Source organism: Scomber scombrus, chromosome 4, assembly GCF_963691925.1.
Source record: "Scomber scombrus chromosome 4, fScoSco1.1, whole genome shotgun sequence".
NCBI lineage: Eukaryota > Metazoa > Chordata > Actinopteri > Scombriformes > Scombridae > Scomber > Scomber scombrus.
The window spans coordinates 16,504,886-16,642,775 of record NC_084973.1 but is presented as its reverse complement, the minus strand read 5'-3'; the positions used below and the strand labels follow the sequence as shown (position 1 = coordinate 16,642,775).

Here is a 137,890-nt window from a genome sequence, read left to right as displayed (position 1 = left end):
CTTTGCCATTTTGTGCTAAATTGTGGTAAAGGTCAAAGATTACAAGCTGGTTGGAAAAACTTGATTCTTAAAGTCCCTGTAAAGTAAGAATAAATGTGTTCTGAGTTTGACATACCACAGAAAAGTGTGTTGTTAACCACCCTGCCAAATTTGAATGATTAAAAAGATTGCTAAATATATGAAATTAAGCTTCAAAGTTGTGTAAAAGTCAGCCTTTTTTCTCTGCTCCCAAACGCTGTGGGCGTGCCCACCGAGTTCGCTGAAACCCCGCCCCCTACCAAGTGTCACCTGTCAATCAAAGTCACCACCTCTACCAGAAACATGGAAGCTACGTCTGAGAGCTTTCTGCCGCTAGCTCAGCTGCTAGCTCGGCGGCTAACTCAGCTAACTGGCTAACTGTAGACTGTAGTAGTAGTAGTTTTAGATATTAACAATAACTGTCCACTAGGCAGGTTAACCACTGAGGAGAGCCGACTCTCGGTCTTATATAGTAGGGGAGGGACCAAGGTCACGCGGGTACGCCACTACTTCACAGAGTAGCCCTTTTTTGCAGGATCAGAAAATCAGGAAAAATGAGAGGGTGAGAAACAGTTTAAGGCTCTATCTCCACAATTTAGTACTGCATAGTTATCAGCCTTTTCACAGGTTTTCTGTAACCATTTTTCAACATGTATAATATGTTTAGAAGTAAATCAATGAATTGACTTTACACGGACTTTAAAAATCTCACTGCTAAGGAAACATAAAAATCTGTGACAAGAAAAATTATTGTCATTGTAGAAACCCTTTGTAGTTCGCTTCCAAAACTGCCTACATTGACATGAAACCATAGTGTGTGAAAATTAATCACAACTGTTTATATTATGAGTAAATAAGCAATATAAAAAGTGTAAGACTGAAAGAAAAGTTAAATAATTTTTCTTATTTCTATCTTAAAACAATATAGAACCAATAACAATGTTTTTTAAATGTTTTAAATATGTCTTTTTAAGCAAGTAAACAAAAAACTTTATGTAAATAAGTATAAGTAAGCATAAGCAGTAAGTAGCAAAAGTAGTAAGCATAAGTAAGTATAAATAAGTAAAGCAGTGTAAGGCAGCTTCCCACTATGACAAAGGCAGCCACCAGTTAGTCCAAGCGGTGGTGAGATATCAGTACATAAAATAAGCAAAGCAGAAACGTCAGATAGGTAGATTAATTATTTATCTTTAAACATTACAGTTACAGCTGAAAATGACAGCAGAAATAAACAAGTTTGCCGATTTTACATACTGTATCTCCGCAATTCAAATCAACTGACAGTTGTCTACCCAGAAGTGACTGTTGTCGTTAGCGTGTCACAGAAATCAATCTATTGACAAGGCCGTATACATATTGAAATGTTTTTTGTTTGCTGTAACTGCACTTCCTACTGTCAAGACTGATATTTATTTTTTAAAAATAATAAGAAAAAACCCAATGATGAAATAAAAGGGCAAAAAGAGGATTTTGTTTTCGAGATTTAAAAACCTAAGCAGGTTTAGAAAGACATCTGACCAAAAAAGGAAAAAACAACAACAACAATCAATAATGGCACAGAAAAAAAGAGGGGAAAAAAGAAAGAAATCGAAGTAAGAATTTAAAAAAAATATTAGATTTTTTGAATTACAATTAAAACAAACACATATACAAATAGCTCATAACAAGCATACAAACATACAATTATATGGAATTAAATGTAGGGGACAAAATCCTGATGTGAGGCCGCAGCAGTCTGCCCAGTGAAGGTAGTAGACTACAGAAGTCAACAGGTTTATTAGTGCCCACACTCAGGACTCTGTGGCATTAATCACCCCTCATACCCGGACGCTGTTTTGCGTCTTCCCACCGAGCGGCGCGCTTTGAATGATCTCCGGGAGAAGCCGGTTGCGGAGAGGGGCGGGCAGTGGGAGTCCTCTGTTCAAAAAGCATACAACGTCCGCCTGTACAGAGTGTGGCGACCTGTTTCTGCTTGCACTGCGACTAAAGACACGACTGAAGAGGACCGAAATATGCTCTCCTAAAGCTGTACACGAGTTTCTGATTACAAAGCGTGTTGAAGACCGCACTGAACAAAAAAAAAAAAGAAAGGGGAGAAGAAAAAAAGACACAACTGCAACAGCTACAATCCGCGCAGGTGGTACACGCTGTTGGCCAGTGAACAACCAGATCACATCAACACTCACCACCCAGACCTTTTCTCCTCACCTGAGTCTGACCAGGACGATTAAGATGTCTCTGGAGAGCTATTCAGCGCTGGATGAGTCCTCTCTGCGAGCCCTGGTGAGTAGATGAATGATGATGATGATGATGATGATGATGCTCTTACTCTAAGCTGAAGTTACAGTGGACCACTGAGGTGTTACAGGGACCTGCCAGTTAAAATTACTTTTTCATACTGCTGTGCTGTCACTCAATTTGGCACCCTTATCTTTAATTTGCATAGATTTTCAGTGGCCTATACACCATAAGAAGCTGGATCAGACTTTAAAACATTTTACAGGTGGACAAGTGTTGAAAGTGAACGTTTTTCCCCTGAAAGAATAATTAAACACTAATGACCCAGTGTTCATTATTATAGTCTGGTTCAACATGTTATCTTGATTGAAGAGCAGCCAACCATTTTAACCCCATCATATTGTAGCAAAGTATAACATCCTTTTTCAGCTGACCTTACAGGCATGACTGTCATTTTCACGGCATGGTTTATGCCTCCTGGTAAGCTCTTTCCTTTCAGTAATTCATGCATGCAAACAGTTGAGATAATCCTGACAGATGATCTGCACACAGACATTTTTACAGACAACTATAAATCCTCACAGTGTGTGTCATGAAGTGTGATGTGAAGTGAATTTGCACTCTGTATAACTGCAGGTGTTTACCACTAAAGTCAAGCATTGAATTTGTGAGGTAGATCTTGTGCTGAAATGATAATTAATTCATTAGTTTAACATCCTTTATGAAGCAAAAATACTATAATACTGCCTTTTTTTTGTTTTATATAATTGTAAATTTAATACATTTGTTTTGGAGAGTTCATTAAACAAAATGAGCAATTTGAGAACATCCCATGGCCATTTTTCACTCTTTCTATTTTATATATGAAATGATGATTTGATTAAAATGGATCATTCAATGAAGATAATTGTTAACGGTAGTTACAGCAGTTATCAGTAGAAGACTGAGAGTGATATCAGTAGTTTTTAATCAAGTGAAAGGAGAGCTGATGTCTGAACACTAACATCACATTCCTGATTAATGTGATCCCTCATGATAACACACAATATCTCTATTAAAACCCTTTGGAAGGAGGATGATTCATATTATGATAGTATATTTAGGACGAGACATTAAGTATGCGCAGAAAATCAGTATCAATATGAGGGTAGAAACACTTCCTTATTCTCAGTCGTGTTAGTCATTACTTAATTATTTCCTGAGGCAGAAGAAGGTCATTTGTCTGACACATTGTATATCCTGATACCTGTAACGCAGACACATTCATGAGGAGGCATGACTCACCGGGTCCTTGTTGAGACAACACTACCGTGGGTTTGTCTGAATCACAGTTACACACACTCAACGCTTGTACAAGAAACATCTGGGAATCAGTGACCTTACTGTAGTTTTTCCATTATGTAATACCTAATACTATTAAAACATGATCAAGAGTTTGCGTCATTAAGGGTTTAACTTTAAATATATTTGACCTGTCAGTTTTGCGAGATGTATTGTTGACCTTCTGTCAGATTAGACCACACGTCTCTGCATGTAGCTGGACTTCTACAAGTCATTATTTTCTTGAGCCGTTTTTCCAAGAATGTGCACTTTAAGGAGAGGCCATCTCAGAAAAACATTTTGATTTCTCCTTCTCCAGATCAGTAAACCTGACAAGAAATGTGTGTTTACTTTGGAGCGAGGCTGGGTATAAATCTGATGTTTGTTGACTTGTCTGAGGCTATTTAAACTGTATCAGTTATTTCCCCAAACTCTGTCAGCGTCTGGCCAAGAGCTGCAGTTGCTTTTCTTTTCATAAATCACTAAAAGGGCAATCTTCTACCGCGCGTGACACCATAATAGCGAGAACGGAAGTGCATAAAGGAAATAATATCTTTCCTTCTGCGCAATTTCAACGGAGTACTTTCTGCCTTGATCAGTCAGTTAATGAGTTTATTTATTGAGGAAAAACACAGGAAAGAGGGAGTTTAGCTGAGTGCAGAGGAGGAGCGGTCACTACAACATTTAGTGATCTTGAAGAGAAGAGTGAAGATATTTGACTTTGTGCTGAACCTCTCTTGTTTTATAATAATGTGTTTGTATTAGTTTATAAAGGGGTGGTTGATATGGACAAAATCTGATATTTTTGACTAAATACCTTAATATCGATATTTGGACAGTATTATAGGAATGACTACAAATGCTGACACTATGAGATTTTTGATAGATAATCATCAGTAAGTGGGTAAAAGCAAATAATAGAACAGCTAGAACGTCTCGTAAGTTCAGAAAATTACATCATTTTACTGTAATGCAGCCTTTAAAACCAGGAAATGACGACACTTGTGCCATATCACGATATCCAAAATGTATGACGATATCTAGTCTCATATCACCATATCGATATAATATCAATATATTGCCCTGCTCTAGTTTTCTATTTCATTGACTCTATTTTATGTCAAAGATGTTGCAATAATGACATGACAACAGAACTCAGGTCATGGTTGCTGGAGAAATAAAGCTTTGTCTGACTCTGTGTCCTGTGAGAGCTCGCTGTTAAAACAATTGCATTGTCTACGGAGAGCTGCAGCAGCAGAATCTACCAAGAATTACACATGACGCCTTCGCAATTTGTGGGGTTTATCTTCATGTGACACCGACTGCAGACTCCTGCCTCGTCTCTTTTGTGCCTGATTGATTTGCGGAGCCGAGCGTCTCTTCCCCCTACAGCTTCCCTCCCTCAGACGTGACCACCAGCTAAGGTCACAGAGATCCCACATTTTCACTGATGATATTTGTGGTGACTCGAGTGTCAGGGTTTTCCACAGTGAACTCAGCTTTTCATTTAAGGCAACAAACTCTAATTAAACTCATCATTGCTCAGAGAAATTCTCGGGTTTGGGGGTTGGGATGAAATTTAAATTCAGCTCCACAGGCATAAGTACAGCAGGTCAGAGCATGAACGTTGAGTTTTGTATCACATCTAATCTTAAATACTTAAATCTTATATTTATATTAAGTATTTGTTGAGTTTAAAGAAAAGTTTTTCAGGACACCAGTAAGAGATGATGGGCATTTGTAGATGCCCTTGTTCTTAAAGGCAAGTGGAGAGCTGCTGTTAAATGACAGTTGGATAACGAACTCCCTCCCCAGGTTTTTGTTGTACTTAATGAACGAAACAGTCAGAAGGTCATATGGCGGCCTCTCTAACGCCACTAATCCCATCTCTACACTTCTATTCAAAGCGCTGGCTGCCTCTTTATATCGCCCATTTAATCCCCTCCATGGCAACCAGAAAAAGCATTTTTCTTTTCTTGTGGCCGCCACAATCATTTGAATATCCATGACAATAATCAGTCGGTGTCCCGGTTTCTTTAGGAGAGGATGTTTGCTGCGGGTCATCTGTCTGAATGTTGCCTTAAGAAACTAAGACAAAAGCTGCTTACGGCCGGTTCCAAGAAAATCTCCTTCCAAACAAACCACACCTACCACTGTCGCTTATAAATAGACTTTATCAGCTGATTGCCGGCTTCGAGGGTGATAATTATCAGTTGTTCTGCCTCTGAATCTCTTGTTAGGTAGTAGGTTCCTGTTTGTGTGTGTGTGTGTGTGTGTGTGTGTATTCGTGTCAAACCTGCAGGACGAGCCAGGTCTACAGGTGACTCTTGCTCAGCTGCTGTCTGGTTCACTGTGAATTAAAGGTCACATTCACACATTTTCAAGTCTGTCTTAAAACAAGTCAGGTGCCCATTTGAACACCGAAAGAGGTTTTCCTTGCTCTAGTCACTCTTCCTGTTCATACTGGCTGTTAAAAGAGCCCCTTCAAATTTGCTTTCAATGTAAGTGATGGGAACCAAATTCCACAGTGTGTCCACACAGTCATTTTGTGCAAAACTTATGAGGCTTCAACAATCTGAGTTAGTCATATCAAGTGTATATCTGCCACATTTACAGTACTTTTAGCATCAAATTCCCTCTTTGTGTTTCCCTGTTGGGCTGTGGTGGAAGTAGAGTAACAAAAAGAGGGACATCAGCGCTAAAAAGACTGTAACATTGAAAGATATCTACTGGATTTGACTCATTTGGACAGCTGAAGCTTCATATCAGCTTTTAGATTTTAAATTAACTTTAGATTTTGGCCCCCATCACTTACATACCAAGTGCGTTATGAAAGGATCTTCTAATGGTCAGTGTGAATGAACAGGAGGAACGATTACCAAACCATGTATCAGTGTTCATTTGGGCACCTGACTGTTGTTTTAAGGTTCAGGTTTGACCTCTGCACCTGTCGACAACGCTATCCTCTGTATTTTCATTACCTCTGAGACCCTCCAGCCTTATTCCCAACCTTCTGCAACACAGGAAATCAAAATGTGACACCTCACAAGTTCACAAATCAGCAAGTGGCCTGAAATTTCAATACTTACTGTCTTTTCCAGTTTGTAGTCTGTCTTTTCATTTCTGAGTTGTTTTGACTGTTGGGTGACTTCTCTGTCTGTGGCGCCTGCTGGGCCGATTTCACATGCTGGATTGTCTCACATAGTGATTTGTAACGAGTCCTGCCAGCCCTGTGACCGTCCTCTCTCCCTGGTGAGCAAGAAGCATTCACACATGTTTAAAATAGAGCAATTTCACTCTGTGGTCCGGCCTCAGTGATCTATAGAACCCCTGGGACTTTGTTTTATGGCTGTCTGGACCCTTTGTGCGCTGACAAGGGCTCAGCGGTTTACAGTCAGAGTGAAAGAATGGGTTTGTTTTGTAGGCTCTTGGTACAGTCCCCAGGTTCTCCTCACCCCCCTCCCCCCCTCCCCTGAGACACAGCCCAAAATGTCAACCTCATCATCAGCAACGAAATAAATTGGAAAAATTATGCTGCATTATGTAACTGTCATCTGGAATGATTTCAGTATATCTGCCATGTGTTTTTTTTAAATGATGTCCTATACTTGAAGCTAAAATTATTATTAGGGGCTTTTTGTTTAAAAATGTCTTCCCTCTTTGTTTTCTTCAAAGAAAAAAAGATCAAACTTCAATCAGAGCAAGATGATGAATGCAAGACTTGACCTGAACCTTGTCAGCAGTCATGCAAAACCATTTTTCTTCATAGACGTTGCAGTTGCGTTGGAGTGTTTCTTAATAAGCTTCAGATACAAGCTGTTGCATGCAGCAGATCTTCCTCTGAATACAGCTCCCCCCACTTCTTTCTATGTGCAAAGAAAAGAAAAGAGTCTGAAGGGTTTTATGCTTCTGTGCATTTATAACACCTGCTGCTGCAGGGTTTATGCTGGCAGTGAACGTTACTGCCTTTGACCTTTCTGGATGTTTACAGGCTTTCTTTCTTTTTCTCCCACCCGGAGTGCAAAAAAAAAGCAGTTCAGAGTCTAAACTACAGGCGCGGTGCACACCTGAATTTTTCTCTTGCTGGGCCTGTCATCATTCTCACAGGTATTTACCCGCTTCACATTTCCACAAAGCATTTCCCGTATGATTAGGTTTCAAAGGTGTCAGATGGAGAAATGTCAACAATCAGGGCAGTTTCAACTTTTTAAAATGACACAGTTCAAGTTATTTGCACTGTTGCCGTGCAGCACAGAAGAAAAGTTAAAAGCTATAGCCTGGCAGCTGATATCCAAACACACAGCCAGGGAGCAGAGAGATAAGAAGTCGTTTGTTTGTTTGATAAAACAGGAAACTTCTGTTACTGAATACTTCTATAAATAGCCCCTCATTTGTTGGCTCTGAAAGGATGAGAAAAGAAAAAGAGTGAACTTTGAGATGATGTTCCTATAAACTCCACCACAAGCCTATTTTTGGTCTGTGGCCTTTTAGTTGTTCGTTGCTGTGGAGATATAATTATGAGCAAATGTAACACTAGATCCAATTAGTTATAGCTAACATTTACTCAACGTACCAAGCTGAAAGTTGAAATTAAGTTCAGCTTGTCGTATTTCATTATTAAAGAGGACACTTAATATTTTTTAATATCATTTTGAAATGTCAGATACTTTGGAAGCATCCACTGGCATTTCAGTATGAGGAGCAGTATTTTATTATTACACAGAGGATACCAGCGGTTGTTTTGTTATTTTAAAATGCCAGTTTAACAATCAGTAGAACTAACTACTGCTTGTGCCAGTTTGCTAATGTGATTACTTTCTTAACGTAAGGGAATTAACAGTTGATAATGGAAAGCAGATATATTACTGCTCATGCTTGTTGTCTTTGAATTGTGCAGTTCTACAGTGATGTGAAGTACAGACAATCAAACAAACCCTCCAACTTTTCAAGCATTTTGAAAATGCCTAAAACTACACAATGAGATGTTTAATTATAGTATGAAAAGTATCAAGAGACCACTGACAAATGTAGCGCCCCCTATAGGCCTTTTTTTAAAGCATCATTTTAAAAATGCAAAAGGAGCAACTTTCCCCAAAGTTTAGTCAAAATCAGTAGATATTGATGATGAAAGAGGGATGAACCAGCTGATCAATAGCTGGTCCCTGATTAAATTTTAGGGATTAAAAACAGGATCATTCAAGAATTGCATCCTGATAAATAGAGACAAGACTACAGATGCTCCCTGCAGCAGAGAACTGCTTAAAGATGTAATCTTTACTGTATAGGCTCAGTGAATAAATACAATATATTTTGTCTTGGAAAATGGGGCTGTCACTATCGGGGTGTGAGCATATGAGACAGACTCTGCTGTCAGAGCTGTTCTGTTCTTTTAGTCTTTGTGGTAAGTGATCTGACAGATCTCCATCTGTCTGGATCATCATTCTGCCAACTGGAAAAAGTCTGGTTAAGGGATTTTTAAGGTGTGCATTTATTCTTCGTCTCCTTCACCACCGCCACCAGCCGTCTCAGAGATTTAGTGCTTTAGACGTTCTGAGCTGTTTTTGTGACAATCCAGACTTCTCTTTAGACAGTTTTCCAGGTGTTTTAGACTCAGAACAAATTCTTCACAGATGATTCAGGGCTGATATAATAATAATGCCCCAATACCCAATACAACATTTAAGGCATAATCAAATTGTCTCTGTGTCTTTTAATTTGTGCAAAATCACAACACTTCAACATAAACTTGGTTAATGTGCACTTTAGATAAACTGAGGAAGCTGTGTTTGATGTCTTTGGTGTTCAGCGGCCCTTTGCTTTGCACAAACACAGATCCTCTGTTCCAGTGTACCATAGTCAGGCCTCTGCACAGTGTCTGCAGTATTTGGCTTTATATTGGAATACCTAGGTGTGGCCCTGTTCATAGAGAAAAATAGCATACAGGAAACAGCATGCAACAACTTTGCCAGATCAGCAATGTTTTAGGTCACATACAGAAGCAGACCAATAGAGAAAAAAAAATCATGCATCTCATTTTCTCAGCTTAAGAAAGGGTGGTGCATTTAAAAAAAGAGGAAATTAGACAGATGAAGGAGATATAAAATGTAGTCAGTGCAGAAGAAAATGTTTAAAGCACTGTGCTTTTAGCCTACCCCATACTGAATCCCTCAGGAAAGAGACATTTCCTGAGATCCACCAGGAATTGTCCAGCGGATGTTGATGTTTTGCTTTCCTGCTCACTGTTGTAAATGCAGAGGCATTCTTGAGATATACACAGCTGATATGTTAAACTTTGTTTGGCTTTGTGTGTCCATCGGTGTCCAAGTCTCGCCGCTGTTGTTATAGTTAACTGGATTTTGGTAGTCAGAATGGCTGGCTCTTATATATTTATTAGAATGGACTGTTTGTGCTCTGCAGCATCCCACATCTGTCTCACCTCCTGCCTCATTCACTCACTAAACCAAAAGACTTTTACCAGCGATGTCCCATATTTGGAGAAGCTCCATCCTCCCCTGGTTCCTGTGGTGACCTGGGTCTGAAGTGCAGGATTCAATGAAGTCTTTCTTATCTCTTTATTTATGAAGGCTCCTTCCTGCTCTTACTATCGCACTGTATCAGACCTTCTGCTTTTGAACACCTCATATGGAAACCAAAATGCTTATAAGCTGCAGGCAGCTCCCATCCTGTTGGTTTCCCATGATTAGGCGTGAGGATGTCAAAACTTTGAATTTAGTGGTGCTATGACATGGAGAGTCAAGATAATGGCACAGAAAGTGGAGATCTAGGCATCGAAACACATGTATAGTTTGATGTGTAAAATACTTCCTGCACTTTATGTTTTGTGCTTGTTTTAATGGTTGGAATTGGACTGTTTTGAGAGGTTTTCGGGGGGGGGGGAAACCCTTTGTAAAGAGCAACCTAGGTATCAAGGTATGAAGGTTGAGATCCTCCTCTAAAATAAATAGTAATTAAATATTTTAGTGTAATACAAAGTGTAAACTAGTGTTTACAAAAATCTTAACATTGTTAAACAAACACTACACTTGTCTCACATGCGAAGACAGAGTGGGTGTACAGTCAAACTAACGTTCACACTGTTTAGGTTTGATAATATATATCGTGCAGCTCTGGAGAATTTGAAGCCAAATAACAATACCTCTATGAAACTTTGATGAGACCAGCTCTCAAATGTGGGGCACTGTTGAACCGAGCAGGATGTGACTGACCTGTATCTTTCTCTGTGACCTGATCTGCAGATCTGAAGAGAAAGTGTCCGGAACCAGACAGCTGAAATGGGCCATTGCGTCTCAGAGATGCAGTCGATCCAGCCCAAAATAATTACTCCACTGTGGTCAGTCTGGAGCTGTCTTTGCTGGACTGTAAAGCAGTCAGATGTGCAACAATGCCAGAGATTGAAAAACATCTTTGAGGTTCTGCAAAGAGCTGGAAGGTCAATATTTTACACTTCAAATCAGAGCATCGACCACGTGTACGCAATCAAGTGTGTGCTCGTTAATCCTTCAGGATGTGGTTCGCCCTAATGTAGGGCTGGATTGTAAGCCTGACGTGTCAGCAACATGCGCAACACATGTGAGTTCAGATCTCTCTTCAGTGCAACATTACATTCCTATAGGATGTTGTTGATGCCATGTACCCCCCTCTGACCCACATGCATTCTTCCATGTGTCCTTTCTTTATGCGTGCTCCCTCAAGTGTAAAGGGGGACAGTGTTTTCCCAGGTCTGCTCTGGGCCTCTGTGCTACCATCCAGCTATGAGTAAAAGTAAAGCTTCCCCACACGTGTAATCACACTCACAGAGAGCACGTTGCCACATGTACAGTAGTCTTTCATTCTCCATTGGTTGTATTTTTCACAGGTACTCCCTTTTTTTTTTTTTGTTGTCTTCTACCCAGACAATGGAAACTCAGTGTGTGCTGCGCTGTAGTGCAATGAGTTTTAACCTCGAATCTGGTTCACTTCTTTGTTAATTCTTCAGCCAAGAGGTGACTGAAACTCCCTCGTCTTGCACGGCAACAAGAGGGAGTTTCATGTATCCTGATTAAATTCCCATTTTTCAGTGTGTGTGTGTGTGTGTGTGTGTGTGTGTGTGTGTGTGTGTGTGTGTGTGTGTGTGTGTGTGTGTGTGTGTGTGTGTGTGTGTGTGTGTGTGTGTGTGTGTGTGTGTGTGTGTGTGTGTGTGTGTGTGTGTGTGTGTGCGCTGATCCTGGTTTATGCATGCATTGTTTTTCTTGAGGCATTGAGAAATGATTTATAGTCTCTTTCCACCTCATCCAGGTTGCAGCTTTGCCTCAAAGCGTGAGGTAATGAGGAGATTTAAGGGTGATTAAAAAATATTTCTGAACTTTCCCACCCTTTCCAGATTGTTTATTTGTGTCTGTCTCAGTGTCTGTACCAGCCTGGCTTCCTCAGTGGCAGCTGGTAATCCACTTCAGCTCCGCTACAAGGAGTGTCCCGTGTCCTTATATGGGCAAACTCACTTGTGGGCTCGACACAAGTGAGTTTAAAGCACTGATCCGATCTGCTGCCTGGCTGCACTCTAACCCCAGCATGCTCTGGAAATTATTACTGTAGCCCTCACTTTATGCACACACCCCCCCCCCCCCCCCCCCCCATACACACACACACACACTTATACCGGTGCACGTGGACACACACAGTCCTTGTAGAAAGTATACATACTTCTTTGTATCTGAGAATCTGCCTCTCACGTCATGGTTTGCAAAAAGTAGCGAGTGTAAAAACAACAATGAGACCAGCACAGGCACATGCACTGAGAGTCAAAAGGTCGGGACTCAGCCTGAAGGGTCGTTGTGCTCCCAGTTTGGGTGTGTATATGCGTGGGAGGGTGGTAGATTTTTCTCACACCACAGGCTGTGATGTTTGAACCGACCTGCGTAAACCACAGAATGCGACAAACATGCAGAGACAAATATATATATTTATATATATTATTTATATTTGAAATCCAGGAATGCCGTGGGTATTTCAGCATTGACACCAAACGTATGCCTTTTTCTTTGAGGGATATTAGCATGTTTTTTTAAACTACAAATGAAGTTGATACAGGCATTAGGGATTAGCCTTTAAACCAGTGCAACTGATTAAAGAATGAGTAAACAAAACTGCACATTTGAGCAAACATTCGATGGCAACTTGAGGTACTTGACAACTTTTTATACTCTGTGCTTCATACACATTTCAGTTGGTAGCGAAAAAGTATTCAGGTTTACTACCCAACATAATGACATGTGAACTAACATTTAACCCAGAGTACAGAGGCATATCTAAATGGAAAGACAGACTAAAATTATCAGAAAGAGTCTGAGACTATATAATTTCTATGTAATACTACATATTTATATGAATACATGTTCTAATGAAAGTTGAAGAGGGTAATTTAGACAAATCTGAACTTGTACATTCCTTTCCTTCTATTTGTACACTCATTGACCTGAGTGGTCTGTGTCTTTTCACTTCCATGGCTTTAACATAATCCTTTTTTTGGTGCTGCACCCACAGGTGGTTGTTACAGCTTGTGCATTTAGCTCAACCGTAAATGGCAGACTCACAAAATAGCCGCGTATATTTTGACTACCTGAGGAACCTTGAACGCCTGCCCTGTTTGACCAATTCTGAGGTCCTTTCCACTTCTTGTGCTATAAATTACATTTACCTCGCAAACAAACTTAAATCTGTTTCTCTTATGTGCAACAGATGAGTTCAGAGGGTGTTGCTGTCCCGTAGAGTATGTCACCAGCTGGTTGGGATTACTGTAAAACCATGAACACTCTCTAATTGAACATGATTGATTGAGCTGCTTCAGTCGGATGTCTTTGGATACGTTTGAGGGTTTTTGCTCCATAGAAGGCTGCTGTTCGACAGGAAGTGACTCAAACAGTAGAGTACAAGCCTGAGCAGCCCTCTTTGTGAAACATCAAACCTTTTTTTGGTATTTAGCTATTTACCACAGCTTGATTCCTGCCAAATAAGGCCATGGGTTTCTGGTTTATGTCAGGGAGTGACGGCAGCTGAATTAAATTCTGCAACTAGTGTTACTCATCTGTAACCATTTTTCTTTGGAGTTGTGGTGCTCCAGTTTTTACAGGATTGTCTTTTCTTTCTTCAACCTCTCAGTCACAACCACCTCCCCCGTCCTGTTTCCTAACATTGTACAGCTGAGTCAGGTGACTCCACCAAGGCCAGCAGGTGTGACAGCAGCTTCCTGATGAGCCTTCAGTCAGCAGCAGCAGACCCGACTGTAACATGACTAGACCCTGTCGTCATTAAAGGTGTTGACAGCTCACTGACGTCCTGATGACTACGTCTTTTTCACTAAACCATTATCTGTGTGGGTGACCTATATGTTATACATGTGTGACTTCTGACTCATACGTCTCTCAACAGTGTGCAAGAAAAACTGCATGAAAAGCTTTTCTGTCCGAGTGTAACGGCTGCTCTCCAGGTCACAGGTTTGTTGTTATTGTTTTGAGCCGCCCAGAAGTCTGTGGCTTGATTTTTAAAATTGCCAAATGTGGGACGGTCACTGCTGTAAGGTGCTGTCACTGTATAACTAGATTGATTTTTTTTTTTTTGCACTCCTCTGATACAGTTCACTCTCTGTGAAGGCTACTGTCATGTGGTGTTTTTTTTTTCAAATGGACTCTGTCTGCACGAGTGCGTGTTTCCGTCTCTGGTTGTTTAAGGGTTATTCTGTTTTTGTTGGCAGACACCCAAGTTTAAGGCAGGTTTTATATGCTTGGGTCACACCCACTCATTTACCTTCCTGTGCTGGGACATTATTGGTTGACCTTTTTCTTTTTTTTCTATTTTTCCTCTTTTCAAATACATGTAGGAAAAGTCAGTTATAGTTCCTGGACTTGTGCCAGCTCACCAGGTCAGTCCAAACAGACTCACCATGCAACTCTCTCTCTCTGCTGATTGGTTCATTTAAATCTTACTTGTAAACATCAGTTGCCTGCTTGCAGTTGCAGGTAAAAAAAAGTCAAAGTGCTGACGTGCACATAGGGATTGTTTTTCCTCTTCCACCATCACATCACTTTAATTCTCCTCGCTTTTGTTCTAATTTAGAAAGATTACTGTAATTGATGTGGACAGTTCTGCCGTCTATCACATGCTCTGAGAGTGAGAGAGCTGTCCTTGGCTTTTTTGTTAAAAAATGTGATTTTGTTTTATGTTTAATCTGATATTCATGATACACCGGCCAAAAATGTAGCCTATTGTGGAATGCTAAGTAGAAGCTTTTAAGGAGAGGCCCTGCCTTGAGCCAATTCTGTTATATCTCAAATTAATGAATAAATAAATCAGTCAGTCTTTAAACTTGGCAGTGCTCTGGCTGTGTCATCACATCATGACATTCATTTAGCAGTGAGCTTGACATTGTGGTAACAGACTGCTCCCTTGAGTGTTCGGTTAGTGTGTGTATGTGTGTGAAGGCATGTGAGAGACACACTGTCCAGTGATAGAAATGAGCAAGTGTGTTCTCATTTCCTCTCTCCTCGGATTATTTCCTTTCTGCACAATCAATAACTCATAGTATTATCTCACTGCTGGACCTGATCTGAACCCAGTTCCTGATCTGCGGATTTCACTGCCATCCCCTTCCTTGTGAGTCAGCAGGAATGTGAGGAATGACCTGTGTGAGGCCCTTTCCCACCCAGCTCTCATCTGCCCATTTTTAGTCATTCCCGAGTATAGCTTCTCTCTCATTTTTCTCTCTTTCACTTTGCCTCCCTGTCATCCTATCTCTTTGTTAACCGCTTTACTTTCCCCTTTTATTCTCCTCTCCTCCTCCCTCATATCCTTTCTTCCTGCCTTTTTTGAGCACTTTCTCAGTTTACACGTCCTTTTCAGTCGGCTCAGCACTTTAAATTTCCACAAATTACAGTATATAGAAGAGCCCCTCTGAGCTGCATATTTTTTCAAACCACAGCGAGACCTCAAAACCACTAGCCCTCTTCATCTTTTGAGAGACCCCCTCCCACCCCCGACCTACTCCTCCTCCTCCTCCTTCTCTGGCCCCAGCAGGGGGGGCACATCAACCCCCTTTTCAACCCATCAGGGTGTCTGGCTTAATTTAACAACCACATCCAGCTCCTTTTAGCATACAAAGGTTTGTGTCTCTACTCTGCAGGTTTTAACTGGTGCCACAGGAAACCTTCATGTGTGTGTTTGAGCGTGAGGTGTATCGGCCTGTCAGAGAAGCAGGAGCCGCTCATCTCCGCATGTGTTGACAGGTTCCCGCTGTCGACTAAAAGAGAGATTCGCCTCCCGTTTGACAGCAGACGGCTCCCTCGACCCTCCCATGCTTACGGCTGTCGCTAACATGAAAGCATTTGACTTTCTGAGGTGCCGTGTCTATCTGCAGGCGTGCTTTTATATAAACACACGTGTTTGCACCTTTTAATTACGCCTCTTTTGCTTGACTAAATAAACCCTTTTTACCTAATAGTCACTCAAAGCAATGAAATGGCTTAGTGAGTGTTTTAAGTAGGGCCACTTCAACATCTGTTGCCTCCTGCAGCCTGGCTCCTGCTCAACTACAGTGAAATACAGCCAGAGAAGAAGACACCTGGATAAAGGGGCGTCCTGGAGAGCTGAACGCACTTGTTTCTCAGAGCAGCTGTTGGCGTGCCTGTTTCTCATCCCATGCTCCTTGTTCAGGTGGTCCTGTCTTTTCACATTAGTGAAGTCAGATCACCTGTCATCACCAATCTATAAGCCATCCATTGGCCCGGCTGACCTTGTAACTCCCTACCACACATTTTAAAAGTAAGCCAAGGCTGTTGAGCATGGATATCCCACACCTTAGTGGTACTTTCTATCAGCCGTGACCCTTATTAGGCCGCCACAAGCCAAGAAACCAAGAAAAATCACAAATGTAGCTCCCTTGAAGGGGAATTCTCTACATTTTGGGATATTCGTTCTGTTTCTTCTGGCAGATTGGTGGAAAATCTGTCCGTTCTTGTAAGCGAGTGCCTTATTGTCCTTGTTTGGTAGGGTTAATTACAGAGGGCGACTGAAAGAAGTCAGCTCTAAGACGTTATGCTCCAAGCCCTGCACTTCAACTTATTCACCGCCCTGTACTTATACTGAGACCAGGCCTCTGACCCTTTAGCAATAGATTCTCATATAACTGTGTGGTCATGTCCTCTATTCCCACACAGATACAAATGGCTAGTTTTTCTATGAGGTTGTTTTTGCACCTGTAACACTTATATTCATCTTAATGACCTCCTTTGTGTTTGTCTTTTCATGGTGTGCTTGCAGCTGGATGGAACCGTGGATCTGGACGAGAGACGCCTCATCCGTTCAGCCATTCGGGAGTTAAGGAGGAGGGAGATTGAGGACATGGAGGCCGCTTTGGCCAGCAAGAGATTTCGACCTACACGACTCAAACAGCAGGAGGATAAGGAGAACCAGCACAGGTGAGACCGCACACGCACACGCACACGTACACGTACAGACGCACACAGTCCTGCCCAAATGGAAAAACTGCACCAGTCCAGGTGAAATAGAGATGCTGAGAAAACACTCACAAACCCAGATGCAGCATTCCTTAACTCTCCAATGACGAAAGAGAAAAGTCTGGAAAAGTCAAGTCAGGAAATCATCAGGGACAAAAAACAGAAACCGCAGTAAATTTTCCATTTTTCCATTATGTTTAACAATAAATACGTTTAACAATAAATACTTTCACTTTTAAAAGGTTGTCTTCGTGTCAGATTGCCAGCCAGCTTTTAAATCATGAGAGTCAGATAGAAGTAGCTTTTCTCAGATTGTTTGTTTGTCTTTATTGGCCCGTTCAGCAGCTTCTCAAGCGTAATACACGGGTCTCAGCACCTGTCATTCAACTGAGGTACGTGGAAAAACAGACTGTCTGCCATCTTGCCGATAAACAAAGCTTTGCTGGCAGATCTAATGAGAAACAGGAGTTACAGGTTTTAAGTTATCAAAAAAGATAATTGTTCTGTTCCTGTAAACATTGTGATCATTTCATATTTTAAAGAGGCTTAGAGGATAAATCCTCATCTAACCTTATTTGAGATATTAAAATTTTTTAACAATGATCAGTGCAGGCTTTTCATAAAAACTTCTCTTGGTTTTAAAATTGGCTCTGATCATTATTTGTTCAGTCATGCCTAATTGCAGCATTTAAACTGGAACATATAGCAGGTTTTAGATTATTAGATTATTGGATCAGAAAAACTGTAGCTGTCAGCCATTAAGCATTTTTCCAAAACTTATTCAAGAAATCACATCATGAAGAACCGTTTTCAGACCAAAGCTGTAGACTATTTGACGTCGGTCACAAAAACTGAATGAAATTGGAGAATTGTTTTCTTCTCTTGGATGAATTTTGACTACCAAGATGGCCTTATAAAGGTGTTAATCAATGAGTGGCACGACTTCATGGCTGCAGCACAATCCCAACGTCTGGTCTGGAGCACAATAAAGATTTAAGACTACTGGATGTGAAGAGGATACTCTCAACCTCTCCGTCTTTCTCTCTTTCTCTCTCTCTGTCTCTCTGTTGCTTAATCCTATTAAGACCAGTGGCCGGGCCCTAATCATTTCCATTCGCTGCTGCTCTTAGATGACTTGGGTTACAAAAACAAAGGAACTGCTTCACTGAAGTTGCTTGGGAGAAGCATACCTGCTGTTGCAGTGGCATGCACGTGTACACACGTTAGCCACACGAACAAAAACCCGTCTGAAAGTTGTATTATCCCGTGCCTCTCAGAGCAGGAATGTGAAATATTCCACTTCAACGTGCCACACATCCTTTAAGACCAATGACGGGAGGAAAGTGAGGATAATGATAGGAACTGGAGGAGCATATGAGTAACAGAAACCAAAGGCATTGAAATGGAGAAATGTGAGGCTGAAATGAGGGAGGATGAGTCTTTCAGGCGCTGTGTGTCACTGCTGTCAAATCCGTCATGCCACAGTATCACTTTTTCCATCCTTGATGCTCGTGTTTCCTCTGATGGCATTTCTTACAGCCAAGAAAACAGTACATGCAGAAAGAGGTGTCACATTAGAGTCAGTGAAGACAAACAGTTTTGAACTTGTCTGATGCTCAGACATAATGATGATGTTTATAACCACTTTGCTGTCTCTGTCTCTCTCTCAGGTCAGAATCCAGCGACACCTTGGATGTCTTATCAGGCAAACTGCAATCGATCCAAGACATTGATGAGCTCACAACAATGGTGAGTATAAAGGAATGAAAATCATTAAATGTAAGAGCATTGACATCTTAAATTGTGCTTGTTGGTGCTTGTGGTCTGAGCGTCTGTGTGTGTTTGCTTGTAGCTCCGTACTGCCAGCGAGTACGAGGAGAGGAAAATGATCCGAGCAGCCATCCGACAGATCAGGGATGAACAGCTGCAAGGTGAGTCCAGCTGTTTGATAAAATGTCTGTATGTCTTATGAGGGTACTATAAATGTTTTTCATTTGAAAAGACTATTATTTTTCGATTGACAGACAAAACATTTATCAATCAGTGCAAAGTAAAATAATTAATCATACAGGACAATAAAAGCAAATATCAAACATTTTACCTCAGTATTCTAGACATTATGTTATTTTCTAGAAAACACTGTTTGAGTCTTAATCAAACTAGGAAGATGAAATATTTAATTCCTGACAATGATTGGCCTGATGAGGGCGCTAAAATTAAAGGTAAAAACTTCAAACATATTGATGAACTACTGCACTTCTTTATGCGTATTGATTATAAGTTGGTCATACAGGACTTGTATTTGCTAGTGTTTGTCAGTCTGTGGTTGCCATAGTTTCTCAGGCAGATCTAACTACCTAGATCTATGATACTGGATCAGATAGTGGATTCTTGTCATTCCTTAGCGCTGTCTGGACTGTGTGAGGCCCCCGTCACTCTGCATCACTGTGATGCATGGACGGGGTGATACACACACACACACACACACACACACACACACACACACACATAGACACACATACACTACTGTCATCTCCTGCTGTACGGAACCACAAAAGGACATCTTAGATCAGTGGTTCTAAAAAATGTTCACATCAAGGACCCCTAAACTTAAACAACTTAGACCACAGACTCCATTTGATAAGGTTTTGTCCCAGTGTCCCCCATCTGACAAGATTTTTGCTTCTAGATGTTTTATTACAGAACGTGTATGAAGCACATGACTAAAATAGCCACACATTCTGTCATTGTGTTACTTATGGATAAAATTATAATGAAAATAAATTATTCCCCTTTTTCCTGGGGACCCCTTAGAACCCCTTCAAGGACCCCTGGGGGTTCCTGGACCCCACTTTGAGAATCACTGCTTGTCATCTGTCACCTCAACTCTTTGTTTGCTCACATCCTCATTTGATCAAATGATCTCGATTAATGATACAAAGTATTACTGTGTGTGTGTGTGTGTGTGTGTGTGTGTGTGTGTGTGTGTGTGTGTGTGTGTGTGTGTGTGTGTGTGTGTGTGTGTGTGTGTGTGTGTGTGTGTGTGTGTGTGTGTGTGTGTCTGTGTGTGTGTGTGTGTGTGTGTGTGTGTAGGGGCTGTGGAGAGAGGTAAAATTCCCGGACGCTGCATAGAGCCAGAGAACGTTGAGCTCCAGAGCAACATGGGAACTGGGGTGAGTACAGCAGAGTTAATGGAGAAATCAGCGTGATGAATGAATGCACAAATTACTTAATGTTCCAGAATTACGCTGATATAGTCCTCACGTCCCCGTTTCAACTGATGGCCAAACTGTTTCAAGTCAGCCTCCATTAGCAAAACTGAACCGAGCACACACCAATTTGCGGCTGCCGAGTTTGCCTGCATGGCAACAGTAACCGCTGAGGTTTCTCCGTCGCCACAATGAAGAATGCAGCAAACAACAACAAGCATTGTGACTTGAGTCACATACACTGTGTCATGAATGTGGCAACTCCACATACACACACACGCACACAAGCACACAAGCCTCGGCTGCCATGTAGCAAGAAATGTGTGTTTTTTGTTTCTCTTTTTTGTTTTTTACATCCTCATTCAGGTTTGACCATGTATGAGGACAAAAAAATGTACTCTGGGCCTGGTGTTTATTGATGACAGTAAATTGTTTTTGACAATTTCCCATTGTGCACACATATATCTGTGAAGCAGATATGCTGAAATGAAACAAAACAGAGTGAAGGTGTGTGAGAATAACCAGAGATTTAAAGATTTTAACTACCCTTAATTGCATTTAATTAGATTTTATAGGCATTTTAATGATGTTACTGCATTTTCACACCATCACACCTCTCTGAATGCCTCTGCAGTCACTTTTTAAAATTCTGATGTCTCTCTCGGTTGGCTGGCCCTCTAGTGGACAACAACAGCACTTTGTTTTCAGTGGAACTAAAGTTTTATCCTGACCAGATTGAGTTGTGTGGTCGTTGAAGTGAAAATGAAGACATAAGACTTTGCCAGGGGCCAGATGTTATCTTATCTTATGTGTTTAATCTTTTTTTTTTTTGGATTAATGCTCTGTTTCCAGTGAATGAGATTTCTATGGAGAGAAAAACAAAGTTAATTCTTACTGTATGCGGTCACTGTTTTTGTTACAAGCCTTTTGAGTGATGGAAGTGGAGGAGCACCTACTGTATTTACGCTTTAAAGGAAAATACAATCAGTCACATTATCAAAGTTCTGGTGGGTCTTGCGAAATTTATACAAGAGAGGAGAAACGAAAAGGCTGTTAGTATCGGCGCTATTGTCTGTTGCAGCCTGTGCTACGCTTGCATGCATTCCTTTGTGTGCGTGTCTGCGTGCGTTCTCCTTGGATAGGAAGTGATGATAGCATGTTGGCATCACAGGATGCGCTAACATTCAGGCCTTTTTTACCTCACTTCCGGTAAGACAGCTGAGCAGTACGGCAGCACTGTTGTGAGCCACAGGTGGTGTGATAGATGAGGGGTGATGGTGAAGAGGGAGAGGAGAGGCGAAGAGGGGGCGTTCGGACAGACAGACAGGCAGCCCACCAGCTGTGCCCAAGCAGTGTAGTCTGCGCTGGAATGGGGATGCGGCCAAAAAAAACATCAGCCAGCAGCAGCAGGGCTCCTTCCACTCACATCACAGCAGCGGATCTCTTTGAGCTGAGTGCAATTGTCCCTGTGGCAGATGGAGGTCCCAGATAGGCGTCCACAGCAGCCAAACACACACATACACAACATCCAATGTCTGTATGCTGCCAGCAGCTTGAAATAAACCCCAGTTCAAGTGACTGTGTGATACAATGTAAAAAAAACAAAAAAAATAACTTCAGAGTGAAAATAAGGGAATTATGTGTTTAATTAGTGGATTAATGGTAGCTGCTGATCTGTAATTTTACCAGCCCAACACCCATTAGAAGTTTATGACATGACATGCAGGGAAAGCTGAGGTACAGTAAAAGTTTCCTTTTGATCATTTGGTGAAACCGTACTGTAAATGCTTAAAATACCTTAAATTATATGTATGTGTCTATAAGAAAAAAAGGCTCTTTATTCGTGATTTCAAACCAAATATCAAAAAATTTAAATAAAATTCTTTACAGTACAATATCTCTTTTTCCTCTCTCAAGTAATACAGCAGTAAGAAATGAAAACAAGTGAACAAAATCAAGGTCACCACAAAGGCAGAGTGTGTCAGAAGTTAATGTGTCCACCAGGCAACCCTTTAACCTGTGTGTGTGTGTGTGTGTGTGTGTGTGTGTGTGTGGGGTGTGGGGGGGGGGGGGGGGGGGGGGGGGGGTCAGATCCCTGTGGAGACAGAATGGGAGGGAGGGGAAGTCAAGGGAGTGGCTTGTTGGTATTATGTGTGTGGGTGTGTGGTGGTTTGCATGTGTGTAAGTGTGTGTATGATGTGGCTAAGGGAGTAGAGCGGCAGAGTTACGGACGTCCTGACGTTATTGAGCGAGAGAGAGAGAGAGAGAGAGAGAGAGAGGCAGTCCAGCTAGTTAAGAGGTAAATGTCATTCTTTTTCTCCTTCTGTCCTGTGTCACACACCAAACGCTCCTCGTGGTTACTTTTTATCTGTGTGGCACTGAAAAGCCATTTAGACACCTTTTACTCATCAGTCTGTGCTTGTTTTTCTGGCAGTTTGAAGAATGGATCGTGTCTGCCTCTGGGTTTACCTGTCAGGTTTGTGTAAGTATTGGTTTATTGCTGAGTTAGATTGTTTTTTTCGTTCATTTTAGCTGACAGTTTTTTTTATCTTTAAATTGTAGATGACGCATTCATTACTTAATAAGGATGCCACATCAAATTAAAGAGGGATTTTGAACATTTAAAGCTTGTCATAAATGTATTTAATGATTTAACCCTATAAGCTGTAAACCTGTAGTCTCTATGGGGGTTTGGTGTAGGTGTGTTGGGAGAGCTCAGGTAGGCTGGGGGGGGGGGGGTATTGCAGTTCCAGACAGTCTTGTTTGTCTTCTGATTTCATCATAAATAAGTTGTGAGACAAGACCTGAGGAAAGAGCAGTTTAATTGTCAGAACCAGAGCCAGTATTTGCAATAGCAGCGAAGGTTTTGCGGATTGTGGAGGCGAGTGGATTGGGAAAGCGTGCTGAAGTGAAGACAAAAAAAAAAAAAGACCAGCAGCAGAAAGTAAACTTAGATTGGCATGTGGTGATGTGCAGTCAGTAAAAATGGGAATGAGGCTCAGGGCTTGAGCTTCTCTGCGGGTTCCCTCACTCTAGACTGTGTGTGTGATACAGAGATGATTGCTACTTCATTCCAGCTACTGTGTTTCAGCTATTGGAAGTGAGCCGAGCGTGTGGCTCCTCAGGCTGCAGTAATGGAAAAAGAGCCGCCAGGTCCCTTGTCTCTATTCCACGTGGAGGCATGGAAGACCCTCTCATTCTGACCTCACCAGTGCAGTGATGGATTTAACTTGCATGGAAAACTGGAGGTCTGAAACCCAGCGCGTTAAATTGTACTTGATCTCAGCTGTCTGAACCGGTTGGTGAGGGAGGTGTGAGCCTCAGCGCTGGCTCGGCCTGACCCTCTGTCTGAACCTCATCCTCATTGTTGTTGTTTTTTTGTGGGTTCAGAGGAGTCCAGATGGTCCACGCCTTGCTGCGGTCACAAGAGAGGACAATCGCTGTTTTTGTGTTTATGGGTGTGAGTCTTTCGCAGTTATAGTCTTGACACAAACAGGCTCCTGAGGCCAGATGGGATGAGTGGTTCGCAGGAGCGTTGGAGTGGGACGGTGTCAGTGTTGGTTCCACTCCGTCAGGTTTCGACTGTCAGTGCCAGAGGGAAGCCACTAATGACAGCATGGTGGTTGGCAGCGGGTCCCGAGCTCTGGTTTGAGTCTCCAGTTCCACTTTATCTTCCCCCTTTTTTTCCCCTTTGCCTCACTGTCTGTGAGAAATATGTTCCCTGTGGTTTGGTGGGAGCTGTGAAATGATGGCTGTCTGTCTCACTCCTGATAGAGGCAGGAGAGAGGAGGGCGGGTGAGGAAAGACTAGTTCTCTCTAATTGTGTTTATGGCTCAAACACAATTTTCTCCCCTTGTGACTCTTTGATTGAGTAACTCCACTTAGAAGGAGGTGCCCTTTGTGTGTGACCACTTGCATTATTACTCTGTAGTGCCTTCAGTCTTTTGTGTTGTTGCAAAAGCCTATTTGTGTCCTTCCAAACTCATCAGACTGTAATGAGTCATTAAAGGAGCATTCCAAAGATTTCTAGCGCTCCACTAAGGCACGTCTGTTGAACATTTACATTACCACTGTCTTGAAAAGCTGGAAATTAGGGTTTCGGCTAATGATTATTTAAATTGTCAATTAATCTGCCGACAATTCTCTCACTTAATGGTTTTGTCTATGAAATGTCAGAAAATAGTGAAAAATGTCCAATTTAATAATAATAATTAATTAATAATTTCTTAGAGCTTGTCTATATATATCTGTTCAAGAGTTCAAAATTGAAAGATGGTAAGTTTATTATCATGAATGACACACAACAGTATGTTCGAGAAGCTGCAACCAGCAAATTTTTCGGTTATCAAGATAGTTGCTGATGAATTTTCTGTCGATGGGCTAATTAATTAATCAACCAATCATTGCACTGCTGCAGACTGGAGACTTATTTTGCCCCAGAATCTGCACTGCCACACATGGTTGGCTCCATATCAAAAAAAGCGAAAGACGTGATAAAAATTACACCGGAGCACCTTCTGTGTAGATTTATATTGCTGTAATGTCATGTGAAGTATTTCAGTTTTCTAGCTTTTCTACCTTTTAGCCTTTTTGAAGAAACTGTTTGTCTTTCACCATCACAGATAGACCTCTCCTGAATGATTTTAACCACAAAATACATTATTTGACACATTTAACCATGTGTGTTTATAACCCGAACAGTGCCGTTGGAGATTCACCTTTCCTGTTTGTGTTGCCGCTTCATGTCTGATTACATTTTCTCTGAGTGTGATTGAACGGCTTTGCACTGTAATCTGCTCAAGGTGGATTAGGTCACAGTCAACAGAGCAGAAAGCCTTGAGTCCTTTTCTCACCTCCGCCTCTCATTCGTGTTTCAATTCAAGCTGACTTTGTGTTTAACTCTCTGCCAGCGCTGATCACACTGGATTGATTAAAAGCCTTTTAAAACACAAAGTTGTGATTTATAAGATTTTCACACTACTGCTGCTGCTGATAACTGCACCAGTCTCTTGTTCTTGGATAATGTTGTTTACACTCGGCAAACTGAACATGTGATTGTGTGGTTGGGTGTGCGTCTGTTTTCATTGCTTGCTTGAAAGCTTTTGAATGTGTTTTCAGAAGCTTTTTTGATGTAATTGTAGGTTGTAAATCTGGTGTAGGTATTACATTTTCTGTAAGATCATCTCTTGTATGTTTTTTTAAGTATACACCCAATCGTTTTGTCTATTCTTGACTATTCTTGTCCACCACCTTGAAGGAGATTACATGTGCTACAGTTCATGTAGAGAATGATGCATACCACCTGAAGCTCCACATGCAAGATTTTTGCTCTTTTAATAGAAAACGTTGGAAGCCTGCAGAGTATTATGGATTAAGAATATGTGGGGGAGTGATTTTGAAGAGTGTGCAGGGTTATGTGTATGTGCGCACATGCTCAGAGGCCTTATTTGTGCAGCTGATTCTCCTGTGGAGTAGCTCAAGGTCAAGCACAAGAGGCCCAACAGTAGTGCCGGCATCCACATCTTATCCCCCCTCCACACCTCTCCCGTTTCCTCTCCATGTGCCAAAAACACTGCTGCCTCTCCTTCAGGATCTGCTCCCTACTGTGACTTTCCTCTATCAGTGCAGATAAAAGACGAGAGTGCTGCAGAGAGTGCTGAATTTTGTAATATTGAAGGAGCAGCTATTAAATTGTGCTCTAAATGTATATATGTGTTGGCACTCAGGGTTTCTCTCTCTCTCTCTCAGGCCTGCACAAGAGAAAAGAAAACAGATCTTTACTTTTCCAGCTGGCCATGCTTGTTGCTCATCATGGTGAACTCTCTTTGAGGGATATTGAACTTGACCCTCCAACACAAGGCTATTGTGATCACTAGCTGACCTCAACCATATGATTGTAGAAGTGATGTTTTCATCAGCAGCTGTCTCTAAGAAATAACTGAAGACCCAATAAATTAAAGACCATGGTGGCTGTGAAGCTGATATATATATTTTTTTTTACAGGAGAAAGAGCGGGAGAGTCGCGGTGAGCAAGAGCATACCAGATCTCCGATCCGGGAGTTACGTGGCCAGCAGACACAACAAAGCAGAGAGCTGCAGAGTATAGGTGAGAAACACTCATTTAGCACCAAACTGCATGTGTCTGCTCTTTAAATTAAAGGACACCCTCACACTTGGGCCATGTTTACCACACTCTTGGGAATGCTGAAAATCTTGTATATGGGTCAATGACGTATAAGGATTTTCAACAACTCAATTTTAAATAATAAAAACAAGCATATCTAATACAGTCGTTCAAACATTCAGAATGTTGTGTACCTGAAAATTCATATTACAATTTGAAAGTGATTTTAGTGGGGGTTTTTCAAGATTAATTGGCACTGGCCTGAAAAAAAAGTCATGTGGTGCGACCATGATTCATCTTGAAATATCTTATATAAATAAAAGATCATCATTTACAAAAAATGTTTAAAAATGCAAATACTTTGTTTCCAAACACTTTATATTACTGAAAACTTGTAAAAAAAGATGTGAAGCATGTTAAGTATATTGATTTATTTCAAGATGAATCATGGTCGCACCACATGACTTTTTTAAAGGCCAGTGCCAATTATTCTTGAAAAAAAACACTAAAATTACTTAATTTCAAATGTATAATATGGATCTTCAGGTACACAACATTCTGAATGTTTGAACTACTGCATTAGATATGCTTGTTTTTTATTATTCTACAATTGAGTTGTTCCAAATCCTTATACGTCATTGACCCATATACTGTAAACGTTCACCTACAGGTCAAGTTTGGGAAGGCGGTAATAAATACAGCACTGATCACCTCTGTTGCGTGTACCTGTGGCTGCATACACCCCACTTAATGCAGTTTCCTCTCAACCACTTGTTAAAACAGTCAGCCAAAGGAGTCATTCTCCCGAGGTGGCAGTCAGGAGGTCATATTAGTTCAGGCTCTTTAAGCTCCTTCATCTAACTTTATTAACTGTTTGGAGTCACTCACAGGCTCTGACTCAATGACTTTGGCTTCTTAAGTGTGAAGTAATTTCATTAACCACTCTGTTACTTCAGCCATTAATAAAATGGCATGAATGCGAGCCTTCAGGAGGGAATGAATGCACTTCCTTTACTTGAATACTTGAAACTTTGCAGGCACGAAGCTGACATGAATAGCTTGTAAAGTGACAAAAATGCATTGTTGACAAGTCATAAAATGGTTTGTCCAATTTAAACACTTATGTACAAAGTATTATTTGGACAATCTTTTGCATGTAGAATACCAAATTTAACTTAGACCATTCATGGTTGAAGATGAAAGTGTTTCTCTTCTTTCATTTAAACCTGGTCCTCACTGACCTAAACTTGGTGTGAGTTTCATGGCCATAATAATGTCGTTCTGTGAGGCCTGGTCTGCTCTGGACTTGGCACTTAGTGTCCTTCTCATGGACCTGGAGTTGGTGGTGGGGTTATGGGAAGCAAAAGAGGGAAACCCAACGGCCACACCTCTGCTAAAAATATAGCTGATACCAGAACAGAACTAAGGCCCACTTGACGTGGCAGAGACACTCCCCACTGTTCCTGATTTATCCCGGCCTTACAATTTAAACCGGGGTGAAGCTAGGGTCAACAAAAAAGACCACCATCCAAAAGCAAAGGGAAAGGCGCCAATCAACAAAGAAACAGGACGTTTGTGGTTGGGACAGGAGAGTGTATGCAGGGTGCACTGGTGGTTCTTGAAGGTGTGATTGTCTTTTTAGTGAAGTGGCAGAAAATAAGAGATTAACTTGGAAGATTGGTTCTTTCTGGTCTTTGAACATTGCACAAACTCATACCTCCATCTCACATACCCAAAAAAAGAGTACATTTACAAGCTTTAACTCAATGACCATGTGTCTAGCCATACTGCATTCTAGTGCAAACTGTAACTGGTAAGGCTGTGATTTAGGAAATGAAATGTTTGCTGAGACTGTCAGTGGAATGTGCTTTATCCATCGACTTCCCAAAAGAGCGAAACAAGTTTGACACGGATGCCAGTTTCATACACAAAGTCATGTACAGCATGGACTACTGAGCACAGGGGTATCTTGTGTATTAACCTTTATACAAGGCCGTCGTGTTTTTGTCATGTTATTATTGTTGCATGTAGCCCAATTCTGCAACGATACTGCCACACAAGTCTCTGGTATACCAACTGTTTAACAGGATTTTCAGCTTTTGTGACTAAAAGTGGCCATGTTCGTAACATGTCCACCACTTTGGTCTAGACTGAAATATGTCAATAGCTATTGTATGGATTGTCATGAAATGTGGTACACATGTCCATAACACCCCAAGGACTTTGGTCATTGTGTCACTTTTTATCCAGTGCCACCAGCAGATCCAACTTTTCATTTTCCCATGAAATATCTCAACACCTATTAGACGGACTGGCTCAACATTTTGCCCAGACATTCATATTCCCCAGAGGATGAATCCTAATGATTGTGATTATCCACTGAATTTTTGTCTAGCGTCCAGATGTTACGATTTAGCTCAAAGCACCTCTGCATCTTTTTTTTTTTTTTTTTTACAACTTAGCATATGTTTGTCATAGTTATGAAAAGCAACAGCTTGTATGAGATGTTAAGCCCAGCTCATCAGCAGGCAAAGCTGAAAAACTTGTGTTGACCCCGTCGCATTCAGGACAAACGCAAGCGGTCCTTAGGTCACTGCTTCAGTATGAAAGAAGTATAAAGAAAACCCTTGGTTGGCCTTTGTTTGTGCTCTATATATTGAATTGCAGCAGAAGTGCTTTTGTAGCTATTTTCAAGCAAAAAGCAAGCCTCTCATTATCCAGTAGCAGTAGGGATTTTCCCAGAAATGGCTACACAATGGACATGACCATTTTCCCCAATGACAAAAACGTGAACAATAACGTGAGAGTTTATAACAGAAACCGTGTGTTTTGGCTCTCATTTTGGTTACAGTTGAGCAGTAATTGAGTTTGGGTTGAGTGAGTGCGTCATTACATGATACCCTCTGCTGCCTACTGGTCTATTCATAGTGTCACATGTGAGAATAACAGCCATTTATTGTCCTAATTGTGGATCTTAATCACCTTTTCTACTCAGTCCATATTACATAATCATCTGTTCTGTTAAATTAACAACATGCTGCAATACATAAATTGATTGTGAACAGTGTGTTGAACATCTTCTTTGGAGGCTGTGTTACACAATAACGAGTAAAGAACAATCAGCTGCTTTAAATGAAGCTGTGAATGTCCACCTTTGATCTTGGCTTGCTGAACGTTGGACGATATTGCTGCGGCTGTCTCCAGTCAGACTGCAATCCCTCTTTGATTTGGTTTGTAAATGACAGGCGCACATACTCGGTGAACCCTATTTGGTTGCAGAGTTGGTTTAAGCACAGGTCATACTGAAGTGATTTCATGCCTCTGTGCATACGTGTGATGTGGGAACCCGATACACTTTTGGTTTGCTCCATTTTCCTTATCTGCGGTACGTACACAACCTCAGATATTCCATCATGGAGAGCACCATGAGGGTGTTGGAGGTAGAGACTATCACAGGGGGAGGATGTGGGCGCCGCTGTGTTGTTTGGAGTGTGGTTTCCTGCGGAGAGAAGGAGCAGTGAGGGAACTTGAATGGAGGAGAGGGGAAGTACTTGTCCCGGTCTCTACTTCACCCCCACTTCCTCCTTGACTTCTTGTACTTGCTTACCACCTATGGCTGTGCCACATGCTCCGTCTCTCCACTTATGACCCCTCCTTCTCCTTTACGCACATCCACCAACACAATCTCACAAATCTTGCTCAGGAACTGAGGCCAGTCTGGAGGAAATTCCTTCATCCCCTCATGTCTCCACGTGCCTCCTCTGTGATCCCAAGTGAGATTTTCTAGCCAGGCCTCTCTTGGGGCTCCAGGACCCATGGAAGTATTTAATTTCCTTGTTTTCAATCTCTAACGTCACCTACTGCTACTTCCTTTACTCACATTTAGCAACACCTTGATTAATTTAGTTAACTGCTGATGGAAAACAACTAAAGGAATGACAACTGGAGGTCGTAGTTTAGTGTAATTTGCTCATCTTACAATAGTTTTTTTCTGTTTCAGGTTCCAACTCAGGCATGGTGTTGGTTCTGGACCACCTGGCGAAGGATGATGACTCTGGACCTCTGCTCATTCAGCCTCAGAGAGAAGCTGTGACAGCAGAGCCTGACCTGGTCTTGTCACACCGTCAAAGGTCAGACTCCACAGCGTCAGACCGCAGTGGGACCTCAGTGCATTCCAGGTACAATCTGGATTCTGTGGCCCCAGAGAAGAGTCTGGGCTCGGCCTACAGAGCCCGGCTGGACTCTGGAGCCTCAGACAGGAGCCAGGGTTCCTCCCATCGCGGCCGGCTAGACTCTGGGGCATCAGAGCGCAGCATCAGCTCCCAGTCCTACGTCAGGCAGAGACTGGGCTCAGATGTCTCAGATTCTGGTGTCAGACTCCGTTTGGGCTCTGGGGCTTCAGACAGTGTTGGGCTGTTGTCAAGAAAACGAACAGACTCGGGGACATCCGACCAAAGTGTGAGTATGTCCTCTGAAGAGAGGGGTCCAGCGGAGGAAGTGGAGGCAGTCACGAGTGGCTCAGCTTACAGCACAGATTCAGAAAGCGATAGCAGAAAACAGGGTCCAACCGACCTCAAGGCTCAGTCCAGCAAGGACTGCAGCACCAACCAGGATCAGCAGGATGGGACTGTCTTATCTCGCAAAGATCCTGAAAAGATCTTGCTCAATGGCACTGCCAAGGGGAAAACCGACTTTCTGAAACAAAAGGTAATGTATACAATCTTTGTATCAGATGAATACCTGTTGCCTTTGGGGCTGGATGTGATAAATTCATGAAAAACTTGAATAAATGAGCAGAAAAACACAACAAACTCAGTGTATGAGGGGATCACTGAGTCTAAGTATGAAAATGATCAAGGTTTGACCATATCTCAACTCGTCTCACGATACCAGACAATCAGAGATCTCCATCCACTGCAGTCTGGAGATTTCTAACTGCATGGTAGTTATTTGAACTGTATGTCACTGCCCAAATATGAAGGTCTGCACTAAAGACTTTGGATTAGTTTTAAAATGCAGTTTTAAAAAAACTCTTTAATTGTTTCCACCCAGTTTTAATCACGAAACCTGGGAGATTGTCCTCAGTTTCTATGAGCGAAGCATTTAGACCTTTGAGTCCATATCTCAACCGAGTGAAACACCTTTATTAAACATTGAAGCTCATTAATGAATTTTTCTTTTAATTTTCCACTCATCTGTATATTAAAAAAGTTTGGGCCAGCTGAATAGCAACATTACAATAGTGTTTATAAAAACTGCCCCACTAGAGTGGGGTGTTGAGCCACATAGCACCAGTCACATACACCTACAGTCCAATCTCTCCCTTTCTTTCCCAACACTCTGTTCCTCCAGGTCACATCGGCATCCATAAACACACAATGCCGAGCTTGTGTTAGGTGCTGTTTAACTCTTGTTACTTGGCGACACAAACAAACTATGCACCTGGGTGTCTCTGTTTCACCTCAGCGGTATGTCAGCCTCACCTGCTGTCAGAGAGGGATAGACAGTGTTATGGGCCAAAGACTCTGTTTCTTTTCATCCTCCAGCACAGAGCACAAAAACACACACAGAGCTGCTCTTACTGCACTCACTGTTAAGTAATAGCTCCCATTTTTTGGGCTCAGGTCACCATGACGCCATAGTGTCGTACCTCTAAATGTGTTTACCCAAGGCTGGCCCCGAGTTTCTTTTATTGTTCCCTGCTATATACGCCGATGCTCAGTCTTCTGAAAGTAATGTAAACATTCTGGGGCCCATCATGGCCCCTCTGCCAAAAAAAGAACAGAGGCCTACTGCTTTACTCCAAACACAAATGTTACATAATGAAAACACCAGCCGTCAATTCTGTATTTAGGGTTGTGTGTGTATGTGGTTGTCACCACAGCCATCCATGCAGACTCCTGCCCCTCATGAATGCACATTGCTGCCCTGTTAAATATGGAGCTCTGTGGTTGTCAATCCACGCACAGTGCATTTTAACCCCTTATCTCCTGTACTTCCTCTACTGATCATTCTGTCATGTTTAATTGTTATTTTTTCCTTTCTTAGATAACAGTTAACAGCGATCTGCCCGTCCCTCATGGCAAGGCAAAGGATTCTGGTAAGAATCTATTCCAGGTATATTAGAGCTGAATTTTTGATGTTATCATTCACAATTTTGATAGTTATTTTATCTATATTTATTAAGAAAAACATCACAAATTCCAGTCAAATGAGAGGGTTTCCTGCTTTTCTAATTTTTTAATCATTATTGACTGACGATTAGGTTTGGGACGGTTGATTTGACAAAAAAACAACATAATTAATGTTACCTTGGGCTCTGGAAAATTGAGATGGGCATTTGTTTTCACTATTTTCTGGTGTTTTATAGACTAGTTACATGTACAAAAATAAAAAAAAAAACATACAGGAATCATAAATGAAAATGGTCTCAATTTGTTCCCAAATTGAGAGTGTATGACTTGGTTGCAACCCTCAAACTCAATACTCAGAAGACAGATTTATTTGGTTTCGTTTATGGACTGTTCATTGCATTTGTCATCTTGATTAGGGGAACTTTAGAGTGTGTGATAATATCACACCAGATGGTTCATAGCATGGAAGACTTCATTGTCTGGAAACAAGACCGTATAGGGCCAATCACAGGAGAGACAGCTGTTATAGTATGCACTGTTTTCTTTCTTTCTACCAGACAGTTCCTTCTGCTGTGTCCACTGTACTATAAACTATGGTTTTCTCATAGAGCAGCACATCTTTTTTTCCATTGAGCATGACCTCATTGAAAATCTCTTCCAATCACTTGCGTTTTTTCCATTTTGAGTTTCTATGCCAAAGCATGAGCTTTGTACACATTATCTGGCAGTATTAAGGATTAGAGAATGTAAAAAAATTGACGAGTTGAAGAAACATGTCCTGAAAAGTCCAAAAAAATAGAAACTGAAAGATGGTGAAGTGGGGGAGGTTAAGTCAGGCAAAATAAAGGGAGTGGAAAAAAACCTAGAGAGAGGAGGAAAAGAGGAATGGGATTTGTGGAGGGCTTTCGCCAGGGAGGAGGGGAAGAGCAGGATGAGAGCAAGATATTAACCACTGAAGTGTGAGAAATTCAGCCTGAATAGTTGAAAGGATCTGGGCTTTTGAGTTATTTTGAGAGCTATTCTGTGATTTCACCTCCCCTTCTGAATTATGTCTTTACAGCACCTGAGAAGAAAGATGTTAAAGTGGAACAATTCAACCGTACCAACTCTGTACGGGATCGGATGCGCAAGTTCACAGAGCCCAGTCAGAGCCTAAATGTCCCAGCTTTGAAGAAAACTCCCCAGAGGAACGGGGCCGCCTCCAGCAGCGGCGGCCAGACGCGTCTCTCCAGAGCTACTGAGCTGTTTACACAAACAGCAGCATCACTCAGCACATCTGGAGACAGGCCAGCAAGGCCACGTGTGGACTTCACATCTCACACCTCTGGAAGTGCATCCCAGAGTCAGGCCACACCTCAGCCAAGGGGTGTGGCTAACAAACCTCTGTCTTCAGTTAGCCAATCCCAGAACTCCATGGGCGGTACAAGGCATCCAGCTGAAAAGGATGTGCACGCCTCCAGTAACTCAAAGGAAGACAGGACCCCAGGGAGAGCAGCTGGACAGCAGGTCACCCAGGGAGAGGAAGACCCTGACATGAAGACTTTCCTTACCATCGAGATAAAGGATGGGCGCACCACCACATCCTCCCCCAGGACCAACATTGTACCCATCACCACCATGACACCACGCATCACAACTAACACTCTGGGGCAGAGAGCAGGTAGGAGCATCAACAGCAACAGGAAGCGGTCATGCTGTAGCTCACTCAGTGCTCAATTAACCTGCTGAGCATGAGCAAAATGTTGTAATGTTTTAAATGAGAATTTTAATGTGAAAATGAACACTAATTTCTCGTGTTTATTTGATTTTAACCTCTCAATGCACCGTGTTTTTTCGGTGAAACTTCATTATATCGACCTTTTTGAAGCTCTGTATATCCACTGTGTTTTGGCGGTTATGAATCTTAGTTTAGCTACTTTATGTTTTTGCTATAATATCAGTATCAATCCTTAGATCACACTGGAATCCCAGTCATTGTGGGAGGTGACCGGCACCAAGGAATTGTTCACAAGTGGTGGGATGATGACAAAGGTTTTTGTCAGACTATGCACAAGCAAGAACAGCGTGGTGGGATAGATGTTAGGGTTGAATATGAAGCAGCATGGTTGTTCTAAAGGGTATTTGTTATGGAGTTGGCATGTAGCTGCAGTGTGGAGGTGGTGAGGTCATTAGTCAACAGTGGAGAGTATATTAGGACAAAAGAAACAACAGCTGGCTGTCTCAGGCCAGACTGAATAGTGTTACTGTATTATAGTGCAATTGAATAAGCCTGTTAACCAAGTGCTTTGTGTGAAACATGCTGTAAAAATTACAATTTATCCCAGACACTTTAGTAAGATCATAAATGAAGACATTTAGAGGGGGCGGGGTGGTGATCTGGTGGTTCAGTGATGTAGTACTGTAAGTACAGATGCATATATTATCTCATGTAAACTCTCCTTGTTTCTGTTTCTCTGTACCAACCTCTGTATAGTAAATCTACTCATATTTACCTGGTTAATTCCTTGCCATGCTGCTCCATGCTAACACTTTCGGATGCACTGTGTTGAATGTTAATACCTGATAAGTACTCAACTGGTAGAGCTAATAATTGTTAGACAGGGGATTAAATTGTCAAGCTCGTCTTGTTCATATCTTGAAGTTTCCTTGAGCGAGACACTGAAACCTAAAGTAATCCCAATATACTGTATGTGTTCGCGAAAAAACACGGTTCATTTGCAACTGCCAAATAAATATGTAATGTCTCAAAGCTGAGAGAATATATGGGATGCAGATTTAAGTGATGAGCAGTACATATATATAACTTTTGGAAATTATAATATAAAAACAAAATAACAAAAAAAAAGTTTGTTGTTTGCTAAGAAGTTCCAGTGGTGGACGACAAAAGGTAGAAAATGTTATCATAATGCAGGAGATGAAACATGATTACTCATTTGAAATACTTTAAAGGTACCAGTATTTAATTTAAATAATATTTAAATACGACTATATAGAATGTGCATAAGTTTTACAGAACCGCATCAAGTGTTGGACTGGGAATACATTGATGATCAGAGTTTCTGTATTCTCTCATAAACACGTTGAGCAGCAGGTGATTCCCCCAAAAACACAAATTTCCTGTAATATAATGTGCACACTGTACATACAGTACATACAATCTGTACAAGCAAGAGCTCAGTAATGCATAAAAAAAAACGTGAGTAACTTTGTCCGTTTCAGAAGCAAAGCTGCTTCAGCTGCTGTTACAGTCTGTCCAAACAAGATGTCTCAGGTTTTAGCTCTTCCCAGCAATCTGGACCTCCAACCCAAACAGTTTATTTAAGACTTGTGCTGGACCTGTGCGATTCTGTTACAGCCTCTTCACCCCTTAAATCCCCCCCCCAACCACCATTAGGACACATTCTGGCAGCCCCACTGTGCTCCTTCACAAGGGTCACACGGATTCTTTTCAGCTCAATTTGCTTTAATGGTCTTGGGCTCCTTTTTTGGGAACCTAACTGTCTCCGACTGACTGAGAGCAGGCTATGATTGTGTCTCCGGTTCCCCTCAAAAGCACCTATGGAGTCTTAAATGTACACTGTGCTGCACTGGTACGCATCAATCCTGTATTTTATGATATAGCTTTTGTGCATGTGTGTAAGTGGAGGGAAGAGGAGGCAGCAGGTCACACGGGAATGCATGTGTATACTCATGGCGATGAAGAAGGCTGTTTATGTTAAAGGTGGCGTCATCTACAATTTCTTGTCTCTCACATTAGACGTGTCCATATTGTTTATGACACTGTGGCAGCTTATGTAACTGACTAATTGCTACCACCAACACAGTGCAGGACCATGCACACATCTCAACAGTACAGATACATACAGTATGGATACCACAGCCTTCCTTGGGCCTCTGGAGTTTTATCCTCATCCAACCCAACCTAACTGTTGACTTAATCCACCTGAATTTAATGTTATATGAGAGTTTTACATCTGTGTAAATCTATCTTGTCTGTGTCTGTTTCAGAGCTGACCCTCGGCCTCAGAGCGACACCATTTAAGATCTCCACATCTAGCCTCTCCTCCGGATCCTCCATCAAGGTATGATCTGTCTCTGGAAAGTATTTTTTTTGCGGAAATGATCAAAACACTGAGTCTCTGCAGAACTTGTCAAACACACATTAAAACAAGCTTCCCGGGCCTTCGAGCAGAAGATTAACGCTTTGTTTTTGATTGAATTCCTCTGCGTTTCTGCTGTGTCCCCATCACAGCAATCACCTATAAAGGCCTGAAAAACATGCGAGCTGGGACAGTGAAAGACAGAGTGAGAGGAAAAGAGGGAGAGTAGGGAAGAACAGTGTTTAACAAACACAGAGTGGGTAGCCAGTCACATCTGTCCTTGTAGGGTATGTGAAGGAGAGAGAGGAGGAGAGGGGAGGTGCTCCGGGCATTCCTCCTTTCCTCTTGACAGGCAGTGCCCACTGAGATTCATCTGGTAAATGTTTCTTAAATCACACCTGTCTGTCTTCATCTGTCTGATTTCTGTCCAGCTGAATTAAAACATATGTTGACACAAGCTCTTCATCACGTCTCATCTTGGGGTGGGCTCAAACCTCAAGATGCAACACTCCTGCATACCCTGAATGGCTGAGAGAGATCAGAGTAAGTGATTGCTGTCAGAATGAGCAGGGAGTACAAACCAATCTCCTTCCAACTGTCACAGTGACCTCTTGGCTTTGGGAGACTGGCTAAACTTCCATTTGCCTCATTCCTCAACCTCCTCAGTCCTCCATGAATGGAAGTGCCCTCATGAATGGAGACTGGGGGATTGAGTAGGTGAGGAGAGGAGAAGTGGTGTCCTGTTTACTCTTTAATGGTTGTGTATTCCACCCCCTGTCCGGTAATCTGGTTACGAGATCAGGGACCTGGTTAATTATGGCTGGGAGGAGGCTCCATGAGGCTGCTGGGTGGATTTAAGATGTTGGAATGGGGCTGTTTCCATCAGTTAGGTCCTCACAGGGGCAGGTATAAAACCAAGACACCACAGCAGTCTTTTATGTAGAAAAAAGATTTTGCAAGAGGACAAAGATTCTGCAGCAGATGAGGTTTATACTTGACTGAGTCGAGTGATATTTCAACTTTGACGTAACAGCATGCAGGTAATGTCTTAAAGTATGAAAGTATTAAACATGTTGTATTTTAAATGATAGTAAAGTTATATTCAGCAAAACAAGATTTCTGTCATGTTAAATAGTTTCTTTGCTTTCCAGGACCTCTCAATGTTTACAGCAGTAACCCACCAGCACAGGATTAGAGTCTGCTTCATATATCACTCATCAATCATTATTTAAGCCTTAAATTGTCACTGCTAACGGTTTTGTTGTTCATAATTGCTGGGGGTGAAGGTTAAGTCACAGACCTTAAAACTGGCTGCAGAATGTAGCACACCCGTCATGACCTCATGCTAGCACCGCTAGGCTCTGCAACACATGCATTGTTATCCAAACAACTGCATCATCATTGTATAGACGTATAGACATGAATGCGTTCATTGATAAATCACAAGGCTATGACAATAAGTAAGTCTGTGACTTGTCAGAGCAGATTTTTCTGCTGATCTGCCAGACCTGCTCAAGTTTTACCAAACAAACACTGAACTTGAGTGACTTAGCTAATGAGATTGTAAAAACAGCAGCAGTCTTCAGACAATGTTGGTTAGTCTCAACCAGGGAAGGGGCGTCTGGGTTACCGACTGATCCAGGCGACCACCTGTTCTGTTGACTTTCCCCGGTTCAGCAGAAGTTCAAGGTTGTGCGATGTAAGGAGCATTCATATTGTTATCAAAATTCCCTTTTTCACATTTTATGATAGCAAGAAGATTGTGCAGATGAGCTGAAATAACCTCCTTTGTGTTTATTGCCACTGTAGGTTGTTGTTGTTTATTGACCACAGAGGTCCCTGTCTGGGACTCTGATCTGTTTGGGTGGTCTGGGCTTCTCCTTGGTGGTCTAACCTCAGTACTCACAACCTCCACTTTTTCCTTAGTTGTATTTTTTTTTCCATTCCAGTAAAACATGCTCATGCTGATAGCATCAGCTCTGTGAGCAGGTTACTTCTAAATCACATTTATTGGAGAGTCAACAGAGAGAAATGTTTACATGAAATATAGAACTCCAATCCAAAGGATAACTGTTATTTAATTCCTTGTCATTTATTATAAAAACAAGACTGAGAATGATTAAATTAATTAGTTGAGGTCAAGCTGTTTGTAGTGTTTCAGCACAGTAATGAGAGGACCCTTCAAACACGTGACAGCGGCTGATTATTGATGCCTCCTGGTCCAAGTGATCGCAGCTGCTCCTCCTCATCTCAGCTGTCCGTCCGCTGTGCCTGGCCTTGAACGCAAATATAAATGATGCCTTCGTTTTATAACGAGGGTGATGACAGCACAGTCAGTCTCTTTCCTGTAGACGTAGAAATTACTACTGGGCCGCAGGTCACACTGGTAAAGAGCTGCAGTGTTAACATAGACACACAGGCATACAGTCAGTGACAGATTGTCTCACAGTCACGGGGATAAGGACCCCATTGTTAACATACTGCTGATCCATGACACATGCTGTTTACCCAACAAGTTCACATGTGTCACAGATTAAAATGTCGGGTCTTGCGGACTGGGGACAAGGCTCTAAGATAATCTGGATGAACCTGCTCAGATTTTGTCAGTTAACCATAATTTGAAAGCCATTTTATTTTATATTTATTGCCAGCTTGAATTGACACATGAAAAAGAAAGAGGGCATAAAATTTCATCTGATTCACACTTCAACTACCGGTTTTCTTTCATAATAATCAATAATGTTCTCATAAACATGTAGAAAACTGTAGTCTATGTCCTGTTTAGTCTGTTTATTTATCTCATTCCCAGCCTTTCTCTTTTTACATCACTCCGCTGTGTTGTGGGTCAGTGCTTTGATGTGTGGTTAAACTACAGCCATGTCCTTCTTGGGTTTTGACCCACTTTCCTCGCTGCCAGTCACATTTTACTCCCTAGAGGCCAAATTCTTCCTGGGAACTGCTATGGTTACCTGTAAATCCCAGCAGAGACCACTGTTGCCCTTTGTAGCATGGTCCTGATTATTTTGATCTTAGATGACTCGTGCACTGTGTTAAGAGTCACTGCATTTCTTTTTAAAGGTACATATATTTACAATGCAGTTTTAAACCAGTTAAATGCGTGAGATGCAGAATTACAGGTTTATCATATTTTGTAGCCATATGCTTCTAATTAGAGATACAGTACCTTACAGCATTTGATTTCTCTGCATGGGCTGTAATATGCCAATAAATAGATGCATATACTGTATGTACTTCAACACCTTACTGTTAGACCTTTGCTTAGACAGAGCAACAGAGATTGTCAGCATACTTTGAGAGCTCATGCCCAGATGAGCAGCTGCTGGACCTGTGCTGCTATGTCAGTAGGCCTACAGCAATAATATCTTGAAAGAGCTGTGATGTCCTTTTCATCATCCTTGCTCAGAGTTGGAGAGAACTGGGCCCCAGCTGACCCTCACTGGTCACCCAGTCTGCTTTGTTACAGTCCTAAATACTCCTGTCCTTCATGAACTGATCTCCCCTCTGGAAGTGTGGCTTTAATGACAGTCATGCAACACAACTTATCCGATTAGTCAGGACTCACTTGAGTTTTGTTAGAAAGCAATTTTAAGAGGAGAGAAACACTAACGTGTAACTCAGCCCAGGCCTAAAGCCACATCTAAACCATTGTTGCCTGCCAATCGAGGTGTGAAGGACAAGGGCTCTAAATAAAAGGAAAGCTGAGAGAGGGAGGGGTGTGTCTTCTAAATTGTTCCAACTGCTATCCCCGTCAGGCCTCTGCTAGTGCCCCAGGACTGACTGGCTCAGTCGAATAATGGGTTGGCCAGAGACAAATAGACATGTGCATGGTACCTGGAAAAAGGGGATGGGGCTACTGCTGCCTTGGAAACGGGATTCCTTGTATGCTCATTGGCTGTCAGGGTGTTTGCTGGGGGTATAAAGAGCGTGCGTTGTTTGGATGGTCTCTGGATATAGGCGGACAGAGAGGACACCTACTTTCACTTATGAAGGCCACCTTGTTATTTGCTTCCTCCTACATATTAAATTAAAGTTTTGGGCTGCTTAAGAGGATTTAAAGTAAAAAGATTTTGTAATTCTTTGGGGGAAAAAGCTGCAGTTTCAGACAACATTGAGTGCAGCTGTCTGGCCATGCCTGGAGTGAACCTGGACTTCCTCCCAGCCTCACAGGCTCCAGAGGTGTTGGGCAGCCCAGATAGTGCTTGTGCTGAGTCCGGCCTGGAGGAAGTGATCGGGGATCTGCTTGCTCAGGAGGAGGTGGAGGATGAAGAGGAGCAGTTTGGCGAGAGGAACTTTGAAGTAACATTGCGCTGTGCAGTGGGGGAGATCCACAGTGACCTGCAGGCCTTTGGAAAGCGAGTGGATGCTCGGCTGGAGGAGGCAACGACTCACGTAACTCCTCTGGCAGAGGCTGTGGCCAGGCTGCAAGAGGAGAACCTGAGACTGAGGATTCAGCAGGAGAGGCTGGTGAGGCAAGTGGAGGCTGTGTGCAAGGTATTGGGATTACCTGATCCTTTACTGTACGAGCTGCCCAGCCCAGAAAGCGCACCTTCTGTTCCATGTGAAACCAATTCACCATCTAGTGATTCTCCAGCCTGCACGCCCCAGGAAAGTGCACTTCAAACTCAACATAATACTCTATTCTGCTCTCCCCAAGATCTCCCATCAGGTGCGCCTGAGGTTACTCCACCAAGCACAAGTCAGGATACACCACCAAGCATATCCCAGGAACTTAAATCAAGCCCTCAGGACTCAGACTCCACATCCAATGATTCAAACATACCACAGACTTCAGAGCCTGAGCTGTCACCTGTCCCTCATCCTCCTACCTTTGCAACCCGCCGCTCCCTCTCTGCTCCCTCTCTGATGGCAAATATTTCTTGCAGCAACAGCACGGTACTGCTCTCCGCTCTGTTAATGGTTCTGATCATGACCAGTTTTAATTCAGATAAGCTGCTTCAAATATGGGAATGTCTTTTCTTCCAGTGTTTGACAGTACCTGCGGATCAGCTGGCCACGTGTTTTACACACCATGCCAGTGATACTTTGATACTGTTCACTTAAATGTTGACCTGCTGCTCCACCTCTCATAGCTTTATTTTGGTTTTAATCCCATACTGCATTTAAACAAAGCTTGACTATCTCGGCTGTCATTAGGTTTTGGCAGATTTTATTTATATGGAAGACAACACTGCAGTTTGTCACGGAGGTATTCCAGTCCTTTAACACCATGTGTTTCTGATTGTGTCTTGGCTAGAACTGCATGTGTATGCATGCAGATATGTGTGCTATTGATGGAGGCAAAAAACGGCCATGCTTTAACCATAATAGCGGCCTGGGATTATAGTTGGCCATCTTGAAATCATCTGTAATTTTTTTTTGTCGATACATGAATTTATTATCACTTTTTAAAAAAAAGAGCTGTTAATGAAAGGTTTGTACATGTCTGGCCTCCAAACAAAAAAAGATTTATGATCTTACATTCCTCAAATAGGGATAGATGCACAGTTGGCCAGCATGGTTTGCTGTACGTGTTTTTGTCATCCCAATACAAACCCTTTGTGGTGGGCGTGTTTGTTCATGCACTGGTGGCATTTGAGGGATATGGAGCATATGCGTCTTTATCTTCAGTTATTCAGCTGGCCAGAGTTGATATTCCGGTCTAATCCTGCACATATCCAGCTGGATCTGCCAATCAGCTGCTCCAGTAAAAGTGACAAACTTCTCTTAAATGGTAATCCCCTCCGAAGATAGATGGCTGCGATAGTGAAGGTTGAACTTATCTGACCCTTTACCCTTACATATATGTCTAACAAAGACTATTTCACATGGTGAAGACTGCACAAATGGTGAATGATTTCAAGAATTTTTTTTTCTTTTTTCTTAAATAGCATTTTTATGCATTTGTGGCTCCGATGCTGAAGAAAATGCTAAAACTGAATTAAACATGAATGGAGCACTAAGGTTATCTGGGATTTTCTCACCCCCCGCACATACACACACACACACACACACACACACACACACACACACACACACACACACACACACACACACACATTCTCTTACTGCTTGACTATGAGGCCTTGTTTGGCTGCGTTGTGTCCCAAAACATTCCTTGTCGGTCAAGTGCCTCTCAGTCTAGCCTGTCCCATGGGTCAGAACTCTGTGCCCAAAAAAACGTAAAACCTGAGGCCACCCGTGATGACACAGCACTGGCTGTGCTGATCTGACTAGGGCCATCAGATAGAAGGCTGTGGATAGGGACAGGGCCAGCTGTCTGAGCTATATATGGACCCGGACTCACTTACAACAAAAGCATTGAAGCCATAGCAATAGCCTATAGTAGACTGGCACAAGCCTTTAGCGCCATATGAAAATTTAAGAGGTGTTTTCTGTGGGATTTATAGTCTCTTAAAATGTGTTTGTAGATGGCGACTCTTTCTTGAATTACCCATAATGTTATGTTTGTGTTCATGGTGCCCTGCTTCCTCCTCAGCAGTGGACATACAGTACACTACACTTCTTTACTCAACCCTCTGCTCCTGCATTAATCAGCCCTTCTGTGTCTTTGGATGTTCTCACAGTTTATATCTGCTAATGCATTGTTCCCATCCAGTTGGAGACGTTGTACCGTACCTGTCACATTAACTCCAGTTCGCAGCAGCTTGGCGTCAAGTAGACACTCACTCTGTCGGTCATACTTCATGAAATAAGTCAACAGTAACTTGGCAGAGTTGCTCTTGTGCTCATGTGCTTACTGTCACTCTCTCTGGCTCGCCTGGAAGGTGCAGGGGGATGGAAGAAATGATGAGATATGGTGAGTGGTACAAAAAGAGATTATCAGAGGGAGGGAAAGATGTGAGCTCTGCAACCTACTTCACTCCCCCAGGCCTATTATGGCTACAGTGTGTTTAATAAAAATCCCCCTGTGCTTATTGTGTCCTAAATGTCAGCAAACTTCAACTATGTTTTATTAACCCTCTTCCTTGTCTCATAAGTATACAACTTAGAGCTCGAGCAGCAATGCACATATCCAACTATGGTCACAATTTTGCAATCTCAGACTAATTAATGCCACACTGCATCTTTCTGCATGTCTGTGTATGTGTGCTCTTGCTCATACTGTGTGTGGTTGTGTGTCTTGTGCAGATGGAGACAGAGCCAGTTGTGGCATGTGAGCCGGTGTTTTCAGCTGGGCCGTCTGTCCAGGTGGCGTGTCACGTCCCAGCCATCCCCAACGGTTCCACCACCCAGGCCAAACCGGAGGAGCACTCTGGAAAACTGACAGCTGAACAGCTGGCTGCCATCGAGGATGAAGAGCTCCTTGACAAAATGGTACTTCACACCCAAGTTATAATTCTGGATGAGTTTGATTTCAAAGCACCACTTAGTAGCAAATACATCAGCTTCAGAGTTTGTGTATGAACACTAAATCTTACCAGCTGTGTGAGGGTATATTTGGGAAAGTCACAGCTTGGATTTGTGTGTTTGCACAATGCTACAATATGTTAGACCCGCATGCATAAATAGAGCTGTGCCACTTTGTTTTTTTTAAATGTCTGACCTCTCCTTGTTGCTGTTTTGCTTGTTTTTTCCCCCCTTAAATAGCTTGATGAGTCAAAAGACTTTGAAGAGAGGAAGATGATCCGTGCAGCCATGAGAGACCTACGCAAGAAAAAGAGAGGTAACAGCAAAATGAAAACCAATCTTAAACCTGTTACTCTGTCAGCATTGACATTCACGTTGTCAAAGGTAGACGCACCACCTCATTAAATTCAAGCTCAAGTCATTAGTGTTCTTCTCTGTTTTTTCTTATACAAATTTTGAAACTAGTTAAGCAATAAGTGAGTCTGCCATTTCCACAATATTTCTATCCACTCTGCCCTCAGAGGCCAAGCTGGGATGTACTCAAGAGGAAATAGGTATGACAGGTTGGTTTGCAGTGTGGTTTAACAACTGATATGTGCCTGCATTTTCTGTTTTTGTTTGTGTGTGCACCATCCTGCCATCGTCGAACCAGTACAATTACTGAACTCTCTAATTTCTGTGGTGGGCGATGCAGGATATGTTGACAGTTTTGTTCCCATGCATGATTGTTGACTTTCATGTGTTAAAGTGTCTCACTCACTAGAGCGTGCTGTAACCTCGACACTGAAATGTCCCCTGTCCATGTTTATATTTACCCTCTGTCTCACAGTAAGCACTTACCATTTCATTAGTCATCTGGTTGAGACAGTTACACACACACACACACACACACACACACACACACTTGGTCACATCCTTCCACAGGGGACGATCGGAGTGTTTGCTGTCTTTTGATCTGTGATGTTTGTGAAGTACATATTACATGACAGCTTTGGCTCGGCTGTGAGCCTCCCACATGTGGGCGTTTGTTTTCTCAGAGGAATTTTACAGTACTGTGGAAAGAATCCTAAAATGTATCACATCGAATTTGGAAGCCCTGTTTTAATCCATCTTTGTGGCAGTCAGATGAGGAGCTGTCAGCTTGTTTGGGGCCTCTTGTCCTCCTCCTCCACTTTTTCCACTGACATCATCTCTCCACCTTCCTCACCACCTCTCCATCCCTCGTCTCCTCTCCTCTCCTTTCCACCCCAGACCAAAGAGAAAAGGAGCGCGACACCCGTCTGCAGGAGCTTCGGCAACAGAGAGAAGAGCGTGCACAGAAAGGTCGTCCAGGGGCCGGGGCGGGAGAGGTGGTGATGAGGAAGGTGGAAAAGGCGGCAGATGGCTCCACCCTCAGCCAAGTCACCAAGACAAACCGCTTTGCACAGTCTGGTAGTTTATTTTCTCTTCTTTCCTGTTCTTTTGTTTTCTTTTTTTGAGCGTTTATTAAACTTTCTTTACAACCTGGATTTAACTGCACAAGTCCACCAATTCTTCCAGTTCCACCCCAACCAATTTACCCCAGACACACAAAAACGGGTGGCAAATCATATCAGTGAAAAAGTAAATCCCTAAAAGGGGATGAAAAATAAATAAGAACACTGACATTAAACTGACCCGGTCCAGAATCATAAATAAGTTGAAGTGTGTTTGTTTGTGTTCAGATGATGGGAGCAGATCAACACGCAGCACTGTTGTCGAGTCCAGTTATGTGCAGAAAACAGACAGTGAGTCACTCTATTTCCATACAATACATATAATTGTTGCTTTTTTCACCAATATCAGTCATATGTCTATATGTTAATAATAACATGCTTTTATACATTTAAGGAGGGACAGTCCAGTCAAAATCATACAGCTTCAGCTCTTCCACTTCTTCCTCCTCCTCCTCCTCCAACACAAACAAAAAAGTGGGCAGGTGGGTTGTGAAGCATCCACACAGTATTTTCACAAAATTTAAAATCCGCAAACGTTTCCAAATTAACTTGCTGTACATGTCGCTGCTCCAGTGTGTTTGATCGTGAGGACGATACGTCGTCTCGCAGCGGTGGCTTGGCTGCTGTTGAGCGGAAGCAGGCGGAGAGGCGCAAGGAGTTGATGAGGGCTCAGACTTTGCCGAAGACCTCTGCCATGCAGGCCCGCAAAGCCATGATAGAGAAGCTGGAGAAGGAGGGAGGCGGGTAAGGATAAACAAAGAGGTAGTGCTACCAAACAAAGAAAAGGACTTGGTCTCAACATGTAAATATTAACACAAACCTGACTTTTCCGTAGCCCTGGAAACCAAGCGGTCGCCAAGGTAAACAAGGTTCAGCGTTCCACCAGCTTTGGCGTACCCAACGCAAACTCTATCAAGCAGATGCTGCTCGACTGGTGTCGTGCCAAGACGCGCTCATATGAGGTGAGCCAACCGGCCACAGCAACCCACTGTGTGTTCAATGTTCTTCTTTAATGTCAGCCAATAAAGCTGTAGCTGAGCCAGATGATTTAGACGAGATAAGCCAAGATAATATTTCCTACCTTGGGGAATGTTTCCATCACGTTTTCTATCAGTACTTTTATATCTATTCTGTTTTTTCTTCATCAGCATGTGGATATTCAGAATTTTTCATCCAGTTGGAGCAATGGAATGGCATTTTGTGCGCTGGTGCATAATTTCTTCCCTGAATCCTTCGACTACGACTCCCTGAGCCCCAGCAACCGCAGGCAAAACTTTGAGGTGGCCTTCAGCACTGCGGAGTGAGTATAAACACAAAACCTGTTTGTCCCAGTAACATGTGCACTAACCACATCCACATTTTTGTTGTTGTTGAGTTTTGACTGCTAGTGAGACCATCAGCCATCTTAATTGTACTTTTGGAGAAACCACATCAACTGCAGTGTACCTGTGTTTTTGTTACGATTGACAGAGAAAATAAGAAGAATATGTGGACCAGTGGACAAATATCCTGAAAGCCTGCAGGGTTAGCTTTCCTTTCAGCTACAGTACACAACGAAAACCCAAGCTTGTATTGCTCTGTCTAAACCAATACATTTCCCTCATTTTGTGCTGTACAGATTTTTCCTTCCCTCTCTCATCCCTCTCAATATTTTAGTCTTTTGTAAAATCCACATCCAGTTCTTACTCAGTATTGCTCTGTAGCAACATCTACTTGAGCCTGAAGTACAGAGATGGTCCCAAAAACACATCAAAGTCGCGTGGCTCCTTGACTGATGTCCGAATGTTAACTTTCCCTGTCTCTCCCAGGTGTACTGAACCCCCCTCAAGGCTGAGTGGGCCCCATAACTGCTACTACTCTAATTACTCCACCTCTAAACATCCACTCTCCATTTGTCCTCTACTATGAGTAACTGCTGTGATATCCTCCATGTCATCACTGCTCTAAACCAGAGACCTGTGAGCAAACCCCAACCCAAACAACCACCAGGTTAAAAAGTGGACAACTCTCAGCTGCGCCTCCGATTCCCCCCCCCCCCCCCCCACCCCCCTCTTTACTTCTAATCTTTCCCCTCTACATTTCCTGTTTTTTCGTCTCTCTTGCGTCACATTATTTTCACTTGTGATGACCTCCACCCACCTGTGTGTGCGTGTTCACATGCTCCTAGTAGGATAATGCCCATGCTAATGTTGATATTAGTGATTTATATCCTCAACACCGGATTGTCCACCAAACCACAGCCGCCATCTTTCGACGTTTGTGTTGCACTATCACTCACTTCCCTGGCACCCCCGACCCTCCCGGCCGTTTGTCTGGCAGTTTATCTGGAATCCCAAAACACACATGCACACACCTTCCTGTTCACCAATGTGCTTTAAGAGTCACCATGTGATTGTATCTTTGTGTATTTGCAGAATCCTTGTTGTTTTTTTCATCATGTCTTGTGTTTCTGACAGTTCATAGTCATATTGAGATGTCCCGAAGTCTCTTGTCTTAGTGCACAGAAAAAAACAACAAACTAACAAAAAAGCTAAATGAGCATCAACTGACGCTCATTTGACGTTTTGTTATGTATGTATGTTTGTATGTATGTATGTATGTGTGTATGCCACATTCTGTACATATCATGATGTTCATGAAGCATGTTGACTCATGGATGTATTTGTGATCACAGAGAATGTAATGATGTTGTTTATTTTTGTGTCTTTTCTCTCTCTCTCTGTCTTCTCACCCTGAATCTTTTTCATTTGGCTGCTCACTGCTTTATCTGTTTTTCCCCCTCCTCCTTCCTTCCTTTTTATCTGTGTCCTTCTGTTCCTTTCTTCTTCTTATTTGTTCTCCAACCTCGTCCTCTACTTTGTTTCTGTCCGTTCGGTTTTTTCCTTCCTCCCCCAACCTCTCTCTACCCCTGCCGGGCGCAGGAAACTAGTGGACTGTCCCCAGCTGTTGGATGTGGACGACATGGTGAAGATGCGCGAGCCTGATTGGAAGTGTGTGTACACGTACCTGCAGGAGTTCTACAGGGGTCTGGTGACGAAGGGCCTGGTTAAAACCAAAAACTCCTCCTAAAGTCGCACCCCACCTAAAACTGAACCCATGGTGAGAGAGGGGAAAGCCTGCGAAGGAACATCAGTTTGTTTCTGGTAGACTAAATGGGATTTAGGGTGTGTGTGTGTGTGTGTGTGTGTGTGTAACTCTGAGTGTGTCAGAGCGAGTGTGTTTAGCTGCATGTTTTAAGCAGCTGAAAGGATTTATATTAAATGTGATGCTTCAGAATCTGTTGCTTTTGGATGTCCATGTTAATTTGGAGTTACTGAGGTCTGAAGAACCAAACATGGTATGCGTGCGCGCGCGTGTCCGTGTGTGTGTGTGTGTGTGTGTCCGTCCGTGTGTGTGTGTGTGTGTCCGTGTGTGCATCTCTGCATAGCCAGACTATGGCCCAGGCAGAAAGCCAGGTCCATCTGCAGCTCAACACTTTAAAAGGAACTACTGTATCACAGCGTTTCAAACAAAGGAGTTAAGAAACAAAGCAGAGAACAGAGGCTGTGTGTTATCCACTGTCTTTTTATCAAGCATGAGTTTACAGGTGTTTATGCCTTTGGCTCGTAAAGCCTTTTAAAGATTACTCCATAATAGTTAAAGGACAGAATGACCCATGTCTACGGTTTCTACAATAACCAAACAGATTTTATGTTATTGACATTTATTTTCTCGAGCAAGAGGTTTACCATAGTTCCTGGCACTCAACTCTTTTTTGTGTGTGTGAGGGTTTACAGTATGTGCATATAATGCCACCCTGTGGTCACTCTCTGCACACCACAAATGTGACGTCTTTCTCCCTTTATTGAAATACACTGCATTTGTCAAGTTTATTTATAGAGAGCTCTTAAAGGGTTTTCCACAAAGTGGTTTAGGGAAAATAGATTAAAAAAAGAGATAACTCCAACAAGAAGAGAGACCTCTTTCCTAACAACCACAGATAAACACATGATAGATGAAGAAATATGAATGATTATAACAATAATATAAACACTTCTGTGAAATCTGTGAAGGAGTGTATTCTCCTCCCTCTTCCATCTCTGGCCCTCGCCCATCTTCTCCGTTCATTCTCCTCTTTCTCATACAGACTGTCTCTTTTATGCCTGTTCCTCAGGACCTACGCCAACTGCATGCCTTTGCTGGAAGTGGAAGACATGATGATCATGGGTAATAGACCCGACTCCAAATGTGTCTTCACCTACGTACAGTCTCTGGTCAACCACCTGCGCAGATACGAGATGTCCATGGGTCGGCCCTGTGACCTTCTGACCTGTGCTCAGTGAGTGTTCGGCCTCAACGTGGCTTTCAGCACGGGGTTGTAACCAGGCAGCCCCCACACCCCACCCCTCCCCTAAACCAGCCCTCCCCGACTACATCTTCACCTGATGACTGACTCTTCGGTGAACGGCTGGGTCACAGAGTTGCACATCTCCAATGGACAAGCTGGGGATGTGTGTGTTTGTGTGTCAGTTTGCTTATTATCTTTGTTGGCAGTGGTGATGTTAATTCATTTTTTTCGCACATTTTCCAGCAAGAGGGCACCAAAGTTTTTATAAAAATACCTTTTAAAGCTTTAAAGTTTTAGTACATCAGGTTGTTTTTTTTGCACTCAAACTTCTCTTTGTACTCTAGTATTCAACATGCAGTAACTGTGTCACCATGCAAGTGTGCTGAGAGACACCTCAAGAGATAAGAGAAATATTATTTATAGTATTCCCCTTTTTAAATTATTTATATCTACATTTTCTCTGCTCCATTTTTGTAACTTTAATAATTTCTAAGCATTGCTATTGGTGATTCCAATGAAGAAGAAAAATATATCCAACCATATGATGCATTACTTGGTTTCCACTTTGGTACTTTTTCATTTTTTACCAAACTCTGGTTGCTTTAAATATTTTGATTAAGTTATTATTCTCATGTTGATGTCATCAATTAACATTTTACTATTTAATACATGAGCACTGGGATGTTTTTGTTTTTGTTCATTTTTCAAATGGATGCAACCTTCTCGTCGCAGTCCAGTGCTGAATACGCTCACCTGTCTGAACTCTATTGAGCTACTGAGATGTTTCAGATGTTTTTTTTTTAAATTTCCCTCCTCCTGTATTATTGTGTCATGATGCAATTCTGATGACAAAAAGCTTGCATAAACACGTTTTTCATTCAGGTAGAAAAAAAAAACAGGAGTTGTGATTACAGTCACTGAGTCTTTCAGCAGATGAACAAAAAAATGCACAGCAATGCCGCCATCACTGCCTCGCCCTGCCAAACACACTCACACACAGCTGTTTTATTTACGCTTGAGTAGATTCTTTTGGTAATATATCAGTTTTTAAAAAAAAATGTTGTTAGTGTGTAAATTACGCTTTTAAAGTTTTGTTTAAAGTAAGTCAATAAGCTGAGACTACCGCAGTGTTTTGTGAAACAAATTATCACTTTTGGGTCATGTTTCTAGGCCTGATGAAAGCCGGCTTTCAGCTCCATCAGTTACAAGTTTAAAAATGAGCAATTGTGACTGAGCATAACTGCCAATGTATATTTTACAATATGACGCAAAGGAACATTTTTCAATGAAGATTTTTATTTTCATTTGTACAATTAAAGTTCCTTTGAAGAAGATGTGTAAAATTTGATTGATTTAAGTTCTTTGTGCTATATTTTGTAGATTTACAGAAATTATTTGAGATATTCCACTGCTGCCAATGGAGAAAAGAATACCTTTCATAAAGCAGTGAGTGCTGTACATAAGAGCTTAAACACGTCATAATTTCATGTTTCTGTGCACCGCAGTTAAATGTGAATTAACAATTAAACCAATTGGAGAAATGAATTTGTTTGTGGGGGATTATTGCTCTGAATCATCTCATAAAAACACAACATTTTCAACACCAGATTATTCTAATTGAGGGCCATAAAGCAGGCTTGGTCCCATTCCAACATGCAATGGACTTGCTGATAGTCTACTAAAGGGCTAAGACACAGACACTCTTATTCACTTATATGGCCTTTCTGCCAAAACTGCATGTCTTCACAGTGTGCAAAGAAATGGACATCAACATGACTACATACTGCAAGGACCAGGGCTGAAATGCATTTTCTTGAAATATTTTATTTTCTTCTTTGACAACTCGTTGAATCATCTTGTGTGCATCAGCCCAACCCAGAGGAACATGTAGCATCAACCCCAGGCCTGTCGTATGATTTTTAGCCTGAGGCTTCATTCAGTTTCAAAGTGGGTAGGAAGCAATCAGACACACAAGAGCTCAAGGGAGGCAAGAATCCTCAAAACAGCTGACACATGATGTCGCAAATCAAACATACACACTTCTAGTCGTAGAAAAGCACACAAAAGCACTGAAAAAAAGAACAAATAGCAAGAAAAATATGTGCAAATTCAGACTGTGGACCTTTAAAGGTCTTTTGCTGATGCTATGATTTTGTCCTTCCCCAAAGACTGATCCATGATCTGCTGGCCTTGCTGTGAAATTACAAGCTTTTCTGCAATAACTAGCTGGTCATGGAGCATAGTGTTACTGTGAGATTCCTACTTTTCTCCTCTCTGACAAGTTATAGGTCAGTGTGCTTCACTTCAGAGTCTGGATCTGAGGTGTTCTCAGTGGCAAGAGAGGAAGTGGAGGGCTTGTATGCTGGCTCATCTTTGAACGGGCTGTCTTTGGCAGGAGAGAAGCGGAACTCCTCCGGCACCTCGTCCTCAGCTTGAGCCTTCTTGTAGAAGCCCAGTTTCCCCAGCAGCTCGTTGATCTCTGAGCGGGTCATGTCAGACATGGCGATCCGCTGTTGAGGAAATACACGGGTTAAAGGATCATTCCTCTTACTGTCATTGTTACTGTTACATTGTTAATATCTTTTTGAAAACAGTGGGTTATGAACCCAGAGAGAATTGCAAGCTAACCCCGTTCCTCTTAGCTCTACAGAGTGTTATAGCCTGTTTTAGCCCTCTTTGGGACAAAAACTGATTAATGTAGCTTTAAATGACAGTTATGTTTTGGTTAAACACTTGGAATATGATAAAGCAACAATAATTTAAAAAGCTGTCATATAAATATAATATAAATGAATGTCCTTTATATGCAAGCCCTATTAAAATGAGTTCATTCAATGCTGATTTGTTTTTAATCTGGTGTCAGGTTTGACATTCCTGCACTGGCCAGATGAATTCATGCAATGCATGCTCTATTTTATTACTTAATTTGTCAGGGACAGCGCATATTAATAAACATTTCTGTAAATACGACAGAATTAACCCAAAGGCTAGTTTAAATCTGTTGTCCCTGCCCAGGTGTGAGTTTGCAGCCTAAAATCAAGAAACAAATTTAAAACGTTGTGTCATTTACAATAAATATAAAACACAGAGTGACATAAGCAAAACACAATAGAAGCAGAGTGAACAACAGCTGAACAAAGTGACAAACAGTTACAGAACAGAACAGCTTCACGGGAGCAGACATAAGCAAGAACAAATGTGAGCAAAAACGGCTGTAAGCATAACATGTGAGCAAGACTCAATACAAGAAACAGGACAACAATAACACAACAGGGCAATTTAACTGTATAAACAAAGACAGGCATAAGAAAAACAAGTGTAAGAAACATGATAACAATAACACTAAGGCAGGTTAGGCAACAATACAAGTTAAAAACATACATCCGGTTCATCCGGTTTAGTGCTGACAGATTTGGAGACTTATGAGCCATGTTCTTAATATTTTAGAAAAGGACCTGTAAGTGGTAAGGTCCCTGATGTGGACTGGTACAGCATTCCATTCATGTGCCACTTTGAGAAGGCAGATTGACTGAAAGCAGATTTTATCAGTGGGATAATGAAGTTTCCTCTTGTGACTCCCCTGGTGATATGATTTGAATTTACTCATTGCCGTACAAAGCTACTTAGTGGAGGAGGAGCCAGACCATTAATTATTTTGTAGATGAGGAATATGTTTGCATATTTTATTAGGTTTTTCCAGCTCAAGACATTATATTTTTCCAGTATGTTGAAGTGGGGAAAGCTATTAGGTTTCTTGCCGAGGGTTTTCATGGTTTGTTTATATAGTGATTCTAGTGGGCTTAAGGTTGAGCTACTTGCCTATGACCAACTTGTTAAACAGTAAATTAAGTGTGATATAATGGCATTTGTGTACATTGTAGCAGCCTCAGTTGACATGCAATTCCTAATGTATCTAAAATTTGGCAGATTATACTTAACCCTGTTGCAGACCTTCTTAATCTGAGTTTTAAAAGAAAGATTAGAATCTATCACAACGCCAAGGTATTTAACCTCTTTGATATTTTCCAGTCTATGTCAAAGTACAAGTATGTGTGGCTCAACAGTATTACTAGCCTTCTTAGTAAAATACATGCTAGTTGTTTTTGAAACATTTAACAGTAGACAGCAATGGTTTAACCATTCAGTTATACGAGTCATTGCATTGGTTAAAATGGAGGCAACTTGACTTTTTGTATTGCTGTGTACATATATTACAGTGTCATCAGCGTACATTACAGTCTGTATCTCAGGGCATACAGATGACAGATCATTTACATATAGGCCAAATAGGAGTAGGCCCAATATGGATCTTTGTGGGACACCAGTGGAAAAGATGAGAGCAGTACATTGATGATTATTAACTCTAACGCAATCAGTTAGAGTAAGAGGTAAGACTCTATCCTACTAAGGGCATCTGGTGAGAAATTAAAAGAAGATAACTTAAAGAGGAGGACAGCATGGTTTACAGTGTCAAAGGCTTTCCTATGATATAAAATCACAGCCCCTAAAACACCACCCTTATCCAGTAATGCTATGACTTTCTCTATAAAGACTTTCTCTATAATTATTCTTACCACATCTGGGTGGTTCTGTATCATCTAATGGAGGAGGTAATGTCTGTGAAGCTGCAGACTTAAATAAAGTAGTGTTGGTTTGTCTGTGCAATAGTATTCAATAGAGTCAATAAAGTAATGATTGAAGGTCCCAGAAATTTCCACTGGGTCCTTAGAAAGATTTCCATTAATTTCAAGTTCTGTTTGCCTTTATATTTTATGATGTCCTTTCGGATTAGCTGGTGAACTTTGGTAGTTAGGGGGGGACAGAAGTCCTGCACTCCAGCTTTAAAGCCTCTGTGTGTGTAGGTTTTCCACTAAATTCCACTGATATTACTGTGACTCGAGACAATGAACAGGCTAAAAGCAACACAAAAACTGTTATAATCGAAATTAGCTCAATTTACTACTCACAAAAAATGGTGCTATCAAGTCGTTTTATAGATGGCATGAAGATTTTTCATATAGGTGCTTTAATCTATTGAAAAACAAGACCAGCGTTTACATAAACAAATCAAGGACTTACATCTAGTTCTTCATAATAGTGGTTAAGGAGGACAAGCTCAGGGTCGGCCCCAGGTATGTGCTTCATCACCAGGTTATGGCTGAGGTGAAGAGGTCAAGGATTGGCAGACAGACAATGCTGTACAATGTGTTACTGCCAAACATACATATTTAGGGACAGTGATGTACTTGAGTCAAAGGATACTAAAGAGGAATATCCTGGACCACGAAGGCTTTGACCTGCAGACAGAAATGAGGATTAATGGCTGGTTTCAGTGACAGATCTGTCTGAGGATTATGTGAAACATTAGATGTTAAATGTAAATGTTTCTCCATGAGCAAACACATTTAAGCAGGGATTAGGCTTCAGTCTGCCTCTGACAGTGGCTCTGGGTGTGATCATATTCGTTTTGTTTCTGGTGATAACATTACAGAAGGCAACTTACCTCTCTGAGCCTGTTCAGCTGTCATCCACCACATGTCTGAGTAGAGACAGAACATGACATTGAAGAAATTATTACAAGCTGCTTTTGGAAAAAGGGTGATCGCTATAATATAGAAAAAGATTATTTAATTGACATGTTTTGGCTACTAAAACGTGTCTTTCTGCTTACACACACACACACACACACACACACACACACACACACACACACACACACACACACACACACACACACACACACACACACACACCACAGGTTACCCCACAGAGCAACTAATTTACTGCAGCTTCTGGGTTAGTCTCTTTGTTCAAAGACACAATGCTCTGGTGCTGTTGCAGCCTTGTACCCAATGCACAGAGCACTGATTTGGGGTAGCAGGAAGGATGTCTAACCCATTTCTGTAGGCACCTGAGCCCCAGGTATTGAGTAACAGGTGTGGCTGACACAACAATAGTAACAGATAATATGCTTTGTTCAGTGATGTTGGCAGGGCGATGATCCAGTACACCCTGGAGGGAAAACTACATGGTTTCTCACAAAAAGAAGACGAGAGTTTGAGAAACTTAGTACGAAACTTTGGTATGCAACCTGACTGTTCATCTTCAAATTACCTACCACCACCAAGTCATTTTATAGCCGATTTAAACTTAATCACTTAGAAATGACAGTCTGTATGCTTAATTGGGTACCATGTTGTAAAGGCATGGAGGTTTACAGCTCTTTTCATCCAGCTCACTTAACGCATGCGCCCAACCTTTAGAAGAATAAAACGTATCCATTAACACATTTACCAAAATCTGATTCAGAAAATGCACTAATACTATCCTCATTAATATCATCCCGCCTACTTTAACGCATGAAGCGGACTCTCATGAAGGATTACTGTACCTCCACCCTAGCTTTCGCCAGCCCGTCCAGTTTCTTCAGATCCACATCGTAGGCCGAGGCGCAGTGAAGGAAGCTGGCCAACACGATCAGCCACATTATTTCTCCCTGTTCCCGACTACGGACCAGGACTTGCTCGGCACCGGGACCAGTTCACCTGCAGACGTCCGAAGGTAACTGGGCTGAATGGAGGAGAAGGAGGAGGAGGAGGAGAGAGGAGATGCTCTATGTCACGTCCGGATCTCCTGCCACGTCAAATTTTCTCTCAGAGGACAGAGGCGTGCAGGGCGCTCATTGGTTATCTGCGAGATTCCCATCAAGATATAGCCTACACTATGCAAGGTTTAACCTTACACATCTATTATGGGAGAGGGATTACTTAATAAAATAGGCTAAACAGACAGGGCTGTTTTATCTTTAGAAACAATGGTGATAATAGAAGTATAGTGGTGCTTCGAAGTTTGTGAAGCCTTTAGATTTACTTCTACTTCTGTATGAGAGATTATTATGCAAGTATTAAAACTAAAAAGACATCAATTTAACAAATGAGAGCACAATCTTAAACTTCTTCATTTATTTATTAGAAAAAGACAAAGAAAAGCTTTAATTACTCAGGGGAAACCAATGAAAAACAACATTAAATCTATAGTTATCTAACATTAAGCAGGCAACAAACAAGTAACAACTTGATGGCTAGCTGCACTGACCATCATTTGCCATAAATTCATATTATTATTGGAGCTAGGTATCTTCAGTCTGTAACTACTTACTGTTTCACTCTGTATATTATATTTATCTTGGTAAAGTTTTAGCCAACACCTTGACACAACATCAGTGGTTTCTGATTACCAGATAGTAGGCTACCTACAGAAAAAGAGCTCAATAGTGACCGCCCACTTTTTCATCGGGTCATTTATTCACTCCACTCATGTTTCTGAAAATCCAAATAAAGATTTTTAAGCCTGGAACAAAGCCAATCAGCTACAAAATGAATTGGGACCATACAACATTTAGATTCAGAGCAAAACATACAGTAAAAACCAATAAAAAGGCTAAGGTACAAGACTGTGTACATCATTATTTTAAGAGCGAAGGAACTACTCATCCCATAAACCACTGCGAATCCAATTTCAACCTAAAGATAGCCTAGTTTAGCGTGCGTCCTCTTGAATTTAGTCGTTGTCATTATTTAAGTGTTCATATTGTTAATAATAAAGTTTTAATAGGCTATATTTGCATACATTTATTAATTCTGAAAAAATGAATGAATAGAAATACTTGAATAACTAAAAGAAACAAATGAATAATAATTAAACTATATATGAAGTGAATTATTATAAAATAATATATAATATAATAACTTCAGTCTTCCTGTTTCCTCAGATCATTTTCACTTCATAATGATAATAGACCACCTCAGGTTGTCACTGTAAATCCATCAGGACATTTTAATGTACAATTTCAAAATTAAAGCCCTATAAATTAGCATACATGAGCTACATTTTCACATTGATCTCACTAAAAATAAAGTGCAATATACAATTTAAAGTGAATTTAGTCCAAATTTGGGAATTTAGTCCAGGCTGTGGCTGTGGGGGGTCCTTTTATTACCAGATTTTAAAGTTGTACGGCCCTGGGGACAAATGAATTACTCAGTCTGTCAGTTTTGCATGACAGTGAGCGTAGTCTCCAGCTGATCATGCTCTTCTGTTGGATGATGGTGTTGTGAAGTGGATGACCTTCATTGTCCATGATGGTGAGCAGTTTGTTCAGGGTCCTTTTGTCCGTTACTGAAGTGATGCTCTCCAGTTCGGCTCCCACAACAGAGCCAGCTTTCTTTACCAGCCTATCCAGTCGCCCGGCATCCCTCTTCTTAGTGCTTCCTCCCCAGCACACCACCGCATAGAAGAGGACGCTGGCGACCACAGAATGGTAAAACATCCCGAGGAGTTTGCTGCATACGTTGAAGGACTTAAGGCCTCCTTAGGAAGTACAGCCGGCTCTGTCCTTTTTTGTAGATGGCGTCAGTATTGGATGACCAGTCAAGTTTATTGTCCAGATGTACCCCCAGATACTTATATGTGCTTACCACCTCCACATTGACTCCCTCAATGGAGACTGGTAGCAGCGCGGGCTTAGACCTACGGAAATCCACCACCATCTCCTTGGTCTTAGCAGTGTTAAGTTGTAGGTGGTTGAGTTTGCACCATTGCACAAAGTCCTCCACCAGGCTCCTGTTCTTCCCCTCCTGCCCATCTCTGATACACCCCACAATTGCAGTATTGTCCGAAAACTTCTGCATGTGGCATGACTCTTTGTTGTAGCCGAAGTCAGACGTGTACAGAGTGAACAGGACAGGAGAGAGCACAGTTCCCTGTGGTGCTCCGGTGCTGCATACCACAGTGTCGTTGGAGAGGCAGTCCTTTAGTCTGACGAACTGTGGCCGCCCTGTCAGGTAGTCAGTAATCCAGGATACCAGGTGAGCGTCCACACCCATCTGCAAGAGCTTGTCTCCTAGCATGAGGGGTTGAATGGTGTTGAAAGCGCAAATCAAAGAACATGATTCTCACAGCGCTTTTCCCCTTGTCCAGGTGTGAATGTGTCCTGTGCAGTAGATATGTGATGGCATCGTCCACTCCAACCTTCTCCTGGTATGCAAACTGTAGTGGGTTTAGTGAGTGTTTCACCTGAGGTCTGAGTATGTGCAGAAGCAGTCTCTCCATAGTTTTCATTATGTGTGATGTGAGGGCTATTACATATAGCTTTTATCTCCATCAACAAAATAAGGATAGGATAAGGAGCATTTAATCCTACTGCAAAACACACACATAGACACTGAGATACTATTTTTGGCTTGTTAATTTCATAAAGGCCATAGGTTTTTAAGAAGTCATGGAGAATGATGAAGAGCCCTCAGGTGTTGCCACAGCAACATCTTATCTCATGCTTAGAGGTGTTTTCAAGACTGACCGCCTCCTAGAGGCACAGAACTGAAAAGAAGGCACAAACTGATGTCAAAATATAGAAGTGTTAATACGTGTGTGACTGTCGTCATGTCTTAATTTAGTTGTTGTTATGTGTATAAACATGTAATAATATAAGTAATCAGCTGTGAAACTTCCTTGAGGGAATACAAGACACTGAAAAAACAGTGATAACATGAATATAAACTAGAACTCATTACATTCAGCAAATTTTGCCTTGCAGTCTGTATACAGGCATCACTGCAGCACTTCTGTTTTGAGGTGAAGCTGCTTTGTTGGTACATTTATCTAATTTTGGAGACATCCAAATTCCAGTGCAAGTTTCCAGTCTATTCTGTGTCAAACTTGTACACACATGTAGTCACAGTGGAGCAGGGACAGAGGCTTAGGTTTTGTGCCCAATCCAGATTACTGCATAAACTGAGACCATGAACTTTGTAGATCTTGTTAAGAAAAAAAAGGGCCTGCTGCTCTCTAAAAATCTGTTAATACAGTTAGTCCTGCAGTCTCAAACATTTAACACATTCATGCTTTTAATTCTGATCCTGCTCAGTCTGAAATCTTACATTAAAGGCTCATTACCAGCAGAGGTGAATCTAGGGCAAAAGACAAATCTCTTGGTGCTCCTCTGAACATAATGATGTGGCTATAAGAAAATGTTAATATGTGCCAGCTTGTCCTGCATATAAAATAATTATGGATAGTAAATTTACAAGAAGCTCTAAATTCCATAGCATATTAACTTTTTATGAGACATGTATGTAAATCTTTAAACTGACACATGAACAATGTGAGAAAGGAGCCATTATTCCACTGATTGTTTGGACAGAGGAGGGAATATGTAGAAATGACTCTCCCCCCCATTCAGTCTTTCAAACTTTAAACGTAAAACTTTCAGGAGGGCATATACAATGTCTAATGCATATCTTCTCTGTAGTGGGAGAGTGATCCGTCCTCTGTTTTTCTATCAAGGTTTCACGCTTTGGGGAGGTTTTCCTTGTCCGAGTCAATGGTCTGGGGTTAGAGAGTTGTGTGCATTGCAAGAATTATAAAATTATTTTGGGCTATATAAATAATACTTCAGTTCAGCTAAAAATGCTTTACAGGTGATTAATAAACTACAATTATAAGCAGTGAAACAATAGGAGACTAACGCACACAAACAAAATAGAGAGACTACATCAGATTTAAATAAACGCCTTTGATGAAGTGAAAGTAAGATAAGATAGAACTTTATTGACCCCAAAGGAAATGTTTTGTGCCAAAGATGCTTGACCTACATAGTGAAATGAATATATTCATTTATTGCCTACAAAATTTTCCAAATTACGATGCTATAAGAACCATTTTCACAGCAGATATTTTGAATTATCAAATCAGGAAAAGTAACGTAATTATTAAGACAAACGATGGCTCCTTTGCATAGATTGTACCAGTAAGTGATGTCATTGAGTGAGCATGCACAATACCAAAGCACTGGAGCTAGCTCACCTCATTTTAACGCAGCTGTCATGGTAGTCCTGCTTTAATGAGTCAAAATCTCTGCCGTGTAAAGCGTCTATTAAGAAAAATGTACATAAAGTTGCTTATTTGCTACTTTAGACACTTTAGATGTTTAAATTCTTATCCATAATACAATAACATCATTGATCGGTCCCAAATTTATCCTGCAGTTCTCCAAGGTGCCTGGAACAAATTAGTACTATTTTAAAGGCAAACATGATCACATACACACATGTAAATGTTAAATTTGTATGAAGTAAACTGATAAATAAAAACAATTCATAGCATTATTTTTTAAAGCATCTTCACATTAATGTTAATGCTTAAAACTTTTGCACAGTACTGTCCGTCTATAGGGGAGAACGGGGTTGGTTGTCACACGGGTTGGTTGTCACATTCATCAGATCTCGGGCCCTAGAGGGCGCTGTTAAAAAGTTTTGGGACTGAACATTTCAGAATTTAGGTGAGATGTTACTTCAGAGGTCATTTCTAAGGACAAAAAAGGCACTTAACGGAATGATTTTTCCTGTTTATGTTCTCTTGGTGTAGGAGATGTATTAGGTTGTGGTATTTCAATTAAACTAAACATTTTAAATATTTTTTTAAGACTCTATACATTTTTTATTTTTCCCCATTAAAATAACACAGGGACAACCAACCCCATAGTGTGTGACAACCATCCCCATTGTGGGGTTGGTTGTCACAAGTGCACAAGACATATTTGACGGCCCATATCTTTTGAACAGAATCAGCTGAAGGAGATTCACTGTTAACACTGTAAGCTGTAAGGCCCAAATGCACTTAAAGAGTCTGAAGCGTGCATTTTGAAGTACACGTACTGCTTTAAATGGCTGAGCGTGCACCAAAAGTGTTGAATAAGTGTGAAACGTGTCAAACTGATGGGGTGGGAGCAGCAATGACCGAAATAAAATGTTATTTATTTTCTGATTGTTTCACGGCAGTTATGTTATAAAGCACAAATAGATAACCAAAAACTCAACAGATGATTCTCCTTGTTATTCATTCTTTACATCCAACCAATGCCGCAGTAAATACAAAGAACACTAGGACAAATCTGTGTTGGCTCTGTGGTGTTGGCATTTCTAATCTGATGCCTGCAGTGCGCCATAGGAACATAAAATGAGGTGCGCCATTTATCACTGTCAGTGTGTTTGGACCTTTATACTATATTCAGTGAGTGATAACTGTGTGAGTGTGTGTGTATGGTGTGTGTGTGTGTGTATGGGCGGGGTGGGGGTGGGGTGGGGGGGCTTTCTGGTGGCCACCTATTGCTACATGCCCTTCTATTTAATTGGGAGGCGAGGCCTTGCTGTATACTCACTTTATAGGCTAATTATGTCACGCACTTCACCATACCAACCACTAGGCGGCGGCGGTGCTTTACCATAGATTTTCATCACATAGAGCGGTCATCCCCATTTCTGATCTACGTGATTTAGCGCGCGCCCTGACACTGCCAAATAATGTCCCGGAATCCCGCGTGGAGTCGGTGCTCGAGCGTAAAACGGACAGAAAACAGCTCCTCCAGCGCACAAACAGGCACCACATTGGTACAGTAGGTGTAATTGGCCCGACATTTCCTTTCTATCCGACTTAGTTCTGTGAGACTCAGAGACGGGCTCCGCTTTAACCATCGACCGTCAATCCTTGGTAGGCAGCGGCTGCTCGTTTACGGAAGCGCTCTCGTGCTGTCCAGGGTAGTCTTGTTTAATTTGAAGGGCACGGGGACACGGGCGTGTGCGTGCTGCTGCAGCCTGTGTCTTTAAACCGCAGGAAGGAGACATTTGTATTGTTTCTGAGAGATGTAGCCCGCCTGGACAGATCTGACGCCAGCATCGCTCTGAGCCCACCTGCTCCTTCTCTCTGTCATTTCCCCACTGAGGAGGCGAGGTGCTGGGACTCCGATGGTTTCATTTGGGAGGCGGCTGGAAAGGAAAGTTCCGTGGTTTTTATAGCTAGTTGACGTTTCGTTATAGGTTATTTTCCACCGAGACTCCGCGCTGTCTGACATTTACATCCGCTGCAGAAACGGTTCTGTCAAGATCCATCAGCCTTTAAAACCCATAAGAACCAAAACAGGTAGGTGGTGATTAATCACCTACACGCATGCGTTATGTTCCAGCTTGAAATCTATCAGGTGTATTTATATAATGAAGCTAATGGGTCTGTTTCTAAATCACCAGTCATCTTAAAAACACAACAGACATCAAATATTATAAATTATTTTAGTTTAATTTTGACAGCAGCAGGAAAGACATCCCTGAAAGCTGTGGATGTATGTAGATGATAGCTCATAGCCAATTAGTCATAGTTGTGTGACAGCATCTGGGTTTATCTTGTTTTTGTTTTTGTTTTTATGCGAATATGATAAATAAGGAGAAACTTCTCAACATTCACATCTTTGTCACATTTTTCAATGCCAGAAATCATGTCAATTAAAATGTGCACACACAGACACTGGCTCTGATATTTTACTCCCTCATCCCTCATACACACTCAAATAAAAGCACCCACAGGCAGCTATGTGTCTGAGATAGTATCTGATAGCAAAACACTTAAAAATTAAAAATTAAAACGACCTCCATGCGTTTTTTCCAGACAGAAAAATTGTCCTTGAAGCAGGAGTGTAATTAGGCCAGATACTGTATTTGCTGCTGCTGTCCTCTTTCAGCCGAGACATTTGTCATTTCTTTGACAATATGTAAAGATGTACACCTATTGCAGGCTAAATAGGCTGCTAGTATCTGCTGTGTACAATGTAGACCTTGTGATCTTGTTTACATAACTGCATATAGCCTATAAGATATCAAGTAACTCAATTAGTCTATCAGTTGTTTGGTCCAGAAAATGGTGAGAAAATCTGATTACCGTTTCCCAAAGCCCAAGATAATGTCCTCCAATGTCTTCATTTGTCCTAACTCACAGTCCACAATTTAAAAATTGATTCATGTTTAATCAATTATCAAAATATTTGTTAATTAATTTAATGGTTGGCAACTAATTGATAAATCAACTATATATATATGTGTATATTTATATATATATGTGTATATGTGTGTGTACTTTTTTAACGGTACCTGTAAAAAAGCCTTTTCTTAGCTGTTACACAATATTTGCATATTTACCTTTGGTCAGAAGCCATTATAGGCAATGGTCACAACATAAATTTGCATAGCAGAAACCGTTTATCCTTCATCCCTACAGAGTCATGAGTCTGTACGGTTCAGTGCTTACTAGTATGCAGCAATGTGATGTAATGTGACAGGGTAACAAGATGCAGAGGAAATGTGTTTGCATGCAGTGGAAACGTGTTTGCATGCAGCTATACTGTGTGAGAATTTAGCTGTGAGCATAACAATCTGTAACTGGCTTAAATTCAGTGCTACAGTGGTTTCCAACATTGTATTTTAGATTTGAACACACTAATTATCACTCGCCTAACAGGTTTTCTCACTAGTTGCAGGCAACTACTGTGAAGACGTGCTGCAATTACATTACTTTTGGCAAATCCCTTTGCATGTATTTCTTTTATTTCATTAAAAGTGCAGTAATTGGGCAGGAAGAGACATAATTGTGTAAAGTTGAGTTTTAAGTTCATGAACATGCAGACACACGTATAAGCATTAGACCTGTCTCACAAGTCAGTCCAAGCATAGTTGATTTACTGATTTATTGTTCCTAATGAAATTGAATGAGTCCATAGCCAGTTTCCCTCACAGAGAGGTTATGTTTGGCTGAATGAATAATTACTTGATATTGTGCATTTTATATACAGTGAGTCAAAATGTTGATGAACCAGAGACTAAACCAACACTGTGGCTGTTTTCTGTATAAAAGGCCTTTTAAAACACAATAAGACCTAATTAAATGTTTCCACTTGGTTGATTTGTATAGTTGGTAATTAACACAATCTAAAACTGTATCTTACAATTTGATTTTGCAGCACAGACATTGTACTTTACATTGTCCACTCATGTTTTTAGTGTTACACTATAAAAAAAATCATTTTGACATCATGCAGCTTAGGCTGTGACCTGATCAGTAAGATCAGTAAGATAAGGCCCCTGATACAGTAGTGGCACTAGGACCTAGAGGAGCCACTTACAGCGGGGGCAGCAGCTGCCGGTATCATTTCTGTCCGGGTCATCATTAGTATCCCTGTCACAGGGGCATATGGCCCCGGAGGCCCTGAACACCAACACTCTTTGGCTGTGGTTTTAACAAAATGTGGACTCACTAAGTCAACAGAGGGCAACTGTGCAGAACCGAGGATTTAAGATAAAAGATAACACAGTGTGACGATATAGATGACTTCCTTTTCATTAACTTCTGAAGAAGGACTATGTGAAAATATGGCTTTTGACTCAGGCATCCAAAACTATCAGTGTTGTCAAATTATCCCGTCAGTGGAGCCAAGAGTGCTGACTACAGCCCACTGTTTGGGTAACACTACTTCCTACCTGGCTATCTCAGCTCTCACACCCTCCTGAGGGTGCATGTAAACACCATGACACATTTGTTATTATCAAATCACTCTACTATGTAAACGTGAGTGGAATAGGAAAGTGTATTCTGTCAGGACTGCTCCCGTAAAAGCACATATTTTGCTCTCACGCTGTCATACATTCAGAAAATGAACATTATCATGCATTAACTGCACCGTATTTAGATTTTAGAAGACAGAAAAATGTAGGCATTTTACATAATGTATAATCATGTGCTATCATAAAGTCTTAAAGACAAACATAGAGGTTTTGCATTTCCCAATCCTAAATTGTCTTCATATCTCCCTCACCAAGGTTTCAACACACTCTAATTCATATAGTCACTTTTGCTTCTATTCCTGTTTTTTTCCATGTTTCTGAGCACTCAGATCCACATTACCGCTGATTATGGTCTATGTCCAATTGTTATGATGGTGGCCACTGGGACTGTGGCTCGTTGACGTCATTGATAGTGACTGTATGGTGGTTGGCTGAAGGAAACAATACAGAGCACGTCGCTGGAGGAGCACAAGTGTCACCTCAGAGCACAGAGACAGAGGAGAGGAGGAATAAGCAGAGAATTTTAGGTCAGGAATAGTACAGGCGCTCAGTGTAATGTGAAAGGATGGGCGCAAAAACCTAATTGGAATATTTTTGAAAGACTCCATACCCATACAGTGAAGGTGGGTAAGATGGAAAAACCTAGTCTGGGGGAGAGAGAAAGGATTAGAGACATGGGACGATAAGGGAGTGAGAAGAGGGATTAAAGCTTGGAAAAAAAGACAGTGCCAGAGGGAAATGGGAGAGGATCAATTTAGAGACATTCTGCAAAGTGACACAGTGTTGTCACCGAATGGGCTGTCTTACTTGGCTCTCCCTCTAGCTTCCCTTGGCTCGTTTTGCACCCACCCACTTCCACGTGTGCCCAATCAGCCCATCATCCTCCTTCACATACCCCCACTAAATGCCATACATGGACCACAGAAATACATAATGCCCAGGCAGGCACCAGGTTATTGGTGGACTAAAAGACCAGCTTGTTTCTGGGGCACATGTGGAGTACGGACAACATCGTTTTTCTCTCTGCATGAAAGTCATGGGTTCAAGGTCATGTGAGTAATTGTGAGAGAGCTTTGTTGTGTCTCCGTCACCAAACAGCACAAACCCCCTACTAACCAAAAGTACATAATGCACCGGACATTATTTCAGCCATTTGGACAATATGATGGGTTAATGCTTGTTCAACGATTTGGCTGTGCACTCAGTGACACAAGTGAAGTGTCTTCTCACTCATAAAAATGTGACATTTTTGGTCCACACATGTGAAACTTTAACCATCACTGACTGATTGATCTAGGTTGAGCTGTCACAGTTTTGTGCCCAAATCAGCTTCTTTAGACATGTCAAAAAGTATAAATTTATGTGAGAAATCTTTGTTTACTTTATTAGTATTTATTATTTCACTGAGATTTGAATTTCTGTTGGTGGCACTCTTGTCTTCAGTTGTGTTGAATATCATAGAATATATTCTTTTTTTTTCATAGATTTGCTGTAGCTGTTGCTTCAAGTATTTTGAATTTAAATTGGAAATAGTAAAACCTGGGTGTCACTCAAATCACTATAGTGTCATCATCAGTCAGCACAAGTGAAAAGCAAGGCAGACATTCACGTGATGAGTGAATGGATTTTTACTTTTGGCTTAAAGGCATATTATGCAGGATTTGTGGGTTGGTATTTGTAAACACACAACATTCAAAGCTGGCCCCTCCTCCCTGGCTCAGCGAAAGAGCGAGAGAGAAAGAGCAGCAGTGATTGAGTAAGCTTGAGAGAGAATGAAGATTTATTTATCTGATTTTGTTTAAACCTTAGTGACTTTATAAAAAGAAGACATGACGTGCAAATAAGAGATAGAAAACGGACCTTTTTTTTCTTTTGGTGTATGCGCTCTGTGCCACTCATATCAAAATCCACAATTGGAAAGAAAGTCCCAACAATGAGCAGGCAGTGCAGGAATATGACAGCAGCAGTAAGACTCCTATCATACCAACAAATGCTGTGCGTTGTGCACAGTTTACAGAGTCAGTCAGTGACTAAAATAATAATATTTTTTCCCATTTCCCATCATTAAATTTCAAATCAAATTGTTTTGATTGCATTTCCCGGGAATCCCATTTCCTGGGATTAAACCCTACTACACACCTACTGCACAAAGGTTGATGCCCAGAAACAAAGCAAAATAATAAGAAAATAAGAAAAAGCAGGTAGAGGGCAGAGTCTCTGTAGATAAATACACTGCTACACACTTCGAATGGGTCATAAATGATGATTTTTGCCTATACATTTTTTTAATTGAAAATCTTGCATGATATATCTTTTTTAAATTCATCCTTTATTTACATCATCATCTTTTGCTCTCTGCTTCTGTTTGATCTCTCTGCAGCTACCTCAGTCAGTGTTGTTGTTTATTCCGTTCCTTGCTCTTCTGGACCATACAGCGGTTCCTCATGTTAGTGCGTGGCAGGTGCTCTGAGCTGATATGAACTGACTGAGCATCTCCCTGGTTACTGGAGGACTGGCAGGCAGATTAGGCTGAGAGCAGAGAGGATAAACTGTGTCCAGGCTTATTTTCTCCATATCTCCCATTCAAAAGCTCTGGGATGTTAGGACAGAAGAAACATAAGTCCTCCCACTCTCCAGTTTTTGTGTGTATGTATTTTGTTATTTCAAATGTCTTTCATCACTATCTGCAGCTGGAACAATCTGTTTCAGGGCCATGAAAAGGCAGGTAATTGAACAGTCACGATGGTGGGAGCCTGAATGACTCACTCAGTGCTTGGTCAACAGGATCTCATGACAGTCCCAGTCAGCTGAATAGATTTGTCATTTATGAAAAAGGCTGCATGTTGTGCTGTTCAGTGTTTCCTCCCTCTTTTCTTAGCTTCTTTTGATTGTATGGTCACAGAGATAGATCCTCACATGGATCCTTTCATGTAATTTTGATGCCACAGAAAAATGTTTTCTTCAGGTTCAATAGTGTAAGATGTTCTGGATGCATGTCAGTTAAATTCCTAAAAATGCTAGCATAGTGTACGTCTCACAAATATAAACATTTCTATAATGTTCTCTGTCACAGTCATCTTGGGAAATGGATCAAGATAATCAGATGCAAGCAGACAACCCAAGTGGAGCAGTAGAAGCTTTGACGACTCCAGCTCCTCCACCTGATACAGCAGTTTCAGCAACAGATCCCACTGCCAGCCAGCCTGCAGCACCTGCCAGGCCTCGACGGCCCCAGAGAAGTGCCAAAATAGAGGGCTCTGTAGACATCTGCGAACCCGAAGCTGAACCCAAAGCCGAACCCAAACCAGTGGCTAATGAAGATGAGTGCACTCCTGATGGCAATGCAACAAGTCATCCCAAACATTCTCGCTCCACAGCTGTCAAACCCTCAGGAGACCGCATTGCACCCAGGATCAAGACTGGTCCTAAAGGTCCGGGACACCATCCAGTTAGGGCTGCCTCAGTCCCTCACCCACCTGCTAGCAGGTCTGTGCCTCCCCACCTGAACCCTCATGCACAGAGAGCCCTCTCTGTTGCAGGTACAGCTGACACTCAGGCCCAAACTGTGGAAGACTTCAGGCAAGTTCCCTGATCATTGTGTGTGTGTATGTCTCAGCATTCATGTCTCAGCATGCCTCCACATAGCCTTTCACTCCCAGACAGCTGAAGAAGATTAGCAGTGCCACATGTAGCATTTGTTTATATACTTTTACAATTAACACTGCAAGGTTGTCTGACTATGCAGTAGCAAACATATGAGGTACATGGTAAGTTTCCTAAATACTGTGATCATTATTATTTAACACTATTATTAGTTTCAGTGACTGGAAACATTTGGTTTCTTCAACTTTTGAAGCTTATAATGTATTTTCACAACCAGAAATTAAAATTCAAATAAATGATTTACTGTAACTCTCATTAATATCATTCTCCCAAATGTTGTCTGCATACACTGGCTTGCCATCTTAACATTTGAAGCCTTTATTTTTATGGGTGATTGTGGGTGATTTAGATTTCCTGATTCACATAACCTGCATGGAGCATTCAGTGGTGTTAGTTTAGATGCTGCTCAATATATAAAATCACATTAAATGGATGATACTGTAATTACCTTTTATTAAAGGTGTAACACAGCTCCTTACACAGGCTTTTATTTGAATTACTACTGTTCGCTAACCACCCTAATTTATGGTAATAATTATTTTCATGGAAAGAGAACTTCCTGGATGTCCCCATCATCACAGATTATTAATGTGCATTGTAGTGTACTGTTGTTTTTACTTTTTTTTATTGAGTTAAAAAAAACAAAAAAGTAATGAATAAATAAATAAATAAATAACTAAAGCGAAAACAAAAAAATAATATAAAATTAAAGTTACTCGTGTCAATCATGTCAGTGTGTCGATTGTATTATCATAATGGAATTGACGAACTGACATGATGTCAATCATCTAATTAAGTGTACAGTCAAGAAGAGAATAAGAGATAAGAAACATATGATACATTAGGATGTATTAGGGTCTCACTCAGTCTATAGGTTATGACAGCATGTTGTGTAGGAGATGAGTGTTTATAAGAGATATTACATAACACTCTTTGTCAACAGGGTGCACATTATCACTTGGAATGTAGGTTCAGCCACGCCACCTGATGACATCACTGCTTTGCTCGGCCTGAACGTGGGTGATGGAAACACAGACATGTACATCATTGGGTGAGTGGCAGCAGTTATCCAGTTTCTTCAACATAAAAGCTGAAGATTCCATTTATATTCACTTGTCCTACATTGACAGTGCAGACAATGTCACTAACGAGCAGTCTCTCTCCCTATGGCAACGATTCTCTTCCATTTATTAATCCACCATTACATTATCAAAGCAACCTCTCTTCACTTCCTCCTACGTCTGTCTACTGTTGACCCTATGTTCTTTTTCTTCAAGGCTGCAAGAAGTGAACTCTATGATTAACAAAAGGCTGAAAGATGTCCTCTTCACAGACCAGTGGAGCGAGGTCTGCATGGAGAGACTCAGTCCCTTTGGTTATGTGCTGGTCAGTAATGGCTTTTCTATAAACACACATATGCTTGCTCTCATGTTTTAAAATGCTAGACAGCATGCATACGCATTATGTGATCGCTGATGAGATCTCTGCTTCCTGCCGCTGTTTCAGCTCATTTTGTTCCCTGAGCAACGGATGGAGTGATAATTTATAACAGGCGTGTAATGTCAGCGTATCTGCTATCTTCCACTGTCTGCTGTGCTCATTGTGCAGAGTCAAGTTTTTGCTGTCTTCTGGTTTCCCTCCAAATATACTAGATCATGTATTTAAAGCTTTATTTTAATAGGTGAATTTTGTACAGTGTTTTGCACATATTGAATGTAGGATAATGTAGGAAATACTAATAAATTTCTATTTTGTATATCATGAATAACATTATAAGCAAGGCCATATTTATATGACTAGTGTGTTGGTATTTCGCATATTTAAGTTTAAGTTTAAGGGCACATACCGTTGCTAGCAGTTGGTGTTCATCTGGCTGCATCTGAAACGATGTTTGGCTCTGTTGGCATGGTGAGCCAGGGAGCGTGAATCAGCTGTCGAGCTGAACAAGCTAGACAAATGTCTCCCAGGGTGCAGTTTTATTTTTGGATCACGTTGTTGTCAGTGTTGATGGGCCTCTGACAGTGAGACTGATGCTGGCCTCCAGCTATCTCACGGTCTGCTACACTGCTTTAAACCTTGTCAAAATCATCTCGTCGTGACCTTTTTGTGTACTCTGTGCTGATATTAGCTCTGTTAGTTGGAGTTTGTCAAGCTGTTTAAGTAGGAGATACACAGCGGTGTCAGTAGGAATCTGTATAGTCATGACCTGGTGGACAGACACATAGTAACAAGATACCCTATCTCTTCTTTCCGCTCACGAAGGCTCATTGTCAGGTTCAGACTGTATCAGCTGCAAGCATAGCAGCAAGAAAGCATTCTCAAATCAGCCCCTAACTACAGAAGCATATGGACAACAGGACTGCTGATTGTCGCCATTATTTCTGTTCAAGTAAGCTACAATTCAGACGCACAAATTTGTAGCCTCCCCCCCCAGCAGAATTTGTTGCATTATGGCTTTGTTTATGATTTATTACACTGACTGCACTAGCTGAAACATCTTAGCATGCATTGTAATATAACTGAAGCTTCCAACTTTATAAGCCTTCAAAACATATGTCAAAAATTGAGGTTACATCATATTTTATAGTTTTGGCAAATTATAGAATAAGAGGAATAACAGAGACCTGCATTTCTATTAAATGCAAGTTAAAGAATTACCAAAAGGAATTACCTATATTACATGTCAACAAAACTGTGGTGTTCAAAACTAATCTTAGGAATGCTTTTAGTTTCTTCAAAAATCAAACAAATTAGATGACAAACTGAGGAAGAGGGTGTGGATGTTTTTGTTGTAATCAGCATTAGAGACCTGCGTCATTAAGCCTTTATTTTGCAAAGAACTTCCTCCTCTAATTTCTTAGGCTGGCCTGTTAACATCACACTTGTTACTCATAGCTCATTTCTTCATTCGTGTGTGCTCTACAAGGTCAAACATACACCGCTGCACACATGCACTCTCTTGCTCTCACACACACATACACACATATGCACATGCTTGTCTTTGGGCTTAAATGTCTTTCGTGTTCTAAGCCAAAATGGCAGCCTTCAGGAGTTCTTCCAATGTTCACTGATGTTAATAAGAAATGCTTTTCAACCACGTAGGCAAAGGTACATTCTCTCAGACTTCACACAAGTGCACACACGCAGATACACACACATACTCATTGTCTGCGTCCACATATATAGACAACAAATAAAATCGGTCCACTTTGCGGTTCAGTAGAATCCATTACGCAACAAAGTCGTTCAAATAGCCAGTAAGTACTCAGGCGGGAGGGTCTTCAGTCACGTGGAGATGTGTGCCTCCATTACTGCCTACAGGGCATTTCAGGCAGGGTGTGATCATTCTTCTTCGGCCTATGGTTGGGGGGTTGGGATGTGTGGACCACAGGAGAAAGAGAGTGAGGGAAGTACCATAAATATCTGGTGAGGGGCTTGACGTAGAATGTAAATACTTGATCTTGTTCTGCTTAACTAATGCCCCTCTTGTACAGTACAAATATATATATGCACTTTTTTTCTATCAGTGGTCAACAAATGTCAAAAGCTGCATATGTATGCTTGTAGCATAAGAAGGAGTGCGCCAGATGATGGTGTAGGGCTCTGAGAAAGGAAAGGTCTGCACATCAAGCGCCTACAGTGTGTACATCACATTTCCCCCTACAAAGTGGTTTGTTTCCATAGTTAGGATAGACCGCAAGCTATGGCCTCCTTAATGTGTAGTGCTTCATGTAAAGTAGTGGGAGAGCTGGGCCACAGACTCCTGCAGGGCAAAATGGAAATGCAAGTGGTTAGAAAGAGGGAGAGTGCAAGAGGAGGGGAGGGGAAAGTGAAGCTGAGCAGCAGAAATGGACACACACCAAGGCTGGAGAGAATTTGCTTATTGAAATTTCAGTGCAACTAAAGGAGATATTCACACAGTTACCTTTCTGTGCAAATTGAATTTAATAGCTGTCCTCCTTGCAGAATTATGTAAAATGCACCCTCATACATCTCACTCCGTAGCTATTCATATTGTGGTTGTTCGTCATATCTACCTGTTTGTCCCTCAGGTGACCTCCCAGCGGATGCAGGGGTTGTTGCTACTGATCTTTGCCAAGTACTACCATCTGCCCTTCCTCCGTGGAGTCCAAACTGAGACCACACGCACTGGCCTGGGGGGTTACTGGGTAAGACGGCCATAGAAACGTAAACCATTTAAAAAGAGCAGTACAGAGGACTACAATTTGGGAGCGGAGCGAGTTTAAGCTCGCATTACTGTCATTGATACCATGATACAGATTGGAAAGACACAAATTATCCATTACAGTTTCTACACCCCGATTCTTCTTGGTTTGTAACTGTGTAATTTGTTAGCTTTATTCAGAACTGGTGAGGATGTTGCAATAAATTCTTTAGAGCATTGAGCAAATGACCCAAAATATGTATACACAGTGCTGCTTGGAAGCTTGTGAACGCTTGAGAGTTTTCTCTATTTCTGCAGAAATAAAGCGTGATCAGATTTTTACACAAGTCCTAAACTAGTTAAAGGGAACCCAATTAAACAAATGAGACAAAACATCAAACTTATTTATTTATTTATTAAGGAAAATTATCCAAACATACATTTTCAGTCGGTATATGAACCCTTCCTTTCAGTGACCCTCTTTGGCAGCAATATCTTCAACAAAATGTTCCGGTCACTGTTTATCAGCCCCGCACATCAGCTTGGAGGAATTTTAGCCCACTCCTCCACACTCAGGGATGTTGGTAGGCATCTTTGCATGTCAAAGTAGGCATGAACTGCCCGCTTCAGGTTCCTTCACAGCGTTCATATAGGATTACAGTTAGGACTTTGACTTGGCCATCGCAAATCATTAACTTTCTTCTGCTTTAATCATTCTTTGGTAGAACAACTTGTATGTTTAAATGTATCTTTATCTAGTTTTAGGACTTGCATTGAAATCTGATCACATTAGGTCATATGTATGCAGAAATGGACCAAATTCCAAAGGGTTCACAATCTTTCAAGCAGCACTGTATATAAGTTAAAGACTGGAGCAATGGCACACCAACCATAATATCAGGCCTTTTTATTTGTTAGTCAAATGTCGCACCATCCAGTTTTATGAAAATAAGGAGATATATTTTGGTATCTCACAGTGAGTGCACACATAACGAAAACCAAGACAAACATGTTGGCACATTTTGCAGCCTTTACACTGAAATATCTTCCATGTTTTAGCGAGTCAGAGCAGTTGGGGGAACAGTGGGAAGAAAACCGCAGACTCATCCTGTCCCCCTACTGTGCACTTTGCTGTCAGCATTAAATATTCACTCACCAGTCCTTAATGAATAAACTTCCTGTTTCCTCTAGCAAACACACACACACACACACACACACACACACACACACACACACACACACACACACACACACACACACACACACACACACACACACACACACACACACACACACACACACACACACACACACACACACACTACTCAATATAGTGAAAACACTGACATACCAACCACTGTCTGTAATCACTTTTAAAGTACATATATTAATTTTGATTTAATACATTTTAATGCCCTCTCACTCTTTTAGCAGTGAACATCGTCCTCTGTTAAATAAGATTCAACTCCTCATCTGCTTGTCTGTGTTACAGGGGAATAAAGGTGGCGTGAGTGCCCGCATGTCAGTGTTCGGTCACACCATCTGCTTCCTCAATTGCCACCTGCCAGCTCACATGGAAAACTCAGACCAGCGCATGGAGGACTTTGAGAGCATCCTGCAACAGCAGCAGTTTGAGGGTCAGGCTGCCACCGGGGTTCTTGACCACGAGTAAGACACCGCACAACCATGCACGCACACATACAGGTGTATATATCTGTCTGATAAGCATGAATGAAGATTTTCTTATAAAACAGATACAGAAATTCTGATTTCTGGTGTCGAGTGTCTTACATGACTTACAGCCTAACGTGACTGTATGACTGGGACTACACAAACTGATATTCCTTGTGCTCATATCTGTTTGAATTAATTACATTACTCTGTTTTAACAGTGTGGTGTTCTGGTTTGGGGATCTCAATTTCCGCATTGATGCACTGGAAATGCAAGTGGTAAAATCAGCCATCGATAACAACAAGTTTCAAATGTTGTGGGAAAAAGATCAGGTAAAAATAAAGGTTGTTTGCTATTTATAATGACAGAAGATTGTGAAAATAACTTTAACTGCTCTACATGTACTCTATCTGAAAAGCACAAGATGTATGTTGTATGTTAGCTGTTTTAATAGTAGCAGTAGTAGACTTTAGTTTATATAAGAATGCTTGTGAAGATTTGTCCCTTCACAAGCTTAGATTATGTTGAAAAGCCAGAAAGTAGATGATTAAATATCAAATTTGGTGGACTGTGATATGTGTAGGTTGAACCACTAGAGGGCAACAGAGAATACACTACTCACTCACAGGAGCTTTCATTAATAGCAAATGAGAAATGCTTGTTGAGTGATGTCTGTTCATTCTCATTGTTACAGCTAAACATGGCCAAAGACAGTGAGACAGTGTTGGAGGGGTTTCAAGAGGGGCCGCTTAAGTTCCCTCCTACTTACAAGTTTGATGTTGGGACAGATACATACGACACAAGGTTGGTGATGCTGCCGGCGCTGCTTTGAATTCTAGGCCACTGACCGGATATCTCAGTGCCTGGCTCAGTAATATTTAAACAAAGGTTCTCACCAGCCTGGGGACCCTTGAAGATGCCTTTCTTTTCTTTCTTGCACATATTTCTACTGAAATTGAAATTTCTCTCTTTTTTGCTACGTCTCTCTTTCTGTTCCTCTGCCAGTGGAAAGAAGCGTAAACCAGCGTGGACTGACCGGATCCTCTGGCGCCTGAGAGCCACCGCACCTGCTGCCACTGCAGGGAAGCGTGGTTCCATTTTGGGGCTGACCAGCGGGACCAAAGTGACACAGCACTGCTATCGAAGTCACATGGAATACATTGTTAGTGACCACAAACCAGTCTCATCCATCTTTACCCTGCAGGTGAGACACACCAGGCCACCACTGTGAGGGACCCACATTGAAAGGGTATCATTGGGGCTGGGTATCCTAAGAAAGTTTTTTTGATACCGGAGTTAATACAATACCATGTTTCAGCACCTAAAATGACCAAAAACAGAACTGTTTGAGTTTCCTTAGTTTGAGAACCTTGATGTTTTTCTCAAAAGCCTTTTTAGTTGGAAAAATATGTTACCAATAAATGAATGCTTTTTGTTTTACTTTTTTTATTTATGTACGAGAACATGAGCCTAAATAAAATGCTAGTCTAAACCTAACAAATTATGATTTATATCAGGAAATATCCAGTCCAAAAAAAGAAAAAGTAAACAAGACTAAAAATGTGACTAGGCATTTATTGCCAACTTTCAGTTTAACAGTTTTTAATAATTGATGTAACTGATGCTAAAACTATGGAGGTTTGATCCCCTGCCCTCAGTTTCATCTAATGTTATTTTAGAAATCAAATCTTAAAATTTGCATTGAATAATTATTTTTTGTTCTCTGTAGTTCCCATACAGAGTGGATATTCCCCTGGTCACACTCACAGTGGAGGATGAGTGGAATAGCATTGCTGATGCTGTAGCAAAATTCAAACTGACACCCAGCTTTGCTCGCAGCTCTTGGGACTGGATCGGACTCTATAAGGTAACAAGTTTTACCTTTGCTGGTCAAATAATGCATGATAAATCCATGTCAGTAAACCATCAGCGGTGGCATAACAAATATTTCTATGCTTATCCAATTTTAGTCAAGTAGAGACTGATTGTGATTTTGCTTCTGCTGCCCTAGGTGGGTTTCAAACACCACAAGGACTATGTGGGATACGTGTGGGCCAAGCAAGAGGAAGCTGATTTTCTTCGACAAGAACATCAGGTAACCTGAATGCGTGCTGAATTCTCTTCAATTTTCTTTCACATTCAATTAATGTCTTACAAACTGTTTTCCAGGTAGCGTTTACTGAGGAGGAATTGCCCAAAGGCTCAGGGGACTTCATCTTGGGTTACTATAGCAACAACATGAACACCATTGTGGGTGTAACAGAGCCATTTCAGGTAATCACAATACAGTATTTTTGATGTAAAAAATTAAATGCATTATCTTTTGCAAGGTGGCATTAAGTATGATATAAGCAACCAGTGCTACAGATTTTACATCCACTGCATCTTTACACTTGCATCTTTACAGTTGTTTTCATTCCCTGTACATTTCTCTTCTCCATATTCCACCTCCATCATCTCACTCTTTTCCTCTCGTTCATCTCTCCCCAGATCCAGCTTCCTACTTCAGGCCATGACAGCAGTTCTTCAGACAGCTCTGACTTCAGCTCCGAAGACGATAGCACTGTTGTCCACATGAAGACAAGGTCCCGTAGTCCCAGTCCACGCAAGAGCAAACACCGCAGCCACCGCAGCGGCAGCCACGGACGCAATCTCAGCCGCTCTGGCAGCCCTGCACAGGCCAAGATGAAACAGCCCAAAGTCACTGATGGTTCTCCATCCAGCACCACTGAGAAAGCTGATAGTGGGTCCACAGTATGCCCAGCAGAGGGCAGCAGCAGCCAGCCGTCTGCTCCTGGGGAGAAAGACAAAGACTCAGAGGAGTCAGGGGTGTGATACTGACCAAGTCCTGCTCTTGTCATACGTCATATAGCCAAATGTTGTGTCTTTCATTTGATACATCCACTGCACTGTATGTTTTCTGCAATGAAAATGTACAGTTTCTAATGCCATCCTTTTCAGGAACTGCCGTCTGGTTTATTCAGAAGGCTTACTTTGCCTTGATTTGATTTGTTAAGCTGTGCACATTGTATATTTTTTATTTGTAAACTTTTCAGTCTGTCCTGTGTTTCTTCTATCTTTGTCCGTTCTCAGGTGTGGACAGTACAGGGAACTGACACCTTGCATTAGAAAATACTCAAGGATTTATGGTCATGTAGAGTAATGGCTGCTTAATAATTTCTAGAGCCAACTTCCCCATATTCCAACAACGGTTTGAAACTCTGCACTGGCAGTCATGCTTTGATTTTGAGCTAAAGAGCATGACATACATCATACAGACATTGCTCACAATTATAGAATCATTCACTTTACTTGTGGGAACATGTATCTATTATGAGACAAATCCACTCAGACCAAGAGGACCATGCAGACAAAAATACATTTTATTCTAAAACTCCCAAAAAATCATCAGTTTTGTCAACAGTCACTTGTATTTAACTTTCTGTAAATCTGCAAATGGAGATAGCCATACTGTTGAACTTGGCCGTGTGGATCTACACTTGTGGGTAATCCCTGCTTTGGAAATTCAGTGGGTTGTACACATCAACATAGTATATACTATAACATGCAGAGAGCATCTCAAATGGCCAACTAATAGGAGTAAAGTCCCTACAGGGGTCATAAAAACAGAGCAGAACCAAAGTAAATGGAGGTTGGGGTTTAGGGGCCTCTGCCTGTGAGGGTAAAGGCCTTTAAATAGACTGCATTATCAGTGCAGTGAGATGTGATGGCCATGGACAAGCTGTCAGCGAAGAAAGCGTAGTTGTTTTGCCAGAACTAGATGATGCTAGCCTTATGACCACTAACTAGCAGCTGGAATAATATCTGTCACAGAACAAAACGTATTTGCGTATTACTTTGACACAGATACCTTTTATATGAGTTAATGGGCCTTAATCTAAATCTGGCTTTTCACAACAGCAAACTTAAACATTTTTAAACAGTAGTATTCAAAATTTGACTTTCTGAATAATGTTTTCAACAGTGAAGCAAGAAAAAATCTAACTGGTTATCAATCTGGATATCTCTGACAAATGTGAGCAGAAACTCTACTATGTAGAGCTACTACAGGGTTTTGCATTATACTGTAAGTAGTATGATACAAAGCTGACATGTTCCATTATTGTGAAATATTACATTACTAATGTGATATTTCAAATACATGAGTTGTCATATTAGATGCTTTTTTTTAAATATGGTTTTGACGTTTCTGTTTTCTTTTCATTTAACCATGTTCATTCATTTGTTCTCTCTTGCTCACCTTCCTTCACTGATCCTGGTGATTAGCTGACAGTGTGCAGTCATGATAGTTGTGTTGCATTGTTACCATGTGACCTCCAATGCACCGTCTTAGACACTTTGTACTTTTGGGCTCCTAGCACAGGACAGTGTATACTGTTGTAGCTGTAACCTCAGTGTGCGTGTCTATAATCGGTTTTTGTGTGTATGTGTTTTTATGGAAGTGTGTGTGTGTTTTTGAGATGGCGTGTATGTGTAATTAGCAGTGGCAGTGAATGGGGTGCGACTGTGTTTGCATGGTTTGCTGCTGGACATACTGTACATTCCGGTACTGTGACTTTTGTGCCGTAAAGTGCTGTTTTTGACTCCTCTTTGTCATAATTGTGGCTGTGAAAATTGTTAGAAAAACATGGTAAGGACAATATATAAATTTAACTTCCGTGTAATGTTAGTTGAAGAAAATGCAGGACAGTTATGCCTGCACAAGTCTGAAATTATTTGAATCATTTCATAGTGCATTTATGTATTTTCTTTGTTTTAAAATAAAACATACATGACATTTGTTTAGAGTAACAGAGTAAAAGAGTGTTAGAGTGTTTAGAGTAAAAGATTGTATGAATTTTGTCCTACTTTAGGTAATGTAGATAAGTATGATCAGTACTGCGGTTATGAGTATTGACTATTGTGAAATGTTTAAGAAAAAAATGCTCTGTCTACAGAATGTGATCGTTTTGTTTTTATGTGGCTAAAATAGAAGAATATGTATGTAAATGACAAATATGAAGTATAGTATAAAAGACTAAATAGCAGACAATCTATGCCACAAAGTTTATTTTACGTAAATTAGCTATTTATTTTCTTATTTAACTGTTCAATGAGCCTGAATTCTGCTGGCCAGTGAGGGAGCATTATTTCATTGGAAATGTCAAAAGATATAACAGAATATAGATAAAAGTTTTCCTTTTCTATTTGGGAATATGAAGAGAGAGCCTGATTTCTCTAGTTTGCATTTTAGTAAATTCAAATCGGATGTTGCTTCTATATTATGATGTGTAGATTGTTTAGTCTACATGTGTTTGTATAACTGTGGATGAAATTGACCTGAATACAAAAGGAAAAAAATACAGCAACATTGTGAGATATTTGACTGGATTTTTGGCATATGAGGATGATTAAAAACATCTGTTTGGTGAGGTAAGAAAGTTTTTTGAGGAGATTGCTTGCATTGTTCTCCTACCCAAAAACCAGTGCAACACTGTCCAAAGAAATAATATATTCCACTTCAAATTCTGCTGTCTGTGTGTTTCCTGAGTCTGTTTATTGTCATTGTTTGAAAATTGGGTGGTACAGCATAATCAGTTATTTCTACGGAGTTGATGCACCATACTGTAACAAGGACTCCAAAGTAGGGTGTGTGATGTGGAGATGTTGTGAAAGCATGACATAACTAAAGAGTTGCATATATTCTGGGAGCACCCTAGTGGTCAAGTGATTAGAGCACATGCCACATAATCGCAGCATCCCTGGTTCGAATCTGGCCAGGGACCTATGCTGCAGGTCATTCCCCCCTCTCTCTCCTTGTTTCCTGTCGCCCTTTCTGCCAGTTACTATCTAAATAAAGGCAAAAAAGCCCAAAATAAATCTTAAAAAAAAAGGAGAGATTGAGAAAAGCATTGTACATGAAACAGTGATTTAGGGTAAGGGTTATGGGTTTACAAAGTAATTAATCTAAACTTCTAAAACCTTTGAACAAATAAGCGCAGGTGATATTTCCTTTAGCCAATCTCTATAAAGGTCATCATCTTGAATTATGTACAAAAACTGAACTTCTAATGGTTATCAGTAGCAGAGTGGACTTCCACTCCTTTAGTAATCTTCGCGCAGCCTATCAGCTTGTGGTGATTTGGGGATTGTTTAGAGAGGTTGTCGCTTGCTATTTTGGTCTTTCTGAACAAGCAGAGCAGTACATCCTGTAGAAGGCAATAGCAGGTGCATCTTGCATCATGCTCTTGCCCTCTGAAAAGAAAGTGTCCACCCTGCAAATTCACAGTGACAAATGATGCAACACTGGTCAGGGATTGAATCTCTTGTCTTAGTGACACTAAACACCATGTATCAAGTAATAATAGTTAAATTGACTGGCTAAAATGACACAGACTAACAATACAAATGATGCTGCAATGCTTTAAGTGTGAAGAGTCTTGTTTTTAGGGGAGGTTTTTTGTTTGTTTTTTTAAAAAACAAAATCAAATTTGCAAAACTGAATATTTTTATTTTGGCGGCTTCTCTTTAAGAGATACGAGATACACAAGTGCAGAAGGCAATGTTTGATGTTTGACCTTTTACCCTGGTGATATGAGCTACTGTGTGTCTGTGGAATAACTATCAGTACAGGGGATATTAATGTTTCCTTTATTCTTTATCTCACATGATAACGATAAAAAATACTGAACAGCCACTGTTATATAACCTTCACAGTGACTGGCAACTGACTTCGGTTTACAAACATTGCATGGTTAATATATTATAACTCACCAGTGTGGTTTATGATGTAACACCTTGCTTTGATTGAAACATTCCTGCTCCACACCTTCACAAATGCTGTGTCACTGTGACAGGCAGTATTTTATACTTTGCTAATACCTTGGAGGAAGGATTATCAATATGTACTGAATATCAAATATTCATGATGACATGCAAAAAAGGCGTACAAAAGCTGTGTTGATGAATCATTGGTCTGAGTCACAAACTTTGCAACTACAATCTCTACCACTTCATGTACTTCATATTCTGGATAAATGTATCTTTTTTCTTTGGCTATGACAAATATATGAACATATTACCATTTAAAACCAGTTCTTAAGAGTGAATTCAGTGTTCATAAACTGAAACCCCCTTACTTTAGTTTTTGGCCTCCTCAAAAAACAGAAGGAATGGACAAGAAAATCTCCTTCTTTTGAGCTAAAGCCTTGGTGAACCAGTCCTTATAGAGACATGAATTAAATCCATCTGCAGCCCACTAAGGAACAACATGTTCACAATCAGAGCTTTTGATTGTATTATACAACAGTGCCTGAAGGATAAAAGGAAGATAGGAGCTTTTTGAATAAAGTATAATGACGTTATGCTGACAAATAATATCATCAACCTCTGCTCTGCTCTGCTCTCCGCTGTCCAGCTCTCACGTTATTGTGAATGTATTTTGAGGTTTATCTGGTTGTTTCGCCAGGGAAGTACATGTTCTGATGTTTTTGTGATAGCTGACATAATTGCAATCTATCAGATCAGTTATACCAGTGGGTGTTACTAATTAAGTCTAATAATTGTTTCTAGGAGACACTTACTTGTTGTCTGATAAACAAGGGCTTATAAAACACAAGAAGAGTTTCCTATAAGGTAACATAAAAATTAACAGTCATGCTTATTAGTTACTTACATTTGTAAAACAAATAACTTTGGTCTGACATTATTATTTTTATTAGGCATTAGGCTTGTACAACAACAACAAAAAAGCTTTTAAACTGAGAATAATCTGATAAAAACATAAGTCTCATTGTATCAGACAATGCACAGGTAGGTATTTGATTTTTCTGTATACACAATTATCAGCTCTTTCATGCGCTTGAAATACACAAAACATGAAAGGGAAAGGAGCATCGGGTGTCAAGAATGCCTATATATATATATATATATATATATATATATATATATATATATATAATCACATAATCATACCATGTCTTAAATGTTCATGTTCTTATTTGCATAGTAAAGAGGCTTGGCCTGTGAAGGCATGCAACCCCCATGTTGTTTAGGCTTTTTGTGTCAACACTCTGGTACATAAGGGAGAAAGTTATGATATACAATCATGTTTTATATTCAGATTTAACCACTTTATGACTCAAAACTGGTAGGCCTGTACATTTGATCTAACATAACAATAAAAAAAGATTTATTTATATAGCACCTTTCAAGCAAATCAAATGCAATTCAAAGTGCACACCAACATAATTTAAAAGTAAAAAGTGAATTGAATGAGACAGCAATAAAAGATAGGTAGTTAAGATAATGAAAGACAAAAGACAGAGATATTAATAATAAAACATCACAATAGCAATACAAATATTAACACAATAAAATGATGAAATACTAAACAAAATAAGTAGATTACAATAGAACAGTAAAATGTTAATAAAACAAAACAGAATTACATGAACAAACTGCACTACATACTGGTAGTAAATAAAACAAGTTGGTAATAATAAAACCATAAAATAGTAAAAAACCAGGTTAAATAGATACGGTGAGAGTACAGAATGAGAAAAGGCTTTCCTAACATTTGCACAGCACACACCCTACACTGCAGTCCTTATTACAATTTTGTTCCCTGGGACGGCGAAGTAATGACTTGCCTCTGGTATTCTTACCCTCACACCCCAACCAATCCAATCAACGACAGCAACGAGTATTAGCCAATCAGAGGATTAGACGGGAGAGTCATGACGTCGCCGTCCTAGGAAAGAATTGCCTCAACGTTTAGTACGACAATATTCATAGGCTCGATGGTTGGGCCCGCCTCCTGTTACGTCAGCATGTCGGACTTGAAAGGATAAATAGTGGAGCTCTGCGCCATGAGGCTGAAACCGGGGATCAATACACCGAGAGACTGTAGCCGTAGGGACGACGCAGAGAAATAATAACGCACAGTAAACGTGACATTTACCTATACCATTTTTATTTTTTACATTTAGCGCCAGTACTCGCCGTCAACGATGATGAACGGACAGATGAATGGGTTTCATAACTCCCTCATCGACGAGGACTGCTTCTTGTTCACCTCGGAGTCGGTCGGAGAAGGACATCCCGGTAAGACCAGCAGCACGCCGGTCGCACATCCGGATGTTTGAATAAATGAGCAACGCTGAAACTGTTTTTCAACAACGTTTTTGCTCCCGCGTACTGTAGCGTGAAACGTTTAATAAAGAGTAGAGGGGACATCGTGCAGAAGTGGTCTTTACGGCCTTCTTCGTGAGGGGTGCGACGATGGGCCGGTGTCAAAAGCACGCGCTAACAGTCGCTAGCTCACGTTAATCTTTGCTTAACAGATGGATTTTGTGTCCGGATCATCGACAGCAAACACTACACTTGTGTCGGTATCAAACACTCGTCGGAAATCTTGGCCTAAATGCTCTAATCATCACGTTGATTTGTATTTCCTAATCGGTGCAACGTTACGTTTTCCGTACGCGGCTGTTCTTGAACAGCAACAAGGACACGGTAACATCACCCGTGTGCCTGCATAACCACATGTTTTCTTTCATTGTGTCCTCTGTATGAACCAGTAGCTTCAAGGTTAGTTTGAAGTTTGGCATGTCTGCCTTCCGTTCCTCAGTTATCTGCGCGCGCTCCCCCCGTCTCACCACACGTGCAAGTACTGAAATGGCGACTGTTGAGAGGCTCCGAGCCACTCCCACTGAGCAGGATCGCCTCGGCTCGCTTTGACCCGGTGGTTTGGTCTTGCTGCAGTCTGCTATCGGTGCAAGTAATGACGTGACATTGTTGCTGTTCTGTGTTTCAGACAAGATCTGCGATCAGATCAGCGATGCAGTATTAGACGCCCATCTCAAGCAGGATCCAGATGCCAAAGTTGCATGTGGTAAGTACATTTTTGTTAACATTTCTCCATATTCATTTTGGCTCAAATCGCCTGTTTTTGATTTTGTTTGTTTGTCTTATCTTTTGCAGAGACTGTTGCCAAGACCGGGATGATCCTTTTGGCAGGCGAGGTGACATCTCATGCCACAGTAGACTACCAGAAAGTTGTTCGTGACACCATTCGTCAAATTGGATATGATGACTCCTCTAAAGGTGTGGCATGTTTAGAATTTTATGCTTTGTGATTTTCCCTTTTGAGTTGTCTCTGAAGCCTCAACTTTTATTACTGCTTATGAATGGTGTGTTAATCAGCTGATGTCTCCGTATGCACAGGCTTCGACTATAAGACCTGTAATGTGCTTGTGGCCTTGGAGCAGCAGTCTCCTGACATCGCTCAGGGTGTTCATGTCGACCGCAATGAGGAGGACATTGGAGCAGGTGACCAGGTCAGTTTGCCACATGTGTGCTGACGATACAAAGTGCTGCTCATTGTCATCCCGAAATAACATCTGTTTAAATAAACTTACACACTGTCTCTTACTCTACAGGGCTTGATGTTTGGATATGCCACTGATGAGACTGAGGAGTGTATGCCTCTGACAATTGTTCTTGCCCACAAGCTGAATGCTAAGATGGCAGAGCTGCGACGCAACGGCACCCTTCCATGGCTCAGGCCAGACTCAAAGACACAGGTAGAGCTGCCAAATTGCCTGCTTTAAAATGTTATAAATGAATTCTTGTTATGGGTATTGGCTCATCTCTGTTTTCACCTTTTCGTGCAGGTTACTGTCCAGTACCGCCAGGACCGTGGCGCCATGCTTCCAGTGCGCGTGCACACAATTGTTATCTCTGTTCAGCACGATGAGGATATTTGCCTGGAGGAGATGAGAGATGCCCTGAAAGAAAAGGTCATCAAGACTGTTGTTCCTTGCATCTACTTGGACGATGACACCGTTTACCACCTGCAGCCTAGCGGGCGATTTGTTATTGGGGGCCCACAAGTAAGTGTCAGAGAGAGTGCCTGTCAGAAATGATGTAGCCTGAGTGTTGCATTCCTGTCTAACCTGTTCCTCTATTACAGGGTGACGCTGGCCTGACAGGGCGTAAAATTATCGTTGACACCTATGGAGGCTGGGGAGCCCATGGAGGTGGTGCCTTCTCTGGAAAAGATTACACAAAGGTGGACCGTTCCGCTGCTTATGCTGCACGCTGGGTGGCCAAGTCTCTGGTGAAAGCTGAGCTCTGCAAGAGAGTGTTGGTCCAGGTGAGTGTTACTACCCCAACACGTCTTCATTTTAGAGAATTAGGGTGCAAGAGGTTGCTGTCTGTTTTTGTACGCTTGATATAATACATATATATATATATGTGCTGTATTAGGTGTCCTATGCCATTGGAGTTGCCCATCCCCTCTCCATTTCAATCTTCCACTATGGGACATCCAACAAGAGTGAGAGAGAGCTGCTTGACATTGTGAAGAAGAACTTTGATCTCCGTCCTGGAGTCATTGTCAGGTAATGTGTGGCCTCTGAAGCCACCTGCTACTCACTGACAGAGCAACTCCTGGCTCCGTCTGTTTCCCATGTCTCTTGTCTTATCTTTTTTTTTAGTTGCCCTTTCAAGGATTTACAGTTTAGTCTATTAATGTACAGTGATAGAAAGCTTTGAGTTTGCCACATCTCTATTTAATTACATGGCTTAGTGTTAAAAGTTGCACATGTGTGCATTAGTCGGGGCAAATATCTAATTTATTAGGGCAAACGTTTACATTTGGCATAATGAAGCGTTGTAGCTCAGTTAGCTCAAGTGTCTTTTTTTAAAATAAATTTGAGTGTGGTTTCTGAAGCTGCAGTCAGCCTACTGCTCAGGGATGAGTTTGGTTGGCAGGGTAAGTGTCAAAGTGTTATGATTTTTTTTTTTTTTTCTTTCTTCCTCTTCACCAGCTGGTCTAACAAACCTCTTTGTTTTTTTGGGGTTTTTTTTGTTGGTGGTGGCTCTTGACACTGTCCACTGGCTAATGTCAGTGTTATACCTGTGTGAGTATGAATGCATGCATCTGAGCTCACTGGCTGTTACTGCTGCTAAATGTGTTGATTATGTATTCCAGGGAGCTGGATCTGAAGAAGCCCTTGTATCAGAGGACCGCGGCCTATGGCCACTTTGGCCGAGACTCCTTCCCATGGGAGGTGCCCAAAAAACTCAAATACTAAACCTGTTAAGCTTTTCCCCCCAGGCTTGTTGGTGTATACTACAGAGAAGCCTCCAAGTTCCGGGGGGTGAAATGCCCTTATCTCTTTAATAATGGTACCATTTTACACATGACTCCATCCCTCCTCCCTCACTCCACCTCCCTCCTCTTGTCTGTCTTTCTGCTGGTTACATTATCATACTGGGTCTCAGAAACGTGGATGATTTTTTTATTTTTATTTAAAGAACTGGATGGGTTCCATGAACTCATGCACCATAGTGCTTCATGTTTTCCCACGTTTTGACGTTCCCTTGCTTCCTGTTGTGATAGTCCCTGGATAGCTGTGGTTCAGTTGTTCTTTTGGCATTCCACACTTGGTAAATTTAGTCAGTTTTCTATTCCGTGTCATAGTGGTAGCATATTAGATGATATGCGTTAACCCTCTTAATTTACTGGTGCTACTGATGTAAGGAGTCTGCGCAAAATCTAAAAATTCGCAAGTCCATTTTAGAAGCAAAAGCTGACATTGGAGGATCCTCTGATCTTGCAAAACAAGTTAAGCTTCTTTGTAAACATTCCCCTTTGTCAGTCTGGTATAATTATTCCTTGACCCAGTGTTCTGTATCCCCTTTTTTGTTAGCTTTATACCCTCGTCTTTGTGGAGGATGCTAGAATGGCACAATTAAAATTCAAGGGTTGTTGCTGTTTTCACTAAAAATGCTATGCATTGCAGGCTAAGGGGCAAGTCAAATCCTAATTATTCAAGCTCTCAAATGAGCATAAAGCCTCAGATGCCCCTGCAGACCTTTGCTGTTTTCTGACGTAATACAGAAAAGTCAGAAGCTGCTATGTCACTGCTCTGGTCTGCAGAGGTATTGGTAATACTTGATGATGGAGAATTGGATTGTTTGTGCATTGAAATTCAATTTTTAAATGAGTCCTTTTAAAAAAAAAAAAAAAAAAATGTAGATTCACTTGCTTTTTTATGGTTTGAAGTGACTAAAGGCCCTTGTACTCCATAAGAATATTGATGTCAGGTGTAGCTACAGAGAAACCTGGTTCCCATCTTTATCCTTACAGGAGTTTGTTCTTTGCCACAGAGTCTTATTGGCTAGATGTCAAACCTCAATACTATTTATTTGTTCTCTGAAACGCAGCGTGGATACAGAGAAGCTGAAGTTTCAGAAGGCAGCTTTAAACTTAGTTGGTTATTGAATCTTGAATTCCTTTTTGACTTGATCTTTTTTCAGTGCTTGGCTTGAGGTTCCAGAGTGTTCTACAGAAAAGCTTTGGTCCGCCTCAATGATAAAGTGTCACTGGCTAATGTTACAATTTTACAACCTTTTTTTTTTTTTTTATTGGACGGTAGATATCATTTTTAGATGGGTTGGTTGTGAAATCCCATTTTAAAATGTCTGGTGCAAATCTTTGGCTCTTGCCTGTCCTCATAAACGGGATGGCAACATTGGTTGGTGTAGTACAGAGAAACCAGCCTTGTTTACATGGCCATCCCATGTGTTGGATTGAGGTTTGGAGTTATGGTTTTGTTTCCTTTTTACCACTCAGAGGTCATCCCGTTGGTTACAGTAAGTGTAAGAGTGCCTTTTCTATTTCCTCTGCTCCCATTTCCTTTTTTTCCCTCCCTCCAACATGCGTTCAACTTCCACAGGAACAAGTAGCTCATACTGTATAATGCTTCATGTTTAGATTGAGTTGCTTCCTTATGGTCTGTAATAAACAAGTCCCTTCAAATGTGCCGTCTCAATGTCCCTGTATGTTCACTGCATGCACACATAGTAGAATATAGTGGTTACATTAAGAAACTTGTCACAGTGAGGAAGTATGATTTGTAATTTCACCCACAACTGCTCACTGTTTAATTTAAGAGACTCTGAATTTTTGCAATTCTTCATCCTTATAAGCACCAGCTTACACAGCTGTGTTATCAAGGTTTTTGCTTTATACTGTCACCTCTTCCTAAAGGTTTGTTCAGCCCCATTGTTTTACCAATAGATATTAACCGTATATTACCAAGTTTACACAGAGCAGTAATTTCTCATTAGTTATTTCTTATGCCTGAAAGCGATGTTGAGGAAATGTTAATAAAAAAATTGTCCCTACCCACATCCTGCTTGGTTTAATAATGTTGATGTTGAAATAACAGGCTGTGCTGACCCTTTTGTTCAGTACAGTATTAGGTTTTAATTTCTAACAGGGTAACTGATAATTATGAGAAAATTACCAATGGCATTTGGCAAAGAGGGACCATCTACTGTTTTTTATACCTACCTATCTTATGGTATTCAAGCAAAATCATAGGCTGTCTAAAAAACTACCAAAATTCAAAACATTCAATTCTTTACTCTAAACCAAACTTTTGCTCTGAAAAATATAGTGCTAGCCTCCATGATAATTTATTTAAAATCCAAAACACAGGAAATCCCCCGTTCCCAGGTCACCATCTTTCCTTGATGGCAGCAATAAAAATATGAACAGTCTGAAATGTCTTCACAAATTAGCCTATGAAGTGTATGGTTTACGAATCCCAAAACTGAACACTTCATGAGGTTGAGATATTTCATCATGCACTATGCGCTGGTCTGTGATATATTAACTGAGACATAACCCTTATTTGTGCACAGCTTTGCATTCATTATTTCGGTCACTATTTAGGCCTTCTGTGTCTTCCCAGAGGGAAACATTTGAAAGCGGGTTACAGGGTTGGAGGTGGTGTATGCATCTTTCTCCTTGATCTGGTGCAGAGTTTGACCCTAAGCCAGTCCCCATTCTTACTGGCCTATTTTAGTTACATGTACTGAATGAAAAGGTCAGTAGTCTTTTAGTGTGACAGATATAATAGCTCTTTGATATTAATGATATAACCAGCTGGTTCCGCTTTTGAAGCAGGTAAAACCTGTGTTGGCTTTTCCTGTTTGTAGTTTTATGTTAGTTATTGTGAAAGCTTTGGTTGTTGTCACTCTTCATAACGTATCTCAATTAACGACTAGTTATGCTCTTATTTACTTTTCATAGCAAGCAGCTTGGCTTTCTGTTTGTAGAGACAAACATAAATATTATTAGACAACACGCAGTATATTTTATCTGTTGTAAATTATAAAATTATGGGTAAAATCTATGAGAACAAATCACCCATGGAGTTAGGTCTATATGAATGCTTGTTTTCAATGGTGTGTTGTTGTTTTTTTCCTAAGTTGTAGCCTGAGCAGTGGCACAACAAATACACAGACATTTGGACACATTAGTAGGAAAAGCACAGGTGTAAAATAAAAAAGCTGAATTCCATTGAACCGCTTCAGTTTCAGAGTCCCTGTATACATACTGGATCACTGTCACACTTCTGTGGTTTACTGGGACAGTTGATAGCAACAGAGCCATCATCGGTGTCTTTAGTGACAGGTGTGCTTTTCTTCTTTTGAGAAGCATAATCTGTGTGTTTTGTTTTTTCCCAGTATTAATGCACCACATTAACACTGGAAAATATGATTATAAACAGTATATAACATGTAATTAGGACAGGATGTAGTAGTGTGGTTTCACATTAATATATATTATGCAAATAAATCGGACTGAAATCTCTCTGTCTACCACATAGGGCTGTAATTACCCTTATAATGGTCCTGAGAAGAATTCATTATTACCACTGACGTTATATTTATCACTTGTCTTTACTTCAACATCCACCCTTTTGAAACAGGAAGGACAAGGATAATATGCTGCGGGGCTTAGGCACAGCATCAACTATGCCAGTCAGAATGAGCAACCTGTTCACAGTAAATGATTCAGCTTTCAGCAACTGCATTGCCTAAAGGGAGGAGCTCATTTCTGCTCTTTGTGCAACACAAAGTTTTCAACACAAACATTGGTCACAAGTTTGAGCATATTCGATTTCCTTTTGCTTACTTGAATTTATTTCAAGTAACGTACCTAATTAGTGATATTGCAAGTATGCACAGAAATTTCAAACAGTAAAAACATTAACATATGGTTTTTGCATCAATTATTTTGTCAAATCCATAGTGTTGTATGCCTGAGTCACTGAGCATGACATAAAAGTGTCCTTCTTTAATCACAGGTTATATAAATGCTTTATAGAAAAGCATCACTCCGTTCAAAAGGCACCTATTTTAAGGAATGACTCACAAGTAACAGTCAATAAACTAAACACACAGTATTTGCAAGCAAACCATCAGATGCAACAATTTGCTAGAACACACTGGATGGCCTCATACTGTAGAGGGTAAACTGGCTCAATATGTTTGTGAAACTATTTGCTATTTTGTCATTTAGTCTCAGCACTGAATCATTTCACTTAACTCTTCATTCAGCTTCCACCTTTTCTCAGCTCTGCAGCGCATTCTAAGTTATTTAACTTAAAGGAACTTACATAACATTAAAACCATTTGAAGTGTTTACAATTAGCACAGGCACGACTGGATTCTTCAGTAACCTTTGTCAAACGTATAAGGACTTCACATGTATATGACATACATGAATTGATAGCAGTTCTCAGACACAACAAAACCTCTGTGACTCTGCTTGCTTTCGCAGGTCAGCCTGCACATTTGGCTCTTTGACATTTTGCAATCGTAAACAAAGCAAAAGGATTTTGGAGTCCTTGGTGTTGGTGAAAGAAAACAAGCATGTAACAAGACACTATCATTGTCACTTAAGATACAGGAAATAGAGCAAGTGGCATGGTGAGATCAAGTTTGTATATCAGTAATTGTACAAGCAATTGTGATTTTTATATTTCAAATAAATTCTCATAAACATATTACTCATAAAATCCCATTTCATTACTATACTGTTATAATATCAATTAATAAAATGTAATGCTAGCTAACAGTTACAGAAGCACTGAAGTCACAGATAAAATAGACACGTGGTCATAAGGCTTAGAGTTTTGATAAACATTTTGTATATTATATTTTTGATTGTAAAGTGAGAAAGAGAAAGCAAATATGAAAAACCACATTATTCTCAGTATTATATGTGTGTGTGACCATCATGTATTCAGAATTGTCCTTTAGGGCGCACTCACACTAGAAAGCACACTAGAAAGCATCTTCACAAAGTTGGAAAAAGACAAGGACGTGTCTAATCTGTGAGTTGTAACAGAGGAGGACATAACAGAGTTGCAATGTGCGACTATGTGTGGGGTCACAAGGTCAGCACAGTAGATTAGGAAATTCTGAGAAACTGCAGTTTATTTACAATTTACCAGCTATTTGCTCAGTTTCATACTAAGAACAAGTTTGAGCAGAGCAGCAACATTTCTGGGTAAATGCCAGCAGCACAATATTGTTATCAGTCTTCCCCTCCTCTTTAATCAGCTGTTCTCGGGAGAAAAAAATAAATCACATATTGTAATATAGTAATTTGAAATGCATTGATTAAGTTGATTGCTGTGAGACTCTGGGACTTTTTTTTTGGCATTGTGGGATTTTTGTCTGTCAACATGTGTTGTGTCCATGCGAAGTTAAAAAAAACGTCTCCCTTTCATTTAAACAATGAAAGAATCTTGGTGTCCTAATGGAATTTTTGTGAATTTTCTGCTTGTACTGTCCCACAAATTTGACAAGAAAAAGAGACAGAAATGTAAGAATAAATACACACCTCCATAAGATACACAGCATAATATTCTGCCCCACATAAACAAATCCAGCAAGTAAATTCAAAGTACCTCTGTTTGTGCTTAACAAAGAGTATGTTACACTTAACCCCAAGACACACTTCTGCCATGTTTGTACAATATTTAAATTGTGAGTAAATACTGATCTTAAACTGGTTTAGTTGTTCAAATTGCATTTACTAGTGAAGATGTGTTTTCAGTAGCAAATTAGTGATATTGCAAGTATGCACAGAAATTTCAAACAGTAAAAACATTATTAACATATGGTTTTTGCATCAATTATTTTGTCAAATCCATAGTGTTTTATGCCTGAGTCACTGAGCATGACATAAAAGTGTCCTTCTTTAATCATAGGTTATATAAATGCTTTATAGAAACTTCAACTTTGAATTGCATTTAAGAACATAACATTAAACATCTTATTAAAATTACATAAGAAAGTCCACCTCTGCAGTGATAAATCCATCCATACAACACATCATAGACAGTAAATGCAAACACAGACCAGGATGAACTAATTACAAGAGAACTGAAGGTTTGTGCAGTGAAAATAATATTGTACAATAATAACACAACTTTTATAGTTATTTAGAACGCGTATGTTTGAGGAGCCCCAGAGGAACACTTTGAAGTTATGTTCTTCAGACTGCCTGTGCTGTAAGTCTGCAAGTGTTAAATTAAAAATAAAAAGATAAAGATAAAATCTACTCCAGAATGTGTGTGGTGTACCTGATATTAAGAAATAACACAATGGTAGACCTCACATTGTAGAGAAAGCTTGAAACAGATGAATGTGATGTAAGAAAATTCAATTGATTCAATTCCAAGAATTTCTGTTCATTCCCAGTTCTGAAAACCAGATGTCAGTTAGTTTTGAAATATCCAATAAGACACGTTTGGGCAGTTCTCACTAGACAGGGCCTGAAGGGTATAACAACAATAATAGTGTTAAGTAAGTGACATACTTACTAATAACTGTGTTAAGCAATGATAAAATTAAGTAAACATTACATGGTACAGTGACCTGTTCATGGTACCATATTTCTCTTAATTGGTCCTAGATATGAATACCTGCTTTATATGAGTACAGATTCATGTCTTGTTTCCTGCAATGCTTCCATGCTGTATGTTTACTTCAACTGCTGACTGAAACTCAATCAGAGGTTTTAGCATCAAATCCCTTTTCTAGAGAAGGACTTCCCAAGCCTTTTCTGTGCTGAAATAATCCACTGAGCCTTTTCACTATAATTACCTTTGTTGCTGTGCCACAGAAATCCTGTCAGCTTTTTATAATGAATGAGCGGATTTCGTGGTCTGCACACGTGACACAAGACAATTTGTGTTAATAAAATAGATCTGCAAGCTTGAATTAAATATACTTCTGCCTGCCATGGTAACACTAAGCACTTGGATAGGATGTCATGTACCTACTGAGGATTGATTGAGTGAATTATTTGGAAGGAAGCGTCCATTTGTCCTTATATAGTTAGACATAGATAGAATGATCTGGTTAACAGTGTGAATTTGTATTATTATGTAATCATTGTCATATGTTTGAGTCTTGTGCATAAACATGAATCATTTTTTTAAGTTGTGTTGAATTTCAAACTGTACTAAGATCTACCCATTAAGATCTGTCTCTGCCCATTGCCCTCTGAAAGTATTCTGTGTCCAGATGACCCTTGACTGCAAAGGTCAGCATTATATAATCTTTTAGAAACTTTTCCTGCAGGAAATACATTGCTGGCATTTTATTTCCCTAAATTTATAACTGGAAATGTTTCACATTTTAAGGTCTCTTTTCTTGGAAAGTTGTCCTGGCACTTTTACAAATGACGTCACTACAGTTACGGTATATCAGGGTATCAGTGGTATTCATGCTCAAGTAACATCATCAAATTCAGACTTCAAACTCTGTTTGCGGTTTAGCTACAGCAGCTGTGCACCTTGGCTCAGTCAGACTTCTATATTTAACTGTAAGTGGTAGTGGGTAATACAGGGGGTTACAGTGTCCCCACAGCCTTGAATGGTCAAGATTGCTCACATTTGCACGTGGATCACAGCATTGATGAAGGCTGTTGCAGCTGAAACATACTGGCCGTTATGAATAAAAGGTCTAGAACATTGTCCCTCAAGAACACCGGGCTACAACCACACTATGCTGAATTTGTGAGTTAATGACAAAGCCTTAAACTTTTATGATGAATCGGTGTAATAAACTTGCTGCTCTGATACAGTATCATATCTTTCTCTAGAACAAAAATTCTTCCCACAACAGAGCTCAGAAGGTGCCACCTGCATCCACCTCAGGCATGAGACAAAACAAAAAAGCATGGGCACCAATGCATAATATGAGGTTGAAACCAAACATTGACTGAAAGATAAGGTCTTGTGGTGCCCTTAGTTTCCTCACAGTCAGAACACCTAACAAGCAGAGCAGAGCAGTGCAGAGAGTTGTTACAGTACAGTGAGAAGGGCAACCTCAGGTCAGGGGGATTTCTTAAAAGGCTTGGGTAACAGCTGATGCAATATTTGTCAGAGCTTGCTGGTGCTCTACTGTACTTAAGTAGGAAAGTGAAATCAAAACCACCTGTAGCATCTTTACCCATATATTGCACTTGTGATGAACTGCTTCACTCTCAAAGTCAACATTGGAAGGAAACACACAATGCGTCTTACAGCAAATCTTCCACATTATAATGCAATATACATGGGATTATTGGTTTTATGTATCTTGTTATGCAATAAAACAGCATCAACTGTCTTTGAGTTTAGCGTACTCTGCCAGGACTTGTAATTGTGTTGTTTGTGTATTTGTATCATGTGAATTTGGATGTGGTGAACTATGGTAGCACTTTATCATAATGACAAGCTCCTGTATTGATGAAGGTTGCAAAAGTGCATTGGATTCCACCGTCGAGTCACACCTGTGTCATTTCCAGACTCAGTTATGTAATCATCTTTTCAGTTTTTCTGGAGACTTCCCAGAAAATCGCATCTCAACTGTTATTAAAGTGACACTTGTCATTGTGCCCAACCCAAACCAAATTCTACGGTATATTACATAACATGTTTTGCTTCATTGTACCCAGAAATGGTTAATGAATGACGTGAACCACTTGGTCAGAATCCAAAGTGTGAGGGAGACAGGTTGATCCTATTGTGAGCTCCAAAATCTTTTGTCACACAAGATTATTGTGACCATATTAATGCAGGTTATTTCATTATAAGTACTTTTTTTTTTAAAACATGAAAAACAAGCAAATGCAAAGTAAAGGAAATCTAAAGACAATGCAGAATGGGGCAAGAGGCCCGGACACTCACAGCCTTTTTAACATGACCAAATAAAACAGTGAGTAAGTAAATATTACAAATAAATACATTTAACAAGATGGGCAAACAGAAAGAGAGTGGTAAAGCAAGCATATTGTGTGTTTAACAAGCAAATTTGTTTGCAATGTAACTATTTAAAAGGACAACATTGTCTGTGTATTTAGTCCTAAAGGGGAGATTAAGAGAGCTGAATTGCCAGTTGTACTTTAAACGGTTTTGTAAGGACAATGGAAGATATGCAGTGTCTCTTTGAGCATCTATTGATTGAAACTACAGATTGATTAAAAAGAGGTTAGGCAATACTCAAATCTTGCGAATTGCGTAACTGCCAGCCTGCAAGTCACAACAGGTACTTCCGTTAATTGCATATTTTCATGCTTACAAAACATTTGACAGGTGTTTTTCAGAGGTAAATGGTTATAGCTGAAGCTTTATATAATATGTTCATGTAAAGCTACAGTGAGGGGGAAGGTGTAATGGTGTGAGTTGTGATTGGGTCATTTCCAGCCAATTGAGGATTAGTGAAACTGGAGATAATGTGGTGAGAAGCGGAGTAGGTGACACAGGAATGTGTCTCCCCTCTCATAACTTCAGTCACATGCTGACAGAGGAATTGAGAAGTTAGCTGGAGGGAGGGCGTCAGCAGTCTAAAGGGGAGTGTCTCTGCTCCGCCAATAGCAATGCAGGGCCTGTTCCTCCTTGACAAAGTTTTGTGTAACACTGTGGAGACTTGGCATGTGGTGTGTGGATGAAGTTTGCATATTTTCATGTATTAATGAAAACAAAGAATTAATCTGATGTAGCTGAGTGGATCAGCAGCTTGTTTACACAAATGTTGGGTCAAGTTTAGTTTTTTTCCACAGTCAGGTTATGGTAGTGGAACATTTTGTTTTCTTTGCAGCAAAGGGCTGGAAAAACTGTCTGTGGCTTATTTGTTTGTTGAAACAATAGCAACCTCATCCTTGAACGCTAGTAGAAGAATCTATGCTGTCCTTTTATAGAATTCCCTTTATCTCTATTTCTGTGTTTCTGAGCAGTCAGTGTTTGTGATCAACAGTTAGACATTTATTTTCTTTGCTGCAGTCTTTCTGTAGATGACAGTAATCATGTATTTAAATGTTGAGATTTTATCTGGGGATGTTTAGCCAATGGCAGGGTCTAACTTGTCAGGTCATTCCCATATGGGAAAGCAGGGTAGAAGTTCATAAAAAGGTATAAGACAGCTAAACTCAAAGGAAGTCATTATCAACACCAGACAGATGAGACCATTCTGTGATACTGGAACATAAAAGAAGTTGTGAATTTTCACTTTGCTTTGTCAAACAAGATCCTGTTCTAACACCGCAAACAAATATTGTGTCAATGTGACAATATTTTGTTGTGGTGCTTACTTGCATGGTCACTCTGACATGGGCATCTCTGTGAGAGCTTGCCCTGGATTACAACACAGGACACAAACTTCTTCTCGACTGTATTAACATGTGGAGTCCACGAACTGTAGTTGAACAGCACCCAATTTTACACACCTGTGACACTGAATGTTCATTTAAGTGATCGATTTTCAAGCCTTTGAGTACAAAGTGGTTTAAGTTTAAGAAATGTTGCTTTGAAGAAAAATGTGTGAAATTTTAGAATGATTGAAAAACACTGTTAATAACTTGTATATGGAAGAGTCATTAGATAGCCATTTGTCTCTAAAATGACCATGAACTGTTGTTAACGATGCACTTAAGGGAAAAATCTTATTTGACTTTTGAAGACAAATGTAGCACATGGAAAAGAGGAGCAGATGGGCCTGCAGAGTTGAAACGCTGATGCATACCGCCACCTGCTGAAGACATGATGTAAAACACTTGTATCAGTAGTCACATGTTCCGCAATTTATGTATTCCAAACTATCCATTTTTCCAGATAGACCTGATTATAGAGAGTGAACATGTTGACCTGTTATTTTCCCCCCACAGATTTTTGGTGTTATCTAACCTATCAAGAGACTAATAAAAGAAAAAAAACATTCACATTTTATGGCTGTTCAATTCCATAAGCACACACACCCAGACACATTTTACAGTAATAACTGGCTTTTATGAATATGCCATTTTATTTGTAAATAGTTTGTGTCCTCAGAAAATATTACAGTATCAAAAATAAAAAGTAACCAAAAATAAATTACAATACCGAGGTGCTGAAACACAAAACAACTCAACATGACACTGAATTCTCACATTTCTAAGCAGATGTTTACCGACAGAACTGTGTTCTGTTCACAGCACTTTCCCAAAAAGTTTAAATCTTGTTTATAAAAACCAGATCTTTGTAAACACAAGAGACACAGGACATGTTTGTTAGCAGAAAAAGATTAACAGTGCTCCCTGTCAAATAGTGCCAACTTAAAACATTTTAACTGTCGGAAAGCAACATAATTTTACAGGTGCAGTCATCTTGAAGGAGTATAACATGTCCCTAAAGATATGAATCAGGATATGAGGTAACAGTCCAATGTGAGCAAAATGTAGTAAACATGAACACGACGCCTGACCATACTGTCCATTACAAGTGCTGTCTCTGTGCAGACTCCACTTCAGTGTGGGATATCACATTGGGTCTCTGCTGACCTTCACTGTACAGGATCCTGGAGTTCTTTGTTATGCCCTGAACACTGTCCACAGTGCCGATGCTTATCAGGAGCACAGAACTGTTAATGAAGTATTGCTCCACAGGTTTTTCCCTGCAGCCATTCTGTCATCATCTAATGTTTGAAATTAGAACTCAGCGTTTGTCTCGTCTTTTGTCCATTTCCTTTTGTATCCGGGCCTCTAGAACTGCTCTCATGGCTGAATCCAACATGTTCCTCTCTGCGACACGCTCTACCACCTTCCCAGGCTTATCCTCCTTTAGAGACAGAGAGAAATAAAGATGTACAAAAAGCCAGCTGAGTAAAATAAAGATTAGTGCAATAACAATGAGACACATCGTCAGAAGGGACGTGCATTAACCTTGTGCACAAGGAAGGATGTAATGGTACCAGAGTCCGCCTGATAGTCAAGCCAGAAGAGTTCAGTTCCATGGGTCTCCGTCTCTGTACTTGACCCGCTCTCATTCCACTCCTCAGCCTCAGCACTGGTCCCTGGCTCTGAACCATCTAGAAAATGAACATAGTGAGGTTTGAACACACAGTGGACTTACTCTAACTGACAAAAAGATAACGAAGAGCACCAATCTTACGCCTTCGTCGAGGATGGTACACTTGGATGTCGGGTCGACGGGGACGTCTAGGGGTTGTGGTGTGCCTCCGTTGCTGAAGCTCTTTGGCTTGCTTCACTTCTTTATCATAGTCGTCTCTTGAAGAGAAAATGAACAAACACTTTGTTATAGCATGAAAAAAGTATGATATACGGCATGCTTTTCAAAATATACAGCTAGCGCATGATCAGTCTGACTATATATTCAAGTGTACAATTTAGCTTTATATGACAGTATATTCTTTTACTTGCACATATTACAATGTAACTGATCAAACATAATTAAAAAAAGGATTGTGTGAGTAATTTAATTATAGAATTTCCCTGTATATATTTGTCATCCATTTCAGAAGCAGACATAAATATTAGCTTTTTGACATTGTCAAATACACACTTTCTCATTCAAGTGAATGTGAAATGTGTCCAAACTGTTGACTGGTACTGTATATTTTTCCCATCATAAAACTGTGTCAATGATGAGCAACACTGATTAATATTTTTTGTAGAGGTTCTACATGAATACCCCTTAAGATTTGACAAAACTACAACTAGAGGTAAAGCAGCACAAAGCGAGATACTTGTACTGATAAAAGTTTCTACAACTGAATATCTCATGGAGGTTCTTCTGTCTTAAACATGTAAAGCTGCATCACCACCACACTGCTTCTCCCGCTACAATAAAAAACACTTAAATGTGTTGTTACACCCAGTGTCCCAAACCAAAGACAACTTCGGCCTGTGCAACCTGTCCTTTGAATTTTACTTTGTGCTTAACAGCAGATGTCTTATATAGTATGTGCCCAACTAATTTACTTCACTTGACCACCTGACTAACTTCTATGTAACATTTGCGGCTGCAGCTGCAGATATTGTGGCTGGATATCGTGGAGCAGCTGTGCTAACAGCTCAGCTAACAGTTACTAGCATTATCTGGTAAATTACCTAGCGATCTGGTTCCTCCGGATATGGTGCAGGAAGCCGTGGCTCATATCCAAACGGCCCGAACGTTTGTATTTCAGCTCATGCGCTTCATCGTCTCTTAAAATGTCCATTTCTACTGATACTGTTCCAACACGGTGACAGCATTTATGTGCTAATCATGCTAACGATCACACAAGTCTGAGTGACAAAAAGCTACATAGCTAACTAGCTGCTGATAAATTGCTGTCCAACTGAAACTGTCCCGGAGTTTACAAATCAACCCTCACATACTGTAAATATTTTGACCCTCACCTCACTTTATAATTACTCTTTGTACCTCAAATCATTCATGAATGCCTCATCAGTCACAGGTAAACTGGGTCATTAATGGCTTTCAGACAGCCGAGGGTATTCATTTAGGCTACTACATTTAGTTTTCACGCCCTTTTGGTTTATGGAGAAAAGTCATACTGAATAATGGTCCAATGTTACATAAAACAGGAGATTTCAGTCTCGTGCTCACGGGAAACCAAAGTTTTCTTTTATTTTCACCATGTCCCTTTACAAGCTCCGTAGCTCTTTAATGTAAAACTGGATGAAATTTAACCTTGAACACTAACTGTGTAAGTTATGGTAATAATATCTGAAAACGATTTCTCAAAATCATTGAGCGCTTGCAGAACACTTTAAAACATATCCATAAAAATACAAACAATTAAAACCAGTTATTGGAGAATAAAACATCATTTAAGGCTAATTTCCCCCATGGTGCAGAATGAGCATTCTCTCCAAACAATAACCTCCAATCTACAAAGAATACTGTTTAAAATACAGGGTTGGGAAGGTTACTTTGGAAATGTAATAGTCTACAGATTTCTAGTTAACCTATTTAAAATGTAATAAGTAATGTTACTATTTAAATTATTTGATCAAAGTAATGTAACTTATTACATCTGATTACTTTTTGATTACTTTTCTAATTTTCTAACAAATGTTTTCAACTGTTATGGTAAGTGTACCCATTAAACCCACCAAAATCCAAGTTCAGGTGTTTTTCATGGATACTGACATGATGTATTAGGGAAATCATTTCTTACAAAGCAAGATGTATCTCTCATTTGAAAATGTATTCATTAGTTCATGTAGATTTTGGAATATAAAATAGATATAAAGATATTTTATGAAAAATGTCAAAAGTCTGGCATGGGCTTAATTGGTACTGTGACACCATTTAAGCCACGTCGTGATTTATTTACAAAATATAAAAATATATTGTTTTTAAAGAATTAAAAACAGCAATATATTGTATTCAGTAACATGTTAAATGTAAAAAAAAAAATCAGGAAAAACCCTCCTCCTGGGCAAAATCTTAAAGTTCTGACTTCAGATGTAACCCCCTTTGTAATCATCAACATTTTCATCAGTAACTCTAATTTAATTACATATTTTTTTTCTGTAACGGATTAGTTACATTTATTTTGTAATTCAATGACAAAACACGGTTACATGTAACTAGTTACTCCCCAACACTTATGACCTGACCTCAATTTTAACTCCGGGTTAGTTTTTCAGCGCCCGTGAGCTGCGAGAGACTGCGAGAGTATCGAGGCGGCTCGTTCATTTATCCCAAATAAAGTTGGACCTTTATCTGTAATTTTGACACCAAGCGCACAATTTGACTGCTGTGATGGTTTCTATCAAGCGAGAAAGAGAAGCTGAGGTGGACGACGATGACAACGAAGACGGCGGTGAGTTTATATGCCTTATAAAACGTCTGTCTTACGTCTGGTTAGCCGGTAGCTAATGCTGCTAGCAGCCTGGTGAGGGTACATTTGTTTTTAACACCGGGTGACCCAGATGCACACGAAACCCCGCTAATGTGTAGTTTATTATAGGCTGAAACACAAACTCACCGCCCTGTGTATCAAATCAATCGCCTCCTAGCAACATAAATGCTAAGTTTAGCTATCATATTTTCAACCGCTGAAACACAAACTGGGCTGATTTCTTTTCTTTCTTGTTTCTTTTCCATGTTCCAGTAGTGACCAAAATACGGCGAGGACGTGCAGTAGAAGACCGGAGAAGCCGCCACTGCCCTTATCTCGACACCATAAACAGGCAAGATTTAATGTGTACACATGACGGCAATGCTAAATGCTAAATGAAACCCTGACTTCATTCATCGCCCTTCCGCTTATTCAATGTTTCTGTCTGTTTATCCGCCAGGAGTGTGCTGGACTTTGACTTTGAGAAGCTCTGCTCCATCTCTCTCTCCCACATTAATGTCTACGCCTGCCTTATATGTGGGAAATACTTTCAAGGTATGTGAAATTAATGCGGGGGTAGAAACACCTGGTTGTGCCTTGACTTTACTTCATACAATGCATATTATAAATCGATTATGAGTTTATCATCCTGTTTTCTATGCTGTGTTTCTGTAGTTTCTGTTCATTGCAAACAATATCTATTGCATGTCTGTGTGTCCTGGGAGAGGGATCCCTCCTCTGTTTCTCTACTTCTATATTTTCCTGGTTACATTTGTTTTTATGGACTTTTCCTTATTCGATTTGAAGGTCTAAGTAGATTCTGTTGCTGTCTAGATTGTAAATTTGTGATTTGTGATATTGGGCTAATGCAAATAAAATTGACATGACTGTTTCACTTATGTCTGGCTCCTCCTGTAGGCAGAGGTCTGAAGTCCCATGCTTACACTCACAGTGTACAGTTCACCCATCATGTGTTCCTCAATCTGCACACACTCAAGTTTTACTGTCTGCCAGACAACTACGAGATCATCGACTCCTCACTGGAGGATATCACGGTGAGTGAAGTAATATTATTAGGCTCCATTACCATTGTCTTTTATTCAGAGGGGTATATAAAACAGGGTTAGTGTTGAATTAATTTATATATCTATTAGTTTGGTAACTGTTCTTTTAGAGTGTAGCCTCAAAGCCATCTGATCCTAGTTTTAAAGGTTGCAGCACAGTCAAGTTTTACAATATGTTTCTTTTTTGTGCTCAGGTGTCATGCACCCCCTCAGCATACATTAAACGCTGTTTCAAAGCACTTATGGTCGTATTCATTCAGTATCACATGGTCAATATTGAGGTGTTAAGTCAAATATATCATTAATAGTACTTTTCTGTCAGTAATTTGTTGTTTCCTTTTTCTGCAGTATGTGCTGAAGCCAACTTTCACCAAACAGCACATCACCGGCCTTGACAAGCAGGGTAAGCTGTACAGAGCCTACGACGGTACGACCTACCTGCCAGGCATTGTGGGGCTCAACAACATTAAAGCCAATGACTACGCCAATGTGGTGTTACAGGTATGAAGAAATGCATCACTTAGTCATAAACTTTTTAAATAATACATTTGTTTTTCTACTATTAAATGTTTCCTTGCTTGTTTTCAAGGCATTTTCCAATGTTCCACCATTGCGAAACTACTTCCTGGAGGAGGAAAACTACAGGGGAATCCGCAGACCACCAGGGGACATCATGTTCCTCTTGGTACAGAGGTTTGGCGAGCTGATGCGCAAACTTTGGAATCCGAGAAACTTCAAGGCCCACGTGTCTCCCCATGAGATGCTGCAGGCTGTGGTGCTTTGTAGCAAGAAGAACTTCCAAATTACCAAGCAAGGTAAGTTCTGTGTTTCCAGACGAAGAACAGCAGATTAATTCACAGCAAAACACGCTGCTCTATGTAAAACGCTGTAGGTTGTTGTGCTGATTTATTGTTTTCTGTTCTGCAGGAGATGCTGTGGACTTCATGACGTGGTTCTTAAATGCTCTGCATGGTGCTCTAGGAGGCACAAAGAAAAAGCCATGTGAGTGGGAAAAGCATATAAAAGCTTTAATTTGTAATTGTTAGATCTTATTATATCTAAAAATAAGAGCAACAACATTACAGTTAGGGATGCACCGAAATGTGAGAGCAAAGCGTCCGTATAGCTCTCACACACGCTGCTTTTATAGTCACACAAACACACACACCTTCTACTGTGCTGTGCGCTTCTCCGTCTCCAAGCGGGTTCTCCGCATCCATCACGGCCCGGATCATTTCTCCTGCGCGCCGCTTTAATCCCACATCCAAGTAATGATCTTTATAACGCGGATCAAGTACAGTCGCAATGAAGTGCAGAGAATCCAAATAGATCTCAGTGAAACGTGTGCTGACAGACTCTAAGAGTGTACTTCACGTTAGTGCTGCAATTAAAGGAATAACGTCTGCTACAGATGCATCAGAGGAGCTGATCTCTTTAGTTAGCTGTTTCGGCCGTGTTGTTTCTGTGATAAAAGTATTTCGGCCAAAATCCGAAAATGCGCTTTTGGGCCATTTTCGGCCGAAGATTTTCGGTGGCCGAATTTTCGGTGCATCCCTAATTACAATGACATGTAAGTTGTGCCTGGGTAACAAGAGCCTGTTGCGCTGTTGCAGTGACGTAGGGATGTGTTTGAAAAGCCTATAGCCTATGTAGTTTGATAACTTGTATGTGGGCATATGTTTGAGAAGCCACTTTAATACAATGAAGAGCTGTAAATGGGACATAGTGTCTGTCATTCCTGCTATCAGTGTAAAGATTTACAGATTATGGGCCAGACTTTGCTGTGTGATGATGGTACAGTTATTATATTTAAAGGTCTTGACTAAAACATTTTTCGAGGAATTACGAAGGGGTTTTCATTTTCAGTAACGCAGAAGTACTCTAATGAGTTACTTTTCTCAGAAGGTAATTCTGTAATGTAACTAATTACTTTTTAATGGAAGTAACTTTGTAATTTAATTAGTTACTTTTAAGAGTTATGTTCTAAGTTGAAGGAGGAAAATAGGATTTAATTTTATAAAAAATGTGGATGTGTTTTTTCTTTGTGGCAAAAATAACTCAGAGATTGAGTTAGCCAAATATTTCTCGTTGTTAGTGTCCTATAAATGTGAATCAACCTCTGTTCTATTGTGTCTTTCTTCCATTACAGCAAGCATTACAAAAGCATTTCAAGGCTCCATGCGGATTTTCTCGAAGAAACTCCCACACCCAGATTTAGTGAGTTTCCTGCTCATGTTTTGAACTCATTTCATGACACATGGAATATGAAACAAGTTGTTAATAATGAAGTCAGATTTATTCATAAATCATGTTGTTTGATCGAAGTTCTTTGAGACAGTGATTGTTGAGCTCAAAGAATCAAAGATGATGTTTGATACATTATTGAAATGTAAGCTCTTCTATGTTTTTGGAGAATGTTTTTGGGCCATGTACTTTTTTTAATTAAGACACGACAGTTAAAAAGAATTGAACTTTAAAGATTGTAAAATGAAAAGCAACATTAAGTCGACATCATGTTTTTTGTAGCTACCAGAGGAGAAAGAAGCATTGCTCCTGACAGAGGAGTATCAGGAGCAGCTGTCTGAGTCCACTTTCTTGTTCCTGACCCTTGACCTCCCAACAGCCCCACTGTATAAGGATGAGAAGGAGCAGCTTATTATTCCACAAGTCCCTCTCTTTAACATCCTGGGAAAGTTCAACGGCAGCACAGAGAAGGTAATGATTCCTTCATATCGTCTTGTCTTTGATATAACTTGTGCAAAATAAAAGTGTGAAATGTTTTAATGCTGAAAAAGATTTTCTGGCTTAAAACTGGATCATTACATTTTCACATAGTTTGTGCCTAAAACAGAATGTGTAATTATTGCAGCAGCACTTTGCACGTACTGGTATCAGTTTAAATACCATATCTCGACACTTCTGTCTCATTTACATTCAGGAATACAAAACCTACAAAGAAAATTTTCTGAAAAGGTTCCAGTTGACCAAACTGCCGCCGTACCTCATCTTTTGCATCAAAAGATTCACAAAGAATAACTTCTTTGTGGAAAAGAACCCCACTATCGTCAACTTCCCCATCACGTAAGTGTAGTTCACGTGCTGTAAGACAAAGTACAAAGCCTCAGTATAAATATGAGCTCATTCATGTCTCTTTGTATTTTCTACAATAGGAATGTAGACCTCCGTGAATACTTGACAGAGGAGGCCCAAGCTACAGAGAAGAACACAACTTATGACCTTGTCGCCAACGTGGTGCATGATGGGAAACCCACTGAGGGAGCGTACAGAATACACGTCCTGCATCATGTGCATACAGATATTTCTAAAATCTCCATTTTAGGATTGTATTAATTACACATAACCTCACCTTTAAATTGGGGTTTTTCAAAACCAATGTTGTGGTAATATGGTTAAAATGATGTCACTGCCACTTAGTTATAATGTATCTTTGTGTTTGATCAGGGAACTGGGAAGTGGTATGAGATGCAGGACCTGCAGGTGACAGACATTCTCCCCCAGATGATTACACTGTCAGAGGCTTACATCCAGGCAAGTTCTGCCGTTCATTGTGTATGTGTATGTGTATGTGTATGTGTATGTTAAGTCATTGGGACCTTTTCCAGTATAAACACTGACCTTGTCAGGACCAGTACTCTGCATCGGGACCAAAGCCTGGTCCTAATGAGGCATAACTTCATTTTTGAGGTCCTGGTTAAGTTAGTGGTATGATGTGAATTGAGGTTAGTTTAAGGTTAGAATTAGGGTTTAAGTTTGGCTGTCCACAATGAATGGAAGTCAATGTAATGTCCTAAAAAGGATAGCTGTGCAAACCTGTGTCTGTGTGTTGGAAAACATAAATCCTGCAGTGCCATGTTTCTACTTCACAATGCAACATGAAATTATATAAAAATGAATCACCTTTCATCTGCTGGCATTTGAAGCACACTCATAAGTTTTTCACTTTATAAGACAGCAGCAGCATCTGATTATAGCTAATTGTATTTTGGGGAAATTTCAGTTCTGATGCAAATATTACTCTTAAATATGGATCTGGCAAGCTAATCCACTCAAGACATGCTGGTTATTTTCCCATTGTAGTTATATAAACAGAATTTTAAAATATGCAAACAATTTTTATTCTTTACAAAAAAGTTGCATCACAGTTCATAAATGTGAAGATGCCTTTTCTCTGTGAAGAGAATTGTATTACTTGTTTCACTGGTGAAAAATGCCAATGACAAACAACAAAGACAAAGTATGAGTAAAAAGATATTCAACATTACAGTTAGGGATGCACCGAAATGAAAATTCTTGGCCAAAACCGAAAATGAGGAAACCAAGGCCGAAAACCGAAACACCGAAAGAAATTATTATGCCAATTATTAGTACCATTGCATTTATGGCTATGACTGTGTACTAACCTCACTAAAATCAAGGCATTGCAATTCAAAGAATAAATCAATTACAAAAGTATGAACATATTTATTAAGCACTGACATTACAACAATGCACAATATAAAATTAAATTATGTTAAAAATAACACTTAGTGTTACACTTGGTGTCGGTCCGGGGGGGTGGAGGGGCGATCGGTGTCGGTCTAATAAGCAGTGTGTTTGTGACTATAAAAGCAGCGGGTGTGAGAGCAAAGCGTCCGTATAGCTCTCACACGCGCTGCTTTTATAGTCACACAAACACACACCTTCTACTGTGCTGTGCACTAAAAAAAGATATTCTAGACTGCAAAATCCTTAATAAAAATGTGATAAGAAAAACATGAACTGGTTATTTATTATTAATTATTTGCCCAGATTTATATCACATTGTTTACCACCGTTTTTGTCTCTCTTGTAGATCTGGAAGAGACAGGAGAGTGATGATGACACAAATAACCACACAGGGGCGTAAGCGAGGCAGGCATTTTCTGAGTGTGAGAAGGTGGAAAGAGAGCGCCAGGGCTTTTTGTTAATAGACAAAAAAAAAGCTAATACATGTAAAGATTTCCATGTTTTTTCACTGTTTTATGTTTTTACTATGTGGAAGTTTCTAAATAAACAAGCTCCAGGACATGTTTTTGTCTGTGCTGCATTTTCACACCATAAAGAAAACGGAGGACGCAGCTCTGTTGATTAGTCAGTAGTCCAAATAGTCTTTAATTCATTCTGTACAGGAAGCTCCATTACAGCACACAATTAATTTACAGAGCACCACTGTTCACAAAACTGTAACCACTGCAGAAACTGATGTTTCAGAACAAACTGGAATACTACATGATGAACATTCATGCCTGATTGATTGACTGCAAGCATACAAAAAGGAGCAATTTCCCAAAACGTAAAAGAACATTTAAAAAAAAGTTTATCAGTGCATTGAATTTGTAAAACATTAAGAGTTGATCAGATACATGAAACATTCGTGAGATAATAAGTAGTTCCTGGTGTGCACATACAGTACAGAATATTCAGAGCTGCATTCATTCTGGCAGGTTCACTTGTTCTTCTTCCACATGTGTTTCTCACAGAAGACCTGATTCTGAAAGTAGAAAAAAAAGTGGACGTTAAATTTTTTCAAGTTATGATGGGCAGGTTGAATGTGAAGTTTAGATAACGTATGTTTCTCTAAGACAAAACATGATAAATCTGTGACCTGTAAGGTCATTAAATAGACACAGCCTGTTATGCTTGCTCCTTGCACACATTTGTACTGTTAGTTTATATAACTATACGTTTACTCATTGTCACAGACCTAAACATTGAAATCATTATAGCCTTTAAACTTGGATACAGTGAACTCAAAATAATGCAAGAGGTAGCAGTTAAGTTGTGTAGGAATTTGTGAAACTGGGACAAAAAGAGAAGACCAGCGCAAGCAAATGGCTAAATTGAGGTTTACTAGAAAAATATTTTGTATGTTGTACACTGTAACTTTCAGGTAATGGGTATGACCTGTGCATTACTTTTCTTTGAGCCAAACAAACACATTTCACTTACACCGCACTCCTGAGCAGTTTTCATGTCTCTGCACCAGTAGCTTGGTCCCCAAGTACAACGATTCTTTCCCAGCGGCTCCAACTTCTTTGTAGCAACACACAGATCAGCTCTCTGAGGGACAGATAGGAGAAACCAAAACTTAACCAACATGTATTTCTTTTTTTTTCTTATTTGTACCAAAATTGCACCATCCTTTCTGTAAAAAGTCCTTAAAATTAACCGTTAAATACTAGAAAATTACTCCTCAAAAATTTCCAGGACATTTGTAAAAAAAAAAAAAGGACTTTTAAAATAAAGTGTACTGTTACAAGTGAAAACTACTGCAGACAAGTGCTCTTGTGGTAATACAGTGTAAAGTACATGTGCATGTGACTGTTGCTTAAAGGAACTTATTCTTACTTCACAAGCATCTGGACGGTCGAGCTGGTTTCCCAAAACCTGCTGCAGCCGGGAGCCATAGATTTTGATGAAGGCCTCACACTGAAAGGAGCATGGCAGTTACTTGGCTGCTTTTCAAGCAAAGTGACATGAGACATGATTAACATGCAAAGAGCAATGAGAGACCATACAATATAATATATATAAAAGCGTACAGTAATAATAAATTACATCAGCTGAGTAAAACTTCAAATATTTACAGTTACAGCAGTTTGTGAATGAACTCATTAATCGGGAGCAGTGAGGGATATTTAGTGCTGGTAGGAGCTCAGGGTCAGACCTTAGGAATGGCATTGGGATGATGAAGACAGACAGACTGGAGGAAGGTGGATGTTTGAGGTTGGGTGGAGTTGAGCCCCAGATGAAGTCGGCTCAGCACAGCCAGCGTGCGGCAGGACTCACAGTCCGAGGGAAGGAACACCTCTGGGAAATCGGCAGTTAATTTGGTAACAATGAGGAAGAGTGAGGGTCATCTCTCACCTATAAATGTATGCATTATACACATTTAACTGACCTGGAGCAGGTGTTTCCTTGAACAAACAGATGTGCAGCAGGGTACATATTGTGTGAGGTGCTGCAGATGATAAGAGGAACTCCACTATCTGTACGCCATATTTGTCAACAAAATCATTACATTGGTCCTTGTAGCTCTGCGGTACAAGTGTGCAGAACTCTTCCATGACCTTCATCAAAGCATCCTGTATTGCAAGAAAGAAGATAAAATGATGCATGATGAGGGATACGAACTTGAAGCAAAACAAAGTAATATATCTTTAAAAAAAAGAGTCACCTCTGTCATGTTTTTGGGTAACAGGGTCTCCAGTTTCTTGATAAGAAACAAACACAGTGTGCAGGCTGGGTTGAACTGCTCCTACACAGTCCGATGATAGGATTGTCATTTACAGGATTAAAATGAAAGGTTTAGCATCAGTTTCACTTCAGCTTTCATCTTATATTTCACTTCTGCTTTCTAATACTTACATGTGTGCTGGTGGAGGTGCTGAGTGAAGATGTGTCTTCATCAACAGCAGAGTGGGGTAGTTTCAGCAGTTCCTCGTCCTTGTGGGCAGCACAAAGTCCAAAAACCATACAGGTCTCACCTGCTTTCTACAAAAAACGTTATCAGAGATTGAATGCGTCCACCGTGGGCCAAAGTGTTCATTATGTTTCCGTACTGCATCTAAATAGAAGCTTACCAGGTGATCAGGTGTTTGCTGCAGGACTTTTGGCAAATACATCTTCACTTGTGAATCACACTCTGATGCCTGTTCTCCTGGGAGGTGCTGGCACAGAGCATGCAAGGTTTCATACACGGTTTCCTGCAGAAGCACAGGCGTTAATGCAATGGCTCAGGAATACTGGGTGTCTGTGTGCATGTTAACTACCATGTACAAAGACAGTGCATGCAACACAATCAGTTAAGTCAGAACAGTTTGATTGAAAAAAGGTGTCCTTCCCTGTTTCGAAAAGAGAAAGATAGTACATGGATACAAGCTGCTGGGTGTGACCACAGTTTGAGTGTGGTCAGTAAAATAAAGTGAAGTGAAAGGAAAGTTAAACTGTGCAGTGAGTGAGTCACAAACATCCCCACCTTAGTATCTCTGCTGGAAATCATGTTGGTGGACAGCTGGATGATCTGGCTGCATTCTGAACAGATGTCAAATGTCTGATAAAGAGAGGCACCAAAACAACCAGTCAATATTTTTTGTGTCAACATGTGTATTAAACATAAAGCAAGGCTTGTCAGGGTTTTCACTCCCTGTGCAGAACATCCCTACTGGTAAATAAATAAATACATGTTATTATTCCTACAATTAACACCCTACATAGATGTTCCGGAAATAATATGTGTATAAAACGTGTAGTCCCATCTGTAGGTAAACTGGCCTTAGAAATATTTGCTGTTGTTACAGGAAATAAAAATCAGTCTTACCAGAGATTTCAGTTGGATGACTGACAGAGGGTCTATGATGAACCTGGAGTCTCCTTAAAACACCCAGACAGAGAGATTATTTAAAAAGACAGTGGTATAGACACACATTTTATGTTGGAATATAATCACATTCGTGTGCACACTGATTTTAGCAGAGTAGCCATAAATCTCACAATTGCAACCTGATCTGTCAACACAATAAATGATCAGCTGACATTTCCGCAGACAACTAGCAGTAAAGCTTCATCTTACCGGGACACAGAGACACCGCGAAGACCAGCAGGATGAGCCGTGGTGTGGACATGATGTGAAGGGGAACAGGACGAGGTCAGGCACAGATGATTTGTCTATAATAACATCAGTGCTGTTGTCTGTTGGGCTGCATCGGAAATCCAAGATGACTGCCTCTCCCAATCACAGCGGCAGAGGTACGGCGCAGGCGCAGTGCGGCAAATAATACAAACTAACTAACCCTATAATACTACAGTTAATAATTATCAGCTAGCTTAGGGTTAAAATACTATACTATACATAAATATAAAGTAAGATAAACCTGTTTGAAATTAACCGTATCTTATAGACTGAACGTTTTAGTATTTGTGGGTTAACCTGGAAGATTTTCTGAGATTTTGGTACCTATACTCTGGGTTTTTCTGTCCTTGCTGCTCATACCTGGACTTTGTACCATAGTCCAGTGTAATCAAAGGCATATAAATGAATATGACATATTTGAAAATAGGTCCACAACTGATGTTTTAGCTCAGAAAGGCTGAAGTGACCAGTAGATGGCAGCACAGCAAATGAAATACAGTGCTTGAGCTCACCCAAAGCATATTAGAAGTATTGATCCTAGCTAAAAGTAACAGAGAAACAAACTCTGTGAAATTTTTGACTCAAGGAAATGTGTAGTAAAGCAAAAAAATAAGAATGACAAAAAAATAAATATGGGATAAAATAAAATAAAAATGTATATAAGTACAAATGTACAAATTCCACAATTATAGACAAACTATACAATAATACAATATTTTTAATACAATATATTTCATAGTCTCTCAGTGTGTGTGTGTGTGTGTGTGTGGGGGGGGGGGGGATATCTGTCTAAAAAGACTGTAATGTTTACATATATCTACTTGATTTGACTCATATGGGCAACTGAAGCTTCATATTAGCTTCAGATAAACTGTAGCGCCAGTTGAAATGATGATGCTTTTACTGGTGGTGGTCTGAAGTATTTATTCCCTTTCACACCAACAACAACGTAAGAGCTAAATAAAAACAAATTAAAAAAAAACAAAACATTATACATATATCCATATACATTTATAATTAGCCTATAGCATTTGGCTTTACCTGACACAAAAATTAAATTAAACTTCAACACAAACATAAATATACTACAAGCCCTCCCCTTGTCGCCACTTTCAACCGGACTAATAACTTTTATCCGTGAATTTCCATCTCTACATGTGTGCTCGTTTACCCCTCTCTATCACTTCTACGTCAGTTGACTCCCTTTCCGTTTACCTTTTCCTTTCAAAATAAAATACCTAAAATAAAATATAGTAAATAAAACCAACATGCTCTATTTTGATGTCCCTTACATAAACCTTTGATAGATTTTGTTCTCCATCAATTAAATTGTAAGTGCATTATGAAGGGATCTTCAAATGGTCAGTACAGGAGGAATGATTACAGCAAGAAAAAACAATTTTCAGTGTTAATTTGTGTACCTGACTGTTGTTTTAAGACAGACTTAAAAAACTGTGAACCGGTCCTTTAAGTGAGTGAAATTACTGAATCTGTGTAGCCTTCCGACATACTTTAATCCTTTAAATGGGATTGTATGAACGTCATACTGATGCAGTCGTCTGTGAAATCCTATGCAATTAAACATGATATTCCTATGTGAAAAGGTTACTCCTTTCTCTTTTCACTAAGCCCTGTTCCCCAACATTACCATGGTTTTCATCATTATTTTCAGTCTAATGTTTCTGTTAATTTGTTGGTTATGATTTTTAATAATTTAATATATAGGTTGATGTTTGTGGTTTATCTTTATTTACAGATTTATGATCTGGTAAAAGGGTCAACCCACTCTCAGTTGTTCTGACTGTGATGCTGGGGGTTGATCAGCTGCTCTATGAGGGATAGTGGAAACAGATTTGCATTATAAGTTCTTCTTAGCAGTGAGGGACTGGGCATTGTTATGATGGGATGTTAGGATGTCAGAAGATAGGTAAAACTGTTCTGTTGTAAATAACAATCGCTTAAACTTGCACTTGAACTGTTATAAACTTTTGTTTTATTGACATACATATTTTTTAAAGGTGTTCCTGTCATTAAAATAGCAGGTTAATCAAGCTGTCAGCTCTTTATGAGCGTTCAAACATGCCTGAGTTGTTTACAGTAAGTACTACAACACCATGCCTGTGGTATGCTTCTATGTCAGCCCTTAATTGTTTACAGCATTTCCAGTCAATCCTTGCAGCTGTAGATTCTTATGCGAAAGAGAAACCAGATAAATGAGAAACAATGTTAAGCTTACGTTTCTTTTCCCTGCATGCTGCTGAGAAGTGACTGAATGTGACTCATTTAAGATGTCTTTCTCTGAAAAAGAACACGCACCATTGTCCAAATTTTCAGTCCATTCTACTTTTTTAATTAATCAAGTCATTGTAAAATATGTATTTTTATAGAGAGTTATGCTGCAGATTGCTTGAAAATATTGTTTGTCATCCTTTGACATTTAAGAGAAGTATTCTCAAAGTAATGAAACACTCGCATCAGTCCTGTTGTCGGTCCTATCTTTGCACAACCATCAAAGCAGCTCTGACAAACTGCAAATGTTTAGGATTTGCTAAACATGGCATATTTTATAAGTCAATGGGAATTAATCAGTTTCAGAAATCTTGAAACCCTTTTATTTGCACATCTCAAAACAGCCACTCATTGCCTGAGAACACATGATATTAGAAAAGGTGCAACTAAGACCACAGCACGTTTCCTCCTCCTCATCACCATCACCATCATCATCATCGTCGTCTACATGTCTGTTTGTGGTATAGATAGCTGACACTCCATTAAGCATATACAAGACATTTCAGTTAAGTTATTAAAGTGGCAGTGACATGTTTCTGTTCTGACTCTCTGTTGAAACTGTCAGTTTATTTATTGCTGATTCCACCTCTCTCTTTGAAAACGTCTCACCATCGATGCTGAAATGCTGAAATCCAAAATGAATTGTTGCAAAGTCCACAGAGTTTATGCAGGTGAAGATTTTCTGTAACTTTTAAAATATACTTATAACAATGTATTTATTTTATAATGAATTAAGTGTTTCCTCAGCCAAGCAGTTTTCCGTATTATCAGTTGAGGTTCCAGGAAAGAAAACAACTCATCAGCTCCATCAATTAACAAGACGAGTGAAGCATTTATTCAAAATATCATTCAAAGCATACAACATGCAAAACTGGCTAAAATTAACTCTTTATTGTTTTGAAAAGGGTTCATCTTTTGCAAAGCTGAGGGTTACACTGCATATGTGGCTTTCCACAGCCTTTTCATTGAAGTAGTAAGATTCAGATTCAGATTCAGATTCAGATCATTTATTGTACCCTTAGGTAAATTGTGAGTCATCTCATGTTGTTACGCCCACAGACAGACAGTACAGGACAAGAACATGTTCGACAAAGTGACGACAGTGCTCAGACTAAAAGGACAAAAGAAGAAAGGCCCCAAGAAAACAAGATACAAGAATAAAACAATTAAGACAAATTAAAATAAATAAATAAATAAAAAATAAAAAGTCGATCCAGACTAATGATGGATAAATGACAGGGTGAGGATAATTCATCAGAGACAATCCATCACACCAACATGCCTAGCAGTTATCTTACAAAAAGCTCTATTACAAAAGTATACATAATTAAAAGGATTTCATTATTGGAACATGAATCACTTTACTTAATGGAGAGGCCTTTTACAGTATAATGAAATGAATTAATTCCACAAATGTCAACATCAATTCTATTTTATTATTTATTATTATTTTTACTGCAAGGACACCAATTATAAATAAAGTATGTGCTGCAAAAGATACATTAAGAAATACATTTAATTTGGCCATTCTGTAAGACAAATCAACAAACATCCAAATAATAAAACTTATAATGGGCTATATATTTATATAGCACTGTTTAAAAAACAAAGTTACAAAGTGTTTCACAGAAAAAGAACAACGAGAAAAACAACAAATAAACGTGTGTCTACTTCACCTTTGACATTCCAGCAAACATAAAGAATGAGAGATTAGAGAAAGCACACAAGTGTGTGAAGATACTTCCTTTTACTTGGAACAATCTATAGTGCTGAAGATTATGACAGATAAGCTAGAATATGAGGAAACACTAAACCAGTAGACTTTCTTGTTCCATCTGCAGTGGTGCAGCACTGACTCAAACAAGACATAAAAGGCCAAGACAATGATGTAGGAGTAACAGAACGTCAGCCTGCTGACAGACAGAAACCACACACACACACACACACACACACACACACACACACACACACACACACACACACACACACACACACACACACACACACACACACACACACACACACACACACACACACACACACACATATGTGTCCATTTATATACAAAGCAAATAATCATATTTCCCTGCTTTGTGTCCCTCATCTCCACCACATTTACTAACAAGCCAAAAGGGAAACAAAAAACAAAACAAAAGTATAAATGAATAAATAAATAAAGCAGAGTGACAGAAAAGGTGTAGGCTGAAGCATTTGCTTATGGCACCTCCTGGACACATACCAAGCACTTCTGATGAATACTAAGTCAATTTTCCTGTTTGTCATCTTTCATGATTTCATTCATACCAAGTCCATTCCGCTCTTTCCTATCATATCTTCCATTTACAGTAAGTACCAGCTGGCTGACTGTTAGACTATTTCCTGCTCCTCATTCCAGCAAATAGATGACCTGAAAGATAATTAGGTGGTGGAGATGCTCTTCGGGGAATGATTGAATGCAGATAATTAAAACTAATAATAGAAACAAAATAGTATAGGTGTTTTATCACTGGCTCATCTGACTGGATGTTGAGGGGGAAGACTGTTCCACAGCTAAAACCAAAAAACCCCGCCTTGAGCCTGAATTGTGGCACTTTGGTTGCTAGACCAATTGTGTTGGTGCAGAATAAAGTCACAGATATATAAAATTAATAAAAACGACTACAATCTAAACTGAAGTTTTCAGAATCATTCTTCACCAGTTGCTGGTTCTGACTAATCACTACAGTTAAAATACAGTATGAAAGTGAGGATTACTCAACACAAGTTGAAAGGTCACTATTTTGTTAACACACAGGTGACACATACCACCCTGTCAATGTGCTACTGAAGTATTCAAGAGCAAAAAGCGCTCCTTATCACACAAAAGCTTTCACCTTTAATGACTCGTGTCGCTAAAGGAATTATCCAGTGACACAAGAAGTTTCAAATTCTGCAATAATACCAGTGTTACAGGGAGGACAGGTGGGAGCAGCTCCTGGTTGTATATTTCTCCACTGTGAATGTTTAATGTTTAATATTTCTCAACACAGAGTCAAATCTAATGATCCAGGTGACACAGTGATATGATTCAGTTCCCTTTCTGAAATGTCATATTCTTCTTTCAGTATGGATTATGACACCACATCCTAGTTTATCCACAAGCTTTAGCCATTTCTGTGGAGGGGATGCTATCTGGAGCCATAAAATAACAATAAAAATCAATAAAATAAAGCATCTAACATTTCCATCTTCTATACTTGATTAATAGTATAGCATTGAATACATTTATGTTAGTCTAAAAACCAGCATGTGTACTTGGAGTAAGATGTTGACTGGCGTAATATTTAAAATGTTTATAATTAACATATTGTTGAATGGTAGAAATATAGATAATCTTAAGTAAAAGCCTACAGTAAATACATTTTTGTGCTACATCTTGTGTTTGACATGGGGACATGCTGGGAAATTAATGGTCACGTAACTTGTGTGGGATGGCTCATGACTCTTCCAGTGACGACTCTCTGACCAGGTACCAGGTACTACCCCTAATGGAAAAGCAAAAAAAAAAACCGAGTAGAGTCGAGTCGAGTCAAGCTAGTCGAGTAGTGCTAGAACTGTATAGTGGAAAAGCCCTATAATAGACCTCATTGGACCGACATGGAATACCAGCATATTCCTTCCACTAAACCTGTAGTCAAACTGCATTTTCCTGCCTACTGAGATCTCAGCAGGTTTATGTCATGAACTAGAAAACAATAATTATGTTTAACAGTAAATTAAGCATCATGTAAAAATGTGACACGCCCATGTTTCAAACTGTCTTGTACTTACTGTAAGTGTTAGTGTTGCCAGCCACACAACACACACACACACACACACACACACACACACACACACACACACACACACACACACACACACACACACACACACACACACACACACAAACAAACAAACAAACAAACAAACGTACATACACATTACAGATGGTAAAATACAAGGAAGACAGGCAGCTGATTGTATCAGTGTACCTACAGGAACATAAAAGCATGATTTTGTGACATCACTAAAACAACTAGTTTGGAACCAATCCTGGTTTAATGTGCAACTAAAAAAAGGACTCATGAGGAAGCAGAGAAGGGCAGCTTATGGCTCCGGCTGAGGCGTAATGACAAGATCTAGAAGTCCACACAACAAGAAAGGGCAGTTACAGAGGGGTGGCTGGGAGATGTCCCACAGCTCCCCCACCAGGTGACGTTCCAGGGCTAAAGGATCAAAACATTTGACAAACGGTGGTCTCCATCTGCTGACCCTGCAGCTGACCCCACGGCGCCATGAGAGGCATGACAGGCAGAAATGTCTGGCAGGGAGAACTTTGGTAGCTGATTGGTTGCCTGCAGGGTCCTTGGTTCGACTCCGGCGGGGGACCTTTGTTGCATGTCTTTAACCTTACAGCCTCTGTGCCACCTACTTTCAAATGGGGGCAAAAATGACCCCCCAAAAATATAAGTAAAAAAGGTAACAACATCCAATCTAATCATACACAAGTGTGATGTGGAAACCTGAAGCCTCCAGCAAAGCCACACTGTGAACTCATTTTCTCCTGTTTACTCCTGTCCTGTACTATTTTAGTTTATTTTAATTTTACATTTAGCTCTTTTAAATGTGTTTTCTTTTATAATGTATTGCACTTCTTTTACATTTTATCTTAATGCCTTTTATATAATTATGTTAAGTACTTTGAATTACCTTATTGTTAAACTTGCCTTTCCTTCATTGTTTAGCACGTAAGGCACCAGGATATGGTGCACACATAATGAAGACAAAGCCACTTTGTTGCTGACAGCCTGTAATAATTGCATGAGGAAAGATCATGTAGGTAGAGGATACTACTCTTACCTGTTTTAATCACCATCAGTGCATACTTGCCAATTCATCACTAAAAACTGAGCATTTTAAATTCAGTTTAGTTATATGTTAGTAGCTGTGGCTTTAGCAATTAATATCCTGGCAACATTATATCCGAGTGTGATTTGTGAAAAAAAAATCAGAGGTGGGGGTTTGAAACATTTCTATTCATGAAAACAAATCAAAGCCACAATGGGCCTATATAGATTATGGAGTCTATTAGACTATTTCTTCCAGCTGTTACAGTAACATTTATAAGATAATTGTTAACTTCATATTTCTCATTTGTCATTCTTGAAAGTCACTGTTTAGCTCAGCTCTATTGCAGCAAACTTTAATATTCAATACAAAATAATTACATCCTTTCAATGTGTCATCCAAGACTACATGGCGACAGTACATGTCTACTTGTCAGAGTAAGGAAACAGTTTGGCCTTCTACCACATTCCTGAGCAAATGTCAAGTCAGTTCAGCTTCCCTCTCCTATTTTTGGCTTTGAGGAAATTATTATTACTATTATTTTTAGAAACATACCATTTTTTTGTCTAATCTGATCTCTTACGTAGAAAACATTAATCCCACATTGAAATGTATGAACTCAACCCAAATTTGTATGGCAGGTAAAAACTGGTTTGTTCAGGTCAAACAGCTGACTGATAAAACGAAGAGGAAGTAGGAACATAAAGTTAAACAGTGGGAAACTAATGCAGTGCAAAATGTTTAGTTACACAGGATTAAATTTAGTTTAGTTTATTTTGATCACATGGACTCAAAACACTTATGACCAAGAAGACTAACAAAGCAAATAATCATATTTCCCTGCTTTGTGTCCCTCATCTCCACCACATTTACTAACAAGCCAAAGGGGAAACAAAAAACAAAACAAAAGTATAAATTAATAAATAAATAAAGCAGAGTGACAGAAAAGGAAAAGGTGTAGGCTGAAGCATTTGCTTATAGCACCTACCCTTCTTTCATTAATCATTCAAAAGATTCCAATATGTATAACAAACCCAAAACATCCACAGCAATTAGCTATATATATAATGCTCACACAACAATACAGTGATAATACACACACACACACACACACACACACACACACACACACACACACACACACACACACACACACACACACACACACACACACACACACACACACACACACACACACACACACACACACACACACACACACACACACTTCATTATACTTCACATATCCCCAAAAGCACCTGGCCTCCCTGAAACAAAGCAATCCACCTCAAAATCCATGTACAATAAAATGTTTTTTGTCTTTATAATAATCTATCTGAGGTTTTCAGCAGAGTCAGTGGTCTATGACAACTGAAAATTTGTTTTCATAAACCTTTTCTATTTCAGCATTATTTATCTTGAGTTGTACTTGATTATTCATTTTTAGATTTCCAAATATGATACATTTGAAATATGATAAACCACCATAAACACCATAAAAGCAAACAAAAGCAGTAAAATAAATGACAAAACAATAATGTATGAAGATTGAATGTTGAAAAACGAATAAAGCAACAAAAAAAAGGATAAAAGGTATAATTTAGGTTAAAGATGTCAACAGCTACTTTAAGATCCTCTGGCAGGCTCTTCGGAAACAGCTTGAAGCAAAAGGTTAAGGTTTTAGTCCTTCCTTGTGGAACAACTTAAACACTAATGCAAAATAATTTGAGGGACTTCCTTCATTCTTTCTTGGTCAATTAACTTCATGCACGAAAACTAAAAAAATGATTGTTGTATTCTTTCCTTCTGGTTCTTCTCGGTGCTCAGGCAGCAGGGTCTTGAATCAACTGTTAACTGATTTATGACTGCTTTGGGTGGGGCAGACAGGGGTGCATTATTTTCCTCAGTCATTCATATGTCATTCAGAAATCATGAGATGCTTTTGTATTTCTACTTTTTGTTAAGGAACTTCTTTTTGTCGCTTTGGCTGACTGTGTGAGTTGTTTGCGCTAATCTGACTGGTTTAATCATGCATTGTTACTGAACGTTTGTTCAGCATAATTTAAAAAATCCTGTGTTAAATCACAAAAGCAATTTTTCATGTCTATCACATCTTAACTTATGGCATATAAATATTAAGCTCTAGAGTGATACCAGTTTGAGGCATTGTGTACATACTTACTGACAAGTCAGAATATAGAATAAATAAAAGCTATAACAAGCGACCATAATAAGATGTTCTGTCTTTTTAAACAAAAATGTGCAGTGACATTATCAATTTCTGACTTGATAAAAATACTGTGGTTATGTTGTACATTTGTAACTTAAGTAAGTCACTGCCTTTCTGACAAAAAAATGTCTCTTAGTCACATTTGAATGTCTGCTAGGAAAAAGCTACAATGGACATGTCTAGTGGAAAGAATTACCTTTGTTTTTAAATGACAACACTGTGTGTTGAAATGGTGGGCTGCACCGGTCCTTTTAGTTTCCTGGTACTTTCTTTTCATCTTTTGTGAAAAAAAGATGTGCCCCAGGTGTCACCAAGGTGTGTCTCCAGCCTTAGAAAAAACGCTATATATATAGACGACAAATTGTTGCAAAATGCACCAACTCCTGACGGCAACAGAGGGATCAGACTGGGACTTGCAGGTCATCACAGGTACTGTGTTCATGAGCTCAAGCTTAATTTATTATTTAAACCTTCCATACTGTGAGTTTTTTCTGCTACTTTTCAAAGAAATGAAGAAGAATGATTTAGTATTTTATGAGTTATAATGGGGCTATGTTTGACTTGTTTTTTACAGCAATGAAGTGGTTTCTTTGCCTGATAGCTGCAGGTCTTTACCTGTGTTTTCAAAGCCTTGTGGATGCTGGTGAGTGTTACTGTTGTCATCTTAGAAACACAACATATAGCTCTAATTTTATTATAAATGTGATTAATATAATCTCCTACTATGATACATTTTATCATTAAGATAAAAATAAAGATGAAGATAAAAAAGATTACAGTTGAGTGTATGAGTTTATGTTTTATTCTTTACTTACTGTATAATAAGAATAGTGCTTTGCTTTAATCACTGAATAAACATTGCACACCTGCAAAAAACAAACTTTAATAACTTTAACCAATATAAATAAACCACTGTGTTACAGAGCTGAATTGAACTTAAGATAGCAGAAAGTAGATTGAATGAAAATGTGTTTCGCCCTCAGAACCACATTTAAGCAGAAGTGCCATTGAAAAGGCAGTGATGGAAACCAAGGCTACTGTGGACTCAGCTTATGAGTACTCCAGAAGAGAGTGAGTGTATAAACCTGCTGAACTCAAGTTCTGTAGTTAAATAAAACAAAAGGCACAACTTTAATATCTAAAATATACATTCTGTAGTAAAGTGTCCTAAATCTGCTCAGCTATCCCAAAAATGAATGAGTGCACCATTAGAAGCAGTGAGCTCATAAATCTGACCTCTCCACACAATACAGGAGCATTGAGCGTGTGAAGCGGAATACAGCAAATCCTTCAGACATCCTGCGGCTGTTGAAGCAGCCTGTGGGGCCCACTCGTGATGCTGTGCGTGCAGCTGACTACATGGATAATGCTGTGAAACTGATCAAGAGGTCTTTGGAAACACGCCACAAACGCTCCATCAATGCCACAGGTGTGTAACCTTTACTGATTCTCTGAATTTTTCATACAGTTGGTTTTAAGTCACAGATAATTAGTTTGTTTTTTGCTTCTGTTAATCAGATCTGATCTCTGAGGAGGATCTGCAAGTCATTGCTGATCTGACAGGCTGTTCTCCCCGACATCGTGTCCCCTCTTGCAAGACAACTCCAGATTTAGACAGGTTTCGCACTGCAAGCAGCGCCTGCAACAACAGGTGAGGCAACAATTAAGCAGCCACTTTAATATTAATGGACCAACCAGGAGATGACAAACATGTCAGAGCCAACATTTATTTTTAAAAGCTTTTGCCAATAATGTCATATATATACCTTGAATGTTATGGCCATCTGCAAGAAAGATAGCTAGAGAGAGAGAAAGAACAATTCTCTCTTTTCCCTGTAGAAAAAACCCCGGCTGGGGATCTTCCAACACACCTTTCACCCGCTGGCTCCCTGCTGAGTACCAGGATAAAATCTCTCTGCCCAAAGGCTGGGACCCTGACCAGAAACTCAACAAACGCTTTCTTCCTCTGGTAATATATACACGTATACAGTATATACTGGAAATATACCATTATATGTTACTATATATACGTTAAAATGTATGTTCTGTGAAAAAAGGTGTCAAGAAAGATCAAATACAAATGGAACATATAATCACATCTGCAGTAATGCTTGATGTATTTTCATTTTTTACTTGCAAAACTAGACTAGTTGACTGTAATAGATGTGCAAATAATTTACACCATGGGGCTCAGTGTCTACATCCTTTCCCTAGGTGAGAGAAGTGTCCAACCGTATTCTGCGCCAAGCCAACGCTGATGCGGAAAGCGACCCACTCTACACTCACCTGGTGGTAATCTTCGGCCAATGGACTGACCACGATCTGACCTTCACTCCTCACTCTCCTGTCATCCGCTCTTTCAGTAATGGCATCGACTGTGACAAGAGTTGTGAGCGCACAGAGCCCTGCTTCCCCATCCAAGTCAGTGACACTGCATTACACAAGAAAATACAAGAATACATCCACACAAACACAGACTTATGGATACTTAACACCCCTTGTCCTCTGAGCAGATTCCCGAGGGAGACCCCCGCTTTGGCCGAAACTCACACGAGTGCATCCCCTTCTTCCGATCAGCAGCGGGTTGTGGATCTGGCAACACAGGCCACATTTTTGGGGCGAGCACTATTCGTCAGCAGATGAACTCTCTCACGTCTTTCATTGATGTGGGTCAGGTGTACGGCTCAGACGATGTCAAAGCTCGCTTCCTTCGGGACCTCACCACAGATAAGGGCCTGTTGAGGGTCAACACAAAGTACAATGACAACGGCCGTGAACTTCTGCCCTTCACCAACATGGGAGCCAACATGTGTGCCACCAGGAGCCGCATTACTAAAGACGTTAAAGTTGAGGAGGTGCCCTGCTTTCTAGCTGGTGAGTTGCAGTTAATAAGGTGATGTGCAATCCAAAATTTTTTTTTTAAACACACGTGAGTGTAAAATAACTCATCAACTCCAGACAAACCACATTAATAGGAGGTTTGGGTGGTGGAGGGTGTTGCACCAGCAAAACGTTGTTAACATGAACGTATCAGCACTAATAGTGATGAGTAAACCTGCATTAATAGAACTGGATGTTACTAGCCACAACGCTGTGAATTAACCAGTGATTGTGAAGCATGTATGAAACAGCTGAGGCTACTCAAGCCTTTACAGCATGACTTCAGTCCCGAATAAACGCTGTGCTCCATTCAAATAACTGGATTTGAAGTAAGGTCACTTAGTAAGTGAGTTATTTTATGACCCAGTGTGGTTCATATTGTTCATAATTTTTCAGGTCTGTCTTAAAATAATAGTGGTGTCTAATAAACTTTGAAACAGTTTTTTCTCACTGTAATGATTCCTCATGTTCATACTGACCATCAAAAGATCCCCTCCAAATGTGCTTGATGTAAGTGACGGGGGACAGGCGGTTCTAGGGAGAAGAGTCTGCATTGATAATAAAATGACAGATTTCTTGCAATGATTTTTTACTGAGGTTGTATGTGCCCCTCTAACAAAAAAGCTGGCCCCAACCTGGCCCCTCCATTAAAAGTGGTCTAAAACTGCCACTGGAAAATCCACGGTGCTCATTTTGAGGACCACACAAGCTGAAGATAATATAAGGCTCCAGCCATCTGAGTTAGTCAAATAAAGTAGATATCTTCCACAGTAACAGTTTCTGTGTTTTCCTGTTCTGCTGTAGTGGAAGGATTGTAACAAAAAGAGAGATTTTGGCTCTGAAAAGACTAACTTCGAAGGATACATTTATGTATGGAAAAAAGGACTGTGAATTTTGTCCCCAATCGCTTACATTAAAAATGCATTATGAAGGGATCTTCTTATGGCTGGTATGAACAAGAGGAATGATTTCAGAGAAAAACATGTCAATATTAATTTGGGTGTGACTGTTGTTTTAGGACAGACTTGAAATTTTGTGAAGCCATCCTTTAATGCAGATTAATTTGGGCATCCATTACTTGCCATTATTGTCTGTTGTGTCTCCCAGGTGATGAGCGGTCCAATGAGAACCTTGCTTTGACTTCTGTACACACACTGTTGATGCGTGAGCACAATCGTCTTGTACATGCTCTGGCCAAAATCAATCCTCATTGGAATGGAGAGAGACTCTATCAGGAGGCACGCAAGATCATGGGAGGATACTTCCAGGTTAGAGATGAGCTCAACTGCATGAATTGAAGAGATCTTGTGTTATTGGGTGACAGGATGGAGTGGTATGTCCTCACAACTCAGCTGTCATTCTTTCTTTTTTGTCTTTCAGGTTGTCACTTACAGAGATTACTTGCTCCACATTGTTGGTCCAGATGTCACTGAGAAAAAGCTGTCCACCTACCCTGGGTATAATGAAACCTTGGACCCCAGCATTGCCAATGTGTTCGCCACAGCTGCCTATCGATTTGCTCACCTAATGGTTCAGCCATTCATATTCCGTCTTGATGAGCACTACAAGGAGCACAAAGATTACCCCAGCCCAATGCTGCACAGAGCCTTCTTCACACCATGGAGGATCATCTTTGAAGGTATAGAGAAGATTTCTAGCTCTTAGTATTTCTTTCTCACTGCCAGGAAAGCTGCTCAGGAACGTTGCATTGAGTGCTCCTACTGCTAGAATTGTCATTACAATAATATCAATTTAGGAGAAAAGTCAGTCTGCTGCAATTTAACCCAACAGGCTGCATTGTATAGGGCAATCTTGGATCTTGGCTAGATGCTACCTGCTTATCAAGTTGTTATGTCTCCCATGTAAAAAAACTCCCACTTACATTAAGCCATTGGTATCAAACCAGATAGACTATCAATCCAAAAACAATGAACACAATGCAGCTGTAAACTACAATAAGATGCAGAGTGGGGTCATGGTCATCAGCACTAACTTTACTACATTTAACTATGTTAAATTACACAGGTAATTCAATATATTGTGACCATCTTTTGATCCTCAGGTGGTTTGGACCCAATCCTGAGGGGGCTGGTGGGTCGCCAGGCCAAGCTGAACACTCAGGATCACATGATGAATGAAGAGCTCAGAGACAGGCTGTTTAAATTCTCCACTGAGTTGGCGCTGGATCTGGCTTCTCTGAACCTGCAGAGAGGCAGGGACCATGGACTGACTGGTATCATTCTGATTTAGTCTTTCTATGTATTTTCTTTTGTGTATCTCTATAATTCTGCCTGCATCTAAGCCTTTCCTGGCATTACATATCATATCTTATACATGGTCACATTATCACATTGAGTTCCCTTTTTTAGGTTACAACGAATGGCGCAAGTTCTGTGGGCTGTCGCAACCAAGAAATCGCAAACAGTTGGCTAAAATTCTGAAAAATAAAACCCTGGCCAAGAACCTGCTGGATCTCTATGGCAAACCAGAGAACATTGATGTGTGGGTGGGAGGAGTTGCAGAGCCTTTTGTCCATGGAGGAAGAGTGGGACCCCTGTTCGCTTGCCTGATTTCCACTCAGTTCCAGAGGATCCGAGAAGGAGACCGGTAATCAGACAGGAGGCCCAACCTAAAGTTTAATTATTTACATGCATGTTCTAAAGATGTGGAATAGCTGTGTTAGCTGTACTTCTAAATGTTAACAAATTTCAATTTCAGACTGTGGTGGGAGAACAAGCGAGTCTTTACTGAAGCCCAGAGAGAGTCCTTGAAGGAGACGTCACTTGCACGCATTATCTGTGACAACACTGGTATCACTGAAGTTCCAAAGCAGCCCTTTCAATACCGGCCACGAGGGTCTGGTTACACTAAATGTAAGAACATCCCAGCCTTTGACCTCAGTCCATGGAAGGAGAATAAGGAGTAGATGTCCTGAAATCCTCACTGCAGCAGTCTGAGTGTCTCACATGACATCCCCAACACATTACTGACACAAAACTGCAATGTTTAAAAGCAGCAGCATTATTTGATTGTCAGTTTTTTCTTGCTTTTTTGTTTCAAATTAAATTATTTACCTCATTCAGTTTACATAAATGTTTTTAAATGTTCTTTGATTCATTAATTGTTGGAAAGCTATGTTATTGCTATGATTATTGTTAAGTTATGTGAATCTTTCTCAATACCCTTTAATTTACTTGTCCCTTTTAAAAATGTCTGTAAGAATTGATTTACTTACATATATGCATGTAATGGTTTTAATAAACATAAAATCAGAATAAGTAAATCCATTGTGAACTTTGCATGGTGTTTGAGTGCTTACAATTTGCATGAGTTTGGAACAATAGATTAAGCGAACATATGATTCTGAGGCATGATTTTACATGCTGCATTTACAGGATTTCACTTGAGGATCTGTGTTGTCTCCCTAAAGGCAGCTGGCACAAAGTAAGACCTTCAGCCTGTGTTATACTTGGTGTCTCATCTCCCAGCTTAAGCTTAAAGCTAAAACAAACATACTCAACATTAAGAACTGAAATACCTTGAGGGGAAGCAATGAGAGACCTAAAAAACAGATTTTTTACCTCACAAATTCTTTGCAAAATACTGAAAAATATTAAAAGCTCTTCAAAAAAACAACTATATGAGCCTGACTTTAGGAAGAATATAATGTAATACTATTAGGGCTGTCAATCAATTAAAATATTTAATCACATGATTGTCATGAGTTAACTTGCGATTAATCGCAAATTAATTGCACGTTTTATTTTTTTCTAAATGTACTTTAAAGGGATATTTGTTTGAATTTGTTTGTTTTTAATACTCTTGTTAACATGGCAGTGGATACATATGCTTTCTTTATGCAAATGTATGTTTATTATTATTATTGAAACAATCCAGAACAATGAAATACTGCATGCTCCAAAAATCTGCTGTCAGTTATGATATCAGTTAGGAACTAGTTACATTCACTCACCCCTTCTGCTAAATGATTCATATTTTCAGTTAGCAACCTGCACCAGACTGCATGCTCTGTTTGTTACAGTCATCCAACACATCAGGTGAATGTAACCAGGTAATATGACAGTCACTGAAGTAAATGTAGCTATATTTTGAGGGTGATGGGTAACACTTTGTCTATAGTGGTTGTATAAATGTAGGACCTGAGTGAACTGATCACTAAATCTTTTTGTTGTGTTATATTTAGAATGGCATACAAGGAGCCACTGTGTGCGTGTCAGCTGTCATGTAATCACATCTTATCATCTGTACTTATAAGATTCCTTCACCTGCCACTGTTGTGGAAATTTTCTACAACAGGGGCGCCCAGACGAATACTCGAGGGATGCCACTCCTGACACCAAATTGTTGTGGAAATGTTCTACTGCTGGTAAAGAATGAAATAGAGACTTCTGTACATAATATAAATAAATCAGTTCTTTTTCAGGTTTCAGGCATTTTGTCAGGTTACATTTGATGATTACGATGGATTTGGATGATTGGATTTGTCAATGTAAGACATGTGCACTGGTAGTTTGTGGTAAGCACAAAGGTATTTATCCAGTAAATGTGCCTTTACAGCATTTACAGTATGCATTACTCATGGTTTCTATACTATCAGATTATTACAGTGATCAGATGTAGGGAAACGTACAGGTACAGGAAAAAAGTTTAATTATTTCAGAAACATGATTCCCTTTAGTCAAACAGCTTGTGTAATTGCATGAGTACAGACCCAATGACCTTTGACCTAAAGGCATAAGGGTCTTAAGGAGACATGAATAGGACTAATAATGTAGTGTGTTTTCTTTTCAGAAACACACTACATCAACCTGAATGAACCATTAATTGTCTTCTTCTAGCTCAACATCTCTTAAGTCATACATTTTGGGATAACCCACATTACTCGTCACTGTTACGTTACTCTCTGTCCTCCTCTCTTTTTTGTGCACAATAAGTTTCTGAATTGGTATTCTGCCTCAAAGAATGTGTTAATTATAAGTCACACATATTACTGTATTTGATTTATTTGGTATTAAGCAGTGTAAGGTTTGATTGTCAAGATAAAGCTTTCTTTATAGATTTTTAATGATCTTTTGTCTTTCAAAGAATGCTTCCTAGACTATAAAAACTTTCAGAACTCTTTGTCTGTTTTTGCCTTACCAGTGATTGTTACATTTTGGGTGTTGTCTTTTTCATTTTTCCCTGAAAGATACAATCTCCAGAGGTGATTCAGCAACTGAAAGAATGCGGTACCATGTACAAAATGTCAAAATGAGACAGAAATAAAGATTGGTTTACCAGGAAGAGGAAACTTATAAAACTATTGTGCTTTAATGTGAAGCTGAAATTACAAAAAACAAAAACCAGGAAGTCTTCCTTCATATTTGTTTTGTTGTGCTGACAACCATGTCTTCATGTAAAATAATAGTATGAACTTTTTCTTTAGTACACTTCCAACTTTATTGGTTATTGTTGCCTCAGGACAACAGGTTTTCACCCCTACCTTGTGAAATTATTTAAAATGATTTTCCAAACAGAGCACTTGGACTACCAGCACTATCTCATTGGTAGTCCCTATACTCATCTAAACATTTGAGGTCTACTTTCACCCACTATGATGCCAAATTGTGGAACTTACTTCCAACTGACCTGACAGCTGTCAATACTTTTAAGCAGCATATTAAAATATACCTGTTAAAATGGCCTATAACTTTGTTAATTCACACTCGTGAGTCTCTTTTGTACAATAAATGTAGTGAATTATTCTTATTGGTAAAAACAAACAACAACAACAACAACAACAACAACAACAACAACAACAAGTTCACAAACACACCTAAAAATGTTATTTATTTTTGGACTGTAATGCTCCAATAAACTGTTCAGAGTGAACCTCACTTTTCAACTCAAATCTGTCCAGTTGCAACTTCGTATTTTTATGCTTTCACTCTCACAGCAAACATTATGACTTGTTATAACTTGGCAGATTTACAAAAATGGTTGACTTATACGCATATATAGAGCTTTATTACATATTACATATGCGACTTTTCGTTGGTGCTAGAATCATTTTACTTTTCATTAATGTCAGAAACAACGAGCTCACTGCACTTTAAAAATGATAGCACTGTATACAGTCATATATCTCTAAGTAGGACAACATGACAGCCTCTGGTTGTTTTTTTTGTTTTTTTACGTTGGCAGAGTAACTTGTTTTCTGAGGTCACGCAACTTGTCGTAAAACCTTGCCAATGTTTCCTCTCTGGGAAGCTGCAGCCGGGAAGCCAGCATTTCAGACATAGTTGAGCAGCGTTACGGTTTGTTTGGCATCCAACGCATAAGCACAACGCTCATAAGTGAATGCAATATTTCAACCCGCTTCGATGGTTATCAGCCTCAGACAGGCTGTGGGTTGAAGATTGAGAAGGGGGTTATCGTCCATTGGTAAGGTGGAGGTTACATTCTCACCATTTACCTACATTATTACTGATGTTTGTATAGCCTACGCAATATTCATAATACATGAAAAGTCCCATTAAATTCTCAATGGAAAAAAGTACCATATTTAAAATAATACAGCACGTAGTTTTTTCATGGTCACAGAATTTACCATTCAACTTACATACGCCCACAACTAAATTGCATTCTCAATTACAAAATGATGGGTGGCCAATTTACTCCGGATTATATTTGTTTGCAATGTGCATGAAGACATCTCTGCCGTTTATTTGATTGCTTTTCTCAAATGCTGGGTTTTAATGCCATTTCTAAATGTATGAATTGCACAAAAATGGGAATAAGCAAAGCCAAAATGATCAACATTTTTAGGAGAAATATGGAAATGCAGAATATGACGAAAAAGTCACGAGTCCATAATAACACACTTAAATAACCTGTGTGATATATAGGCTAGAATAACTGAAAATTAAAAGGCGAAAATCACAACACAACAATGTTTTGCTATTATTTAAAATACATTTTGTCTTCGATTAACCAAAATGCTCTTCAGGTATTTAAGCGTGTTCCTCTGCATGATCTTTAATGTCTCTTTAGATTTCAATAAAGAATGAAAACAAAGAAAAACAATTGGATTCTTCCCACATTCGCCTCAGTTTCCGTGTGTCAAGTTGCTTAACAGGCATAGGGAACTAGGAAGAAAAAAATGAATTCATTGTCTAGGGAAAAAAATTCCTATTGACGCACGTCGCTTTAAACGAAGCGTCACCCAGCCTATAAAAGCTGCAAGGTGACTAAGGACAGCATCTTCCTTTGACTGCAGCTAGAAGTTAAAGTTGGAGCCACAAGGACACCAGCTACTTCTGTCACAGGTAACTGTCATTAATATATTGTACACAATATGAAGTTAATGTTCTATAATCAACTATACTGAAGGCTATTTAATTGTTTTTGTTTTTTTGGATAATATTTTCAAGGATTTGTTCATAATACAATTCAAACTAGATGTATATGGCTGATAAATTATTTAAAGAGTGACGGGACTTTAAATGCCTTTTTTGCAGGGATGAATCGGTTTCTGTGCCTGCTGGCTGCAGGTCTTTGCCTGTGTCTGCAGAGCCAGGTGAACGCTGGTGAGTTACCTTTCTCCTCTTACTTAAAATACTTACAAATATATTTAAATGCAGTACTTTAAAAAATCTAATCTCTAATCTCATCCTACAATCTTATTTTTTGTAATGAACTGATCAGTTCATAGAGAAATGCAGAAATGAATTACAATCAACAGAAATACTGTAATGGTTTTATTTACCTTGCTGTACTTTTTTTTTTCAGAAGTCCCGTTAATATGATTATTATTATTATTATTATTATTATTATTATTATTATTATTATTATTATTGCCCTAAATCTAATAGCACTGATTTTGCCACAGGCCACGGGTGTGTACCTTAATCATGTTTTAATTTTGCTTCTTGTCACGTCACTGCACTGACCAAAAAACATCAGTATTAAGAGTGAGTCAGAGATTAAATCAAAATTATTATTATATGTTTTTTCTTTATTTCAGAATATCTTTTGAGCAGGAGTGAAATTGAAAGGGCGGTGATCGCAGCCAAGGCCAATGTGGACTCAGCTTATGAATACTCCAGGCGGGAGTGAGTGTACAAATCTGCTGAAATTAAGTTTTACATCGATTAGAAGAAAAATGGCACAACATAGATTTATAAAATTGCTATTATTCTGAATTCATGAGCAGTGGGCTTATAAATTTGACCTATCCACACAATACAGGAGCACTGAACGTGTGAAGAGGAATGCAGCGAGTCCTTCAGACATCCTGCGGCTTTTGAAGCAACCTGTGGGCCCCACTCGTGACGCTGTGCGTGCTGCTGACTACATGTATAACACCATGGAATTCATCAAGTTGTCTCACGGAAGACGCCAAAAACGTTCCATCAATGCCACAGGTGTGTATTCAGAAGTTATTTGAAATGTCATTACAGATATATGCCAATTGCTACTGAGCTCGTTACTTAATCTTTGCTCCTGTAGATTATATCTCTGAGGAGGATCTGCAAGTCATTGCTAATCTGACAGGCTGTTCTCCCCGACATCGTGTCCCCTCTTGCAAGACAACTCCAGATTTAGACAGGTTTCGCACTGCAAGCAGCGTCTGCAACAACAGGTGAGGCAACAATTAAGTAGCCACGAGTCAGACTTTTGCTTACAGCTTCATTTTTCTGGCCCTGGATTCAAATGTATTCTGTGTCGCGTTCCTCCTCTCACCTTACAAATAGGCTACTGTAAAAACTGAAAATAGGTGTGGCCAACAGTACTAAAACTACAATCTCTGTGGTTATGATAAAAGCATGGTACTAATTGTGATGTCCGTGTCCGTGATTTCATTGCATGTTGTCCCTTTCTCATTTAAAAAAAAAAAACCTGCATTTGCTTTTAGTCAGTAAAAACAATTGAATAAGTGAAAAATGCTAAGTAATCTTAATACAGAAAATAAGAATGTAATGACTTTTTTTTCTCATCTAGGGAAAACACCCGCTGGGGATCTGCCAACACACCTTTCACCCGCTGGCTGCCTGCAGAGTACCAGGATAAAATCTCACTGCCCAAAGGCTGGGACCCCGAACATAAAGTCAACAGACACATTCTTCCTTTGGTACTATAACTACTTCATAATATTAATTTTAATGGCTACACCAATTAATTAAACAGCTATTATAACCGCCTCATCTAAATAACCATGAACTAAAAATAACATTAGTAGGCCTAGTTGTACTCACCAAGGTACTCATCTCCCTAGGTGAGAGAAGTATCCAACCGTATTCTGCGCCAAGCCAACGCTAATGCGGAAAGCGACCCACTCTACACTCACCTGGTGGTAATCTTCGGCCAATGGACTGACCACGATCTGACCTTCACTCCTCACTCTCCTGTCATCCGCTCTTTCAGTAATGGCATCGACTGTGACAAGAGTTGTGAGCGCACAGAGCCATGCTTCCCCATCCAAGTCAGTGACACTGCATTACACAAGAAAATACAAGAATACATCCACAAAAACACAGACTTATGGATACTTAACACCCCTTGTCCTCTGAGCAGATTCCCGAGGGAGACCCCCGCTTTGGCCGAAACTCACACGAGTGCATGCCCTTCTTCCGATCAGCAGCGGGTTGTGGATCTGGCAACACAGGCCACATTTTTGGGGCGAGCACTATTCGTCAGCAGATGAACTCTCTCACGGCTTTCATTGATGTGGGTCAGGTGTACGGCTCAGAAGATGTCAAAGCTCGCTTCCTCCGGGACCTCACCACAGATAAGGGCCTGTTGAGGGTCAACACAAAGTACGATGACAACGGCCGTGAACTTCTGCCCTTCACCAACATGGGAGCCAACATGTGTCGAAGCCGGACACGCGTTACTAATGACAGTAATGCCGAGGAGGTGCCCTGCTTTCTAGCTGGTGAGTTGCAGCATTATTCCAAGACTCATTCAAAGCATTGCAAAGAGCTCATTTTTTCCTAATTAAAATTTTGATGTAACTTTTAAGGTGATGAGCGGTCCAATGAAAACATTGGTCTGACCTCTTTACACACACTGTTGATGCGTGAGCACAATCGTCTGGCACGTGCTCTGGCCAAAATCAATCCTCATTGGAATGGAGAGAGACTCTATCAGGAGGCACGCAAGATCATGGGAGGATACTTCCAGGTTAGAGATGAGCTCAACTGTATGAATTGAAGAGATCTTGTGTTATTGGGTGACAAGAGAGAGTGGTATGTCCTCTCAACTCAGCTGTCATTCTTTCTTTTTTGTCTTTTAGGTTCTCACTTACAGAGATTACTTGCTCCACATTGTTGGTCCAGACTTCATTGCAAGCAAGCTGTCCACCTACCCTGGTTATAATGAAACCTTGGACTCCAGCATCTCTAATGTGTTTGCCACAGCTGCCTATAGATTTGCTCACCTGATGGTTCAGCCTGTCATGTTCCGTCTTGATGAGCAGTACCGGGAGCACAAAGAATACCCCAGCCCAATGCTGCACAGAGCCTTCTTCACACCATGGAGAATCATCTTTGAAGGTATGGCAGAGGTATTTTACTTGTTTGTTCTGCCCTTTATGGAGAATTAACAAAACTGATCCAAAAAATATTGTGCTTCTTAGGTGGTGTGGACCCAATCCTGAGGGGGCTGGTGGGTCGCCAGGCCAAGCTGAACACTCAGGAAGACATGATGAATGAAGAGCTCAGAGACAGGCTGTTTAAATTCTCCACTGAGTTGGCGCTGGATCTGGCTTCTCTGAACCTGCAGAGAGGCAGGGACCATGGACTGCCTGGTATTCATTTAATCTTCATACAAATATGCATTCTTGGTGTCTAGAATGAATGCTGACATATCTAAGCATTACATATTATACATTATTTCCAGCATTGCAATATTGTCACACCATGCGCCTTTTCTTAGGCTACAACAAATGGCGTAGGTTCTGCGGACTGTCAGAACCAAGAAATCTGAAAGAGCTGGCTGAGGTGTTGAACAACACTAAACTGGCAAGGAACCTGCTGGATCTCTATGGGCGACCTGACAACATTGATGTGTGGCTGGGAGGAGTTGCAGAGCCATTTGTCCGTGGAGGAAGAGTGGGACCCCTGTTTGCCTGCCTGATTTCCACTCAGTTCCAGAGGATCCGAGAGGGAGACCGGTAATCAGACAGGAAATTTCATACCTGGCATAGCTAATGATGTGGAGACATTTGTATTAGCTGCACTTTTACATTCAGACATTAACAAAATGTCCTTTTCAGACTTTGGTGGGAGAACGACGGAGTCTTCACTGAAATCCAGAGAGAGTCTCTGAGGGAAACATCACTTGCCCGCATTATCTGTGACAACACTGGTATCACTGAAGTTCCAGAAAGACCCTTCCAATACCGGCCCCGTGGGTCTGGTTACACCCAGTGCAAGAACATCCCTGCCTTTGACCTCAGTCCATGGAAGGAAGATGGTGAATTGATGCTCTGAAATCTTTTCTGACATTTCTAAACAAAAGCATTCAATGCCAAGATTTGAGTATTTTGGAATAACTGATTTTGTCTTTTTATTTGTTGTAGGTCAAAAGTCAGGTGGATCCCAGGGGCCACCAGGTAAATCCAGCACTTCCTTTATTATTACCCATAATTGTGATATCATTATAAAGTTGTAATTAGAAAATACTGCAGTGGGAACATTTTAGTGGTATAATTTAATTAATGTCTTTTTAAACACAGGACCAAGAGGACCTCGAGGGCTCCGAGGTCTGACAGGCCCCGCTGGACCTCCTGGCAATGTGGAGAAAGTGGCCTTCACTGTACGACTGGGCAACAACTTCCCCAAAGCTGGCACTCCCATCATCTTCCGTGATGTCATCTACAACGGACAGGACAGCTATGACATCAAGACTGGGTTTTTTACCTGTGAGCATCCAGGCGTCTATGAATTTCAGTTCCACTGTACGATCTATCAGAATGCTGCCAGTGTAGATCTGATGCGTGACGGATATCTGGTTCTGCACTCGTTCACCACCCGGCAGAGCGGTTACATCACAGCTAGTGGCAGCACGTACATAAAGCTAGAGAAGGGAAACAAGGTCTGGCTGGTGGCTAACCATGGTGGAAATGGTCTGACCAAAGACAGCTTCTTCTCAGGTCATCTGCTGTTCACTGAGTAGCAGAGCATTATTGAGACCACTGCTGCTGACCCACACAGCATCACCAACACACTGCAAAAAATATCTGTTTTCACAAGTTATTTAAATTTTCTATGAAACCTTTCATTTTCGCTAAGAGATTGAAATAAAAATCACTTCTTTCCAGTGCATTTTTCCTGCACTGCACTAGTATTGAAGTCTTGGAGAACACATAGCTTTCTCAGTTATTCTAACTGGACTTCATCTAAGCAGAGCTAGACTCAGAGTTAGTTATCAGGCATCAGTCTCTATTGAGAATTATGAATTGTGAAGTTGTTACACTTTAAAGGGTTATGTGAACTAACATAGAAAGTCATAGTTGCAATGAAAGACAAAATAATGTAATATCATAATAATAATCTAAAAATATATTAGAATGGATATTTTTTTGCAGTGAACCTTGTTGACCGAAAAGCACAATGTTTGAAACCCTGTGGCACTATTTGACTATATGGAAGTTTTGCACTGAATTAAGTAGGCCTTATTATTATAATGCACTGAAAACAGCACGATACCTTGTATAATACGAAGGAAAGGGCCAAGTTTATATTATTTGCTTAACTACTGAAAATCTGTGTGATACATCTGAGTACTACATATGACTGTGTGACATTTTCTCCTCTTCTCATAATAATTAATCATTCTTTTGTCTTTTTAAATTATCTTCATCTCTCTTCTTTAAACAGCTGTACTTTTTAAAAATCCTGTGTCTGACGAATGAATGTAAAATATCAGGGAACCTTGAAGCAATCTAAAGTTGCATTTGAAAAATGATTTGTTTGGAAAACAGTTTTGTTTGACCAAAGTTTTTGGTGTCATTTTGTGCGTCATTTTCAGTAAATATCAATCAATTATTGGTGTGCAAATTCTCTGCGTCATTGTTTCACACTCATGATGATTACTGTAAGCTACATCACAGTTTACTTTCAATAAGCAGTTGTAGATGTATGATGACACACAACATCTGTGTGCAGACTCAACCAGTAGATGGCACTGATACACAATTTTATGAGGACAGCGAAGCAGACAGAAGCACAACTTGCAGTTTGAATGAATCTCAGTTACAGCTTTGCATACTTTATGTATATCTGGTTCTCAAGTTGCTCTGGTGATTTAAAATCTAAATGTGTGATGTATTAAGTTTAATGCTTGTACTGAACACATGCACTCATATAATTTGAGATTGTTTCAGTTATCGCAAAGAATTAAAATAGTTGATTCACTGATAAGTACTTTGAGCAAAATTTAGAGCAGAGAATATGTATTCATGGTGTGACAATATTGCAATTAAAGAACCTTGTTTCCCCTCCCCAGACTTGGCTGAAAGTCTTTTCTGTAGTTGTTGAGTTATTTTTACCCTTTAGGAGTGCTTCTCTGAAGCATATTTTCTGTTAGGATCAAACCATACAAACCAAAAACATCCAAGAAATATCACAATTGTGTTCAAAATTTGTAGTGTTTTAACAAAATATTTTGTTTAAATTGTTTGTTTTTTTAAAGCATCATAACCTCAGTCAGTGACGCAACTTTCTATAATCTGTGGTCAGAATTTACAGTTTTAGTTTGTTGTGGACTACCCTGTTACTATGAGACAGGATACAACATGAGATATTAGACAAGACATCCTCTTATAAAACATTTTCCATAGAGGAAAAATGTTGGTTTGTCAACCTCCCAGCCAGTCATAGTCATTGTATTGAAAGCCAGCATGGGCTTCACTGTGATATCTGGAAAAGTGCTGTAAGGTTTATCCCAGGAGGTCCGTTTTAATATGAACTCATCAAACAGATCTTTTTCACAAAAGTTTTTTTTTTTTTTTTTTTAAACAGGAAACCCTCAGGTGTCATCAGTAATATTAATTAAAGGTGGTTTCATTGCATTTATGTGTTGGACAGTTTCAGCTTTCTGTAATGGTCAAA

At 40.1% G+C, this 137,890-nt stretch overlaps 9 protein-coding genes across 10 annotated transcripts; 6 read left to right on the top strand and 3 right to left on the bottom strand.

Moving 5' to 3' along the window:
- Positions 1-2,019: 2,019 nt before the first annotated feature.
- smtnb (smoothelin b) lies at positions 2,020-51,371 on the top strand. Its single transcript, XM_062417665.1, has 19 exons — positions 2,020-2,301; positions 16,885-17,042; positions 18,764-18,830; positions 18,934-19,012; positions 20,175-20,254; positions 26,294-26,396; positions 30,415-31,121; positions 32,463-32,514; positions 33,609-34,208; positions 36,557-36,630; positions 43,819-44,004; positions 44,278-44,353; positions 45,289-45,468; positions 45,741-45,803; positions 45,907-45,994; positions 46,086-46,256; positions 46,348-46,474; positions 46,661-46,812; positions 49,666-51,371. The coding sequence occupies exons 1-19, from the start codon at positions 2,251-2,253 to the stop codon at positions 49,832-49,834; spliced, it is 3,183 nt and encodes a 1,060-aa protein (XP_062273649.1). The 5' UTR covers positions 2,020-2,250; the 3' UTR covers positions 49,835-51,371.
- Positions 51,372-51,555: 184 nt separating this feature from the next.
- selenom (selenoprotein M) lies at positions 51,556-56,393 on the bottom strand. Its single transcript, XM_062417664.1, has 5 exons — positions 56,231-56,393; positions 55,343-55,378; positions 55,102-55,136; positions 54,919-54,997; positions 51,556-52,349 (listed from the first exon to the last, which is right to left on the bottom strand). The coding sequence occupies exons 1-5, from the start codon at positions 56,324-56,326 to the stop codon at positions 52,122-52,124; spliced, it is 474 nt and encodes a 157-aa protein (XP_062273648.1). The 5' UTR covers positions 56,327-56,393; the 3' UTR covers positions 51,556-52,121.
- An 11,971-nt stretch (positions 56,394-68,364) lies between these two features.
- Positions 68,365-77,614, top strand: inpp5jb (inositol polyphosphate-5-phosphatase Jb). Its single transcript, XM_062417640.1, has 12 exons — positions 68,365-68,858; positions 69,886-69,993; positions 70,220-70,328; positions 72,995-73,111; positions 74,600-74,775; positions 75,000-75,111; positions 75,474-75,583; positions 75,785-75,983; positions 76,509-76,646; positions 76,791-76,874; positions 76,949-77,053; positions 77,270-77,614. Exons 1-12 carry the CDS (start codon positions 68,365-68,367, stop codon positions 77,612-77,614), a joined length of 2,097 nt encoding a protein of 698 aa, XP_062273624.1.
- A 6,032-nt stretch (positions 77,615-83,646) lies between these two features.
- mat2ab (methionine adenosyltransferase 2Ab) lies at positions 83,647-88,610 on the top strand. 2 transcript variants are annotated; one of them, XM_062418201.1, is made up of 9 exons: positions 83,647-83,884; positions 84,597-84,674; positions 84,764-84,886; positions 85,007-85,119; positions 85,222-85,365; positions 85,456-85,674; positions 85,755-85,937; positions 86,051-86,184; positions 86,778-88,610. In XM_062418201.1, exons 1-9 carry the CDS (start codon positions 83,791-83,793, stop codon positions 86,878-86,880), a joined length of 1,191 nt encoding a protein of 396 aa, XP_062274185.1. In that variant the 5' UTR covers positions 83,647-83,790; the 3' UTR covers positions 86,881-88,610. The 2 variants fall into 2 exon arrangements, with proteins under 2 accessions (XP_062274185.1, XP_062274186.1); XM_062418202.1 differs by having other exon boundaries at positions 86,051-88,610.
- Positions 88,611-97,913: 9,303 nt separating this feature from the next.
- On the bottom strand, positions 97,914-100,195 carry c4h2orf68 (chromosome 4 C2orf68 homolog). Its single transcript, XM_062417959.1, has 4 exons — positions 100,029-100,195; positions 99,070-99,185; positions 98,841-98,986; positions 97,914-98,736 (listed from the first exon to the last, which is right to left on the bottom strand). Exons 1-4 carry the CDS (start codon positions 100,136-100,138, stop codon positions 98,614-98,616), a joined length of 495 nt encoding a protein of 164 aa, XP_062273943.1. The 5' UTR covers positions 100,139-100,195; the 3' UTR covers positions 97,914-98,613.
- Positions 100,196-101,598: 1,403 nt separating this feature from the next.
- On the top strand, positions 101,599-107,878 carry usp39 (ubiquitin specific peptidase 39). The gene is made up of 13 exons (XM_062417654.1): positions 101,599-101,755; positions 102,047-102,125; positions 102,234-102,328; positions 102,692-102,828; positions 103,186-103,338; positions 103,427-103,652; positions 103,765-103,839; positions 104,987-105,054; positions 105,364-105,552; positions 105,776-105,918; positions 106,008-106,143; positions 106,300-106,386; positions 107,690-107,878. Exons 1-13 carry the CDS (start codon positions 101,695-101,697, stop codon positions 107,741-107,743), a joined length of 1,503 nt encoding a protein of 500 aa, XP_062273638.1. The 5' UTR covers positions 101,599-101,694; the 3' UTR covers positions 107,744-107,878.
- Positions 107,879-107,960: 82 nt separating this feature from the next.
- On the bottom strand, positions 107,961-111,856 carry sftpbb (surfactant protein Bb). Its single transcript, XM_062417667.1, has 11 exons — positions 111,449-111,856; positions 111,197-111,249; positions 110,855-110,929; positions 110,460-110,582; positions 110,245-110,370; positions 110,054-110,134; positions 109,778-109,961; positions 109,544-109,686; positions 109,225-109,305; positions 108,826-108,936; positions 107,961-108,367 (listed from the first exon to the last, which is right to left on the bottom strand). Exons 1-11 carry the CDS (start codon positions 111,498-111,500, stop codon positions 108,323-108,325), a joined length of 1,074 nt encoding a protein of 357 aa, XP_062273651.1. The 5' UTR covers positions 111,501-111,856; the 3' UTR covers positions 107,961-108,322.
- A 9,604-nt stretch (positions 111,857-121,460) lies between these two features.
- LOC133979337 (eosinophil peroxidase-like) lies at positions 121,461-126,699 on the top strand. The gene is made up of 12 exons (XM_062417852.1): positions 121,461-121,536; positions 121,877-121,964; positions 122,147-122,322; positions 122,412-122,544; positions 122,733-122,862; positions 123,108-123,314; positions 123,407-123,767; positions 124,881-125,041; positions 125,154-125,412; positions 125,836-126,006; positions 126,143-126,380; positions 126,492-126,699. The coding sequence occupies exons 1-12, from the start codon at positions 121,470-121,472 to the stop codon at positions 126,697-126,699; spliced, it is 2,199 nt and encodes a 732-aa protein (XP_062273836.1). The 5' UTR covers positions 121,461-121,469.
- Positions 126,700-131,295: 4,596 nt separating this feature from the next.
- On the top strand, positions 131,296-135,953 carry LOC133978979 (eosinophil peroxidase-like). Its single transcript, XM_062417365.1, has 14 exons — positions 131,296-131,362; positions 131,800-131,887; positions 132,024-132,199; positions 132,285-132,417; positions 132,777-132,906; positions 133,051-133,257; positions 133,350-133,710; positions 133,798-133,958; positions 134,071-134,329; positions 134,413-134,583; positions 134,712-134,949; positions 135,052-135,251; positions 135,358-135,390; positions 135,523-135,953. The coding sequence occupies exons 1-14, from the start codon at positions 131,296-131,298 to the stop codon at positions 135,951-135,953; spliced, it is 2,655 nt and encodes an 884-aa protein (XP_062273349.1).
- Positions 135,954-137,890: the final 1,937 nt, after the last annotated feature.

What these genes read in the sequence shown, in the direction of transcription:
- smtnb (XM_062417665.1), top strand. Translation starts at nt 2,251, where the DNA reads ATGTCTCTGGAGAGCTATTCAGCGCTGGATGAGTCCTCTCTGCGAGCC. An exon ending in TTGATGAGCTCACAACAATG is followed by an intron (nt 18,831 to 18,933) that starts GTGAGTATAAAG and finishes GTTTGCTTGTAG; the next exon opens with CTCCGTACTGCCAGCGAGTA. An exon ending in AAGAGCTCCTTGACAAAATG is followed by an intron (nt 44,005 to 44,277) that starts GTACTTCACACC and finishes CCCCTTAAATAG; the next exon opens with CTTGATGAGTCAAAAGACTT.
- inpp5jb (XM_062417640.1), top strand. Translation starts at nt 68,365, where the DNA reads ATGGATCAAGATAATCAGATGCAAGCAGACAACCCAAGTGGAGCAGTA. An exon ending in ACAGACATGTACATCATTGG is followed by an intron (nt 69,994 to 70,219) that starts GTGAGTGGCAGC and finishes TTTTTCTTCAAG; the next exon opens with GCTGCAAGAAGTGAACTCTA. An exon ending in CATCCATCTTTACCCTGCAG is followed by an intron (nt 75,984 to 76,508) that starts GTGAGACACACC and finishes TGTTCTCTGTAG; the next exon opens with TTCCCATACAGAGTGGATAT.
- mat2ab (XM_062418201.1), top strand. Translation starts at nt 83,791, where the DNA reads ATGATGAACGGACAGATGAATGGGTTTCATAACTCCCTCATCGACGAG. An exon ending in GGCCAGACTCAAAGACACAG is followed by an intron (nt 85,366 to 85,455) that starts GTAGAGCTGCCA and finishes CTTTTCGTGCAG; the next exon opens with GTTACTGTCCAGTACCGCCA. An exon ending in CGTCCTGGAGTCATTGTCAG is followed by an intron (nt 86,185 to 86,777) that starts GTAATGTGTGGC and finishes TATGTATTCCAG; the next exon opens with GGAGCTGGATCTGAAGAAGC.
- c4h2orf68 (XM_062417959.1), bottom strand. Translation starts at nt 100,138, where the DNA reads ATGGACATTTTAAGAGACGATGAAGCGCATGAGCTGAAATACAAACGT. An exon ending in CGGAGGAACCAGATCGCTAG is followed by an intron (nt 99,186 to 100,028) that starts GTAATTTACCAG and finishes TTTCTCTTCAAG; the next exon opens with AGACGACTATGATAAAGAAG. An exon ending in CATCCTTCCTTGTGCACAAG is followed by an intron (nt 98,737 to 98,840) that starts GTTAATGCACGT and finishes CTGTCTCTAAAG; the next exon opens with GAGGATAAGCCTGGGAAGGT.
- usp39 (XM_062417654.1), top strand. Translation starts at nt 101,695, where the DNA reads ATGGTTTCTATCAAGCGAGAAAGAGAAGCTGAGGTGGACGACGATGAC. An exon ending in CTTCCAAATTACCAAGCAAG is followed by an intron (nt 103,653 to 103,764) that starts GTAAGTTCTGTG and finishes TCTGTTCTGCAG; the next exon opens with GAGATGCTGTGGACTTCATG. An exon ending in GAATACACGTCCTGCATCAT is followed by an intron (nt 106,144 to 106,299) that starts GTGCATACAGAT and finishes GTGTTTGATCAG; the next exon opens with GGAACTGGGAAGTGGTATGA.
- sftpbb (XM_062417667.1), bottom strand. Translation starts at nt 111,500, where the DNA reads ATGTCCACACCACGGCTCATCCTGCTGGTCTTCGCGGTGTCTCTGTGT. An exon ending in CGCGGTGTCTCTGTGTCCCG is followed by an intron (nt 111,250 to 111,448) that starts GTAAGATGAAGC and finishes GGGTGTTTTAAG; the next exon opens with GAGACTCCAGGTTCATCATA. An exon ending in TACCCAAAAACATGACAGAG is followed by an intron (nt 109,962 to 110,053) that starts GTGACTCTTTTT and finishes CTTGCAATACAG; the next exon opens with GATGCTTTGATGAAGGTCAT.
- LOC133979337 (XM_062417852.1), top strand. Translation starts at nt 121,470, where the DNA reads ATGAAGTGGTTTCTTTGCCTGATAGCTGCAGGTCTTTACCTGTGTTTT. An exon ending in TCATGGGAGGATACTTCCAG is followed by an intron (nt 125,042 to 125,153) that starts GTTAGAGATGAG and finishes TTTGTCTTTCAG; the next exon opens with GTTGTCACTTACAGAGATTA. An exon ending in ATGGAGGATCATCTTTGAAG is followed by an intron (nt 125,413 to 125,835) that starts GTATAGAGAAGA and finishes TTTGATCCTCAG; the next exon opens with GTGGTTTGGACCCAATCCTG.
- LOC133978979 (XM_062417365.1), top strand. Translation starts at nt 131,296, where the DNA reads ATGAATCGGTTTCTGTGCCTGCTGGCTGCAGGTCTTTGCCTGTGTCTG. An exon ending in AGCCATGCTTCCCCATCCAA is followed by an intron (nt 133,258 to 133,349) that starts GTCAGTGACACT and finishes TCCTCTGAGCAG; the next exon opens with ATTCCCGAGGGAGACCCCCG. An exon ending in ATGGAGAATCATCTTTGAAG is followed by an intron (nt 134,330 to 134,412) that starts GTATGGCAGAGG and finishes TGTGCTTCTTAG; the next exon opens with GTGGTGTGGACCCAATCCTG.